General features: G+C 50.4%; 4 protein-coding genes across 19 annotated transcripts; 2 read left to right on the forward strand and 2 right to left on the reverse strand.

Moving 5' to 3' along the window:
* The first annotated feature begins 22,265 nt into the window (after positions 1-22,265).
* LOC309449719 (tRNA-dihydrouridine(47) synthase [NAD(P)(+)]-like) lies at positions 22,266-27,783 on the forward strand. Its single transcript, XM_082072049.1, has 13 exons — positions 22,266-22,332; positions 22,718-23,021; positions 23,393-23,962; positions 24,548-24,589; positions 24,684-24,836; positions 24,935-25,051; positions 25,261-25,326; positions 25,402-25,512; positions 25,885-25,981; positions 26,225-26,300; positions 26,593-26,781; positions 26,858-26,986; positions 27,634-27,783. Exons 1-13 carry the CDS (start codon positions 22,292-22,294, stop codon positions 27,704-27,706), a joined length of 1,968 nt encoding a protein of 655 aa, XP_081928175.1. The 5' UTR covers positions 22,266-22,291; the 3' UTR covers positions 27,707-27,783.
* Positions 27,784-29,043: 1,260 nt separating this feature from the next.
* On the reverse strand, positions 29,044-76,541 carry RFX2 (regulatory factor X2). 12 transcript variants are annotated; one of them, XM_082072121.1, is made up of 23 exons: positions 75,768-75,919; positions 75,225-75,348; positions 73,963-74,033; positions 73,500-73,582; positions 72,378-72,490; positions 69,789-69,916; positions 52,933-53,042; positions 50,462-50,551; positions 48,917-48,996; positions 48,058-48,322; positions 44,520-44,594; positions 39,433-39,614; positions 37,315-37,434; positions 36,506-36,621; positions 36,188-36,306; positions 35,890-36,002; positions 34,957-35,108; positions 34,324-34,421; positions 33,575-33,724; positions 32,715-32,923; positions 32,239-32,392; positions 31,009-31,051; positions 29,044-30,874 (listed from the first exon to the last, which is right to left on the reverse strand). In XM_082072121.1, exons 7-23 carry the CDS (start codon positions 53,035-53,037, stop codon positions 30,765-30,767), a joined length of 2,181 nt encoding a protein of 726 aa, XP_081928247.1. In that variant the 5' UTR covers positions 53,038-53,042; positions 69,789-69,916; positions 72,378-72,490; positions 73,500-73,582; positions 73,963-74,033; positions 75,225-75,348; positions 75,768-75,919; the 3' UTR covers positions 29,044-30,764. The 12 variants fall into 12 exon arrangements, with proteins under 12 accessions (XP_081928247.1, XP_081928246.1, XP_081928244.1 ...); XM_082072120.1 differs by lacking the exons at positions 73,963-74,033; positions 75,768-75,919 and adding an exon at positions 76,443-76,541; XM_082072118.1 differs by lacking the exon at positions 73,963-74,033.
* Positions 76,076-91,938, forward strand: ACSBG2 (acyl-CoA synthetase bubblegum family member 2). 4 transcript variants are annotated; one of them, XM_082072111.1, is made up of 15 exons: positions 76,076-76,166; positions 79,734-79,863; positions 82,380-82,459; positions 83,008-83,252; positions 84,269-84,357; positions 84,862-84,982; positions 85,434-85,514; positions 86,019-86,168; positions 86,346-86,522; positions 87,088-87,269; positions 87,530-87,763; positions 88,927-89,144; positions 89,941-90,080; positions 90,447-90,693; positions 91,330-91,938. In XM_082072111.1, exons 2-15 carry the CDS (start codon positions 79,739-79,741, stop codon positions 91,443-91,445), a joined length of 2,205 nt encoding a protein of 734 aa, XP_081928237.1. In that variant the 5' UTR covers positions 76,076-76,166; positions 79,734-79,738; the 3' UTR covers positions 91,446-91,938. The 4 variants fall into 4 exon arrangements, with proteins under 4 accessions (XP_081928237.1, XP_081928234.1, XP_081928235.1 ...); XM_082072108.1 differs by lacking the exon at positions 76,076-76,166 and adding an exon at positions 77,106-77,124; XM_082072109.1 differs by lacking the exon at positions 76,076-76,166 and adding an exon at positions 77,106-77,124 and having other exon boundaries at positions 83,011-83,252.
* A 1,026-nt stretch (positions 91,939-92,964) lies between these two features.
* MLLT1 (MLLT1 super elongation complex subunit) lies at positions 92,965-121,592 on the reverse strand. Of its 2 annotated transcripts, none has more exons than XM_082072265.1 (12): positions 121,381-121,592; positions 118,263-118,443; positions 115,517-115,599; positions 107,112-107,255; positions 105,572-105,697; positions 103,582-104,127; positions 100,266-100,353; positions 99,394-99,505; positions 98,170-98,269; positions 97,939-98,010; positions 96,663-96,734; positions 92,965-96,326 (listed from the first exon to the last, which is right to left on the reverse strand). In XM_082072265.1, exons 1-12 carry the CDS (start codon positions 121,390-121,392, stop codon positions 96,198-96,200), a joined length of 1,665 nt encoding a protein of 554 aa, XP_081928391.1. In that variant the 5' UTR covers positions 121,393-121,592; the 3' UTR covers positions 92,965-96,197. The 2 variants fall into 2 exon arrangements, with proteins under 2 accessions (XP_081928391.1, XP_081928390.1); XM_082072264.1 differs by having other exon boundaries at positions 100,266-100,361; positions 103,581-104,127.
* Between the last annotated feature and the right edge of the window lie 5,481 nt (positions 121,593-127,073).

Consider the following 127,073-nt stretch of genomic DNA (forward strand, 5'->3'; position numbering starts at 1 on the left):
AAGCTGGCTGGTTTTCATGGCATCGGAGTCAAAGGGGTTGGCCTTGGCATCCTCAAAACCAGTTGCCATTGCAGAAGAATCCCAAAAATCCGATTTTACTGCTCTGGCTGGCACCCACCTGCATTTGCTTCCTGAAGCCAGTAAAGGGAGGGAAACCTGCCTGCATGGCTCCCTCCCTCTCATCTTGTGCTATCAACAGGACAGACCGGGGTGGCTGAAGAAATTGGCTAAAAGAAGAAATAATAAGGAATAAATAATGAAGAAGTGCCGTAATGGACAGAATGTAATTTAGATTCCCAGGGGAGCCTGTCGTTTCTGGGATTATTCCCTCTCCTCTGCCAAAAGGAGACAATCGAAGGAGCTAAACACCTCAGCGCTGCCACTCAAGGTGACGGCAGATTATCCGGCTTTCCTTTGCTCATCACAAGCTCTCGCTCCCAGGATTGACAGAGCTGCTGCTCTCTCAGACCCACAGCAAGAGACACAGCCTTGCAGAGGCCTTATTGCAGCCTTTCCGGGCTTAAAAGGGGTTGCTAAGAAAGATGGGACAGACTTTTGAGCAGGGGCTGTTCTAATAGGACAAGGGGTGATGGTTTTAAACTAAAAGGGGAAATTCAGGCTGGACACGAGGAAGAAATTGTTGGCCCTGAGGGTGGTGAGAGCCTGGCCCAGGTTGTGCAGAGTCACCCGTGTCCCTGGGAGCAAAGACAAGGCCAGGATTTCGCGGTCCCATCCCACCAGAGCTGGGTCTGGGATGGAGCATGCGGATGTGTGGCTGTCCTGCTGCCAGCCCAGCCCTCGCACCCCAGCTTTGCAAAGCCCAGCCCTCGCACCCCAGCTTTGCAAAGCCCAGCCCTCGCACCCCAGCTTTGCAAAGCCCAGCCTGCCGCGGTCCGGCTTTCTCCAGCTGAGCCTCCCTCACAGGAAGCACAAATGGGCTAATGGTTGTGTCTGAACGTATTAACCAAATTACTCGCTGCGCTCTCTGTTTTCCTAGAGCCCCAGCCAGACCCCAAGACTATTTATCTTGGCTTTGAACCCTCCACCCCTCACCGCGCAGCGTGAGCACGTAACCGCAGAGATTTGCTAATAGAAACCAAAGCAGAAATCCCCACCAAGGCTCACGAGCAAGGGGCTTGTCCTGTTACAACAGCGCGGAGACTCGCTAATCGGTGTCACAAACGGCATCTGCCGGGGTTTCTGGACCTGCCGCTGCACAGAGGTTCCTGGTTCAGTTGAAAGGAGATCTGAGGTTTGCTTGGCCTCCGCCACACATCAGGGCTGCAGTTTAAAGAATACACCAAGGTCAGGATTAGATCACGTGGTGGGCGCTGAGTCCAAGCTTTTATCCACAAGAGCCTCATGTTGGTAACGCAGACCATGGGGCCAGGGTGGTGGTTCCCTCTGCTGAGGGCTGGACCTTTATGTCCTTGCCAAAATCAGAGGCTACTCACACAACAGACAAACCCCTCCTTAGCTCTGCGTTCCCTCCCCAGTCTTCTGTCCTTCTCCCACATCCAGAATCCACCATCAACGCAACGTGTCAGCATCTCAGCAGGTTTCTGGAGCACACGGAGCTGTTGTCTGAGCAGCACAAGAGCAGCCCAGCGACCTGCGGCCTCTGTGCACGTCCGTGTGTCCAGGGCTTTCTTCTTCCTAGTAGAGAAGCAAGGATCTAGCATTCATTCCTCATGAGTAAATGAGATCTGCCTTGAATTTAAAGGCAATAATCTCAGCCCAACCCTACAAACCACAATTGAAGCTTCACAGCGAAAGCCAGTGTGTTTTGAATAACGCATCGCTAGAGGTTCCCCAGTTTGTAACACTCCCAAGCCAGTGCAAAATGCACAGGGTTCCGTGAGACGGAAAGGCTGGTAAGCAGAAACGCTGCTGGGACTGTTTCTTATTTGCAGCCAGGCTGCAATCCCTGCAGAGCAGGGCTGGAAGGGTCGGTGTCATTTCTACCATATCCCAAAAAAAAGCAGAGATCCTCTGCAGGTGTAAATTGCCAGAGCTTAGTTCTAGGGCAGATTCTCCAGTCTACTCAGTTTCATTGCTAGGACAGAAACATCTGCCTTGGAGCTTATCTGTCCAGCTAGAACTGCCCGTCCCCAACAGCAACAACAGCACAGGGGTGACTTGGGTGCTACTGGAGGACAAACATCATCTCCATAGATACCTTTCTCAGTTCCAGCCATCCCTACCTGTTCCCTGAGCTGGGTCTCATGGGGCTGCCACCCAAGGTCAATGTCGTTCCCATTTTTGCACAGCACAAGAGCTGATTTTCAGCAGGACACCCATGTACCTCTCAGCCAGGCTCTGACCGTGATGGGGAAATCCGGGACGGGAAAACATTCTCCCACTTCCAATCAGCAGGGATAAACCTTTCCTCAAGTCCTCTCACATCCCGAAACCTCGTGCCTGGACAGAAACAAATGAAGCGTGTTGATGTTTCAGGCAATGGGCAATACTAATGCAGGAAGGGAAGGAGATGGACGTGCACACAGGCAGCGGGTTGGTGAGCATCGCACAGCTCACCAGGCTCTGCTGCGGTTTCATTACATCAGCCACGCTAAAGGTCCTTCTGCTGCGCACGAGATGGTTTTATCCTGTAAACTGAACCACCAGACTAAGCTCCAATTCCCCCAGGGTGCTGGTCAGTACCTGGTCCAGGGCATCCCCGCGGAAAAGCGGCATCCAGGAGCTCTGGACCCAGCTCATCCTGGTTAAACTGGGCACTGCTGCCTCCTCCCATATATTCCTCCATACCCAGAGGGATGGAAGCTGGTTCCCTTCACCCTGCAAGGCTCACAAATGAGGTCATTTTATTTCCTGAGCAATACAGTGGCCAAAACCCCCCCAGCAGCTCACAAACACCGATTTAATTAAAATTTCAATTCAAAATATAAGTCACGGCTAATATCTGGCACGAAATACTCCAAAGAGAATGTGCAGATCCCAGCCCTGAGCAATGGAATAGGAGCCGATTTCCTTTTAATCTACACACACACATATGCACATATATATATATAAAATATAAATATATATATATGTATATACATACATTCATATATACAGAGAGCTTTTACAAACCGGTTTGGACTCCCTAGATGTACAAAAGCCACAAGCCAACGGGCACTCATCGTAAAATTTCCCTTCAGCAATTTTCAGGGCTGTGAAGTGCTTCAAGGAATGAAAAAGGGAGGCCGGTGGTGTTTGCTGGCACCACCACAGAGGACGGGCGAGCACATCCATCTCCATTCTCATTAGTGCTGGAAAGAATGTCTGACTGCATTTACAACAGAGAGCAGCATCTCCCAAGTTACGGCTTGTTTCCTCGATAATAAATCTAACACCACGACCCAACGCATCTTGGGTGTTTTGCTCCACTGAGCTGCGCTTAAGTGGTATTTTTGTAAGGCCAGGCTTGGTTAATCCAGAGGTGCCTCCCGTTGGGTTTCGCTTGCTGCAGACAGGCTGCAAGCAGATTGCAGCACCCCAGACTGGTGTAAGAAAGGAGTAAATCACTACAGGGTGGCAAGGAGGTGTAAAGGAGAGGAGGATTCGCTCAGAGCAATCCCCTCAGCTCATTAAACAGCCGAAATTCCTGCCTGAAAAAGAAGAACAACAATAGTGAGGCCTGTTTCTAACTCTGGATGGCTTTGCTTTCTGCTTTTGCAGTTGTCTTAATGACTCCCAAAGCGGAGATGCCACCAGGAGGATTGATACTCAGACCTGCTCATTCAGGGATATTGGGCTGGTATTTTTTTACTGGAGCCAGGAGTAAAGATTTCTATTTTCCCAGACCAGGGAAAGCCTGTTTGGGCTGATAAATATCTGACAGCAAAATCCATTAGCTGATTGAGTGAACTACAAGGGGAATAAAAGACAAGAAACCCTCATTCCCTCTGGAACTGCTCAGTGGCATTTTCCTCCACGCAGGATTTCCAATAGACTTCTGAGAGTGTTTTCTGCAGGTCTGCACATGTGTTGGTCTATTAAAGGGATGGATTATCAGACCTTGCCTTAAATGAACCTCATTCTCTGAAATCACAATTAAATAGCCGTCCCAGCATCAGCTTCTCCTTTTGGTTCTTCCCAGCACCAAGTAGGGGCTCAACCTTTGCTACAAATCCAGCTTCTGGAACCACCAGGTCCAGCACAGGTGCTGGTCAGGGCAGAGAGACCTTATGGGCCAAACATCACATGAAAGCCCAGAAATCCTCACTTCTGTGCCTCAGTTTCCCCCTCTGTAAAATAAAAACGACGGCAGCTAGTTCCAAAGCAATCATCCGAGCTTTGGATGGCCGCCTTCCACCGGTTCCTGCTGGTGATGGAGCCTCACGATTGTGCTGTAGGTCCATGAGGTTTAGTGTCAACCCCAAAGCCTCAGTTCCTGGAGCGGTCACACACCTCTAGGAGAAGTTTATACACTCTTGCGATCGGAGCAAAACCTCAGAAACATCACCCCCAAAGCCCTAGAGCTAAAAAGCAACCAAAAAGGATGCTTGTTATTTCTTCTTGAACCTGTTTGATTTTCAGCACAACATAGTAGTTTATGATAGACCAGGGACAGGTAGGGATTGATCGCTTTGAAATAATTGGGGTCAGCAACGCTGCCTTAGGAAATGCTGATCTACAGAGTCTCTCCCCTCCGCATAGTTGGCAGCAGTGAAAAACGTGATTTACTGCAGCAGTGAAGGTTTATATCTAATCCCCTCTGTAATCTCTTACTCTAGGAAACTTCAGGATAGGGCGGGTGGGAAGGAGGCTCAGTCTTAATCCCAGGACTCACATGAGAGCACCAGGTCACGGCAGGACTGATCCTCCAGCGCCACGCACCACAGCTCCCGCAGGATTATACCTGGGCTTTGTAGACACAAAAGGCACAGGCAATGAGCACCGGGAAGGAGAAGGATGGGGGCAAAGCTTGACTCGGCACCTCCTGCCTCCCCTCCCTCCTTCCCAGATGCGGCTGGAGAACCAGCACAGCCCCACCGGGCCACGTTCAATGAGAAAAGCCAGACTTGTCATAAACCAGAAAACTAATTGCCCCCAGATGTCTCATTAGGGCCACGAGAAAATCCTACAGGGTCAGGAAAAGCACTTGTGGAAAGCACCAGGAGGTCACACATCCAAACCTGCCCCAGGGCTACGGACAAGCCCACGGCTCGGTGACACCGGAGCAGCACGGTGACACTGGAGCACAGAACCAACAACGGTTCATGGGGGATGAGCCTGGCAGGACCAACCTCCTGCCAAGCGGGGCAGCGGCTCTGCCCGCTTCCTAGCAGGAATATGCTTATTTTTGACAAAAAAGGAGGATCGCAGACCTCAGGGTGGCTTGGGCTGCCCCTGCTGCCTTTTGCATGGCAGATATTCCAGCTAGAGAGGCCCACGACCACCCCCCAACTGCTGGTGGCTCTTGATCGGCTTACCAAGCCTCTGCGTCCGATATCTGCTAAAGCTGCTCTCAAAGCCAAGCTCTAATGTCCCAGTGATACTAGGCAGGTTTCACTTCCACCCAATTAATCCTGCTAAATGAGGCCGCTGTGCACCCTGCAGCCACTATCCCGTGGGACAACGGCCTCTCGTCCAGCAGCCTCGGGGTGACCGAGGTGACGTTGCTCCTGGAGGCTGCTCCATCTGCGGCTTGTCCTGCGCCAGAACGGCAGCGGGGAGATAAGGAGTCTCCAAGGTCTCATGGAAAACTCTGACAATCGGTCTATTTTGAGCCGGCCTGGGCTTGATTTCCTTGCGAACCGCGGTCCCCGCTCCTTGTGCACAGGCATGGGATGAGCTGGACCTTGCGTCTCTGGAGGACAGGACAGGGGAGCGGGATGTCCCCTTCGACAGGAGGTGAACCAAGGCAGCCGCAGTTGGCTCTGACGTGCGTGAGAACGTTTCCACCAAGGAAAAGCATCCAGAACCGCAGAGTGGCCTTGCAGGCTGCTGGGAGCCCCAGGTTCCTACCAGAGCGACCCTGGCACAACGGAAAGGACTTACAGTGACACAGTGTCCTGCTCTCCATCCACAGAATTAGTTCAGTTTGGATGCTATTGCCAGGGGACGGGGAGGATCCAGGTCCCAGGGTGGGAATTTAAACTCTGGGACATGGGTCTGTCTCCCCAGCACTGGGCTCCATGATCCTGGTCTCAGACCAAAGCATCCCACAGCCTGGTCCCACTTGTCTTCTCACCACACACTTGCGCTCTGATTGCTTCGGTCCCCACTGGCACATAAACATCAGCTTCACTTCGCTTGTTTGGACATGAAATGTGGACTGGAGGTTCAGTTCAATAAAAGGAAAAAAAAGGAAAAAGAAAAAAACCCGAGCAGGAGCTCTTGGAGGGGAACAGGGCTGGGACGTGGCCAGCACTTGTTCCTCACCACACCCTCGCAACAACGGGAACTGGGGCATTTGTGCTTTAAAGCAGCCCAGCCTATTTTGGGAAGACATGAAGGGAAACCATGACAAAAGCTGATATGGAAAAGTGGATACGAAGCAAGCTGATGACATTTACTTGGTGCCAGGGAGATAAGTCCAGTGCCAGCACGTGCCAGCCAGCACCAACTCAGCAGGTCCCAAAGCAGGTGGGGATGCTCTGAGGCACCAGCGGAGCGGAGATGCTGCACTGCTCATCCAGCCCATGTGGGTATCACAGAATGGGGTTGGAGGGACCTTCCCCACTCCCCCAGTTCCCCCCTGCGATGAGCAGGGACATCTTCACCAGCTCAGGTTGCTCAGAGCCCCATCCAGCCTGGCCTGAGATGTCTCCAGGGATGGTTCATCCACCACCTCTCTGGCCAACCTGGGCCAGTGTTTCAGCCTGAATCTCCCTCCTTTAGTTTAAAACCATCACCCTTTGTCCAATTGCAACAAACCCTGCTCAAAAGTCTGTCCCCATCTTTCTTATCAGCCCCTTTTAAGTCCAGAAAGGCCACACTAAGGTCTCCCCAGAGCTTCTCTTCTCCAGCTGAACACCCCAACTCTCTCAGCCTGTCCTCCCAGCAAAGCTGTTCCAGCCTCGGCTCATTTCTGTGGCTCCTCTGGTATGTCCTGGCCACCATGCAGACGAGACCTCGCTCAAGGCTGCTCCTCGCTCACAAGGCTCATGCGAGAGGCAAAGACATCTGCTGCTGACTCCAGAGAATGCGATTTTTACAGGATGAGAAAGCCGAGGACTTTGAGACCAAACTGCTGCAGCATCTGGGAACCGGGTTCCTGGGATATGGGAACTATGTGGCAGGCGGCTGGGGACAGGGACTGTGATTCATCCTGGATGCTCTGGAAGCAGAGAAAGGGCACGGGGAGCCAAGGCGGTTAAGTAGGGATATAAGGAGGGGAATAAGCAATGAGCCCAAGGCTTTACAAACTATAAACATTGAGATGGAGGAGATTTGTATTCAAAATAAGCAAAGACAAATTAAAGGAGGGAATTAGGGAAAGGGAGAGAGAGCAGGGTGGAGAAAGAGATTGAGCAGAGATCTGCGGCTGGTGCCAGGTGAAGAGAAAGCTCTGCCCACGTTCTTGCTGGAGACACACGGGAAGCAGAAGCTTTAGAAAGTGTATGGAGGAATGAGGGAAGGACAGCAGAGCTGGTGTCAAAGAAAAGGGGTCACCAGGAGAGCCCTGGGATGCTTTTCAGAGCTTCTGAGCAGACGTGAAAGAACTGGTTTAAAGAGGACAGGGACACGGGCTATGTCCTGGGAGCCAATTTCAGAAGCTGGGTCTACTGACTCCTGGCTGGTTCGTGTCAAAGCTCAGCTGGAACGTGGCATCGTCATGTGAAATTACTAACATGTCCACATCCACCACGAAGTCCTCGCTCCACTGACCTCGGGGAGGAAGGACAGAACTCGCCCGTGCCCACCTTCCTACAGGCTGGGAGCCCCAGGAACCGCGGCAGCGTGGGACAGGGAGCAGCCCCGCAGGGACAGCACCCCCAGCCCTCTCCTGCTCGGGGAGAACAACCCAGTTTGTGTCAGTGGCCGCGCCACAACCAGGCTGCTGAAGCACAATTCCCAAACCCCTTCGGCCCCTGAGGACAACAAAAGAGAAGGCACCAGCCTGCCCAGCGCCCAGGATAAGAGTCCGTCTCATGGTATTGCCCCAGGGGCAGAGAAACCCACTCTCACAAGACCTGTTTTCCACTCCTGGGAAAATCTCAGATGGCTTGAAGATCCTTATCCACACAGCAGACAGCAGCGATCCATTCGCCTCTTTCCTCCAGGCCCCATCTCCATCCAGAGCCCCTCCACAGTGACTAATACGTCCCACACATCCCGGTTCACCTCTGGATGGAGAAGAGCACAAACAGCATTAAGCGGCTTCTTCAGATGCAGGAGGCACCAGCGACTCTTGGCGGTGCCGTGGAGCCTGGGAAAGTTTTGCCCAGCCAAGATGCTAATCAGCCCTCCAGCGAGCTGCCGAGTCAGGGAAACAGGAGGGCAGGATGGATTTGCGGGAAGCGAAGCACCGGATGCCTTCACATCTGCTTCGCTTTCACCCACCAGGTCCCACGGCTGCTGTGACACATTCCTGTGGGTCCCCACGCTCCGGCACCGTCCCATGGCAGCTTCATTCCCCAGGGCTTGGGTCCATTCATTGAGCCCTGGAAGCTCTTTGCAAGTCTGTATGGGAGACCTGTATTGATCTGCCCCAGCTCTTTGGTTTCTATCTCCGTTTATCAGGCCGTTGCGTTCCTTTAATCCCATCTCGGCCCTTCCCGAAGTAATGAGATAAGAGGCAGGCTGGAAAGGCTGATAAAGGGGAACTGAACAAATCCATTAATGCTGTTGCTGTGCCAGGAATTACAAACCCCAGCCCTTGCCAGCCAGAGTCCCAAGACAGCAAAGCCAAAGAAGAAAGTCAGGCTCACTAATAACTTGTCCTGAGGTAAAAAAGCAACACTTGGCCGACCAAGTCTCCTTAGTTCTTATACCATGCACAGCATTGATTTGGTGTTTGGGCACAGAGGTAGATCAAAGCAGCGGTTTTCAAACCTGAGGAGCTACAGTATGGATTCCATGGCAGCCTAAACCAAGCCTAAACCAGCGCAACCGATGGCTGCCCCAGGCCTGCCCTCTAGGCTGGGCATCCGCCCTGGCCCATTGCATCCTGTGGCCAAACATTTCCATGAGTTAAACCAGCGAGAAAACACCTGCTGTGCTGCTCAGCAACAACTTCATCCCAAAAATACGGTATGTTCTGCAGAGCACGTATGGACCTGCTCAATAATACCTGCACGAGGGTTCCGGCCTTGGCCAGGAGGTGGTGAATGAGATTGGAAAGACGTGGAGAATTCACATAGACCCCAAAGGTCCTGACCTACCACATGGCCAGTCATGAAGGGACACAAAGTGCCACCCTACAAGATGTTTCAATATCTCAAATTAAAAACAAAACAAAACACCTCCAAAAAACCAAAACCCCAACACGTACCAAACCAACTCAAATTCCAAATCACAGGAAAAGTCAAATTTAGGACGTTTTTTCAAGGTACTAAACCAGAGAGCGGAGGACAACTTACCAGGTCAACTGAAACATGTTTTAATTGCAAACTTTGGAAAGCAAAATTTCCTTGTGTAAATGGAGATTAATGGGCATTTCAAAAGACACAGTTGCTTTAGTCTAACCCCTCCCCTCAACATTTTCCTTGGCATTTGGCCTAATGGATGCGTCAACAATGTAAAAACCAACAAAAACTAATAAAATAAATAAATCAAGACACTCATCCCACCAACATCCTCCCTGGAACAGCTTCAGATTCTATTTTAATTGATATCTTCTGAAAAACAAATCCTTTCTCAGGAAAAATAAACCACAGCCACTTCAGGGGAAAAACCAAAACCACACTAAGATTTGCCCAGGATCCCCAGTTTATAGGAGGCAGGAATCCAGGTCGCTGCTCGGGCCCAGGACACTGAGCACACCGGTGCAGAAGAGCACGAAGTGTCCGTGAGTACCTGATTTCATCCTGACTCCTCAAAGTTTCCATCGCTTGCAGCACAGAATCCCAGAATGGACTGGGTTGGAAAAGACCTCAGAGATCATCCAGTCCAAGCCTTGGTCCAACTCCAGTCCATTGACTAGATCATGGCACTAAGTGCCATGGCCAATCTCAGTTTCAAAACCTCCAGGGCCGCTGAGTCCAGCACCTCCCTGGGCAGCCATTCCAATCCTGACCACTCTCTCTGCACAGAATTGCTTTCTCATCTCCAGCCTCAATTTCCCCTGGCAGAGTTGAAGCCCATGGCCCCTTGTCCTATTGCTGATGCCTGGGAGAAGAGCCCAATCCCCACCTGGCTAGAACTGCCCTTCAGGTAGTTCTAGAGAGTGCTGAGCTCAGCTCTAAGCCTCCTCTTCTCCAGACTAAACAAGCCCAGCTCCCTCAGCCTCTCCCCATAGGGCTTGTGTTCAAGTCCCTTCCCCAGTCTTGTTGCTCTTCTCTGGACCCGCTCCAGCACTTCAATCTCTTTCCTGAGCTGAGGGGCCCAGAACTGAACACGATGCTCCAGGTGTGGCCTCCCCAATGCAGAGCACAGGGGAAGGATCACTGCCCTTGTCCTGCTGACCACACTAGTTTTGATACAGCTCATTAGGAAATGGACCTAATTGCATTTGATGGATGGGGAGTGGGACTATTACTCATCTCTGTGCAGCAGGAAGACCATAAAGGATCCTTCACAGCAGAATTCAGCGACGAATGCTACGACTGCACAGCATGTCCCCAGCATGACTCCAGAGCCAGAACCTCTGCTGGTCCAAAGGCTTCAAATCCCGGGCAAAAAAGACCACAAAGTGGGGAGGGCAAATGTCAGATTAGTGTCCCGACATCCAAAATGAGCCCAGGACCTTGCTGTGGCAGGAACTGCAGGGTAAGACATTGCTGGAAGCAACCCAGGCTGTGGAGACGAGGTTCTCAGGGACATGGGGCAGTGCCAGGGGTGGGGAAATGGTTGGACTCCATGATCTTGAGGGTCTTTCCCAATCAAAACAATTCTGTGATTCTAAGACCCCTCTTGCAAACAAAGACTGAGCTCCTCCCTGCCAAACGTGCCCCTGGGTCCCCATCTGCCCCACGGCAGGTGCCCCAGCTCCTGCTGAACCCCATCCCGCTTCACCACACATCACCACCCATCGTGTCTTATCGCATCTTAATCCACTATCGTCCCATCCTTCACGGGGAAAATGAGATGAAGTTGCTGCAAAGCCTGCGGAGCGAGACAAAGGCGCCTTCCGGAGCCCATCCCCGCGGCAGCGCACACGCCGGGGTGGCCCCGAAAGGCTGAAGCACCTGAGAAAGCTGCTCTGTGCAGCCCAGGGGTGACGCCCACTCCAGAGCACCCTGCCCTGAGCCACAGCACCCTCAGCACCCACTTCTCGCAGGCTCATACCCCCCTCTCGTGGCAAACACACAGCCAGCTGCTCCCTGACCCCACACGCAAAGCGCTTTGCCAGCGCCGGATCCCGCTCTGGATTTCCAGAGCCCTTCAGAGGCTCTGCCGGCGCAGCACATGAGTATTGATGATTTGCAGAGATGCAGCAGAAAAAGCAGCTGTGGGGAGAGACTCTTCGGAGCCAAGTTCAGCAAACACTGCGTGGTGCGAACACCTCCCGGGGCAGGGGAAAGGAGGGGGAAACACAGCGCTTTTGTGGGGAGAAACAGATTGAGCTTTCCAATAGGTCGTAGAGACCCACGATTCTACCTTTAACCAGGAAAGGGCACCCCATTCCTTAAACGAAAGCTTTGGAAAAAGCCCTCCCCTGTTCCTAAAACTGAAGGACGCTGTGGAACAGCAGTTTTACAGCTGGACAGATGTGCGTCACTCCAGGGCTTGTGTGAGCAATCCCACCCTGTAGCTCAAAAGGGGCAGAGATGAGGTTCTTAGAGACACAGGTTAGAGTTCGGTTATGGTTGGACTCGATCTTGAGGGTCTCAGCCAAAATGATTCTATGATAAACCAGCAGGACCAGGTTCCGGTACCTATCCCCGACTCACTTTAGGTCGGCTTTCGGGGATTTATTTAAAGCGAGGTTACATTCTTAGTGTTTCCATAGAGCCACTTGCACATTTTAACCCAGAACCCATCCTCTCCTGGTTTCCTGAGCAGAGGCTGTACTGTGAGTGGGAGAAAAGCCCTTATGGACCGATGTCCTATAGATCCTTTATCTCTTCTCCTTCCCGTACATGTTGTAGCCCCTGCGCTGCAGTAACACCAGATCTCACACATACACCCTCCCAACACACGCACCCCCACAGGGATCCCCTACTCTTCCCTGTAGGGTCTCCCATCACCCTATATCTGCTCCCCACCATGCTGCAAAGGAACTGGAACACGCTGCCGGTGGCTTTGGGACAGTGTGTGACATCTGAGCTCCCGCTCTGCCAGCTGGCCAACCGCCCAAGACCCCCTTAGAGGGGGCACAAATTGGGGTATTAATCCAAACCACCCACCTCTATGAAATTTGCAGGAATTCAGTGCTTTTGAGACATTTCCCCTCTGCCAAACGCCGCTGCAATTAGCCACGGGATTCAACTGTTGTTAGCAGGGGGAGGGAGCGCACATACCGACACCCACAGATGCGATCTGGTGTCAGGATTAAGCCAGCCTAGAAAGACAAGTGTGTTAGCCCCTGCTGAGAAGGGATACGGGGGTAGAGAGGGAGAAAGAAACGGGCAGGAAGTTTTCCAGCTCAGGAAGAGGAGTGTCAAGGCTCATTGCAAACATCGCAATCTCCTCGCCTCCTTACCAGAACAGCGAGTTCTGGTAGCGCCGCTCACGTTCCGGCTCCCAGACCCCAGCCAAAGCCCGTTCGCTTCCTTCTGGACTCTTCCCATCCCAGGGACTGCCAAGGTCTACTTGGAAGAAAAGCCACTGGCCGCTCTGGGCGCTGCTGCTCCTGCACCCCCAGCGGCACGAGCGGAGCTGCCAGCAGCTGCTCCAGCACAGCAAGAAGCCAGGAGGGACGCTTTGTCCTCTATAACGCCCTAAAGCTCACATGTGATATTTATTAGGACTGCTAAACCCAAAGCTGGTTCACTCTCTCTCTCCCTTGTGCTGCAGGAAGGAAGACTGAAGTGACATCTTCCCATCTCCCCAGGGACAATTGTGCTTGTTTCTTTGCCCGTTTTCCCACTCATTTGCATGGGACCATGTCCACGCTATGGAGTGAGCCGGCCTTTAATTTACAGCGACGTGGGCCAAGCGCGTGCTCTGCAGCTGAGCTGAACACGAGCAATGGGCGCAGGAATTGTGCAGTCGCTGCACTCGTGTGAGCCCCTCCAGACACCTCCGAGCAGCCCAGACCAGCCACAAATCCCTTATGACAAAGGGGACCCCCCCAAGCTGGGCAGGATCCTCGGCACACACAGAAGAAGCTCTCGATCAAGGCAGGCAAGGACAACTGCCTCCAATTGGAACTTTAAGATGTATGGCAAGTCTTACAGAACAAAGGTAGGATGAAAAACTGGCACATCATCATACCAAGAGATGGGGGAAAAGCAGGGATGGTCCTGATTTTTGCAAAACCCCCTCAGCTGTGGCAGCATAGGCTGCTCCAAGTTTAGCCAACGTTGCACCAGTCCTCCCTGCCTTCTGGTCAGGAGAAGGAAGCAAAAATACATCCACCCTAGTCTGCAAAAAGACGATAGGAAGGGCTGCCACTGCACGGACTGAGCCACGGTGGACACACGGTCCTAAACCAACAGGAGAATGCGCTTCAGCCTCCTGCGCCTCAGCACCCACCACCCAGAGCAGCCATGTGTCACTCGCAGGCCATGCTATCATGACGAAAAAGCTAAACAAAGCCATCTGTGACCCTAAAAATCAACAGATGTTGTTCCTCTGACTCACGCAGGCCAAGCAGGCGTGAGGACAAACAGGCGGCAGCGAGGATTCCAGCTGCTTCGCTGTCCCTCGCTTTACGGGCTCCCCAGCTCATTCCCAGAGCTGCAGGGGCTACACAGAGTCACATTTTGGTTGGAAGAGACACTCAAGATCATCAAGTCCAACCATAACCCAACCCGGCACTGCCACATGTCCTGAGAACCTCATGTCCGTCTGTCCAGCCCTCCAGGGATGGTGACTCCAGCACTGCCCTGGGCAGCCTGTTCCAATGCCCCACAGCCCTTTGGGGAAGAAATTGTTCCCCAGATCCAACCTCAACCTCCTCTGGCGCAACTTGAGGCCGTTTCCTCTGCTCCTGGCGCTTGTTCCTGGGGAGAAGAGACGACACATGTTCATAGCAACCAGGTTTTGGGGAGAAAACATCATCACCCACCTGGAATCCAACAAACACGTTGGGAGGAACTTGGCACAGAGGAGCAGCCCAGGTGTGCCATGAGATGCAACCGCGAGGGCAGCACAGGACCAGCCTTCCAAAAAAGATCCTGCACCATCACCACCTGGCACTGGGGCTCCATCCGCATCCAGGAGAGACACGCGGATGAGCAAGAGTCTCATGACATGAGCACTAACACACATCCAACACGCACACCTGTGTATTTCAACACACATCCAGCATGGGAAGGGCCTGGGGCAGCCCCAGGGCAGGTCCCAGCAGCAAACCTGAAAGGAAAATGCCAAGGGGTGAATATGGGAACATGCCCTGCGCTGGCAAGCAGGGCAGAGATCAACCTATTACTCATCAATAACGGGAAAAGTCACTAAACTACAAAAAATTTGGAACCTTCCAAAACTATTTGCAAAGTGGGGCCAAATTCGACTAATAGCTTCAGCCCAAATGGAGGAAATAATTAGAAAAACATTGAAAAACGTTATTTTTAGTCCTCCCCCTTTTCTTACTTGGTTCTAACTGCAACATTTCACTTCGGAAATGATGAAACATTTTAGTCGCAGCAGGATCTTGGAGGCTTTGTCCCAGCGAAACAGGAATGTTTATTCGGTTTGTCACTTACTGACTGAGCTAAATGTCAGGAGGAAACCTCAGTGTTGCTTTTTCATGTAAAAATAAGAATAAAAAGCATACAAAAGATTTTATCCGGCGGTCCGGGGCATTAGGAGAGGCCAAATAAAGGGCAAGCACCTTTTCTGTCCAGATCCCCAACTCAAGGGAGGATGGAGGGATTAGCCAACCTGTGTGATGAGGTGACAGGGTGACCTGAGGTGACAAGGGCTCCCAGACTAGAACTGGGGCCTCTCCCGCTCCCGGGGCGCTGGGGAAGCCACATCCTGATGCTCCCATCACACCTCCGCCAAGAAATCGGCCCCTCCGGGACTCCTGCCTTGGCTTTATCTCATTTTAGGGTCTGATGAAAAGGCTTGGGGTCTTCTCCAAGCTTTAACAAAGCTTTGGCCCCTCCAAGGCCTAACGAAGGGCTGAGCGTCACAGCCAAGAGACCTGGGGTCCCAAACAAGCCCCGATGTCCCGGGTTACGCCTTCCTGTGTAACCTCATCTGGGTGTTCCTGCTCCATGGGGGGACTGCACTGGGTGAGCTTTCCAGGGCCCTTCAACCCCTGACATTCTGGGATTCTGTGGTGTTTCCTTCCATTCCCTCCTCCATTAGAAATCCTGCCCCCACACCACAAAGAATTTCCAGATCCAAGGGCTTGCCACCGCGGTTTATTATCTCAGGCTCAGGATCAATCATTCCTGCCATAGGTGGCACAATTTCCGCAACAGACCCTGAACTCCAGTCTGCTCCCAGTTCGTCCCAAAACCACGCAGGCCTTGCCCAGATAATGACCTTTAGCTGCTCCATCCACGGGCCAAAGACTCAGTCAGAGCTCTGAGCGGCTCTTAAACTAGTCAAGAGGGAGCTACAACAACAGATATTCTAAATGCCGTAACACAATTGCCTGCCCAAAGCCTGGCTCAGCCGGTCACAAGCACTTTTGAGGAGCTCAAACCATTTCCAAAGCGTCCCCACCACAGCTCTTCTTGGGGCAGATGTGACACGGTGGCTTTCAGGGTCTTGGCGTGGGGTATGGAGACTCCAGCACGTGTCCACGTGAGCTGGGAGGAGACTGAGACCTGGCAGTTACGGCAGGGAGGGAATTGGGAGCCGGGGCATGAAACTAGAGATGGGAAACATTTCAGCTTTAATCTCAGAAACAGCTTCCTGATAGTAGATTTATGAGTGAAGGGAATAGTCTCCTTTGCAGAAGGCTGGAAGCGCCGTTGCACGGGGCTTTAGAAACAAGATGGGATAAAAGTGTAGCCGATAGACAAGGGGAATGGTTTTACTTTGAGCAGAAGACGGATAGGACGCCACAGGTCACCCCCAGCCCTGCCCATACATCAGCAGCAAATACACACCTGCCTTCCGTGGCATTTGCCCGTTTACACACATAACCAAAGCTCTGGAAGGCATCCAAACACCCAGGACCAGCCTGATTTTCTGTCCCCGCTCTCACCCCGCTGCAGCTGTGGAGGGGACCCCGTGGGGCTGCTACAGAACCTCATTTGTCAGCTAACGCCTGGGTGTAGTAGCCAGAACCAGGGGCTTGACACATCCGACTTTTGTGCAGGAGCCCACAAAGGGGTTTTTTCATTAATACAAGCGTCTTGTTTAACTTGGACATTGAAGTAGCTGAACCTTTTCTGACTTAGTGCTCCCTGCATATATATTTCATACTTTCCTGCAATCAACCTTTCCTTTTTCCTGGCTTGGCCTTTCCCAGCGAGTTCTTGAGGACTGGCTTCCTCCAAACTGCTTTAGTGCTGCTGAAGGAGGATGGAGAGACAGCTCTGGCGACCCAAGCGCTGTACTCACAACCAACAATCGTCCAGCACCGCAACGCAGGTTTCACAGCTCCTTGTGTCACCCCTGGTGTGACCTGATTACAGCAGGGGGTGAAAAAGCTCAAGCAGCCAACAAGAGAACTGTACAACAGAATCACAGAATCATTTTGGTTGGAAGAGACACTCAAGATCATGGAGTCCAACCATAACCCCGCTCTGGCACTGCCCCATGCCTAGGAACCTCATGTCCGTCTGTCCAGCCCTCCAGGGATGGTGACTCCAGCACTGCCCTGGGCAGCCTGTTCCAATGCCCCACAGCCCTTTGGGGAAGAAATTGTTCCCCACATCCAACCTCAACCTCTGGGCAGATGTGCAGCATCCAGCCCTTTTTTGGGGAGCACACAGTGGTGGGTTCCGTCTCCTCCCAAGTGTCACCCGCCTGGGAAAGCTCAGCCCCTCCGAGGGGGATCCAGGGCTGCTCGGGTTTCCTGATCAGGGGTGAGGTCTGGGGAACACGCGCTGTGTGACACCCCCTTGTGTCCCTAAGGTCCCTTTTTCCTGTCTCTGCATCACTCCAGCGCACAGAAACACAGGCAATGGTCACAAACGTGTTCACTATCACTCCAGCGCACAGAAACACAGGCAATGGTCACAAATGTGTTCACTGTGTGGCACAAGGTGCAGCTTGGTCCCCACACACAGCTTGGCTGCATCGACTTGTTCCTTTTCCCCCGGAAAGATAATATTTAAAGCAAAAAGCATTTGTACCCACCATCCACCCAACCCCCTGAAGCCTTTCCCTGCCCAGGAGGAGCTGGGGAGGCTCTTGGGCTGGGGTGGAACACTGGGAGCCCCAACATTCATTCCTGAGACACCCCAAAGAGTCCTTAGTTACCAACGGTCAGAGCGACCACGGTGCTCCCAGCAAACGGCTCCCCTGGTCCTGCAGCTACTACAGCCGTTTGTGCTCCCCCAAAACTTCTTTCCCGCAGGTAGGAACCCACCCCGACCCCTGCAGCCCAGGACGCTCCTGGGGACAAGAGCGGAGGCGAGCACCGGCCATGGCTCCTGTCTCTCTTGCAGGCTCAGCCCCGCTGCGCCCACCGACCATGCAGCAGCAGCCCAGCCCTGCAGCCCGGGCGCCCCCCCAGGCCCCACCAGCAGGTACGGCGCCCCTGGCACCCCGTCTGCTCGGACACCCCGGCACCTTCAGCCCCTTCGCCATCCCGACCCTGGGCACTCCCAGCACCCACCAGCCCTGTCCCCAGCACAGGGGTTCAGCCAGCGCGGCCGAGTGGCCCTGCCCTGGGTCATATGTGCCCAGAAAATCCCGTTTTCTGAGCATTTCCCCAGTACCCGGGGCCATCTCTCCCATTTCCCCTCCCAGAACCGAGTCTCCTCCCGCTTTGCAGCCCTGTTCCCTGCACAGCAGCTCACCCCATGGGGGTGTCAGGGCCATCAGCAGACCCAGGGGACATTGGTGATGGGGACCAGCCCATGGAGGGTGCCCCCAGCCCATGACAACTCCCTCTCCCCCTCGCAGGGCTGCTGAGGGCACCATGTGGGTGCTGCTTCGACCCCCGTTTCTTCTGCATACAATGGTACAACCACTAGAGCACAGCGGTGGCCGCAGCCACTCCAGTGCTGCCAATTGCCATCCGAAACCTGGAGATGCAATTTGCACAACTGAGCATCTCGGACAAGGCCACCGCTGCAGGGACAACCCCGGGGGGCCACGTCCGCCCCAGCTGCTCAGCTGCCCCCAGCAACAAAGCCCCTGGGGACCCCAAGAAGAGCCTTCAACAAGATGCCCTGAAGCGGAATGTCCCGAGGCGTGACGAGCCCGGTGTCACCATGGCCGCCGTGACCCAGTGGGACTCCAGCTCACTGGCGCTGCCCCAGCACCTGCCAGCGCCCAACAAGCAGCAGGGGCGCAAGAGGAGCCATGAGCAGGGGCAGAGCCCCGAGCCGCCCAGCAAGCGCAGCACAACAATGGAGCTGCCACAGTCCCAGGCTGCCCCGGCAGAGCAGCCAGGCCGCAAGCGGAGGCACAAACCGGGGCACAGCCCTGAGTCTGAGCCCCCCACCAAGCGCAGGGCAGACGCAGAGCTGCCGCAGTCCCAGGCTGCCCCAGCAGAGCAGCAGGGCCACAAACGGAGCCACAAACGGGGGGCACAGCCCCAAGTCTGAGCCCCCCAGCAAGCGTGGGGTGGGGGTGGCAGGGGGTGATTAGACCAAGAGCAGGGGATGGGGTTCGGGGGGTTGGAGGGGTTTGGGAGGACGCAATGCTGCATTAGGGAGGGGGCTGGAAGGGTTTGGGAGGATGGGATGCTGCATTGGGGGGAGGGGGGCTGGTGATGGGGACCAGCCCATGGAGGGTGCCCCCAGCCCATGACAACTCCCTCTCCCCCTCACAGGGCTGCTGAGGGCACCATGTGGGTGCTGCTTCGACCCCCGTTTCTTCTGCATACAATGGTACAACCACCAGGGCACAGCGGTGGCCGCAGCCACTCCGGTGCTGCCAATTGCCATCCGAAACCTGGAGATGCAATTTGCACAACTGAGCATCTCCGACAAGGCCACCGCTGCAGGGACAACCTCGGGCGGCCATGTCCGCCCCAGCTGCTCGGCTGCCCCCAGCAACAAAGCCCCTGGGGACCCCAAGAAGAGCCTTCAACAAGATGCCCTGAAGCGGAATGTCCCGAGGCGTGACGAGCCCGGTGTCACCATGGCCACCGTGCCCCAGCGGGACTCCAGCTCACTGGCGCTGCCCCAGCACCTGCCAGCGCCCAACAAGCAGCAGGGGCGCAAGAGGAGCCATGAGCTGGGGCAGAGCCCCGAGCCCCCCCAGCAAGCGCAGCACAAACATGGAGCTGCCACAGTCCCAGGCTGCCCCGGCAGAGCAGCCAGGCCGCAAGCGGAGCCAAAAACAGGGGCACAGCTGCTTTGACCCCCGTGTGTTCCGTGTACAATGGTACAACCACCAGGGCAGAGCAATGGCCGCAGCCACTCCGGTGCTGCCAATTGCCATCCGAAACCTGGAGATGCAATTTGCACAACTGAGCATCTCCAACAAGGCCACCGCTGCAGGGACAACCCCGGGCAGCCATGTCCGCCCCAGCTGCTCGGCTGCCCCCAACAACAAAGCCCCTGCAGACCCCACAAGCCACCTTGCGGTCCCCAAGAAGATCGTTCAAGAACATGCCCTGAGCAAGAAAGATCTCAGCAGTGTCCCCAAGCCTGAAGAGCGGGGGCACAAATGGAGGCACATACAGGGACACAGCCTCGAGGCCCCCAGCAAGCGCAGCACAGGGACGGAGCTGCCGCAGTCCCAGGCTGCCCCGGCAGAGCAGCGGGGCCGCAAATGGAGCCACAAATGGGGGCACAGCCCCGAGTCTGAGCCCCCCACCAAACGCAGGGCGTGGGTGGCAGGGGGGGATTAGACCAAGAGCAGGGGATGGGGTTCGGGGGGGGTGGCGGTGAAGCTGTCGCTCCAGTCGCTGGGATTGAAGTCGCTGCTGGGCCACGCGGGTTCCGAGGCCTCCTCGTTCAGGAGCTCTCAGACCCTTCACCAGGCCCTGTTGGGAAGTTTAACCAAGGCTCAGCCTCATAAAACCGCCGAGCCAGCGCACCGAGAAGGGATTGAATGCAGAAGTCTGTGACCTCAGCTGAATAGTGAGTCAAAAGCACTCTGACTTTGGGCTTATTGCCCCACAAAAACATTGGTGAAATCATTTCATTAACCCCCAGGGCCTCCTTTCCTTCCTTCCTTCCTTCCTTCCCTTGGCCAAGCTGAAGCTTAAAATAGTATTTCGCATTCCTCATATTTCTCTCCAGAACTAATTAATACCCAATTAGCCAAAAGCTCTTCTCACAGCAGCGTGGCTTGATCGTGCAACCCGGCGCCCTCAGCAAAGGCAAGAACGCCCTGCTGGGCTCCCCGCTCGCCCAGAGGCCTTTCTGATGGAGCATCTGGAGAGAACTGCTCTAGGGCAACAAAACCAGGAAAACCGTAAAATTAGAGCCCCACGTGCAGTCTTACCCCCGTCCACATGCGCACGCAACGCTTGTGCGCCCAGAAACCAACTCAAGCTGCAGCAATTCCCCCACGCCGCAAGCACAGCTGCTCTTTGCCAGCTTCCAGCAGCCCCAAAGGCAAAAACCTCAAGTTACTTTCTGCGTCCTCTTGTCGGTGCCTGCGCTACAATGCGGGGTTGAAGCTGCGCTCCAGCCTGCTTCCCTGTGCTCTTATTTCATTAAAAGGGCCTTGCAAAGCCCGCGGATTCAGCGCAGGGGACAGCGAAGAAGGTGGAGCACGGTCTTTTTGCATTTGGACTCCAGGGTTATTTCTCACCCTCTCGGTAGCCCAGGCCAAGCATGAGTCAAACAAGAAGGGACGTGAGCTGGGAAGGGAACCTCATCCAGGAGAGCTCCGAACACGTCACCCCATGAGACATCGAGCCCCCTCACTACGAGTTCTTGCCCAAGGCCCACACACACCAGCCAGAGCAAGCGCGTCACAGATGAGGCTGTTTCTGGTGGGTTGGGATGTGGACCAGGAAAGGTTGTAACAAGAGTCCTAAACACATGGGGAAAACGTGGCGGGTATAGAGGAGGGCGCAGAGCTCAGCAGGCGCCATCTCGCATCCAACATCAACGTCAAGTTTGGTTTTCAGCCTGAGCTCCCACCCACGGACTAAAGGCAAGGACAGGCTTTGCGCTCCAGCCTCACAAGCTCCAGCCCTTGCTCATTAACCTCATTAACACAAGCAACAGGCACATGCGGCAGCCCCTCAGATCTGGAGTTTTGTGCTGCCTACAGCCCATGTCCAAGGACAACCCCAAACCCCGGGGACACGATGGCCTCATCTCACAGCTCCTCCGTCCCTCCTGCAGCCTGTCCCTAGCAGGAAGAAAGCCAGGACCAGGCCCAGAGCACAAACCAGCTCTTCCTATGGCCCAGCAAACAGACAAAGCCCTCCCACACCTCCGCTGGGTTAGGCTTGCAAATGTTTCCAAAGGGCAACATGGAAAATCCCGTTGCTGGAGCAGCCACAACAGAATTCTGCCCATGGGATGGCTCCAAGGCAGATTTATGCCTCTGTGCAATGGGAGCTGGCACACACCAGCTGAACGCCTAGAAACTAGGCGCCGTATTTACTGCTTAAAAATCAAAACAACCTCAAAATCCAAAAAACCTAGAGCAAGAGCCTTGTATCTCTGCAGAGAGCTCCATCTTCCCCAGCCGGGAGCTCTGGAGATGCAGAGCAGCCAGACTCCCTCGCCAGAATCAGGGAACCCCTCAGAAGTCGCAAAACAAAAGGCCACAGGTTTATTTTCCCGTCCCTCACGCCATGACCAGCCCTGTGTCCACTCCGGAGCGAGGCCGAGGGCTCAAGGCTCCACACGGAGCCCGGCCACGTGCTCGGGGCACCCCGAGCGGCAGCAGCACACCCCCGCTCCCGGCCCGCCCAGCCCGCCGCTGTGAGGCTGCTGGGCCTCGGCCGGGCCTTTTATACCCTCCTCGTCACGTGGCTCCGCCCCGCCCCGCCCCTTTCGTCATCACCGCGAGCGGCAGCATGGCGGCGGCAGCAGCGGGCGTGGCGCCGGTGAGTGCCCGGTGAGTGCGCGGTGAGTGCGGAGCGGGGCTGCCCAGCCCTGCCCGGTCCGTCCATAACCCCGGGGCTGCCCAGCCCAGCCCAGCCCAGCCCAGCCCTGCCCGGTCCATCCATAACCCCGGGGCTGCCCAGCCCAGCCCAGCCCAGCCCTGCCCGGTCCGTCCATAACCCCGGGGCTGCCCAGCCCCGCGATCCCCCCGGTACGCGCCAGTCCCTGCCACAACCCCAACCCGGTTCGTGCTCAGCCCCTCCGTGAACCCCGGGACGTGCCCGCCCCCTCCATAGCCCGCCACTCCGTGCCCGGTCCCTCCATAACCCCCGGTCGGTGCCCTCCCCGGCAGCCCCGTGTCCCGGTCACCCCGCTCAGCCGGTGCCGTGTCCCCGCAGGTTCCTCACCTCCAAGGAGCAGTTCCACGCGTTCCTGCGGGCCCGGGGGGGCGGGGAGGATGGGGAGGAGGTCGAGGAGAAGAAGGAGGATGAGGATGAGGATGGCGGCGGCCCCCGGAGCGAGCCCCCCGCCAAACGGGCGAGGCCGGAGGAGCCGGGGCAGGACGGGGAGAGCCGAGAGGAGGATGGAGCAGCGGAGAAGGAGCCGGCGGAGCGGAGGCGGGCGCGGGGGCAGAACAAGAGCCGGCCGTGCATGAAGCCCACCCACTACGAGCAGAACAGGCTGTGCCCGTCGGTCACGCAGGTGGGACACGGGGCTCTGGGCGCGATGGGTGCTCAGAGCGGCTCTGGGCCAGGCAGACCCAGCTTACCTCACCTGTGCTGGAGGATAGTGGTGGTGTCCCAAAACTGGGTTCTTCACCCAGTTCATTATCACGGTATCACGGTATCACGGTATGTTTGGGATTGGAAGGGACCTCAAAAGCTCATCCAGTCCAATCCCCCTGCTGGAGCAGGAACACCTAGGTGAGGTCGCACAGGAACATGTCCAGGCGGGTTTTGAATGTCTCCAGAGAAGACGTCCTTTGTCTCTGTTTCTCGTATATCTCCAACCCTGGCATGCCTGGGTGGGGAAGCAGAGGGCAGAGGTCTCACCCCGCTCTTTATCGTTTTAAGGGCTGTGCAGAGAAGTGCTACTTTGGTGCGCGGTGCCGCTTCCTCCACGATGTTGGCGAGTACATGGCCGCGAAGCCGGGCGACCTGGGCCGCAGCTGCGTGCTCTTCCAAACCTTCGGCAAGTGCGTTTACGGTGTCACCTGCCGCTTTGCCCAGTCCCACCTTGGCGCCGGCTACCAGAACATCGTCAACTCAGACCTGGCCAAGCAGTGGGAAGGGAAGACGCTGGTGAGGAACAACCTCTCCAAGGACCTCCAGCAGCAGCTGCGCAAGAAGAAGTTTAACTTCAAGAAGGCCGATGAGTATCTCCGCGGTCTGGCCAAGCCCCACGGCGACGGTGGGAAGGGCGGCAAAGCCACCGGGTGCTCTGCAGAGGAGCAAGAGGTGCCCAACTGCACAACAGCCCAGGAGGGCCTGGGAGACGGCCCCGAATGTCCTGTGCGACCAGAGCAGGGAGAAGATCCCAAACCAGACGCCTCGCAGAGCGACGAGGAGCCTTCCTCCATCAAAACAGCCGGCCCGGTGACAGATGAAGATCTTATAAAGCTGCGGGCATGCGAGAAGAAGAAGGTGAGAGTTTGGTTGAGGGCTGCCGTCTCTTGTCAAGTGACTGAGATTGTGCTTGGGAAGACGGGAGGGAGCTCTGGGCTGGGTGGGAGGCAGAGGACAGAGCTGCCTGGGGACTGTGTTATTATTGTGAGGGGCAGGATGTGGGAAGGTGAGCTCTTGGGGTCGTGGTGGTGTCCTTGGAGGGGGAGAAGCAAGAGAAGCTGCGGCTCCTTGCACGTGGAGGAGCTGAGCTGTTGGTGACGGTGGAAACGAGCTGCTGGAAGAGTCGAACTGGGGCTGGTTGGTTTGTACTGCACGATGCCCTCCTCTCCTCCTTGTCACCTCCTTTTCTCCTCCTCGTCACCTCTGTCCTTGCACCCATCAGCCAGTCTCGCATCCCTCGGTCTGTAACTGCTTTGAGTTTTCTCCAAGCCGAGCAGTGAAAACAACTGGAGCGGTTCAGTTTCTGGTTCTTTCATCCAAACGATACGTTCTCAGGGAATAGCTGAGGTTCCTGAACAAAACCGGTGATCTTCTGGTTTTCCCACTGAGTTATACTCATGGCAAGTGATAAAATTGCTGACTTGTTTCCCTCTTGTTTCCCAGCTGGAAATCCAAGGCAAGCTCTACTTGGCTCCACTCACCACGGTGAGTAGATCATTCTCCCCTTTTGTCAAATGTTGCTGTTCCGCATTTGGAGCAGGGCAGATCTGAAGAACCACGTCTCTGCTGTCTCTCCCAGTGTGGTAACCTCCCTTTCCGAAGGATCTGCAAGCGCTTCGGGGCGGACGTCACCTGCGGAGAGATGGCTGTGTGCACCAACCTGCTCCAGGGCCAGTCCTCCGAGTGGGCTCTCCTCAAACGCCATCACACCGAAGATATTTTTGGGGTGCAGGTGAGTGCTGCCACCTTGATAACCTAAAAAAATGATAACTCGCTTCTGAAGAGAAGAGCTGCTTCTTGAACTCAGGCAACCTGTCCCCTCTTTGATAGCTGGAAGGGGCGTTTCCAGACACGATGACCAAATGTGCAGAGCTCCTGAACCAGACAATTGAAGTGGACTTTGTAGACATCAACGTGGGGTGTCCCATTGACCTGGTCTACAAGAAGGTAAGATGTTCTCCAGCACGTTTTGTGAGTCCTGTTGCTCCAAAGGTCTTGAGGTGCTCCAAAAGTCTTGAGGTGCTCCAAAAGTCTTGAGATGCTCCAAGTCTCAGCTGCATCCCCTGAGCAGAGAGCTGCTGTGGAACAGCTCCAAGCAGCATCTTCACTATGTGAGGAGGCAGAAAATCTTGACTCTCCCGCTTTTTGTCCCCCAGGGAGGAGGCTGCGCCCTGATGACTCGGACCAACAAGTTTGAACAGATCGTCCGAGGGATGAACTCGGTGAGTCGGCGCATCTGCCGGCAGCGGGGGATGAGCTGATGGAGCCGACTCCTGCCTCACCCTCCATTTCTGCAGGTGCTGGACGTCCCGCTGACTGTGAAGATACGGACGGGGGTGCAAGAGAAGATGAACGTGGCTCACAAAATAATCCCCAAGATCCGCGAGTGGGGAGCGTCCATGGTCACGGTACAGGGATCATTGGCCGGTGTCCGGGGAACTCTGCGCAACACGGGGGTGACTTTACCCTTCCCCACAGCCCAGCGGCTCTTTTAAACACCTTTGCCGAGCTGCGTACGAGCTTTTAGTGTTTTCTGCTCATGACAGTGAAAAATTCAGGTGCGGGGAGCGTTTTTGTGGGTGCTTCTGAGCTTTGCGTGCATGACAAAGGGAGATGGTCCCTGCGGTGCTCTGGGAGGGAGCTTTCAGCCCAATAAACCTCATTCCAGAGGGATCCTTGACGCCTGCCCGCGTCATTTCCTTTGCTGAAGCGCGTTATTCCCAGTCTGCTCTGCCTCCTCCGGGCGTTTTTTGGGGTCTCACTGCAGGTTTCTTCGGCAGCTCCACGGCCGGTCCCGGGAGCAGCGCTACACGAGGGGCGCGGACTGGGACTACATAGCGGAGTGTGCCAGAAGAGCCAGCCCCATGCCTCTCTTCGGTAGGTGTTTCGTTTTGCCACGTGGAGTGGAAGTGCTGCGTGTTGAATTCAAAAGGATCAGCCTGAAGGAGGTGGAGTGTCAGCAACATCCCTGGGGGGCTCAGAACATGAGCTGTGGGGCCTCTTTGGCCAATCTGGCTCTTGGACCCCGTGTCCTTTGTGAATTTTCTCCCATGCCTGGATTCGCTCAGCTTGACTTGCCCTCTGTATCGCTCTGACCTCTGGCTTCTCCCTTCTGGACAGGAAACGGTGATATTTTATCTTATGAAGATGCTAATCGAGCCCTGCAGATGGGCGTTTCGGGAATCATGATCGCAAGGCAAGTGCTTGTGTTCCCCCCTGGCTTCTGAGCTTCATCGGTGCAAGAGTAAAAAGGGAATTAAATACCTGAACAGACCCGAAACACCAGAAGTTTCTTCTTGGCGAAACTACTCTTTGAAAGTTGGTAAAATCACTTTGCATCTGTGGGAATGTCCAGCAGGTTCCTGTTGAAACTGAGATAAAAATTCAAGCGGCACTGGCGGGCAGATGAGTGCTGGAAAGCCTCTTAGATTAGTTGGCGTGTTCAGAAGCATCAGCGAGGGGAATAACAATGCACTTCTTTGCTGCAGAGGGGCGCTCATCAAACCGTGGCTTTTCACTGAAATTAAGGAGCAGCGCCACTGGGATATCTCTTCCAGTGAGAGATTTGGGATCCTCAAGGACTTCACCAGCTACGGCCTCGAGCATTGGGGCTCGGACACGCAGGGGGTGGAGAAGACGAGGAAGTTCCTGCTGGAATGGCTCTCGTTCCTCTGCAGGTAACTCGGGTAACTCAGCACAGCGAGCCCACGTTGTCCGAGCCACCGCACCCACCGCTGCTGCGTTTCACTGCAGGTACATCCCAGTCGGCTTATTAGAACACCTACCTCAGAAAATTAACGAGCGACCGCCTTACTACATGGGGAGAGACTATCTGGAGACGCTGATGGCAAGCCAGAACGTGGATGATTGGATTAAAATAAGGTAAGAAAGCGTTGAATTTCAGTAAAATCGGTGGGAAGGGACAAGGCAGAGCACAAAGTCACCTTATGGAAAGTTTTAGTTGAACCAGAATCCAGGAAATACGTTAAACCACCTCGACTCTAAAGAAAATTACTGTGCACTGAAAATACAGCGTGCGTTCCAAAGTGTGAAATAGTTCAAGTCTTAAGCGAGGCCAAATGTGATCGCGCTAGCGCTGACTTCCATCATTTTGGGACCTGACCTTAATGCAGTTTGGCATGAGCAGGGTTCTGGCTCCGCACACGCACAGCGAGAGGTTGGGAGCAGCTTTTCGGAGGCTCGTGTTGGTTTTGGCACGTCCCGGCCAGCGGTGTCGCCACGTTCAGGTCACCAAACCCGGCACCGCCCCTGGGGACTCCCCGGCGAGAAGGACGTTGCCCTTCCCTGGTGGGCTCGTCCCTCCGGGGCTGTGGTTTGGGGCTGAAGCTCAGCACTGGGGGTGCTTTGGTGCAGCAGCCTTCATTTCTAGGGAGATTAAAGTCTTGATTTGAGACACCTGAGTGTACTCACCATCGCTATAGAGCCACGTGGCCATAAAACAACTGTGTATGGTGCACTGAACACAAACCTCTCCTAATTTTTTTGTTTTATTCTTCTCTTTCTTCCAGCGAGATGCTTCTGGGCCCTGTACCTACCAGCTTCACCTTCCTGCCCAAACACAAGGCCAATTCCTACAGGTAGGGCTGAGGAGCCCTTTCCCGCGGCTGCGGGTCGAGCGGAGGCGTCGAGGGGCGGGTTGGCTCCAAAATGAAATAAAGGTTGATGTTTTTAGAAGCCCGGTTGTCTTCACGCCCCCACCGAGAGTCCTCGCCACGAGTCCCGCAGCACATGGGCTCAGCCAGCGGTGCCTCGCTAATAGAGAACAGTGCGATTAATTAACAGCATACGGGCCACTGCAGAGCTCTGGCCTCCTGCTCGCTTGTCCTCTTGTTCCCAAAAGCCCTCTTGTTCCTCCCAGGATGTCCTTGGTGGTGCCAAATGGTCCACGTACGATGTACTGACCCGATCCCCGGGGTCCTGCAGAGCACAAATAGTCCCAGCACCTGGGCAGATGTGCAGCATCCAGCCTGTTTTTTGGGGAGCACACAGTGGTGGGTTCTGTCTCCTCCCAAGTGTCACCCGCCTGGGAAAGCTCAGCCCCTCCGAGGGGGATCCAGGGCTGCTCGGGTTTCCTGATCAGGGGTGAGGTCTGGGCAACACGCGCTGTGTGACACCCCCTCGTGTCCCTAAGGTCCCTTTTTCCTGTCTCTGCATCACTGCAGCGCCCAGAAACACAGGCAATGGTCACAAATGTGTTCACGATCACTCCAGCGCCCAGAAACACAGGCAATGGTCACAAACGTGTTCACTGTGTGGCACAAGGTGCAGCTTGGTCCCCACACACAGCTCGGCTGCATCGACTTGTTCCTTTTCCCCCGGAAAAATAATATTTGAAGCAAAAAGCATTTGTACCCACCACCCACCCAACCCCCTGAAGCCTTTCCCTGCCCAGGGGGAGCTGGGGAGGCTCTTGGGCTGGGGCGGAACACTGGGAGCCCCAACATTCCTTCCTGGGACACCCCAAAGAGTCCTTAGTTACCAACAGTCAGAGCGACCACGGTGCTCCCAGCAAACGGCTCCCGCGTTCCCCTGGTCCTGCACGAGTGGGCACAATGCAGAGGGAGAGCGAAAAAGGATGCAGAGGGAGAGGCTGAGGCTACACCTTCCCCCTCCCGAGGGCTCCCAGCAGGAAGGACCCGTCGCTGGTCACATCCCTGTGTCCTGCTCCCATCCTCCACAATCGGTCTGGAAGCATCATTACAAGATGCTTCTTGCAGTCCCACCTCCCACTCCGTGGATTCTGGTCTCACCCCCCAAACCAGCTGCCGTTTCGCAGTGAATCCACCTCCCTGCACGCACCGGATCCCCGGCCAAAACCGCTTCAATCAGACCAGACCCTGCATCTCCCCCCAGTGCTGCAGCATCCGCCCGACACTTTTTAGTGATTAAAGAAGAAATGGGACCACAACAATCCTTGTACAGGCCTGAGCGTTTGATACATGTTTATTGCTATTCAGGTTTAGCCGGGAATGGGGTGCATTGGGTGGGGTGTCCTCCTCGCGCAGTGCTGCACAGCTCCAGGGCGTCTCGCTCGCGCATCCATACGAAGCAGAAGGTGCTGGGCTGGGTCGGTCGCGGCCGTGAAGAAGAGGACGCACCAGCTGGGTGAATGTCACTCCATGGGAACAGGGGAGTTTAAACCTTGGTTGGTCAGTTGTTTTTTTGGGGTTTTTTTAGACCGTTTTATCTCATCGGCAGGACCTGAAGCGCAGACTCCGACCCAGGGAGCGTCCATTGGTGTTATTTACACATCAATCCAGCTTCCTCTCTTGTCTCCTGTTACATTTACAGACAAACATCACCCTGACAAACAGCACAGGACAGTAAGAGGGACGGATGTGCCACTACACACGCTTTCTTTTTTCTTTCTAGTAGCGAGATTTTTCCACGTGTCACAGCCACCTTAGTACCATTTGTAACTAATATATTTGGATAGAATATACTCTGATGCAGAAGCACACGAGGCCCCTGGAAAAGCTCACACCAAATACTGTATCATTAGAAAGAATAATAATAAAAGCTATTTATGACACGGTCTTTATTCACAGAAAGATTTGCCCCGGGGCGTTGTTTTTGCAGTTTGGTTTGATGCCAGATTCCACCCCCCCCCGCTCTGCCCTGTCATCCACATCAGCCCAGACCCCCCAGGACACGCGAAGGGACCGTCGAACGGCCCAGCCTAAGGCACTGCAGTCGCGCACCCTCCACCGCGCTCCGGGTGCAGCTCCGCGGACATCAAGCGAGAATTTGACAAAACCCAGGACGCGGGAGCAGTTCCCTCTGCCTGGGTTCCCTGGAGAGGATGGGGATTGCTCGTGGGATTGCCCGTGGGCATCAGAGCGCAGGGGGCGACCAACACGCTTTTGCCACCGGCCGCCACTTCCTCAGAGTCCTTTGGTATCTTGGGTTGTCCTGATAGTGTCCCGGGAGCATTTGCGAACCAGCGATGAAAGGCCAAGCTGGGGAGACGTGGGAGCAGGTGGGAATACACATTCTATGGTCCCCAAGCACACACGTGTGGGTCCCCAAGCACACACGTGTGGGTCCGTGAGCACACACGTGTTCTGCTCCAGCAGGACCAGCTGGACGTGCAGCCCGGAGCCCTCTCCCTGGGTGGGTATGAGACGAACTGCCCTGCGCTCCCCGGCACGACTGATTTGGCAAAGTCAGAGCCAGGACAGCTCGTCTGGAAAGGCTGGAGGAGAAGGGTCGGGTATTTTTCCTTCTTCTTGGGCACTGATTGGTTCAAGTTTGTATCACAGTGAAGTCTGAGAAGTGGGGAAGAAAACGCAAACCACCTTCCCTGAAAGAGAAAGCCTCGTTTCCCGCGTTCTCGGGCTGGAGAGGACAGCCTGTCCCAGCCACGCTCATCCCGTCGCCGCTGACCGTGGAGGCCTCCATCGCTTGGTTGTAGACGTCGGAGCTTTGCTGTCCAGACAGCAGCTGTGCAGGAGGATGCAGGTGCCAAAACCAGCCCCATCCCACCGCCCGCCCGGGCTCACCCATCCTCAAACACCAGTAAACAGAAAGAGAAACTAAGAGGCACTAGTAACGCAGATACGGGGAGGCTCAGGTTTGCGACCGTCAAACCTGGCTCCGGGTGTCTTCGTCCAAGCGGAGGAAAAGCCGAGTCCTCGGTTCAGATCTCCTGCAGCGAGTGGCCGGGGTCGCTGCGTTCCCGCTTCACCAGCGGCTCCCCCACGCTCCGGGAGTCCGTGTCCACCTCGCTGCCCAGGTCACTGATGTCATCTGCAAAGGACAGGGCTGGGCATGAGAGTGGGGACCGGAGGGGAAGGGGTTCTTCTACCCAACAGAGCCAGCACCAGGTCCCAGAGCGGCTCAACCCTCACCCAGAGGGACTTCCCTTGAGGGACAGGAGGTACCTTTGTCCAGCAGTGTTGGGGACAGCGATGTGAGGTCACCAAACTGCAAGAAAAAGGAGGGACAAGGTAAATGAGGCTGATGGAGAAAGAGGGTTGACATCTATTCACGACCAATTCTAACACGCAGCTCAAGCGCTCAGGAGAAACCACAAGCATGAAGAGCAGTGGTGAAGAGCAGAAAGCAAAGCCCAGGAGAGTTTTGGGGAAAACTCTGCTGTTGTCATTTAAACCTCTGGGCAACCACCACACACAACAATCGGGGGCAGGATCAAGCTCTGGATCAAAGGGCAAGAGGAGGAATTTTTCCACCTCCCAAGGCACGACCAAGTGCTGTCACAAGACCAAAGGACGGTGCCTTTTCTCCAGTTGTTGGGCAGCTGCTCAGACAGGCCAGATATTCACCTCCCCTGGGATTCCACCATCACTCCACCTCTCTGTAACTCTGCAAAGCCTTGGCTTTCACGGCAGGAGAGCGCTTTGGCTTGCAAGGCCCAGCAGAACCAGAGAGCTGGGGATAAATTTGGTCCTAGAGATGCGTTGTCGCCCTCCATGACAAGGTCCGAAACACTAAATTGCTATAACAATAATGCTGAAAAGCCAGGCAAAGTTGGGCAGCAGGAGGAACTGCGGACAGCGGGAGTTCTAAAGCGGGCAGTGGAAATGGAAGGACACGATTCATCCTGCTTTGCTGGGGAGAATCAGCCTCCTCCTGGCAAAGAGAAATATTGCAAGAGTTCAATGAAGGTGAAAACTGAAGGAGGAAAGCCTGGAAGCTGCTCTCTGACTTTTATGTTCCTTTAACATCACTAAAGGCAGAGGATTTGCAGGGAACAGTGGGAACTCGCAGCACCGCTGACTTGGTGCACCAGTGCGGGTCAAACGGGAGGGGAAGGGGAAGGAAAAGCCAGGTGGTTGGTTTGTCTGGCTCCTCTACGTGAGCTCCGTGGAAGGAAAAAACCAGCATGAGCTTCAAGGAGCAAATGAGACCAGTTTTAATGTAACAGCAGTTTCTATATTGCTATCAGGGGCTTTTAAACCTGTGCATTTCAGAGTGAAAAACTGGATGTGGCTTCACCTAGGCAGGACGGGACCTGCGGGCAAGCCAAGTGCCAGATTTACTGTTTGATTGTTATAAAATGTGTTCAGTGCACAGTGTGGTTTGTGAACCACCTGTGTCTCTTTAAGCACTGCTTAGTTTGGGTTTGTTTCTAGGGAATAAGCAAGTCTCACCTCTCCCATGACAGCAATGGGTGTCTCCCCTGTTGCCTGGGCGACACGATGCTCTACCAGATAAAACATGTATTCGTCATAGAGCAGGCGGATCAGGTGGAAGGAACCGAAGCTGGCGGCGCTGCGCAAGGTGAGGTCACGGATCACCATGGAGCTGGAAAATGGCAGGGAAACAAAACACACGAGTCGTGTTTTACAGCTGCGTCACAGCTGAGCTGAATTCCTGACCCCGAGGGTACGGTGGGACGCGGTGCTTTGTTTCTGCCTCTAACCCAAGTATCACAGCACTTTAAGAAATTTGTTGATGAGGAATCCTATCGCCATCCCGAAACGCAACACCCCCTTCTGTGCCAGGGCAGAGCAGCAGTTAAACAGATCGCATGGGGGTAAAGAACTCAGTCTTGGCTTTTCAAGGAGCTACTTACATGCCCTTAGCGTGGTGCAGATATATCTCCAAAATGAGAAAGAAAATGTACCTATAGAAAGACCATTTCAGCAGGAACTGCCTGGCTGCCTTGGGGAAGCTGGGACTGCCCTCGTGATGCTTCAGGACTTGAGTGACAACGTTATCCAGCCAACTGGCCCACTGGTCCAAAGAGCTCTGCTGCTGGAGGGTGAGCTTGAAATCCTGCTCCAGCTTCTGCACCATGCCCTCCTCGCACTGGCACACCCATGAGGCTTGCTCCTGCTCGGAACAAGGGTTAACAGTTACTCACGCCAAGCCTGCATGGTCGGTGCATCCCAACCAGGAATTCAACTCCATTCCAAGTAGAGAAGGACTCCAAAAGAGCTCTGAATCACAGAACCACAGGATGGTTTGGGTTGGAGGGACCTTTCCCGCTCCCCCAGTCCCCCCCTGCCATGACAGGGACATCTTCACCAGCTCAGGTTGCTCAGAGCCCCGTCCAGCCTGGCCTGGGATGTCTCCAGGGATGGTTCATCCACCACCTCTCTGGCCAACCTGGGCCAGGCTCTCACCACCCTCAGGGCCAACAATTCCTTCCTCATGTCCAGCCTGAATCTCCCTCCTTTAGTTTAAAACCATCACCCCTTGTCCTATCACAACAGGCCACATCTCTGACCTGTCCAGACTACAGTACAATGTTATTATTAGAACTACATTATCTTTGGTATCACTGCTTCTTACAGAAGTTCCCTAGTACCTACTCCACTATTCACAGTGAGATGTCAGACTTACCTGGAAAAGCAACATCAAACCCGTGAAATTGCTAATTCAATTGCTTCTGAGTATTGGAAATACGTTACAAGGAGACAACCTCATTATAGAGTCCAAGTTCTAGACAACATGACTTAGAAAAAAGCCACCATCAGTTACCTGCACATTAGCGAAATCAACGCGATTGAGATCGCTGAGCATCTGGTTGATCTGGGACGTGTTCTGCAGCACCGCCCGGGCGGCCTGGGCCAGGTGGTTCAGGGACGTGTATCTCCGTAACGTCTGCGCGAAGGCACTCACCACCCCGACCTGCGACACAGCACGACGGACACGGCGCGCAGGAGCCCAGGGTGCGGGGGAACGCTCCTGTGCTGAGCTCCAGCAGCCCGCGCACATCAGCGGGGGTGACCCGCACCGTGCCCCCCACCCTGCTGCCCAAACACACACCAGCGCTCCAGGGCAGCACTTTTGAGGCACCTATTTGCATTTTGCAAGCCAGCCTCTGCGTTTCTTGTCTTTAAGCTAACAGGTTTTCACACTCTACCTCTAGCAAGGTGAGAACAGGCTGCGAGAATCCACAGCTTTAGGAGAGGGGGAGTGGGAGCCTTAGGTTCAATCTCTGCAATGGCATGAGGTGTCCTGTACTTTCTAGTAAAAGATTTTCCTCCACAAAGCTTTATCTGCAATTTCAGGACACAGGAATGGCTCAATGGCCAGAGCATCATCAGCTTCCGGTACGAAGAAATCACCCTACCGGTCCTACTGCTCCTTGCTGATTTCGGTTCATAATTAGTCGTTACACTCTGATAATCTGGAGTACACGTGGCCAAACCCCAGCAGTGACTTCCAGTCACTGGAACACACACTCAGTTCATATCCCCGACCTGCAAGCTGTTCCCTCTGCTTACCTTGGTCTGGACAATTTGGGGAGGGAATTCGCTCATTGCGTTCATCAGCCACCCTTCCAGACTCTTGGCAAAATTACGAATGGCCTGGGTGAGTGTGCCTGCAAAGAAGTCCACAGAGTTAGAAAGGCTGTTGCATATCATTTTTGGGCACCACTTTTTAGCTTAGGACTGCTGGGGGGAGCACAGCCCTGATCTGGTTCCTGTGATCTCAGTTTAGCATCGAGGGAATCAGCTGGGTCCTGAGATACACTCAAACTGTTCTTATTCTTATTCTTATTCTTATTCTTATTCTTATTCTTATTCTTATTCTTATTCTTATTCTTATTCTTATTCTTTTATTCTTATTCTTATTCTCTTATTCTTATTCTTATTCTTATTCTTATTCTTATTCTTATTCTTATTCTTATTCTTATTCTTATTCTTTTATTCTTATTCTTATTCTTATTCTTATTCTTATTCTTATTCTTATTCTTATTCTTATTCTTATTCTTATTCTTTTATTCTTATCCTTATCCTTATCCTTATCCTTATCCTTATCCTTATCCTTATCCTTATCCTTATCCTTATTCGCTCTTTAAAGCCAGACGTGTGCCCCAGCACGCAGAGCAACAAGGGCAGCTCAGAGATACTCACTGGGCACAGGTCTGAGCACGTCTGGGATGAGGATCTCCACCAGCGCCTGGTACAGGATGTGGTCGCAGCTTCTCATCCACTTGAGGATGGGTTCGTATTTGCACAGAGTGATGAGCTTATCTTTCGGGAGGGTGCCTTCGTGTTCTTCCTCGCTGCGGGAGGAGGAGGAGGGAGGCAGCGTTAGCAGCAGGTTTGCATCCACCCCTCTTCTTGATTTCTAACCCATTTGCAGCAGAAAAAAGCCACGCATCTTTCTTTCAAAAGGAAATGTCCGATGGTTTGTACAAGTCTTCTCTGAACCTGCAAGCTCCTCTCTGTCCATGGGGTGGGAGCTCTGACCACAGTTTTCCCTCAAATCCGTATCTCCCTGTGCTTGGGCTTCGCTTTTTCCACCTTTAGCCCCTTTTGAATGTTTTCAGAAGGAAAAAGATTTGGTGTTTTGATAAGAAGAGAGCATGTGGTCTCTAACTGAATACGGTCAATCAAGCTTGCATTAGTTTCAGCTTCTAGAGGTATGGAATGATTAAGACCGAAAATATTTGGTTAAAAAGCAAGCGGAGAAAACTGAAGCCTTAATGCATGGCCAGAGCATCAAAGCAGAGCTGCTCAGACACTGCGCTGGGAATCGGGAATTCGGAAGGGACTTCCCCTACGTGTTACGGCAAAATCCCTAAAGCCAAGCCTTGGACACACTATAAAGAGGCACTTACAGCCTCTGCCTGAGCAGTAAATAAACTCCACGGCCATACTCCTGCAACACTCAGGTGGAGAAACTGGCCATCAAGTACCTAAACTTCCTGTTAAGTGCAACCACATTCTGCATTTTCTCACGCTTTCGGTTCGCCACTTGGATAACATTTTGGTTTTATATTTGTATATATCTAAGGTGGGGAGAGGGGATCATTCGGAAACAATCAAAGCAGAGCGGCGTACCTGGACGGCAGGGCGGTCGAGCCATCGCTAGCTGCTGGTTTAGGGTTCCAGAAGGATTGCCACAGTTTCTCAATGTAATGGAACTGAAGATTCATGACAACATCCAAAGTCATCTAACAACAAAGAACACAACTCACGAGCCGCTCCGCTAGGATTCTGCCAAGTGCAACACTTGACTTGCAATATCTAGTAAACCATGCTACATTCTAGCTTTTATTAAGAGTGGGGTATGAGAAGACGACATGAATTGTGTCCCACATCAATTAATGAATTGATTAAAAGTATTCAAAATCTTCACCTCACAGTGTCTCCTGTAGAGAAGCTGCAGCGTTTTCACATCATTCATGGTGACCCCTTCTTGTAAGAGGACGTTCCCTAAATCAGGGGCTGGGAACTCGGGAAAGACATGGGTGACATCTAGGGGAAAACAAATGGGAAAGAGTGAGGAGAGCTGGAGTAAAGAAGAACAACAGGTTCTGCCATCGCTGGTGGCTCTTCCATGTTTCATTTGGGATGAAACAGGAGAAATGAGACCCGATTCACCGCGTTATAACTTTCCTCTTCAAGTTCTAAGCCTGGACGTGCGATATCTGACACACCAGAGCAGTTTCCTCACCTATGAACTGCTGATGATGTTGGCTCTGAGCAGCGACCGACTGCTCCGGCGTGGGGTGCGGGTTGCTGTTGGACCCGCTCTCGGCCATGCCGTCCACCTTCTGCGCTGGTCTGTACCTGCAACCAGAGCGCGGCTTGGGGTGAGCACCGGCACCAGCAAACGCGGTACCTGCGACGCTGTCACACAGGTACGTGTTCATCACGTAATACATGAGGTTATATTCAAGGCCAGCAGTTTGAGGGCTGAATGTTTATATCACCTACGCAACCGGAGGGGGAAAAATGAGCACTCCCCGAGGCAGAATTAAAGGGGTTAAGATGTTTGGCCAAGGTGAAACCAAAAAAACAAGGAAAATAAGAAGTGGAGCTGGAGCGGGTGCCAAAGTGCAGACTCTCAGTCTCGGGAGCTGCCTTTGGCATTTACTTTCTGTTTGGGAGCTGAAGAAATAAATTCTGCTCCTTCTTCACTCCAGCAAGAACCAGAAGTGTCCATGTTTCCAGATAATGATTCCAAATTGCTTTGCACATTGTTTTTTTGTATTCCAAATGACTCAGACACAAGACTAAGCACAGCACTATTTAACTTGAGCTGGTGCACAGAAATAAACCACCAACCCAAACGAAAAGCAAAACCCAGCCAAGCACAACACAAGCCCCCAAGTCCTTTAACACTGATTTGGCACAAATAACTCCACAACCTACGTCCTAAAAGAGTTTGGTCGGGGGAGGCAGTGAAAAGTGGTACTGGGGTTTGCTTTGGGACAGGATCATGCCCACAGCAGCATCGGGGGCACGGCCGGGAGCACCCACCTCTGCTTCTGGTGGACGGGCTGCTGCCTCATGGCCATGTACTGCGTGTCCTCCTGCAAGCGGTTCAGCGGAGACTCCGGTTTGAGACGGATCCCGTAATAATGATACTTGGAGTTTCCCCTGGAAGTGTCAGCGTTAAGATTGCTCAGTCAATGGAAGGGACGTTGCGGTTCTACAATTTACTCTTAGGCTTGTTTTTACAACGCATTCTACTTCTTACAGCACACAGCAGTTTGCTGCCAAGCGCTATTTGAACGGCCGAGCTAACGAACGCCATCGCCCCCTCTAAAACTGAAAACCACACGTCGCAAAGTTCAGTGACATCCACGTTTAAAACCCAACAAGGTTTGTTCCAAGTAACCCATGGTAATCAGAGAAGAAGAGACAAGCGTTATAATACAAAGCGTTATTAAACAGAATGACAGAAAGACCTCAGGGGACACTCTGCTATTTGATTAGGGTTTAAGGATTTGTTTTTTCCATAAAAACAAACTTTCATCTTTGTCTAGACTTGGATAGAACGAGCCTGACTGAATAGTCAGCTGTGATAAGAAGAATGTCTTTCTGTTGCCAGCACTTCCACAGCAACGGCAACGGGCTTTGATGTGGTTTTGTTCTTGGAGTTGCTCATTTTTGTAGTTTTTGTATAAACCGAAAGCTGTTTGCAAGCAAAAGGGGCTGTAATCCATCTTCCTTGGCCGGTCAGTGCAGCTGCTGCGATGCTCCTTGCGAGAGCGTCTTTCCATCCCCTTGGACAGATGTGCCAGTTCAACTTTTTCCACCAAACTGGAATGTTTCAATCCCCAAGCGGCTGCTTTTGGGAGCAAGAAGGATAATTCTGCAGCCATGGATACATGACAACAGTGTGTCCAACTCATTCAGTGATGTTCCCCATTGGAAAATTATAGAGAGAGATTTAAAAGAGGAATATTGGGCAAAGAATTGGGCCTTTCCTCCTTGTTGGGGGGGTTTGAATTGTTCAGTTGAATTGTTCAGTCTTTGTCACTGTACCAAAGGGCCGTACACTCACTGAGTGCTCTGCTATGAAGCACAATTGGGCCAAGTCTTAAGTGACTTTAAGCACCTCCAATTAAATAACCTAAATGAATGAATACGAAAACAATGGTGGACAGTTTCATTGAGGTTCACTGTGTCCTTCCCAGCCTGCACACTTGCAATTTTAAGTGTTTTTTCCTTGTTTGTTTTTTTCTTTCATCTTTGATAGGATTAAAGAATAATCCTTGATAATGATTTCAGAGCCCCTGCACTTGAACCCATCTCCAGAAATCCAGACTCTCCCTTTCTCTTCCCCGTTCCAGCTGTGGAACGCCCTGGACACATCTGGTTTTGTTCTCGTTTAGAAGACCAAATACTCAAGTTTGAATTTCATTATAAAACCTTATGCAATCAGAGCCACCACTGTGAGTGCAAACTCAGCTGTGCAGGCACTGCGGCTGCTCCCCTGAATGACACATCCGTAATTACAGCACGTATGTTTTCTTACGTTGCGCTTTTGTTGTAACATCATATGGATCTTCGATGTTTAACAAGAAAAAAATCTGTCACAAGATCCAGCTCACCGCTTTGGAAATTTAAGAAATAAGGCATTGTCTGCATCAAAGATGTGGGTGCAGGTTCTGGTCTCATCCGTGGTGAGGAACTTTACTGGACCCAACAGGAGAAACCGTTTCACCGCACCAGAATTTTGGTGACAGGTGACAACGGCAATTGTAAAGACGAGTTACTTCACCTTTCTGACACAGTGATGGAACAAGAAGCAGCCTATGTTCAAATTAAACATTCTTAGACTCCTTAGGAAATGGATTTAGACAAACTCCACTGTGCGGTTGGACAGGGCTCTGTCACCACAGACCCTGAGCGTGTCTGAAATTCACTTTATTGTCATGCCCCTCACTATTGATTCATGGTCAGAAAGCACATGGAAATCACTCTCGTGCCTCAGAAAAGCAAATCTATTCCGCACAAGCTCACGGTTTGTTGCTTCTGTAGATCCCAAAGCACGGCCCTGCACCTGCTCAGTGATGCTCCGTAGGTTCAAGCATGTGTGAGAAGAGTTGTAGGAGCTTTTTTGTGAACAAAACATAGATTTACACCAACCTGGTTCCCAGGCGGCGAGTCCTCAGCCCCATGAACACGGAACGGATGAGTTTTCCGAAGGAAGCGGCGTTGACCGGGTCCAGTTTGTGCTCCTGGCAGTGCCGCAGGTAGTGGTTGTAGAGGGAGCTCCTGGGCAGGCTGACGCCTTCCGCCGTCTCGTAGTTGTCCAGCAACCACTGGAGCTTCATGTGCGGGAAACACAAAGAAATAAAGGAGACATGAAAGTCTAAAGAGGGCTGGAACGGGCTGAATCAAGCACTGTCAATGCACAAATGTCAGAAGAGCCCACCTGACAGCCAGAGTTCAAGAGAACTTAATGCTGGGTGGTTAATTTATATGAGTTAATTTATATAACTCACTCTGGTTGCATCTATAGCAAAGGACCCCCAGCCCAAAGTTAATTAGCCAAATGAAAATGCTGTCAGATTTTGCATAAAACCTGGCTCAGCGTCCGCCTTGCATTGGGGTAAACTCCCTCAAAATAAAGCTGTGAGAACTCATGTTTTCCAAGAATAAAGATGTTAAGATGCTGCCTAAGAGGCACAAATATTAAGGGAACCAAACATGCTGCAAAGTCTTTATTAATTTGAAGATTGGCATGTCTGCAACTCTTCCCTTAACAATAAAATTCATGGTTACCAAAGCGACATTAAAAATGCGAGGGGGTCCATGTATTTGTTAAATTTCGCTGTCTGAACTTCTTCTGACATTTCTGTTGATTAAAGTTTGCAATGAATATAAATCACTTACACCCAGCCGGCCTGAACGGGCAGACCCGGCACACAACGTCAGCACAGGAATCCCAATGCCAAAAACCCCCAAACCTCAACCTCCTTTAATTACCTAAATGACTTCAGCATCAATAAAGCAAGTGCTATATTAAGTGAATTTTTGAAGGAACTAAATGTACAAATGGCCTACAATCAATAGCTTGGGTAAGAGCCCTTTCATTGCCGTTAGGACATTTGGAATTAACGTTTTCAAGACCTCCACCCACCAGGAGCAGCTGCGTTCACACCAGACCAGCAGCAAAACACACGCAGATGCCAAAGTATTATCCACGTCATCTCCTTACAACAAGTAGTTTGAGCACATATTGTAATTAAGCACAAAGTTAGTGCAGAAATCAGCAGGATTTAACCATGTGCATGGATGTATTAATACAAGTTGGTCTGTGCTTAAGTCCCCCTCTGTGCTTAAGTGCCCTCTATTGAGTTTCTAAACCTGTTCTAATTCCAAGCTTAAAATAATAATAATAATAATAATAATAATAATAATAATAATAATAATAATAAGAAGAAGAAGAAGAAGAAGAAGAAGAAGAAGAAGAAGAAGAAGAAGAAGAAGAAGAAGAACAAGAAGAACAAGAAGAACAAGAAGAAGAAGAAGAAAAAGAAGAAAAAGAAGAAGAAGAAGAAAAAGAAGAAAAAGAAGAACAAGAAGAAGAAGAAGAAGAAGAAGAAGAAGAAGAAGAAGAAGAAGAAGAAGAAGAAGAAGAAGAAGAACAAGAACAAGAACAAGAACAAGAACAAGAACAAGAACAAGAAGAAGTTGCATATCACTATGGAAAACTCAGATACAAAAATCTCTCATTTAAATCTGATCCTGCTCACTTTTAGTCTAAGCCCAGACACTTCTAGAATATTCCCTTGTTATTGTTTAACCCCGGGTGGTGGTTTAAAATAGTAAAGAGAAGCTCTTGCCCCCAAGGGGGAAGAAGGGAAAGGGAGGAAAGACTGGGGGGCTGAAAGAGAAGGCGGGGGTTAAACCCTGCTCGAACAGGGCTCATTGCGAGCGGTACCGTGCGGGACTGAGCCGAGGACGGGCCCGATTCCAGCAGCAGCCGCCAGAGGGCGGCCATGGCGCGCACGGGGCGCGGGGCGGCGGGAAAACGCGGAGCGGAGCCGGAGCGGGATCCGGAGTGGGATCCGGAGCAGGAGCTCTCAGGATGGCGGCCATTAAAGAAAAGAGCCTCCTCGGGAGCTTCCCGCTTAAATACGGAGCGTGACGCTCCCCGTGCGGCCTCGTCCCGTTGGCCAGCGCCGCCGCCGCTCCTCCCCGCGTTACCAACACGGGAAACTGAGGAACGGCCTTGGTCCCCTTGGCGACGGGCGAGATAGCGGCGAGATTCGGACATTCTTCTCGTAGCAAAAAAACCAAACATTGGAAAGCTACTGGAAGAAAACACCGACTGCGTTCCGGGGGAGAAGTTGTGTTATCACATTATTGTCCAGCGAAATCCAAAACAAAAGACGGAGCTGGCGACTAAGAGAGAGAAGATTGTGAACTGCATGAGGAAAATTAAGTCGCTTTCAGTCAAACCAGCACATCCCTCCATCTTGCAGCTTTTTCTGCAAGTGTCTTTTCATCTCCCTTTAAACACTACGGAGTTTCACCATATGAACTCCCACTGTTGAATTAGAAATCCATTCCGACACGCGCAAAAGAGCCGAAAAAAGAAATCCTGTCAGAATAGAAATAATTTTCAACATGTAATTTTTGCTTTTCCTACATTAGTAATAACAGAGCAGGTACTTGAAATGCGAACATTCAGGATGCTTTGCATTTATATCCCTTATTCTCTTCACTGCTCGAATATTTCTCAGTTGTGACAATGACACGGTTTTCCAGTTTGAATCCTGTTTACACGACAATCACGTTCCAATGAAATCACCGTGCAGCCATATGCTGCTTTGTTCGTTATGGGCACCACGGGGGAACATTTCCATCTCATTTCTACTTTATTTTTATTGACTGTTTGTTTTGATTAAAAAACAATCTTTAGCAAAAACCTCGTCCTTGTTCGATTCAAGGACGGGTTTTAAGGATGGAAAATAGATACATGTGGCTGGCTGAGAAGAGAATAAACCCTCTTCTTTGTTTCTGAAGGTCCAGGTGTGGAGAGGTTTCCTTATGGGCACTTCTATGTAAGAGAAACCAATGAAGACACACATTTGTGGTTCATATTTAAGGTGTTTCTATCTGAGACGAAGAGGAGCAGGCTCCTAAATCCCTGCTAAGCCCAGCTCAGAGTTAGGATGGACCCTGGGCCATCCCGAGCCCAGTGATGGGCAGAAACGCTTCCCTGCTCAACCCCACCGATCTTTTGCCATTAAAGTTTCACCAAAACCTGTATATTTCCTTGAAAACTGTATTTTCTAGAACAAGTGCCTGTCAGCTCTGGGCCCTCGCATGGTCAAGCCCTGAGCCCCCATACAGCACAAGCTCTGGTATCACCCACTTTTCTGACTCCACCAGCACCCGCCTAAGAGCCAATTACCCACAGGACAAAGTCAATTTTTGGCGTTTTTTAGGTTTTGTTTGTTTGTAGGTTTGTTTTGCTTTATAGTGAGGAAAAGGTCCATTTTCCCTCTGCTCCTTGGACTGCTATGGGTATCTAGGAGCCATGGGGCCTTGGGCAGGTTACAGCATCCAACCCCTTTGGGCCCTCCTGTACCAAAATTGTCATCATTTCCCTCAAATTCCTTTGCACCATCTGCAGGTTCATGTTTGGCAAAGGAGGAACCCTTGACCCAGTGACTCTGGAGTGCACTCATGAGCTTTTTCAGCAACATTAATACATTGACGTGATTTCATTAGAAACATCATGTGTCGCCGGAGTATTAACATTAGCGTAGGCTTCCGAATTTGGTATTTCAAGTGCACTTAAATAACCTCTCGGAGAGTTTTTGAAGCTAAATTAAGTTATCAAGTGTAGCTCCATTTCACATTGACTCTGTTTAAACAGCATGATGTGAAAAATTCCCCCTTGACTGAGATACCTCTGCTTTGATTTAACGCAAACCAAGGGTTCCCGGCATGGAACATCTGCTGATGGCAACAAAACAAACCATTATCCCACAAATGCACAGCTTTGCACAATGAAATTTCAAATGAGGGACAGAGCACTTAATGAAAAGCCCTGCAACCTTAAGACTAAAAGCAATTAAGTCACAACTAATAGTGCAATTAGCATGATCTCAGATCCTCAGCTACTGGCTGTTATCAAGCTCATATTTTGCTGTCAGCCTTGACAAATCACAGTCACCTGCTGCTTCGCTTGGATGAAATCTCGTGTCTATCTCCACTTTATTTCCTCTGTCCTTTTCCTGCCGTTATCCCGAGACAAATGTGGGATGCGCAGAGACGCCCAGACCTGGAACAACCCGCCTGGTTCTGCGGGCTTGTGTTTCCACAACTACAACCAGGAACCTCCACTTTTCAGAAGCCGAACTAAGGACTGAGCTCATTTGGGAGCCCCGGCCTGGACTCTGGCATCAGCTTAAGAGAACCAGAGCACTGGTTTAATGTTCCTTTCATTTTCTCGGGTTATTTCTCTGGGGTGAAAAGGGCAAAGGGTTTTTTTTTGCAGGACTGAAGAATGACAACAGATCTGCCCCCACACATAAAGCAAAAATGTTAGAATAAAGAAGCAGAACTTTGTGCGCTGTGATTTAGCAGCCTGATCCAAACCCTGGTGAAGCCAAAGCAAGTCCAATGACTTCAACAAGACTTGGATTAGACCCTTCAGACCTCACCCGAGCACGGGAGCCACAAACCACAACGCAGAAGGCCCAGAATAGCGGGGGCTTCACGCAAAGCAGGGAAATGGTTGGCACAGAGGGCAGAGAGAGCTCTGGCGAATGGGTTTAGCGAAGCGGTGCAGCAGTGACGGGCTTCCCGAGGCGCAGAGAGAGGCAGGAGGCGGCTCTCGGTGCTCGCTGGCTAAGGGGATCTGTCACAATTCACACCAAGTTATTGCTGTATTATTACTAGTTATTTTCCAGCCATCTTTCAATTGCAGTGAAAGGACAGAACTTCCTCGCGTGCGTTTATATCTCATTGCCCGCAATTTCCATTGCGAGGCAGGTGGAATAAATACACAGGGTAGAGGCAGCTCATGGAATCCGCAGCATCTTACACACAAACATGAACATCGTGGCGCTTTTTGCAGATTCTGGTTTTCTCGGGAATGGGCGGCTTTGGGCTGAATCGCAGGCGGCTCCTGCTGTTGAATACACCAAAGGGCTACAAATAATGCTCCTACCAAAGCGGGAAAGAGGTGGGAAATTCCGAATGTAACTTACATGGCTGTTGAGCAAACTGCTTTTGTGTGATGTAATCCCTTCATTTTTGTGTAGGTTTTCAATCGCCATTTCAAGCTAAAGAAAATGTGCACAGGGGGAAAAACAAAAAAAAAAGGGAAAAAAAGAAAAAGAAAGGAAATCAGATAGTTAGCAACAGCCAGGATTATTATTTCTTTATTAATATTTGAATGATTAATGCTTTATATCAACAGGCTTGTGAAAAAAAGAGGCAAACAGATGAGGCACAGTCCTTATGGGGTGAAGCTGCAGAGACGTTATTGTACGGCATGCGAACTGACAACACAGCGAGAATCCCTGTCAGGTGAAAGAATGAGACCTTTAGATCATCTATATGCATTGCCCGTTCATAAAAGAAAAGCGCTTTTCCTTGTCTTTCCCCTTCTCTTTTGGTCTAGGGAGACCAAAGCACCTCCAGACAGACAAGCCAAAGAGATTTGCTGCAGAAAAAGTGCATTTCACCCAGACCCTTTAAAGAAACATCTAACTTTGTAAGTAGTGTTTGACACCCAAAGCCACAGCCTGTGCTGTATCCGTGTCTCAACATGATGCTCTGCCCAAGCACCTCCAGCTCACATCCCTCTGTTTCCATCCAAAAGTCGTGGAGAAGTGACCACTGGATTCCAACAGGGTCAGCCTAGGGCTGGGTGTCACTTTGGGTTTGGTTTTTTAGGAGGAAAGTGTTTAGCACAACGCGATGCACAACAAGGAACGGAAGCCGCTTGCTGCTGCAGCCTTGGGGAAATGAGTCAGTGCTAGGGGAGACACCGTTTCCTTCCCCTGCTCGTTGAGCAACACCCCTTACTCAAGCATAGAAACGCTGCCCGTCCTTGTCCTTCGGCATTGCCGTAACTGCCCCGTCCGAATAAACACCTTGAGTCTGCAGGAAAAAATATGATGGGAAAGACTAAAAGCTCTTCAATAGCCCTGCGTGGGGTGAGGAGATCTGAGGACCCACTTATGGGAGCTCTCAAGGATTTCCTCAGTTGTTAGAGCCTAATTTAAATGAAGATTAATAGTGCTCTGCTGGCACAGAGTGGGATGCGCTGTTTCAGCCCATTTGGTGGAGCAGATCATAATTCCAGCAGATAGGGAAGATGATTTTCTTTCAATATTGGAAGATTTTATTGAGTGTGCGCACAGTCATCGCCCAACACCGCAGCCCCGAGGCAGCTCTGGCGCTGCGGCCCGTCCTGCAGCGCTCCCCGTCCCGGGCTCCTCTGAGGATGCTCTCGAGGTCTCGAGCACCCAGTGCCCTCCAAATCCTCTGGCCTTTCGTTTTCCAAACCCTCACCTCGCTGCGCTTTGACACCCACCCCTTCGCACCACAGCCCCGAGGCCACGTGCAAACACTGCGGCTTCCTTGGCTCCATCTGCACCACTTGTACTTTGCTTTCTGTCCACAAACCCTTAATCCTGTCCCCTTTTGCCAGGGCTACAGCCTCTCCAGCCTTTCCTATTCTCTGCTTAAGCAAGACATTGCAACAAAAAGTCATGTTGCTACCCATTGATTTGATTCCGTCATTGCTTCCTTAAACCTTCCAGTATCTGTCCACACACTATCATGTGAAGTTTAAAGCGGTTATCGTGGCCCTGCTGGGTCCCCTCCCGCTCTGCTCTGTGCTGGAAGAGCTGAACACCACGCACGGACACAGTTCTGTCCTGGCTGAGGGAGCTGGGGCTCTGGAGCTGGACAAGAGGAGACTGAGGGGGGGGACTCATTCATGTTTACAGATATAGAAAGGGGGAGTGTCAGGAGGATGGAGCCAGGCTCTTCTCAGTGACAACCAGTGACAGGACAAGGGGCAATGGGTTCAAACTGGAACACAAAAGGTTCCACTTAAATATGAGAAGAAACTTGTTTGGGGTGAGGGTGGCAGAGCCTGGCCCAGGCTGCCCAGGGGGTTGTGGAGTCTCCTTCTGTGCAGACATTCCAACCCGCCTGGACACCTTCCTGTGTCACCTCATCTGGGTGTTCCTGCTCCATGGGGGGATTGCACTGGATGAGCTTTCCAGGGCCCTTCAACCCCTGACAATCCCTAACATTCTGTGATTCTGTGGCTGCCACGCACTATTTCACCCTCTCGAGCCCCTCCACAAGAGCCACGGACATTCCTTGTTAAAATACCTTCAGAAAGTATTCACAGAGTGAATTTATTTCATAAAGGTCACTTCCTAATTTATTTTTGTTTTTGCTGAACAGCTTTATGTTGTGTGATAAACAGTTACACGCTAAATCTGCTCATGGGACATTTCTGTTGACGCGTATTCTACTCGGGATTTTACATTTTGCCCATCGGCATGGAAATTAAAATAAAAATGAAAACCAAAGGCCAAGAGTAACGTTGTGCAGCTCTGCGAGGTGACACGAGGTGACAAGATCAGCAGCTACTCCCTTCAGAATAACCAGCTTGAGCAAAAATCAGTGCTGGCTTTTCATGATGAACAGTTACAATACACAGAGTTCTCACACAAGAAACAAGCCCCAGCTAATCCAGACGCATCTGTCATTTCCACCCAAAGCTAAGGACTCTCCCCCAGTTCTACCCAAGGCAGAGCACATTTACTCCAGGATCAAAGGCGACCTTTCAAGGCATAAAGATTGAAAAAACCTTCAGTCTATATTCTAAAACTTAATGGGAAAAGAGCGTACGCCGAACCAGGCGGATTTTCAAGAGTACTCAGCAGCAAACAGCTCCTGCTTTTCTCCCTGGGTGGTGCTGTTCACATTTTAAAATCTGGCCACATCCACTGAATTACACCCACATTTGTAATGGTGTTTCCGTACAAACATATAAACACGCAGAAGTTGGGCTGGAAAGGAAGGTGAACGTTGTCCCAGCAAAGCAGCTCCGAGCCCTCCTGGCAGCAGCTGCTGCACGGGGCGGGAGATTCTCAGGTAAACGCTGCAGAAAGGCTGGTTTGGGGGTAATATCTGCACCTCCCCAAGTCCCGCACAGCTGGACAGATGTGTTCTAGCAACCCGGCACCGCGACACGAGTCAAAAGAATGGAGCTTTAAAACATTTCTGTTTGATCAGTATTATCCCTAAAATACATTTTCTGTAACACACGGCATGGACAGAATACACAATGGTGTAGGAGGAATACACAAAGACTTTTCCATCGCTGTGCATTTGGTGCGATCAGCTTGACATAGCTTATGTGCTAATTAGCCACTGTCTTAATGATGGGTTTTTCAGGTGTTATCGTAACTAAAAATACATCTTTCGAATTGGAAAGCCAAACCATTTTGCTTGGGGGAAGAAAAGAAATCCCCACGAATTTTCTCTGTGTAATCTCAGTGATCCACTCGGAACGCTTGGCCAGCCCAGCGGCCAGAGAGACATCCCCAGCTCCCGCTGGGAAACATCCCTCGTACACCAGTGTCTATTCCCTCCTTTGCACGGCACCTTATACAGACATATACACAGTGATTAACGCTTGATTATCTGAAGGCTTTTCAGTTCCCTTGGACTAATTCCTGGCCCCCGAGCTGCAACATGTGCAGAGCTACATACCGTTGCTGGAGAGGAGCGTGAAGTATGTGACAGAGAATGTCTAGTGTTTTCCATCCCCCCATGAATGAGATAGGCTCCCGAGCCGGAGAGGATCGGACTTCCCCCAATGTCCATGGTGATGCCCACCATGTTGTGAGAGGGAATGGCTGTAGGAGAAGATGCCGCTGTAGTCACCTGAGCTCCACCGCCCTGCGCTTCGAAATAGGACGCGGCGCTGCTGGGGGCGTAAATCTGAGCTTCGGTGCTGTACGAGTAGGCGGCTCGTCTGTCGAAGGAATAAGAGGGTCAGCAGGTGGAGAGGAGCATGTGGGTTTAATCGCACGGACAATGGTTTCCAATATCTGCACCACCTTTCAAAAAACCCGACTCCTTTGCCGGTGGGATTTGCTCTGTTCAAATGGAAACCTGTGTTGTACCCTGTTTCCCCAAAAATAAGACAGGGTCTTATTTTTGCTTCAAAAGATGTGTTAGGGCTGATTTGCAGGGGATGTCTTATTTTTCCATAACAACAACCTACATTTATTCTTGAAAAAAAAAATCAACATTTATTCAAATATAGTCATGGCGTCCCATTCTGTCACATCTGTCCTGCTGCATTCTATTGCCAATTAATGTTACTTTTTTACATGTACAGGTGCCTGGACGCTATTTCAATTGGCTTTTAAAATAAACTGTAACTAGGGCTTATTTTTTGAGTAGGGCTTATATTTTGAGCATCCTCAAAAATCCTGAAAAATCATGCTAGGGCTTATTTTTGGGGTAGGGCTTATTTTGGGGGAAATGAAGCCTGGGAGGACCAAAGGGCTCAACCTGCTCGGGGGGGACCAGGGCTCTGCTACAGCCAACAAGAGACTCTTACATGGTTCCATTGGTATAAACGGCTTCTCCTCCTTCCACATACTGGACCTGCGATGGATATACGTGCTGCACGGATTGCACCTGAAACAAGCATCAGAAACTTGAGTTAGGGATATGTTATTGCCTAAGAAAAGCAGGAGAAATTGCATCTTACATCCTTAACAAACTTTCAACCTTACCTTGACATTTAGGCTTTCTTTTGAAAAGAAGCAGCAAAACAAAGCCAACAAAACTTCGGAATCCCAAAGGACAGATTTGGTTTAAAAGGTCAAATGGAAATAAATAAATAAGCAGTTGCTCCGTGAGCAGAGGAAACAATGGAGCTGGGTTTCCTCAGCACACGCGTCTCAGGGTAACGAGGGGGAGACCATGCTGCCCTGTTCCTGCAGAGCCCATGGGCACGCTGCCCCTTGGCCGTGCTTGGCAGGGGATGCGCTTGCCCTCTCTCTCAGGTTTTGGGTGTTTTCTTTTCTGAAACCGAGCAACCAAATCAAAAACGGCTAAAGGAAAAAGTCAAGAGAGTCAGATTCTCTGTCCGCATGAAGCAGCACCACAGACGCCCGGTTTCTTAGGAAACAAGGACAGCGAAAGGCAAAGGTCAGATAAATAAAAACACTTGCATGACTTTCCGTCACCAAACCTTTCTATGAAGCCACACGCGACCAGTACATTTATTTGTGTCATTAAAACAAAATTCCAACACTTTGCCTCTAAAAAAATCTTTACAGAGGGGGGCGGCTTTTCAATGGCAATTAAAAGCATCCATCAAGTCTTCAAAGGCAACTGCTACAGTAAAGGTTCTTTCCAAACTTTAAATATCTTGGGAGTTTCTTTTGCCATCGCTCTAAGAAAGGAAGAGAGAGATGGAGAAAGCTGCTCTCGCAGTGATCTCCAATTCTCTAATTGCACACAACTCTTCAATTAAGAGCATGCATTGGTGAGGCCACACCTGGAGTATTGTGGTCAGTTCTGGGCCCTCAGTTCAGGAAAGAGATTGAAGTGCTGGAGCGGATCCAGAGAAGAGCAACAAGACTGGGGAAGGGACTTGAGCACAAGCCCTATGGGGAGAGGCTGAGGGAGCTGGGCTTGTTTAGTCTGGAGAAGAGGAGGCTCAGAGCTGAGCTCAGCACTCTCCAGAACTACCTGAAGGGCAGTTCTAGCCAGGTGGGGATTGGGCTCTTCTCCCAGGCATCAGCTAGGACAAGGGGCCATGGGCTTCAACTCTGCCAGGGGAAATTGAGGCTGGAGATGAGAAAGCAATTCTGTGCAGAGAGAGTGGTCAGGATTGGAATGGCTGCCCAGGGAGGTGCTGGACTCACCGGCCCTGGAGGTTTTGAAACTGAGATTGGCCATGGCACTTAGTGCCATGATCTAGTCAATGGACTGGAGTTGGACCAAGGGTTGGACTTGATGATCCCTGAGGTCTTTTCCAATCCAGTCCATTCTGTGATTCTAAGCAGCTATCTGGCACAGTTTCAAGTGTCACGTGGGACGTGGGGTCCTGTTGACAGGGGATCCCTGCCCGGTGTCTCACTGCAGATATTACCTGTTGAGGAACCTGCTGAACTCTGGGAACAGAGATCTGCTGCATCTGCGCTCCTTTGGGAGCCGAGCCTGCTGCTTGCACCAAAACCCTCTGAAAGAAGAAAACACAGTAAGATACACTTATTTTCAGTCTGTAACACAGGTGAATCAGGTATTCTCTTGCAAAGAAGCTTGTCTCCCACTCCCGGCAGCAATACCCCTCACTGAGCAACCCTGCGGAACCATCCGTCCAATATAACCTGCACCGGACACCAGCCTGAACTCAGTCCTCTGAACCTGGGAAAAGCTGGATCCACATTTTCTGACACAGATCATCTTTAATTCTCCACCCAAGGAAATAACAGCACCCAGCTGATTGACGGGAGGAGCTCAACGTGAGGTTCAGTCATCACTAAACCAGAACCACCCCTCACACGTTCACATTTTCCTCTTAGGGCTGCAACACTTCTTCTCTTACGGCTGCTGTACCAAACCACTCTCTGCCTCCTGCGACGCGGAATCGCAGCCTCCAAGGTGCCACAGCCCTTGCGGTTTCTACCAGCACCACAGCTCAGATGGTTCTGAATTTCTGAACAGTTCTGCAGCTCCCTGTAGTGTCACCAAAGGCACAGAAACGTTCTGCGCTGACTCGCGGTGGCCCCTGTGTCACTCCCATCATCTCCCAGCTCTTTAGTTACGCTCAGCGTTCAGTTGGAGGTTGGACACATGGCTCATGGAGCGCTCAGCACCTTGCAGATCCCGCCAAACAACCGCGGGGACGTGGTGGGTGGAAAGAAACGATTCAGTGATGCTTGTGGGAACAGAGCCTGGGCTACCGGAATGAGAGTAAGAAATGATTTCTGGCTACCTGACACATATATATTCATGATTTTTAGCCCTTTTACACTGTCCCGACATGCCCTTTGTAACAAGCTAGAAATTACATTCTTGCAGAACTGTAGGGATGTGCTAATTGCCCAGATTGCATCCCCAGCCGCACACACGGGACATCCTGCAGCTGAGCTGGTGACAGGGCACGGACACTTAGGCCAGGCATCACTTTGCCCATTTTCTCTCCAAAAGAGGCTCTAACCAGTGCACGAGGAGAACATTAAAAGCCCTTTTCTAAGTCAGGTCTTGATGGTGCCACCTACACCAAGGTCTCATCAAGATCTGCTCCTTTCTCCTGCTTTTTACCCATTCTCTGTCATTGCTTTTACCAAAGGACACAGCTGTGGCACAGCTGCCCGGCTCAGCTCCCTGTGCAGTTTGTCACCGCCTGTCTGTTTGCTCCTATCACCTTCCAACCCGCAAAATGAATCATCCCCAACCTGTAAGATGAGGCCATCGTGTTCACAGAGCCTCCTCTGGCAGTGAAAGGCAGACCAGTGATCCACACCACCAAAGGCTTCGGCTTCGTGCTGCCCGTAGCTCATCCCTGGGATGTCCCATGTCCTGCTGGGGGGACCGGAGGGCTGGGGATGCTCCTCTTCGGGGATCTTCCACAGTCCTCTGGGGATTCCCTCAGCCATGGAGTTCCACTCAATGCTTCGTGTCATGACCACAGCGCCGGCAAAGGCTGGATGGGTAATTCCAGAATCCAAAGCCAGTGGGTTTTGTGAACTTCTTTAGCACGTTGTCACAGTCCAATTGGCACTAATGACTGACGATCCCTGAGAGACTCGACGCTATTGATCAGCAGTATCCACGTCATTATAATACGAACAAAAAACATTATCCAGGGACACCGAAAACGGGGAGGCTGAAGGATGATGGAGAGCTGGCCAAACACAGACCGAATCACACGATGCAAATGTCCATGTCTCCTGGTGAATCGAAAGCTCCTACCACTATTTTTAATTATTTCTTTTCATCAGCATCCAATGGCAGCTACTTCTGCTCACTTGGGAATTGGAGAGAAGGGTGTAGCCAAGTTACACCCACCCATCCTCTTATTCCTCCAGCTTCCTGCGACAGAAACTTCTTTTGATAGTTCCTCAAAAGGATTAAAAAGTCACCAGTTTTACTTATCCCTTCCCGTTTTGCGTTAGGTGGTTTTGGTTCATCAGCTGAAGCTATTCTAGCATTTCTCTTTTATTAAGAGACCTCCCAAGTGCTTTGTGTGCGTGTACATGAATCACAAGTCTCCCCTCCCCTATTTGAAATGTCAGGATCTACCAAAGGCCGAGACCAGCACGTGGCTCCTCCACCCTGCCTTTATTGACACACCAAATAATGACAACAGGATATTATACTGAAGCAAACACCAAACTGGCACGAAGCGTGCTAAGTTCAAATCGCAACCCCACATTTTAAAGCTTGCATGAAATACCCACAGCCTTTAGCAACACAAAGTCCAGCAACAGGTTCTCCCCACTACCTCGACGAGCCGATTAACAATAAACCGTATAAAACCCCCGGATTAAAACACATCTGCCAGGAAAACAGGTCCGTTCTCCATGGCAACGGCACTCCCGGCTGGGCACGCGTTACCTGCTGAGACGCCGGCACCGGCTGCACCACCGGGGCTTGGGCTGAGGCCGACGGGTGAAGAGCCACCGAAGCTGCCGCGTCCGAGCCGGGCTCTGAGCTCTGCATGCTCACTGCGGGGAGAACAGGGACATCAGCCAGGAAAACACAGCCACACACCCCGAGAACGCCCCGGGAGCCCAGCGCGAGCAAAACCCCCGTGGAAGATGCAGGGAAGGAAGGTAGTTACCTTCCTACGCACAGGGCTCGTTTTGGAGCTAATTTTAATACGGTATTAGATTAAGAAAAAAAGAAAGTTGCACAATTGTTCCACAGAAAGGAGAGGGAAGGAACAGAAAAAAACGTTGCTAAATATAACCAAAAAGTAGCGTTGGAAAATTATTGTGTCATAGTGAGGGTAACTTAGATCTGGAAGAGTAAGGGCTTATTTTAAAAATGTTTTTTTCTCTCCTGCCTTATCAGGTTTAACTGCCTGGAGCTCAGGTAACGCTTTCGATTGCAAACCGGGGTGGTCAGTTTGGGTTTATAATCACAACTAATGCTGTAACACTGGCCCAGGTACCCAGAGAGGGGGTAGATGAACCATCCCTGGAGACATCCCAGGCCGGGCTGGACGGGGCTCTGAGCAGCCTGAGCTGGTGAAGATGTTAATTGGCGCTGATGAAAAGCTGACAACCTAAACCAAATTCCTACGCTTTGAGAAACCATCGCAAGGTGCTAAAAAGCTTTGCCTGCACCCTGGGAGCACAGCCACCCCGGGCTGGCACCCGAGCCAGAGCTCCGGAGCGTTAACAGAGCATCGGCTTCCAAGGAGAAGAAGGAATGTGCCATCCCAAGTCTTGCTCTTCTCTCTTCTCGGAGCTGTACGTGCAAAGTGAGGAACACTCTTGTACCTCCCCGGTTGTCCTGCGGGGCTCGGCCGCCTTTGGCAGTTCTGCCGCATCCCTAAAGCAAACAGCCGAGAAAGGACTCGCCGCTCTCCTTCAAGCTCATTTTTCACCTCCCGCAGAGGAGGAAGTTTTATGGGGGTCTTGGTCATCCTCTCCTAACAGAGAGGCCCCAAAGATCTAAGGTTTGCTGCCTTCCGCTCAATCTGATCTAAGAGCGGTTCATCCCAGCCACGTTTGCTTCCCGCTCCCGGCTGGGGAGGACGCTGGGGCCCTCCCACTGACCCACAGCAGCTATTAAAAGGTGCCTCGTGGCTTCTGACAGCGGGTGAAAGTCTGACGGCTTAGCAACTCCCCCGCTACCGGGGAGTTTGCACAAACCGAGAACGTAATTAAGAGCCAACAGAGCTGCTGGTGGCTCACAGGATCAGCAGCCGCTTTCCCAGCTCCAGGGCTCCTTGTTGGCTTAAGAAGAACAAAAAGACAAGTCAATTATGTGTTACCAAGGGGAAAAAAAGGAATAAAATCAGATGAGAAGCGCCTTAGTCAGACATTTGCGTTTCAGGTAGAGACAAGTTTAAAGCCCGGGTGATGTCAGGGCAGCGTCAGGAGTGCGGAAAGCATTGCAAAAATCTGGATTCCAGGTTGCATCATCGCCGAGTGAACCAGATAACAAGGCTGCCGCGCTCCGGCAACGCTCTGTTTACACACAGCTCTCGGTATCCAAGCAAACAGCGGTGACAGGAAAGGAAATACAGAAAAAAAAAACCCTAATAACTTCTGGGCGCTATTTCTGGTTCTGCCACCAGCTCGCTCTGTGACCTTGGACGAGACGTTTCCCCGTCCCGGGGCTTCAAGCTTCCCCTCCCAAAAAAGCCACAATGCTCCCCAGGTGAGGGGTTTTTGGAGCAGTGTCCCCAGGGGCTGTCAGAGCCTGAATGCATGTGAGAAAGACAAGCGGTCATATTACAAGCCTTGAGGGTTGATAAAAACTCCAGTTGTCACCGTTTCATTCATAAGCCACGTCGCCTTCATGTAAATAGCCTTTGTTAACCTCGCCTGCCCACATCAGCCGCACAACGCTGGGAAAACAGAGATAAGAGGAGCAGCTTGAAGTATTTTTCACATCTAAGTTTGCAGTGAGATGGGGGGGAAAAGGACAGGGTGGCAGATACCACACAGAATCCTCCTGCGAGGGCCAAGGAGGAAAAGCAGCAGCAGCATCCGCACCAGCGTCCCAGCTCCCAAAAAGCAACTGGGAAAGGATGGGGGGCTGATGGGAGACGCCCCGGTAGCAATGAAGGTGCCCCATGGCGCTCGCTCTGTGCGGCGGTTCTGCCATCCAGGACACCGGGAGGAACTGCAAGTATTTTTCCACAGAACGCTGTTAATATAAACTATCAGCGCCTTTCGGAGCTTAAACAGAGAGACCTCAAATGTTGAATAACTGCAGCTGATGGGAGAAATATTCCCTTTATTTCGCTCTGGTCGGGGCTCTGCGGGACGTGGAAGCACCAGCAGCTACCGAGGCAGCTCCGAGACTTCAAAATAAAGAGGATGTGAGTCCCTGCCTTCCCCAGGCCTGGGCTCGCTGCTGGGGTCATTGCAGATGACCTGCTTAGTATTTTTATACTAGAGGAAAATGTCACTGTTTGAAGTGAATATCACTCTCCCCGCCCCCTATTTTCACAACCAGCCCCTCCAAACCCATTGTCCCCTTCCCGTGGTGCCCGGGGCAGAGGTTTGCGCCATCTGCACATCCCATGGCGCTGAAACAGCAATTCCAGACCAATCCGAGCTGACACAGGAGTGGTTTCTTCTAAAAAGTGCCCTGAACCGCGTGTCACAACCTCCAGCCTTTTAATGGGTGGTGGTAAGCGGAGGGGATGGAGAGGGGAAGCAAACATGGCAAGGAACCTGGTAATAAGCTGATTCTGGAGAGGCTGCTTATTACATCGCTTCAAAATGTTATAAACAGAGAAGGCACCAGAGCCTTCCACTGATTAGGTTAAATTAATTTAAAACAGGAGCAAACACTGCTTGTCTAAGAGCTCTAGTTACCTGGAAACACAGATAAACCCCAAACACACGTTTCAAGGGCAGCAGGCACTAGAACTGTGCTTTTTGTTTTTTCAGAAACCCGGTCCTCATGGAAAAATACAAATTTGGAAATGTCTTTTATTAGCAAAAGTTAATAATATACCAAAATCCAAATATACACCCCGTGTTTAATTAGATTGCATGGAATCAAGTCAAGTAATAGATATCCACACACGTGATTGCTGCGTAGCAGCAGGTCACTGAGCTTTGCTGTGTCTTTAGGAGCGGCTCTCAGAGCGGCACAGGAGAGCGTTGGGGGGCTGGAGCTTCCACAGAGCCCCAACAGCAGAAGCCGTGATGGTTGAATGCTGCTGGCAGCAGCGTATGGACAAACCCCACGTGCACGGATCTCAGACCTGAACACGGGCAAAGTAACATTGCAAATCTCCCTCACACACAAAAACCCGTCCCATTTTCTTTGTGGGTCTGGCCCCCTCAGTTCCAGCAGGACAGGGAACTGCTGCAGAGAGTCCAGCGCAGCCACCAAGATGCTGCAGGGAGTGGAGCATCTCCCGTGGGAGGAAAGGCTGAGGGAGCTGGGGCTCTGGAGCTGGACAAGAGGAGACTGAGGGGGGACTCATTCCTGGGGATCAAGATGGAAAGGGGGAGTGTCAGGAGGATGGAGCCAGGCTCTTCTGGTGACAACCAGTGACAGGACAAGGGGCAATGGGTACAAACTGGAACACAAGAGGTTCCACTTAAATATGAGAAGAAACTTGTTTGGGGTGAGGGTGGCAGAGCCTGGCCCAGGCTGCCCAGGGGGGTTGTGGAGTCTCCTTCTCTGCAGACATTCCAACCCGCCTGGACACCTTCCTGTGTCACCTCATCTGGGTGTTCCTGCTCCATGGGGGGATTGCACTGGATGAGCTTTCCAGGGCCCTTCAACCCCTGACATTCTGGGATTCTGGGATTCTGTGAATAACACAAACACTCTCCAAGTGGCAAAAGCCAGGACTGGATTCCTTCAGATCAGAATGATCCCCTCTTGGTGCTCGGAAGCACAGGGAGCAGCACGCAGGGTATTTACTGCCATGCTGCATTTCACCCGTAGCCTCTCACAGATTTACCTGCACAAGTTCCAGCTGTTTGCTCTTAAGAAAAAGTTGGACCGCCCCCAGATTTTTAGCCCAGGACAACCCTGACAGCAAATGCTTGAATCTCAATGTCCTTTCCTGTTAACTAGCTAAATCTCAGCTTTAGAAAGGTTTTGTTACAACAATGGCAAATAACACTACCCAAGGAAAAGTGTGGTGATATGTGCTGAGCAGCAAGGGCACGTTCACAGCCGGAGGAGGAATCATCACCGTGTCCTACACCAAGTCCAGGCCTCTCCCATTTGCATGGGTGCTGTCTGGTGAAAGCAAGTTTTGGGCTCACATGAATCATTTCCCTGTATTTTTAATACGTGCGCTGTAGGGATTTCCCAGGGTTGTGATTCAAGAGGGGAAACACAGTGTGCGAAACACAAATCTGACACAAGAGCATTCCAAAGGCTCCTTTCTAGGATGAATTGCAAAGTTTCCACTGTCAAACAAACCAGAACATCTGGCGAGTCGACCCCTGCGGTCTGTCATGTTCCCAGGATGATCCTGGGTACGTGGTACAGCTCATCCTGACTAAACCGGGCTCATTTTGGATCAAGGAACTACAAACCTGTGGTTTTGCAAGACCCGTTTTTATAGTTTGCCCTACAACAGAAAACTATGGAATATGTCATTTATTTTAAATCAGTTCCAAGAGATCAGCTTAATTTAAACCTGTATGCGCATCAGCCATCACTTTTGACTTGTTTAGACCAGACAATCCTTTTGATGGCCTCAAGGTTGACCCGTGTCAGTGCGAAGGGCAGATGTGCTGCGGTGTCTCCTCCACATCTGGGGCGGCAGCAGCAGCTCCATCACGCCTGTCTGGTAACAGCAAATACAGAAGGAACCGCCAGCACAGTCCAGCATATTGTTATTTATTTATATAGCACCATTCACAAGCATCGGGGCGCTTAACGACGTTAAGCGGAACAAGCCACAAACATACACTGTGGCCGTTCAGAGAAGAGACAATTTCATCTGCGATTTTACAGCTGTTTTGTTTTTTCCTGTGGCAATTGGAGGTTTATAGAGCTATTGGTGACGGGTGCCGCAGACTCCAGGGCTAAATGAGGCCCCAAATAGTAGACACAAACTATCTAGAGAAATGCAATTCTTCCTGGAAAGGCAAAGAAACGAGGAGGCTGCTTTAGATGCCCTAGAAATGCAGTTTGGGAAGATGAATTTGAATATTCTGCACTTGCAGAAAGGCGCTGCTGTATGTTTGCTGGGGACAGTAATAGCACAGACCATATTCTAGATAAAAGGGAGAAAATAAAGACTTGCAACAACTGCACACTAATGCTTTGCAGCCTCTCAATGACAGAGAATGGACTGTTGCTGAACTGGAATTAACCCAGCTGTATCTTTTATCCAGGCAACAAACTCCTGTGGGCAGGATTTTGGGACAGACCCCTCCGCCCACGCTCCCGTCTGGCCCGAGAAGGGTTAACATCACCCCCAGGAAACAATGGCTGTTACCCATTCAACAAGCGGGCAAGGCAAAGCTGCGCTGTTCGGAGCCCAGCGCTGACGGATCGGGGCTGCGCAGAGTCCGTGGAGTGGAGGGCGAAGATTTAAATCCTTTTGAATCATAAACTCATGGCAGTGTGTGTGTGGGGGGGGTGGAACTGGCTTCAGTCCTAATTCCAAGGCTGCTCGGAGGGGTTATGGGGGACACGGGGACCCCCCGAGGAGCCCGAGCCCACCCGGAGCACGATGCCGGTGCCGGGGGATGCGGGGCCGCGCTGTTTGGGGAGCAACAGCGGTTGCCATGGTCCCCGCGGTCCCCGCGGGTCCAGCTGCGTTGCCAGGCAACGCGGGGAGGCTTCCCAAACCAAACATCCCAGCCGACGCGCACTAAATATGTCAGCGGGTATTTTCAGAAGGCCGGGAGGACTGACAAATAATTTCTTTGCTATAGTAACTGCGAAGGGGGGGGATGCGGGGGGAGGGCTGCGGGGTTTGGCGCTTTGTTTTGGTTTTATTTTCCTTTTATTTAATTGTCAGTTCAGAATAAACGGATTAACGGGCTGGACAGAGTTCTTCAAAGCAGATGCCCAGGAAAGGAAGCTGTTTGTTTGTTTGTTTGTTTGCTTAAAAATATTATTAAGCGGTTAACCTCTTCTGGAGAAGGTGGTGACCAGGAATTCTGCACAGCCCCGTGTCCCCGGTTTGCTGCACGGCCAGAGCCACCCGCACACACACAACTCCCTGAGCAAGCACCAGCACCCTTGCAACTTCATTTTCTTCCACCTATTTGTAAATTCCTAGAAGTTTTCCAGCAGAATTTCGATGCCTTTCAAGCAGGATTTAGCTTAGAAGAGAGAGCGCGTGTGGTTTTTCAGCGTCCTCTGGTTTGATGAAGAGGAGAAACTCACCAGAAAGATGTTTTCGTCTAGTTCCACAAACATGGGAATCACATTCAGATTCTCTACTTTACATTTTTTGCATTAAAATTAGAGGGAACTAATGCTAAGCAAAAATGTATAGCCACTCCGAGGATTTGAAGGGAGAGCTTGCTCCCTGTGGAAATAAATAACAGACAGAAGCTTTTGTTGGGCTGGTGGAAACAGGTCATTGTCATATGATCTAAAACATAAAAGTTCTGCTGCGCTTGCTAATCGTCATTAAAGCCACATGCTGCTGTCACGGGCTCCCGAACTGAGCAGGAGCAGAGCTGGGGCAGAATTTGTCCCTCCGGCTTTTCAGTCGAAGCTCCAGCACCGGCATCACTTCAGCTTCCAGTGACCAAGGATAAAGCTCGTCACTGAAGCTGCTGATTGCCCAGTGTGGGGGGATTTTAGTGCTTCCTTTGGTGTTTCTGTGCAGTTTATCGACTGAAGGCACAGAACACAGCGTTGGTGTCCTGCTCGGGGCACTCGCGTGTCTCTTGCATGGGAACCATAGACCCAGGAACGTTTTGAAAGAAGCAGCTGATATGTTTTTGGTGATGTTCAGAGTGGCATTCAGAGAGCAGACACTGGTGTAACACAGCCAAGAGCTCGGCATCGCTTGGCAACTTAACATTAAGAAGCGTCATAACTTGAAGAGTCTGCCCAGGAAAGGGATAAAATATGCTCCGTTCACAGCTGTTTGGGGTGATCTGGGAGCATTTGCACTCAGTACAGAAAAAAACAAACTCAAAATAAGCTCCTTAACTTACCCTGCCTATTGCCTTATGGTAGACTTCAGTCTCCAAGCTGTGCGAAATATGGTTAAATGATGCTTTAGCATCGCGACGTTTGGCCAAGTAAAGGACTCGAAGAGATAATTGTGGTTGAGAGGAAAGCAGAGCAAGATCAGATCAACGTGACCAACCTCCTGATAACTCTGGTCTCACTCCAATGCCAGCCTGCAAAACAAGCCCAAACTCACTGTCTAGACCCCCTTGCTCCTTGGTTCCTCCGCCAAAATTACCCTGATACCTTCACTGGCATTGACCCCAGACCTATGGACTCACTGCAGGGTGTAAAAGCGCCCAGGCTGCCCTGAAAGAGACACTTCTTATTCCCCATTAAGATGGGCAAATTAGGCCAAAGATTTCCTCTCTTTGCAGTCCTCTCTGCTACGTGTCCTCATTCCTGCTTTAATATGCTCAAAAGTTAGGGCTGGCGTGAGGAAAACCCATGAGAACGGAGAGCTGACACCTCATCTGCAGATGCTCCGAGGGTTTCAGGGTTTCAGTTGCTGGAGTCCTGTTACTCCCACAAGAAAAAGGGCTTCCAGCTGCCCAGCTTTCACTGGAAAAGCGAAAAGCAGAATCCCATTTCAGAAAGTCCCCATTTAAACAGTCAGCCTTCCTTATTTTCATCTCCTACTTTTACACTTTGGGGAATTTTTGGCCCCGTGGGGACGGGGCAGTTTATTTGCAATCACACAGCAGCTCAGCCCTCCCCCCTTATTTTTTTTTCCAAATTATCATTCTACTTTTGCTTTCCAGAAAACCAAAAGTACATCCACTTTCTGCAAGAATGAGAGCAATGGTAAGTGTGACTGCAAGAGCTATTTCCAGTCTATCCAGCATTTACTGTGTGTGCTGAGCAGTAACTGAAGAGGCTGTGAAATGCTAATGATGCCCAGAGATACAGTGCTGAAGAGAAGGAAAAAGTCACTTGGAGAGATTCTTTTTGCCTATTCCATCTCCAGAAAGCACAGAAAACTTCAACACCTCCCTTCGGCGAACAGCTTTCCAAGTTACACTTGAAAAACTGAAAAGGAAAAGCAGATGAGGGTGGGGGGAGTGGATAGGGATGAGCCGGCAGAGCTAAAATATCCATTAGTGGGAAATTCCACCATCTCCTCCCCCTCCCAAAAAATAACCCAACAGACTGCATGGGTCAGATTCCACCCGCAAACCCAGCAAGCGGCTCCAGCCACATTCGCTCAGCCCTTTTGATTCTCCTGCTTGTCTAACTGGCTGCTAGGCAACCCCAGCAGCATTGCTGCTCATATGCATTAAGTATTAACTATTAGTTCATTCCTTCCCCACTTTCAACATAAAGGCAGCGACCTCGATTTACATCAGATGGATCTTTTCCCAGGTGCTGGCTAAACCAGGCTGGAAACAGAGTTAAAGCTGGCTGAGGGTTGAATATATCCAGCTTATCCACAGGATGCTCGGGATGCGGGCGCTATGGGATACACAGGATTTCCAGCACCCAGCATTAGCCATCCACTAATTCAAATACCCTAATTCAAATACCCTAATTTTTTGTATGGCAGGAGATGCAGCTACTCTGAGCCAGTCTTTGCAGGTAATGCAGCAAGTCTAAACCCCAGGTTTAAGTTTAGTGCCCAGAGTGAAGCAACATGAACGTCCCCGCTGCTCCCACCGCATCCAGCCCTTCCGCGATGAGACGTGGTGGAAACTTCTCCCGTGGTAATAAAGCCTTGATTTTGGCAAAACGGGCCCGAGGTGGAGAGCAGAAAGGATGCCAAGGGAGAATTGGAGAGACTACGAGGTTTTCTGCTCCTCTCCCTAAGGGTGAACCAGTTCTGCCACCATTTGGCAAGCAGCATCCCCATCTTTGCCAAAGGCAACTCCTCCAGCTATTTCAGCAGACGTTCAGTCTGAAGAAATGAAAAGATCCAAATTGGGACAGGACAAAAGAAAGCGGCAGCCGCCAGTGTTTTGAAACGGGAGGGAAACCTCAGACCCGCAAAGAAATTCAGTGACATATTCAGCTTCCCTTGACAGACTGGTCCCAAAGTTTGTGATGCTCCTGTCTGAAGGTAATTACAAATGAACAGCCCTTTGCGATAGAGGAAGAAGGTGCAGCTAAGGACAATAAGGCCTCAGGATAACAAATTCTTCACCTGCAGGAAGACTCCAAAGGCAGGAGGAGGAGGTGGCTGCACAGCAGAGGCTGCTGAGCCCAGCACTCAGTGACATTTCTGAGTAATTACAAAACCTTCAGATCCATTATCATGTTAATTTGCTGGCTAGTTGTTGTGGAGAACTGTAATTAGATGTTGTGTAGCTCCCATGCAGACTGGAAGGAATGCTAAGAATGCCTGTCCCTGCAAGGCGAGCGGGAGCTGGATCATGGCGCCTCAGGAGCGGGGAAGGAGCTCAGGTCCAGAGCGGGTCCTGGGAGCGGAACGTTCTGGAGCCAGACGCTCTGTTTGGAGGCGGAAGGTCCCACGCGGGCTGAGCGATGGAGCTACTCAGCCCGGGCGCCAGCAGGAGCAGCTCCAGCGTGTTGTGCTTCACCTCCTGCGCGGTGTGGACCAGGGGCTCTGCTCTGCAGCCCACCCCACTGCTGTGCTCCGCATACAGAAACGAGCCTTTCCTGCAGCTGAGCGCAGCCTCATCATCCACGTCACCATCTTAATTCGCGTTTGCAGGCTAAATGTTTTCTCTAATACAGGCCAGCCAGAAAATATTTGGTCTTCAACTGATGAGAGATTTCCTGGGTTGGGGCTGCACTCCGAAGCAACAATAGCGAGCTACAGCTGAGGGTGACAAAACTTCTTACGATTAAACCCAATCTCTTCATCCACAATGACTCTGCCCATTTCACATTTAATGCAATATAACAAGGGCATGTGTAGAGTATTACATCTGGGTGTGAACAACCCCAGGTTCCAGTATAAGTTGGGGAATGACCTATTAGAGAGCAGCGTAGGGGAAAGGGACCTGGGGGTCCTGGGGACAGCAGGGTGAGCATGAGCCAGCACTGGGCCCTTGTGGCCAGGAAGCCAATGGGACCTGGGGTGGGTTAGAAGGGGGTGGTCAGTAGGTCCGAGAGGTTCTCCTGCCCCTCTGCTCTGCCCTGGGGAGACCACACCTGGAATCTTGTGTCCAGTTGTGGCCCCTCAGTTCCAGCAGGACAGGGAACTGCTGCAGAGAGTCCAGCGCAGCCACCAAGATGCTGGAGGGAGTGGAGCATCTCCCGTGGGAGGAAAGGCTGAGGGAGCTGGGGCTCTGGAGCCGGTCTGGACCCACGGTTCAGTCAGGGGGTGAAGGGGAAGGTGTCAAAACACGCTTCCCATTCACGTAACAGCAGAAACCACAACTAGCCTAAAATCCTACACACAAACAATCACCGCTCTGCTAACAGAACCGTTGCCAATGTGAGCGATTTTGTAACCAGGGTTAGTTTGAACTGACAGCAACAGAGTTGTAAGTCAGCAACATGGTATTTTATTCTTAAATATTTGCTTAGGATGCTGCTTGCCATCGGACTTCAGTCAAAATAAACTTTAGCAAATGATATGTGAAATGATCCCATCTGCCTGTTTCAAAGGCAAAAAGAGTATATTATTTTATAAACCCGATGGAGAAAAAGGTATAAAAATTATTGCAGAGAAGCCACAGGCTGTCAGCTCTTCCCAGCTTTCAATTCACTGGGAGCCCAGCATGGCTATAAGGATATAAAGCAGAAATTCAAATTCACCCCTAGTCAATTTACTTTACTCCAGCAGAAATGCCACCTGATGTCCTGGCTAAGCACGCAATTCGATCCTCACCCCTGAAGAAAGTGGTTAAAAAGCAGGAGATGCCTTCAAAATGTTCCCCGCGGAACATTTTGTTGCCCAATATCATATAAATCCAACCAAGGAGCTGCCAAAATGAAAGCTATCACAAACATTCCTTAATGATAAACTAATAAGAGACTCATCACCAAAGCATTAAGTAATTCTTCAGGGAACACGAATAAGGATTGCAATGTGTGATGTATTTATTTAGTTATTTGGTGGCATTTAAGAAAAAAAGCCATGAGGCTTGAATACAGCTGGAAAAATTCAATCCACAATATATGTGTGTTTCTTTGGACTGTAAAACAGCCCAAAGACCAACACTGGAGTCACTTCAGCGAGGAATCCCCCAATCACTCTTTTCCCCCCAAAATAAGTTTCTAATTAAATCTCAACTTTCTGGCCCTTGGAAAAAAGCCTTAATGGAAATGAAAGCTCAGAGCAGATAGAGTTTCCCAAACAGGCTTAAAAGTACCAATAGACGTGGTGTCCAGGTGAAAAAAAGGTGGGACTTACTAGATCAGAGACTAATCCAAGCCTTAGGGCACAGCTCAGAGTCTGAGGTGGCACAGAAGCCTCAGTCTGGACACACGCGGGTACCACAGAAATGTGAATAAAATCCCTCAGTGAGCATAATGTGCATATCTGTACATATACGGGGATATTTTTATACATATATGTGTATATCTATATAAAATAAAATACACATGTATCTCCACATAGGCAGATACAGCCCCAGGGCCTGCATAAACACACACAGAGACTTTAAGAGACACACTCTCAGATGGTTTTATATTAAAATGTCTCCTTTCCGTCCTCATCAAGGAATTGATTAGCGCCTTTTACTAATGAGACCCCCAGCCAGGTACCTGTGGAGGTGAACACAAAGGGTATTAAGGGGTATATGGCTTGCGCTGGAGAAATATTTTGCTGTCTGTTTATTTACTTACGGCACAATTAGTTTATATGCTACTTCGACAGCAATAGCCTAACGCGAGAAAGCTGGCACATTCTCAGACAATAAGGTGGATTTGTGAATGTTTGAACACAGGAATAAAGACCCGCCAGTCCAAATAAGCCAAAATACTACGCGTGGAGGTGCAGATTACAGAAGGAAACCTTGCATATGCTTCCAGTATCAGAGACACAATCCCGGATCACAGAGCTGCAGGCCCTGGGGCAGGGAGCTCGGGAGCCCCCGCGGCACCGTGGCAAAGGGGGCGCGCTCGGGAGCCCCCGCGGCACCCCGGCAAAGCGGGCACGCTCGGGAGCCCCCGCGGCACCCCGGCACAGCGGGCGCGCTCGGGAGCCCCCGCGGCACCCCGGCACAGCGGGCACGCTCGGGAGCCCCCGCGGCACCCCGGCACAGCGGGCACGCTCGGGAGCCCCCACGGCACCCCAGCACAGCGGGCACGCGTGGGAGCCCCCGCGGCACCCCGGCACAGCGGGCACGCTCGGGAGCCCCCGCGGCACCCCGGCACAGCGGGCACGCGTGGGAGCCCCCGCGGCACCCCGGCACAGCGGGCGCGCCACCGCAGCAGGGCTGGCTGCAGCTGGCGGCCGGCCAGCCCCGAGCTGCGCCGGCATGTGTTCCGAGGGAGGGAGAGAAGGGAAAAACGCGGTTTAAATATAACTCGGCAGCCTCCAGCAGAAACTTTGGCTGAGAAGCGGAGCGGTGAGATGCGCCTGTTGAATCAGCATCGCCCTCCCCGCGCTGTGACTCTGCACCTCGCAGGACGCTTTTAGCTCCGGAGTACTAAAACTAACAGGGAAAATATGCTGGAATACACTAAAAGAGCTACATTTACAGGCTTGTATTAGAAGCAAAACCATGTTGTGATTAAACATAACAGCTGTCAATGCTCTGACGTGCTACAAGCATGCAACTATTTAAAGACAATGACTGGCGCCATCTATTTTGCTGCGATTGAGCTAGGAAAAGCTCCAGTTATTAACCACTGACTGAGGCTTTACACTTATGGCAGCCCTGAAAAAGTTTTGTGACAGGGAAAGTAACAAGTAACAAGAACAGAGGTGACTTTTAGTAGCAATTCATACTCTCAACTGGAGACTTTACCCCAAAAAATAGCCAGGACATGCAGCATCAGTTGACATCACTGGAGACACCGGCTGCTCGTGTTTTCAAGGATTGTGACCTTAAATTACCATTTCAGATTTACACACGTGAACGTATTCAGAAAGTGTATTTCGAATGTAACTCAGTGTGCGCAACACACGATTTAACAGCGAAATGCTCTTTGAGAGGGCAGCTCTGACGCTAAATGGATAATTTGCTGCACTGGGCTGTGGCTGCAGCACCCGGCGCGTTGCCCGCACGTCTCACACCCTCTCTAGTCGCTGTAACACGATTTCGCACTCGCTCGGACTCTTCCACGGCAGTGAGAGCTGGCACGCGGGGCCCCAGGACAGGGCCACGCTGCTATGGGAGGAATTCATGAGATGCAAATGGCACAGCGGGGAAATGCAAAGCAGGGGCTGTCTGGGAAGGCGGACAGACCTGGCTCTTGCATCGCTCGGTGCCAGCGGATGCTCTTATCACCGTCCACAAACGCGCTGGGATCATTTTGCAGAAAGCAAATGGGGACAAAGACATTCCAGTGTCAGTCCCTCGCTTGCTTTTGTGTGCGCTTTCACCCTCAAGGCCCAGATCTCCAAGTTACCTGAGAACCCAGACTCTGCTGGAAAAGATGAGTGTTTCTAAATCCTGCCAGCACGGGAACAGCTTTGAGAACAGGGACTCCAAAGGCTTAAAACGAAAAACCATAGCACACCCACATGCGTATACACCAAAAGGCAAAGGCAAAACATCTCGCAAAATTCAAATAAAACTCACGTCACTTGGGACAGCAACACTGAGAGGTAAAGAACCAGTGGGATGTGCTGGGTTTTTAAACACATGAACTAAGAGCTTCAAAATGAAACACTGAGTGTTGCTGATGAAGCCACCACATCCCAGCCCCGATGTCAGATTGCCAGCACCCACAATTTGGTCCTACGAGTGTGGTTTGTCCTCACCTGACTCCAGCCATCCAGGAGCCAAACTCTGCTCATCCCAGACTCCCCCACCAGAGAACGAGACCTTCAGTGGCTGATTCAACCCATCCTGAAACAGGTAACCGAGCTTTCCCTTCCACATCGACCGCCTTCCGCTATACGTGTCACTTGAAAATAAAACCTGAGATAAGCTTGTATTAATCTTAAACTGACTGAAGCAAACTCAATCAGAACGTCAAACTGCAAAGAAGGAACCCCCCCAGTCTCTGGGAGCTTAAGGCTTATATTTTGAGGCTGATTTTGTTTCTTTAAAGCCAGCAATTACTCTCTGTTCTCAAATGATTCATAACCGAGATAGGGAGTTGAAAAGTTTGGTCAGAGCAGATGAAAAATACCTCATTGACTAATAAATGAATCTGAAGCTGAGCGTGGTCAGCTTAAGGATATTCCAAGCCCAAAAACACCAAGTAAATTTTTTAAAATGATTATTTATTCTGCTTTGCCCTTCAATTAGAAAGATTTGCTTCTTTCAATAGCAAAACCAAAAAAAGACTTCAGTATCTAAGTCAAAGAATGGAAAGATTTAATCAGGCTGCAGGAACTCACGCTTGAAATAGGCACATACACCAAATCCTGCTTTAACAGGAGATGAGTCTCGTTTCACAACTTTATTCAAAACAAACAAGAGAAACCAAGTCAGGAATAGACGGGTAAAGCTTAAAAATAGGCCTTATTGCAATTTTTCACTCGTTTCTAAGTCCAACAAGAGAGTGAGGGCTGGGATTTGAGAGTTTTAGCAAATGATGAGTTGAAATCAACCCCCCCGCCCCCCGTAGGACGAGAAGGAGTGTCCGGGGGCAAAAGAGACAACGGAAGAGGTAAAAAGCGTGTTAACCGGGGGCAGTGGGGCTGCCTGGCCCGGGTCCCCTCTCCCCAACTCTTTCGGCTCTCACAGGCTCGCTCGGCGGCGGGAGGGGGGTCGGGAGCAGGGCAGGGTTGTTCTCGAACGCTCGTTCCGAACCAGAACGGGGAGTTAAAGCAGGGAAAGAACGAGCCGGGGAGAAGTTGGTGCCGGCGGGAGCTGCCGCCGGGTCCCCGCGGGGGGATGCGGTCGCCCCGCCGGGCTCGGCGCCGCCACGCCGGAGCGGAGAGCCCGGGCTGGGTCCCGTTCCCGGGCAGGGCGCGGAGGGAGCGCGGCGCTCCGGGCGGTGCCCCCGGGCAGCGGCACCGGAGGTGGCGGGGGCGGTGTCGCCTTCCCCGCTCCGCCCGGGCGCGACGCCGCTCCCAACTTTCCGGGGGCGGCGCGGGGAGCGCCCGGAGCCCCGGGCGGCACCGAGCGCCGGCGGACCCGGAGAAACGCTCCCAGGCGCGAATCCTGCGGCCGGGACGGGGCGGAGGGGCGGGACGGGGGGGTCTCCGCACCGCCCCCCGCCTCACCGACCCCCACGGAGGCCGCCAAGCGCCTCACCCCCCCCCGCCATCCACCCCGCTACGGGCCCCCTCAGCGGGCGGGACCCCTCGGCGGGCGGGACCCCCGCGGCCGGGCCCGCCGCCCCCCCACCCCCGGCGGGGCGCCGCGCCCCCGCTCACCTGCCCTCCCCGCCGGGCACCGCGGGCTGCGCTGCGCTCCGGCCGCCGGGGCCGCGCGTTGCTCCCGTTGGCAAGTAACAGTCTCCAGGGCTACGGTCACTATGGCGCCTGGCGCCGGGTCTCGAGGCAACTGTTGCTACCCTCTCCCTCGACGTCACCGCCCGGCCCCGCCCACTCCGCCGCGGGGCGCGGCCGACGATTGGAGCGCCGGCTGTCTGTCAGCGCGGGGGCGGGACGCGGCGCGGATGGGCCAATAGTGGCGGGGAGGAGGCGGGGCGGAGAGTTGGCGCGCGCTTTGGCGCTTCGGCGCGGGGGGGGTGAGGGGCCGGTGTGGGCCCGGGCCGGGCGGGGCGGGGGGAACGGGGGCGGGTCCGGGGGGGACAACGGTGACCGGGGAGCGATGGGCACAGAGCAGCGCTCCTGTGAGCTCCGCGCTTCGATATCGAAACAAACAAGTTAATTTTTCCACTATTAAATATTAACATTTAATATTAAACATTTACACGCTCCCGTTGGCACGGGCGGAACTCGGTAGTTTGCTCCGAGTCGCCGCTGGTTTCTGCCCTACCTGAGCTCCCGGTTCCTCGTGACATCAAACCGTTTCCATAGCGACCGGCTGTGAAGTCACAACCAACAAGGCGGGGGGGGGGACGGGACACGGGAGCTGATGGAGAAACGGGGCTCAAGGTTTGGGGCGAATATTAGAAATATCAGTGAATTGCCGCACAGCATCCCTACGCAGAGGTACCCGCTCCCGCTTCCCGCCCTAGCAACAGGGAAATGAGGCACCGGTGGTGCTTGGAGTTCAATTTGGGGACGTGATGGATGAGGATAAAAGCAGCAGCATCGTCCCGTGACACAGAATTATCTGCATAAATGCTTCCTGGAGGAGCTTCTGTCGTGGGGTTTAAACTCCATGAAATACTGGGCTCAAACACCAAAAGGCGAGAGCGTTTTCCACAGAGACACCTGGCACTGGGAACAGCTCCCGAAAATGCGCAGAATCCCGTCACCCCGCGGATATGTGTCATATATTAACACATGTGCGGCGTGACGCCGGGGAAAACCCACCTTGCTTATGGTGGGAAGGTGTAACTGATGTTTTTTTGGTGGTGGTGGAGAGAAAATGAAGCCTAAAGTGTGTTCTCTGGACGCAGAGCATTGCAAAAGCAGCAGCCGCCTCGGCTCTACGCTTTCTTACCTTAAATGATCATCCCCGCTGGTCCAGGTGAGAATCGGTGTAAACGGACACTCTGTCCTCCTGGAGCTGGAAATTCAGCAGGTTCCAGGTGGAGTTTCCTTGCAAACCCTTCCCTGAGTGAGAGATGCCTGTGAAAAAGAGTATTTGTAGCCTTAGGTTTATATTTCCAGGCCGGACATTAATGCCCACAAGGCATTCAGGTGTCCTCAACACAGGCAGACTAAAATCTACCCATTATTCCTCCATTTTCTTGGGTAAAAAAAGAGGCCTTTTGGTAGTGGGCAGCACAAATTCTGCCCATGCAGGGGTGGGATGCTCCTCCTATTTTCTGGTATTTCATGCAGGCTGTTTTGTGTCTGTCCCTAAGAAAGAGACAGCGAAGGAAAAACCAACCCTGCTATTCATGTGATTTTTTCTCTTTTTCACCTTGCATTTGTAATAGGTGACAAATATAAACATATTTCAAAGTTAAGATGGTTTCATTGTTCAAATTCTAAGAGTTTCTCTTTGCGACCAAAGGGTCTTGATAATATGATGACAATGATGAGCCTGGTCGTGGCTTTGTGGTTGAGGTTAAATACAGTTTTGCTCCTGAAGAAGAAATTAGGAACAGAGACACAGCTTTAAAAACAAGCGGAGATGTGTCCTGCCTCTTATTGCAGGTGTTATAATCATTAATACATCTCCCATCAACACACACCAGCCTTGCTGCTCCGGAGCTGGTCTAACTCCTGCAGAATTAAGCCTGTCCTGTATCCCGGGCAGTTTAAAACGACTGCTAGACCCCGGTTTAATCACAGCAGAGGGAGCTGCTCCGCTCCCCTCCTGTTGATTTCAATTGTGACAGTAAGAGCTGTATAATGAAAACCAACTCCTGCCCTAGGTCGGGCTCTAGGTCAATTGCCTTGATAAAATCCCCGTCAGATATTTCAAATTTCAAGGATCACCTTATTGACATGCAATGAAAAGCTCTTATGATGTATTTTTTCTGTAACGTTTTCTGAAAAGTATGTCCCGGCCTAAGCCAAGGAAGTGTGTGGAATTCGTACCCATGGAGACTCCAATAACACAGCCGGCTCCAAACGCCGCAGGATTATTAGTTTTCTTACCTAAATATCAGGAATGGAGTTACTGGAAAAGGGAGAGACGGAGAGAAAGTGACGGAGGGAGGCAATGTAAATTGGAGAGACCGGACTTGCTCGGTTTGTCCACAGAATTGGGGTTGATAAACCTCCTCTCGATAGGTTACTACAAGAGTTATACTGGAAAAATTCCCCGAGTGGTGTGGCTGAGCACTGAGGATACGCCGGGTGAGATTTTGAGCCGCTCCAAAGCAAAATAAGTGTCTTAATGGGCTGTAGACCCTTAAGCCAAGGATAATAAGAGCAACTCTGAGGGTGTCTTTGCTTAATAAACAGTAAAACAGAAAATAGAGACCGAATTGTTTTTGAGAAGTCAGCTAATGCACATAAACATCCACCTTTACCATGGGAAATGGAGACCAAATTAATATATTTTTCTTAATGGCTCCTTCTGCTCTCATTTCTTCCCCTCAGCTCGTTTTCTAATTAAACAACGCTCCGTTTTTTTCTCTTCAAGAAAAACCCCAAGCCTTTCCAACAGAAGCACTATGTAAATAGTGGTGTTTGATCCTGCAGTACCGTGGTCATTTATTCCTGCCCAAGCACCGTGCTTTGCATTTGGCCATATCGAATTGCGTCATGTTGATTTTGAGTCATCCCTCGAGTTTCCTGAGAGCTCAGTGAAATCCTCCCCGAGCACCCGCAGCCTCTCCCAGTTTAGTGTCACCTGCAACACGCTGTTGCGGATCTGTCATCCCTTTAGTTTTTAGGGCACGATTCTCTGCTGCACGGCACCTGTCCCTCTGCAAAATTAATGTCAAACATCTTCAGACGAGCTCTTATTCTTTCCAAAGCATCAATTATTGTATGAAACCCAAAGCAGAGGTTCCCTGCCTTGCCTTACCCTCCCAGAAATATCCTGAAATTCTTGATAATGCGCAGCACACAGCCTTCTATAAAGTCCCATGAACCTCGGGAAGTTTGCCAGTTCCCACCTGGGCACGCAGAGAGTAATCCCAGGGCTGTTATTTTTAATCAGGGACCTGTTTGTCACCTGTTGACGATCCCTGGATTTATTTTTCCCTTGTTTTTTTTGCAATCTCTTGCATAAGCCAGATCTCATTCCTCTCTGCCGGTGCGGTATCGGGGTGGGTTGGGGGGAAGGAGCCTTATTTAAGAAAGCTGCTGGTAAAGAAAGAGAAGAAACTTGAGCCTGATTGCAGAGGAGCATGTTTGCTGCAGCTCTAACAGACACCCACAGGAGGGCACGTTTCTCCAAGCAAACAGGAATTCAGCTTAACAAAGTTTGCTTGTGTTCAGCCAGATTAAATAAAAACTGAACTTTGCATCACTGGAAATGCTGATGCAGACGGGACAGGTTCTGGTTTTGTTGGTGGGCAGCTGCTCAAGCGAAGCACTTGAGAACAGAGTAAATCTCCATACCCGCTGCTCCCGGGGAAACTTCTTCAAGGATATTGAAACAAACTCAAGCGACGGCTTTTCCTACCTGGAGCCCTGCAGCAAATCGATGGTTCTGAGTGGCCAGGGAGCGCTGTCTTTGGCGTGATACATTTCTGGATTTGCTGCTGGTCAGACAGCAACCCTCTTCAGTGCCTTGGGCTGGGTTTAAGAGGATAAATCTGTTGAGTGTGGTTGTGCCAAGGCCACGCTGGAATTTCTCAGTGGCGTCCTATCATGTGTCCTCCTCTGCCTACAGGTTTCTCCAGGAAAATGAAATCTGGGCTGTCCCTGGTCCTGTGTTACAGGATGCTCTGTCCCATCCTGCCAGCCTTACCCAGCCTGAAAGCAAACAGGTGAGTGCTGAGGACAAGAGAAGGATAAAGGGCATTCAGCCGTCCTCTTGCCCTTCTGTCTCCCTTGGGTGGCAGCAAATATCACAACAGTCCTCAGCAAAGTCTTCCCAGTTTGCCATTTTGAGGACGTGGACTTTGCAGAGGTTGCTCTTCTCAGCCTCGTGTCCTCCCCCTAACATGTTTTTAGCACAGCTAGAAACCCAGATGCTCTCTTCCCTTCACCCTGCAAGTTTCCTTTCGGCAGAATTAAAGGACCAAGCATTTATCTGAAGTGTTGCCTGTTTGGTTTGGCCACAGCTGTCTGGAAAATCTGCAAAAAACACTGGGAATGGTCATGGCAAAACCAGTGTTGAGTGGGTTTTTGTGCCACTCCCTGAGGATGTGTCCACAACTTGGATGTAATCAAAGATAATCATGTTGATATAGCTAAATCAATATAGCTTATGTCAACACAATTTCTGTGTGGAGGCAACGTCTGTGCAATAAAACTCCCAACGACTGACTAGCTCTGGCACAAGGTTTCCAGGGAAGTTCTTCTGTACAATGCAGAACTTCTTTTCTAGCGCAGTGAGTTTAAATGCGTCTGCCGCTGTTCCCCAGAGAACCTCAGCCACGAGAACAACGCGGAGGGACAGTTTCCTTCTACCAAAAACTCAGAGTTGGGAATTGTGCTGCAGCGTCCCCTGGGATGGACGAGCAACAGGGCAAAGACCCACGGCTGGAGATGGTGGAACTCGCATCCTGCCCAGGGAAGCTGGGGTGGAATGAATCTGAAAACCAGTCTGTGGGAGGGCAAACACCTTTTATCCACCTACCTGGTGAATGTTTTCAGTGTTCCAGGTCAATTCTTCCATCCTGAACTGGCACAAAAGGTTGAAGTCTTATGGAAGTTTGGAACCTGAATATTAAACAGAAAGGTTCAGCTTGTTTGTGTGTGTGACCATTTTAAAGTTCTGTAACTTTTTTACTACAGTGAGTGTATGTTTAAAAAAAACACAGAAAAATATTAAGTAGCCCTGTGGATTATTAACATTTCAGACTGAATTACTCTGCTCTGCACTCCAACTACAGTCAACCACCGTCAGCAACTTTTCTGCTTGTATTGTCTCCCAGCACACAGACCGGTATCTGGACTCTGGGTAATTAGGTGATAACCCATGTTTCCATGCTGCTATCGCTTACTCTGGTTACACATTGATCCCTTCCCTGGTTACACCACAGTTCAAATGCGGAGGACAAGACAGGGCACAGCCTTGTTGTGCTTCGGGTCAGACTTACCTGGTAAACATTGTGACACCGTTGGAACAAAGTCTCTTGGCTTGGGAACGGGAAGCAAGCCTGCTGTTCTGCTAGGCAGCGGGAGAAAAGATATAATTATTTTGTTTATTGACACTCCAGAGATGCAATTGTTTTGATTTTTATTTCTGAGCTGCTGTAAACAACCCTACTAAATTGAACTTCCGCAGGTGTCTCATTTTGGAGCAAATGGCTTTCCATCAAATTATTTTTCAAAAGTGGAATGGTGATAAATAGCATTGCAATTTGGTTTAACTTCAAGGTTCAGAGGATACGGTCAATACCTCTGAAGAGAGGGGATATCTAGAAGCGAGCTATATTATTGCATAGGCTAGAAATTCTAATTCTCCACTGCCTTTCCACTATATAAATGCATGTGCTACATACACTGTGTGTTGTGTAAAATAACAGGCAGCCTTTGCCTATACCGCATTGTTTCAAAAACCACTAGTGTGCATGTTTTAGTGCAGGTTTTTTTCCACAGACACCCACATCTATTCACTGTAGACCCTTTCACATGACCAGAAAGATGCTGCAAGTCCTTGGCCCGGAAGATAACACGACCTGTTTAGGTTTCAAAATGTTTCTGCTATAACCGCTCTTCCGTTTCTTTTCCTTGTGACTGCGTGGTTACCAGCGTATTTTCTCAGTGCATTCATTTCTCCTTGTGTTGTACTTGTTGTGGACATTTCTGAACTAGGCTATTGGCCCAACCCATCACCCCATTATCCCTCAAGTCAATGTCCTGAGGTGCAACTGAGTCACTTGCTCCCAGTGACTCTGGAGCTGTACATTTGTGAGTGTTATCGGAGGAATGCTGGCCCAGAATATCTTACAGATCCAATGCCAGGACTAGAAGGGAAAAGTGATAAAAGTGAAAAGTTGTGTAAACGGTCGTGGGTCATTTAAGTCAGCAGATATGATTTGCTCCATATGGGGAATGATTAAGCTGAAGAAGTAACATTTTTCCACTCAGTCTCTGTGTCTAAAGCTGTGTGAAGAAACAATTCTTTGCTTGAGATAGGAAAGAACTTGCAAATGGGGTTGCTTCTGTTTCAGCTGAAAGCAGAGAGATGTTCTGCGGGCCACGGGAAACCTGTGGCCACAGGAAGCGGCTCTGGGCAGCTGCCAGCCAGCACCTTGCCCACAAACCAACCCCAGCCAGGCAGAACCGCTGTCTGTACAGCAGTGTTTCCAGCCGCAGGCGGGCGATTCGACCTGCGCAAACCTAAAGTACCACGGACCTGGTCTGCACTTATCCTGGGCCTTGTCAAGACGCTTATCCAACCCTGTTGTCTTGTGAGAGGCCACCCCTGTCCTCAGTGGCATCTTCCTCCCCTCAGCCTTCTGGTGAGGCGTGTCGAACACCTGCAAATGTGGAGGCAGGATAGAAACAGGAAAGAATCAGAGAACTGTTTTGGTTGGAAAAGACCTCTAAGATCAAGTCCAGCCATAACCCACCCCTGTCCCTGCCCCATGTCCTGAGAACCTCATGTCCGTCTGTCCAGCCCTCCAGGGATGGTGACTCCAGCACTGCCCTGGGCAGCCTGTTCCAATGCCCCACAGCCCTTTGGGGAAGAAATTGTTCCCCAGATCCAATCTCAACCTCCCCTGGGCAACTTGAGGCCGTTTCCTCTGCTCCTGGCGCTTGTTCCTGGGGAGCAGAGCCCGACCCCCCCGGCTCCAACATCCTGTCAGGTAACGGCAGAGAGCGCGGTCTCCCCCCTGTTCTCCACAGCAGAGGAACAGCTGCTGCTCATGGGTTTCTGAGGCGCAGCCGCGCTCACCGGCTTCGGGGTGACTCTGAGGCCTCTACCGCCTGTTTCACCGCCCCGCGGCACGTCCCGCCTCCAGCCTGCGGGAGCCGAGGTGCCCCCGGGGGGCCGCGGTGCTCCACCCGAGGCCGCTGATCGGCGTTCGGCGCCGGCCGGAGGCTCCGCGCTGCGGGCAACGACCGCGGGTGACCCCGACCGGGGTGGGCGGGGCCTCACGGCCTTCCGACCGCCGGCTCAGCCAATTGCGTGGCCGCGCGGGTCTTTCGAGCGGGGGCGGAGCGGAGCGGAAGGATACGCCCCTTTCTGGGCGGGGCCCCCGCCCGGCGCGAGCGCTTTAAAGAGGCCGCACGTGGCTGCGCGCGGCAGCTGCTGTGGCGCCGCGTGGGGGGGTCGTCGCGCGCGGCTCCTGAGGTAACGGCGCGCGGTCGGTCCACGCGCGCGGCCCCGCCCTCCCCTCGCGACCGGCCGCGCGCTCCCTGTCCTGTCGCGACACGGGGAGCGCAGCGCGGGAAACCCGCCGGCGCCCACGCGGGACGGGACGGCCCCGCCCACCCCCGCGGGGTGCGGGTGGGCTGGGGGAGTGGCTGGGGGGGGGGGAGCAACTCGGTGGGCCCGATTCTGCCCGTGCCTACGGGGTGTCCCGAGTGGGGCTGGTGCTGAACCCGGCCTGTCAGGGGCGTCACTCACCGTGACATTAATCAGCCCGGCAGCTTCTCCTGACGCTCCTGTCACGAGTGGGGCGGCCTGGCCAACGGAGAGGAAATACCGTGAGTTTTGGTGAGACAACCCCGGGGTCTGTGTGGGGCTGACCCGTCCCTGGTGAGCATCCATCGCTTCCCGTGGGCGGCCGTCACCGGTGACACAACGTGAGGCGAGCGGAGCCCTCAGGGACCCGCCGGTACCCACGTGTCTCCGAGCACACTGTGCCACTGAGGGGATTTCCCACCCGGGGCAGGTGCAGGTGGCAGCAAAGAAAACAGCAGTTTGGGAAAGAGAGCCTTGAGTCACGTCCCTTGGCCAGGACGCGGCGAGAGCCGCACCAGGCGGCTTCCTGTGGGACGTGCAGCTGAACAGAATCCTCGGAAAGTGTTATTTGAGCTCACAATTTGCTCAACACATCTCAAACTAAGAGAGATACAGGGTAGTCTGGTGTATACGATAATTCACATGTTGAAGGGCCAAGTTTCACTTTTGGGGGAGATGTGGAAAGGCGGTGAGATGATGTGGCAACCTCCTCAAGCTGATGTGCGCAGTGGTAGCTGGACCGGATCAGCCGCGGCGCTTTTACCAGTAAAAAGAAATGAAATCAGCAACAGGAAACTCAGTGAGCTGTGCTGGGAAATGTCAAGGTGGCTCGTGAACATACTCAGTAATTTAAATTTCAACTGGTGTTTTTGAAGCTTTGTATGTATTTCAAGCAAAAGTGTGTTCAGAGCATATTAGAAATGAGACCTTCACTCCTGTCCTATTGACTGTCATGCGGTTGCACCTAGTGATTTTGTTTTGTCAGTGAAGCTTTGCAGCGGTTTCAGTGAAATTGTTCGCCAACTTCCATTCCTTCCAGGACACAGTGTTCCCTCAAGCTTTGTATTTAAATGAGTTAAGTCGCTGCACGGGCTTAATGAAAAAGTAGGTTTCTTTCAGCAGGTTTTTGGGTGTGTTTTGTGTGTTCTTCGTGTTCTGCACAGCTGGGGCGCATCACGGTGTGTGAACTCTGGGAACAACATGTGCCAGGAGAGGATCGTTCATGATCCCGTTCACCCCAGTGAGCTCTGGTGAGCGTTAAGCCTGGCTTTGGTAAGCATTAAGCCTGGCTTTGAGTGTGTGTGTGTGTTTTCCTGGGGCTGTGCTTGTCACTAAGCACCTGCACAGGAAGGGGTTTGTTGCAGAGCTAGTGAGAGTATATATCGTCAAATTTTTTTGTTTCTAACCTAAATTTGTTATATAAAATGCATGGTTGACTTGGGATTCGTCTGGCCTGCATTCACAAGGAAAGTTGCCCAGCCAGGTTGCAGTTCAGCTTTCTGCTTCATGCTGCGAGGGGACCTGGGTGCTCAAAAAGTTCTGCTGCTGCCCTCCAGACCCCAAGGGCCGTGATTCCATCCAGGCTCCCCTTAAGGAGCCCATCCCGCTGGATGTGATGGTGACAGTGACATCCTGCTGCGTCTCCCTGGGCTTGCAGGTTGTGCAGCCTCATGTCCTTGGTCTTTGTGCTGCTTGGGAACCTGCTGTCGGGGTCTTGAAGAGCACAGGCACAGCCAGGACAGAATGCAGTGATGGTTTTCCACCGGGAAGTGCTTTTTTCCTTCTGAGCGGCTCAGGGTGCGGCACAAACCCACAGCCAACGAGCCGAAATGCTTGTCTGGGAGATGAGGCTTCTGCCTTTTGTTGCCCGATGTGTTTCCAACCAGCACCTGCCGCCCAGGAGCTATCAGGGCGGTGCTGCGGCATCACTGGCACAAGGACACCCCCACCTGCGCTAGAGAGCAGATGGCAGGAGAAAGGCTGTAATTAGAGAAAGGCTTCCTTCAGGAACTCGAGAGAGCCGTCAGCTCCCCGTTGCGGGGTGCTGGGAAGGAATGTGGGTACAGAATTGCAAAAGGGGGTCAGGTCTGATGACAGCTCGTACGGTACGTTCCTCCTCCCTCGTGTCTCCTTGAGCAAGAGGGGTGGTGGTGACACCCCCAGCGGGCACTGTGGCCGGCACGCTCGCGCTCCTCTGGATGTGGGTTTGAGTTCCTCCAGGCTGGGGAGGGAACTAAAACCAGGTTTGACAGGTCTAGGTGGCTGCTCTGTAGAGATAGTGCCTGTGTCTTTTTTTCTCACAGCTGTCACATGAAAAAATACTCAAATAAATCGCTCTGGTGTTTTGGCCGAGAATGGGGGGCTGGGCAACATCTACCGATCATCTTGGAGCTTCAGAGGTGGGATTTCTGGAGACATCCCGTTCTCGGCTGCTCGTGAATGAAGCTGGTTTTGCATTGTGAATTGTAGCTCGCAGCGGTGTGTCCTCGCGTAGACGGGAGGCGGAATGTGCTTTCCTGGGCTGGAGGCAGCTCTGCCAGTTGTGAATTAACCTCCAGCCAGAGAGAAATTCCTTGAAACAATTAAAACTCAGCCTGCCAAGTCATAACCATCAAATGCTTTTGACTGTCAACCTTAAATAAAGCTAAGGTTGCTTTCAGCGTTAGGAAACACTTTGTTTAGGTGACGAAATCCCCTAACGACAAGATAGGGAGGGCGGTGTAGGAGCCCCGGAACACAACAGCTGCAAAAACGCTGATTCTTATGCAAATAGGTAAAATCTCTGGGGTGTTCCAGGGCTGTGTCCCCAAACAGGGACCCCAGACCCTTGGGGTGCCCCAGGCTGGCGGCAGGTGTGGGGCCGGAGCTTCCTTAAGAGGCGGCGTGTGGGGTGAGGAGCCGCTTCCAATTGCGAGCCAGGCAGCACATGACATAAGATGCTCCAGATCTGCCTCCTGGGCGCTAGTTTAAAAATAAAGGGTATTCCACGTCGTCCTTAGCGCTGGTCCGGAGCGGCTGCGGGAGGAGAGGCGGCCATGCGTTGTAAGGCTGGACCCGGAGCTCCGCGGTGGGGGGGTTTGGGGCTCCATGGGGGGGTTTTGGGGTCCGTGGGCAGGTTTGGGGGGTCTGAGACTTGAGTGGGAAGGTTTAGGGCAAAGGGAGCGTAACATTTGAATTGTTAAGCTCCCAGGGCTCTCTCAAAGCTGTGATTGTCATGCTTGTTTTGGATGTGGGATGGGTGTCTCATGTACTGCTGATCAGGGTTGTTGAATGAACCGAGCACAATGTGGAGTGTGCTGCGTCCGCTCGGAGAGTTTCCCATATTTCACACACATACAGCAGTCTCCACTCCCACCTGCTTTGGGATCATCTCGGGCAGACGGCTGCATCAATATAAGCTGCTTTCGCTGTAACGTTTGATTGTATTTTAATTTTTAATACCTGTTTTTCCAGGGACGATGCTGTGTGAGTCAGATGCACGCATGGCGCTTGCAGAACCAGTCCCCACGGCTTATTGTAATTCAGATCCTCAAGGGAACGGGGAGGTGTCACTGGATGATGTACTGCTCCACTCGCCAGCGAGGTTTGTCTAATTTAGGATTTTGTTTTCTCTGTGTACATAGGGTATTGTTTGTATCCTATCATGTTTACTTAGATTAATTAAGCTTTTCTTGGAAGAAGTCTCAGCCATTTCTTAGTCCTTCCAAAATCCACAAGCTGCACTTGCAACCTCACCCTCTCAAAAGAAGAGGAACAGAATTAAATTTGCTGTACGTAGCTACCACACAGAGTTGTGAGCTTGAAGCAGCCTACCTTTAATAAAAACTTAAATCACAGGAACAGCAGAATCTTCTGTGTAGCCAAAAATCACCTCTTGCGAAGGAACTTTGCATAATTGTTAATTGGGAGGGCACTGATCGAATAGTTTGAATACCAATAAGTAGGACGTTGTTTGTGAAGTGTTGCTGGCCTGTAAACAGAGAGGTGTGCTGGGAACAGCTTGTGAACAGGACCTACGCTGATTTATATCAAACTCCTGTTTGTTTGGCTGGAAATTTAAGCAGCCTCTTAAAGAGCGTATTAGTAGTTAAGTGTCTATATCTCACCACACTGTAATGGGATATAGCTGAAAAAAAACCTCTACGTCTTTTTTTTCAGGCTTCATTTGAATTACATGTAGTAAGGGGGAGAAAAAGATGACGTAATTCACTGGAAGGGAAATAGCTGGGGCTTTTTTTGCTCATATTATTGGGTCATTTGCCTGCTTTGATCATAAAAACTGGTGGAGCAATGGTGCAGAACTATTGCAACTGAGGATTAATCTGTGCTGGAAAATGCTCTCAGTAATGAGGAGGAACTGTGTAGTAGGGAACATCTTGTAATCCCTTTGGGGGAAATAAAGAAAAAAATTGATTTACTTCCCTCTTGTTTCTGGCTTGCAGATTAGATGGGAGAAGCAGTTCTGCTTTTGAACAGCACACTGGAGTAGCCATGTCAAACCTTCTCTGTGCCTTAAACCTTATCGTATGCTCAAAGCAAAAATAGCTGACTATCCCCTAGAAATTCAGAGGAAAGGTAAACGAGAAGGAAGCGATTTACCCCTTACACTAAAGTTCTTGTTGTGCTGTGTGCTAACTTGTCTTCTCTTTGGTCTGGTAGAAAGGGAAGAAACAGCCTCAAGTTGCACCAGGGGAGGTTGAGGTTGGATCTGGGGAACAATTTCTTCCCCAAAGGGCTGTGGGGCATTGGAACAGGCTGCCCAGGGCAGTGCTGGAGTCACCATCCCTGGAGGGCTGGACAGACGGACATGAGGTTCTCAGGACATGGGGCAGTGCCAGGGCTGGGTTGTGGTTGGACTCGATGATCCTGGGGGGCTTTTCCAACCCAAATGATTCTATGACTGTGATGTCAAGGGTGTGCAGCCCTTCTAGAAGACCTGGGAGCCAGTGCCAGGGTGAAACCTTTCAGCAAGCATGGCCGTGGGGAAAACACCTACCACTGGCATGAAGAAACAAACACCTTCACCGTAGCCTGAAGCAAATGAGTGACCCCAGGAGGGCTGTTTGGCAAGGCAAGATTGAAATTTGGGTTCTCTGGAATATAATCTTGGGTCAACTAAAACTTGAACCTTAGTACTACAGTGATGCTCTGAGCATCAGCAGATATTGATCAGGGCAGGGGAACAAACGTCACCTGCCTGTGAATCGGAGGGTGGGATGTCCTAGAGAGCAGGGCACAGAATACCAGATCTCACAGGGTCTGGCTTCCACCTGGTGGTGTCAAGTGGGACATGTGACTTGATTATTCCTCATCCTCAACATTTATGGCTGGGAGAAGGTTTCTCTTGGAAAGGGATGGTGGAAAAACACTGTTCTGCAAATGTGGGCAGGTGGCATCTCACCAGATCTTGCAAGGATGAGAGTAAAAGGCACCACAGGACAAACCCCTGGGCAGGAGCGTGGCTGAAGCAGGCAGGGGATGCGCCTGTTCCCGTTTCTTCACAAACATCTGGTGGGAGCCCGATGCACTGACTTTATTAGGAATGCTTAAGAACAAGATTTCCTGTTAGATCCATTTCCTGCTCTTCAGCTGGCCTGGCCCTCCTGCAGGAAACCTCAGGGGTTTCCCCAGGGTGACTGGCCAGGAATTGCAGCTTTGGAGAGAGGCCCCTGGCCCCCCTCCCTTAAACTCCCATCCTGCAGATGGGAGAAAAGCACCAGCTCCATCTGCCCCTTCCCAACCTCCTCCTCGCCACTGCAGACTCGTTGTTTCAGGCAACTAGAGCAGATCTCCGGTGCTAAATTATCACTGTTTTCTAGATGTTTATGAGTTCTTCTGCAGCCTGTCTGCAATGATAGCTGCACTTAGGACAACATGCACTGGTCTAAAAGCAGTGCAGACAGTTTGCACACTCTCTGAGAGCAAGCAGTTTTGTTGCCATAGCCATGCAGGCTAGTAAAATTAATAAAGGCACTTGCAGAACATCAGGAACCACTTGGACATCCAAGGACTAACGTAATTAAGCGCTGGAGCGAGCCTAAGGCGTTCTTCAGCCCGTGTGCTAAAGCTTAGCCAGGGCTAATTGCCTTTGCTTTGCAGAACCGGGGAGGCCCAGAGCACCGGGACAGTTGAAGACACCGAGATGGAGGGAAGTAAGAGAGACACACTTGGTTCAGAAGGTAAGTGGAAAGATATTTTAGTTTGTGTGGTTGTGCATACAATTGTTATGGAAATGAGAGAGGAATTTATCGAACCAAAACAATGGAAGAAGTAACTCAAATTGCAGAATGGTCTGTCCAGAAGCCTCCTGATGTTTGACTTTCAAGCACAGGTGTGCTTCAGGGCGTAAAATAAGTAGTGTTGTTGCCTTGTGCTTATCTGCTTTCAGTCCTCCTTCAAAAACCAAAAGCGCAGTGTATATGATTGTTGTGGGAAGCTGCCACCTTAGCTGTACAAGAGCTTTAGGGCAGCAGAGCAGGTTAGAGATGGGGGATGTACATGGAAAACGTTTAACAAAACTTTGAAAGTGCTTCAGCGGCTTCATCTGTTAGTCCTGATCTAAAGTACTGGGAGTTGTATGGCAAATTTCCCGAGAGCAAAGTCATAAAACTTGGGTAAGAGTGGGTATAATGACATTTTCTTTCTTCATTTGATACTTGCATTTATATGTTTGATACGGCGGCAAGGAATATCTATATATGAGACGCTGAGCACGTTTCTTTCAAAGCAGCCTCTGCACCTGCTGGCTCCCGCTTGTGGACCACGCAGCGCGACGGGGAGGTGAGGCTGAGGATGGAGGAGCAGGGCATGGGCAGCGAGCCTCCCAAGACCGTGCATGAGCTGTTCCAGGAGGCCGTCCAGAGATACGGGGACAACTATGCCCTTGCATCCAAGAAGGGCGGCCAGTGGGTAAAGATGACTTATAAGAAGTACTATGATGAGTGCTGGAAAGCGGCCAAAAGCTTTCTGAAGGTGAGTTTTTGTTGAATTCTGCTCCGCCTTCATGTCCAGTTTAACTGCTGAAACAGCTATGGTCAACTGTATCTTAAACCTGCGCATTTTCTGAGCGTAGGTGAGTCTTAAAGTGACATTGAAATACCTGAACATGCCATGAACAGCTTGGTGATTACCACCGTGTTCTTGTTTGAATTTCTTACAAGTTGCTTACAAGTGTGTTAGAAAACATTTCAAGAGAGTTGTTTGAGGTGTATGGCAAAGCTGGACAATGCACTTCATGCAACATGTCAATTCTAATCTTTCTAGGAAAAGAATGATTAATTTTCTCTGCTTATGAATCAGACTTAAATGTCAATACTGGTTGAGGCTTTTACCTGTACTGTTGAGGTGTTAAGTAGGTGTTAAGGAAGGTGTTGAGAGAGAAACCAACATTACCTGTACGTACTGTTACCATTATGGAGTCTTATTTCTTGAAGTTAAGTCTTTTTACTCCTATGGTGGGATCTTCCAGTCTCCACACTTCATCCCTGCCTGGGATGAAACCAGAGAATGGCTGAAGGAGATTAAAAACTGGGACATCAGCAGCTGGGAGTTGGTAGCAAAGTGCCTTTGTTGTCGCTGGAGCTTGTTGCTTGTGTCTATTTTGATATCTGGCTACCTAACCTGTACTAGATGACAAAATATCTCAGTGGGTGTTGTCGAACTTAACCTCTCCTCATTCCCAGCCCAAAGGGAACTCGTAACTACCTGGACTGCAGCTCTATAACCCCGTTAGTGTCAGTGAGCTCACCATACCAAGCGCAGACCTAAACAAATCCTCTTTTCCTGACTACTGATGAAGTGGGACAGTGTCTGATGTGAAACTTAACTGGTTCCATATTAGATCTTCCGAAGTGTTTCAATGTGAATTACTGTATATAATAGCATGAACTTCTCCCTTGACATTGTCTTCGCAGCAGAGATCTGTAAATTTAAGCACTCCTCAAAGGGAAAACAAGATTGCTGATTGTAATCTCATCTCTTGTTTACAGCTGGGACTGCAGCGTTTCCATGGCGTGTGCATCTTGGGGTTTAATTCTGCGGAGTGGTTTATTGCTGACATCGGAGCGATCCTCGCAGGGTGAGGAGCAGTGCTGGCTCTCGACACACGTTTTGCTTTAGCGTTCACAGTCATTTCAGTGTTCGCGTGAGAAGCAGCTTTTCATTCAAACCAAACCAACTGCTTATATTTGAATTTCATTGAGATGGCTAGAACATGAACTTCCTTTGTACTTCGTTATGAATTAATGGGACAAAAAATCATTTTGATTAGACAGGTGCTTCTCTCAAAATAAGATGAACGGTGGGTTAATCCAAAAGTGTATTTGCTTATTTAGAATATGATGGGAAATGCCAGAGCACTGCATTTTGATAGCTGAGGCATTTTGGTCCCTTACACCACTTGGACATTTCCCATGCCCCAGAACAGAGCCTTTGCTCTTGGAATTAAGTCCCCTGCTTTCTGTTGTTATTTTATGTGCTATTCTTCCTAAAGTTTTCTCCCTGTTAAAGTTTGAAGTGATCTGACTTTTGCCAGCAATTCTGCTTATCCTCTAATTCTATTTCTTTTGTCTTTCTTCTGTAGTGGACTTGCTGTTGGTATCTACACTACAAACTCTCCCGAGGCCTGTCATTATGTAGCGGACAACTGCAGCGCTAACATTCTGGTTGTGGAAAACCATAAACAGCTGCAGAAAATCTTAGAGGTAAATAGACTTTGTAAATGGCTGGGGGTGGCTCCAGCATCCTCTTGGCAGATGTGCGAGGGAAATAGCCGAGGGAAACGCTGGATCTGAAAGCAAGAGGTACAGTGGCTGAGCCTACTCGGTGTGTTCCCTGCGCAAGCCAGAGGAATAGTCACTAGTGCTAAATCTCACGAGAGGTTAAGTGGTGGTTCCACAGCTTAAAGCTTCGACCTTAAAATATAAGAAGCCAAAATGAACAACTGAGCATCCCTGGGTTGTTTGGCAACATCCCATTCCAAATGATTAATATCTCTAGGGAGGCTTCCCTGCGCTCTTTCAATAACGCAGATGAGATTCTCTTAACTTGACTTAAAATGGCAATTGGAAGTAACATGTTAAGTGGTGGGTTACTTAGGCTTGGAAGGAACAAGCAGGATTTGCTCCTTCTCATGAATTTCCCTTCTTAATGCAGATTCAGGACAGACTACCTAATCTGAAAGCTATTGTCCAGTATGGGGAAGAGCTGAAAGAGAAGAGGCCAAATCTGTACTCTGTAAGTACCGGCTGTCTTGATGACGTGTAAATACCGGCTGCGTTCAGTTCACGGCTTGCAAACGACCATCACCTTCCACGGGACTGTCATCGCGGGAGCCTGTGGTGGTTTTAGTGAGGGATCGCTTGCTTTGCTGAAGCAGCAGGCGCCCAAACCTCGCTAATCTGTGTTGCAAGGCAGGGTGTTCACGTGCCCACTGCTGCAGGGCAGCCTCAGCTCCCACAGCTACTCCAGCTTGGTGTTCCCAGTGAGTGCCAGGGTTGCTACAGAGCCAGCCACCTTCCTCAGGCTGCATCCGCCTCCTTTTCTGCTTTTCACCACGGCTCTGTGGCAGCCAGAGAACATTATGGGGCTGACGGTGCATATTTACAGCCTCTTCCAGATTCTGCCAGAGGTTTGGTTGTAGGAAGCAGTTTCCTTCTCTTCATGGGTAGCAAAAAGTTTAATTTCACGTGCGAATGTGAGCCAACAAACTGATGGAGCTCTTCTCTTTTATGTACACAGTGGAGTGAGTTCATGGCCCTTGGAAAAGATGTTCCAGATACTCAACTCCGCGAAGTCATTAAGTCGCAGAAGCCCAACCAGTGCTGTATGCTGGTCTATACCTCGGGGACAACGGGACATCCCAAGGGAGTCATGCTCAGCCATGACAACGTAAGCATCTTTTCGTATAAATGCCCATTCTGTGACCTTGGCTGGGGGCTGAGACCAGGGAAATAAAAATCCCTGATAGAAAGACTACAGGATGCCGTAGACTTGTTTTATGAGCTGTGTGTTCTGTGTCGCTGCTCGATGCGCCGTCACCGAACGTTGCTCTGGGTCTCGTTCCAGCTGACGTGGACGGCGGCCGTGGCGGGACGGTTCATCATGCACTCGCGCGATAAGGAGAAGCAGGAGCGGGTGGTCAGCTACCTGCCCCTCAGCCACATTGCTGCACAGATGGCAGATATTTGGTTGGCAGTGACGTTCGGTGCACAAGTTTTCTTTGCTCAACCAGACGCATTGAAGGTAAAAAACCCAAACAAACAGAAGAGAATAAAAGTCCTACCCCCATCCACCTGCTTGTAGCGGGCATGGGTGTTTTAAAACAACCGTGGCTGACTTACCTCCTGATTCTGAAAGCTGTTTATTTGTGTAGTGACCGACTGCTCCAGTTTAAGGGTCTGTTGGTCACTCTGACCTTTGTCTTTTGACTGTGTGTTGCCAGCAAGGCTGAGCTGACCAAGCGCTTGACAACCAGAGCTTCCCGGTGTCTGTCTCACCTGACACCAGCTCTCCACCCCAATGGCTCGGTTGAGCAACGTTTGCTCTGTCCACATTGCCAAATGCCACTACTCTTAAATCTACTTGTGTCCCGAGGAGAGCGTGATTCTCCTCTCAGTGCTGTGTCAGCGTTGACACTGAAATCCTCGACCCTTGTTTTCTTAAAACCCCTTTCTCTTGGTGGCAGCGCAGCTGCAAATGAGCAATTCCTCAAAACCAATGGCAAAGTCAGTCTTAGGCCTGGCCTAGTGACCAGCACTGACCCAACGATGTCTAGATTAAAAGCTGTGTTAAATTCTGCTTTGCTCAGGGCACCTTGGTAGACACCCTGCGGGAAGTGAGGCCAACGGTTTTTTTGGGAGTTCCTCGTGTCTGGGAAAAAATTGAAGAGAAGATGAAATCCATCGGTGCAAAGTCGTCGTCACTCAGAAGAAAAGTGGCATCGTGGGCCAAGGGAGTCGGGTTGCAGACAAACCTGAAGTGGATGAACGGGTAACTATGAACTACGCTTAATGGCTGTTATGAATTTGAGTATTAGGAGAACTTTGCTATCAGATCAGATGTATCCCATGTAACAGGCTGGACTCATGGACAGTAAAAGCCAAAGGTTGGACCTGAGGGTGAGCAGCGAGGGCTGGAGGGGGAAGTAATTTACTTGTTGCTGAATAAACTAAACCAGGGGAAGATGAAAGGAGGAAGGGGGAGAAGTTCTACTTTGTGACTGAGATCTTGCCACCATTTGTCTCCTGCAGGCGCTCTGAAGTCCCAGTGAACTTCCACATAGCCAGGCACTTGGTGTACAACAAAGTGCGAAAGGCCATTGGGCTGGACCGCTGCACAAAGTGCTACACGGGGGCTGCTCCCATCACCCGAGAGACGCTGGAGTTCTTTCTGAGCCTGAACATTCCCGTGCTCGAGCTGTACGGCATGAGCGAGAGCAGCGGGCCGCACACCATCTCTCTGCCCCACGCGTTCAGGCTCACCAGGTAAACACCTTGTTGAGCAGAGAGATGGTGCCAAGAGGAAAAGCTGCTTTAAGGTTTCTCCTGCATCTGGCACATCTGTCTGGCCTGATGCAGTTTATCAGTGCAGGACAGACGTGGACCTGCTGGAGAGGGGCCAGAGGAGCCACAGAAATGAGCCGAGGCTGGAACAGCTCTGCTGGGAGGACAGGCTGAGAGAGCTGGGGTGTTCAGCTGGAGAAGAGAAGCTCCAGGGAGACCTTAGTGCAGCCTTTCTGTGCTTAAAAGGGGCCGATAAGAAAGATAGGACAGACTTTTGAGCAGGGCCTGTTGCGACAGGACAAGGGGTGATGGTTTTAAACTAAAGGAGGTAGATTCAGGCTGGACATGAGGAAGGAATTGTTGTCCCTGAGGGTGGTGAGAGCCTGGCCCAGGTTGGCCAGAGAGGTGGTGGATGAACCATCCCTGGAGACATCCCAGGCCAGGCTGGACGGGGTCTGAGCAACCTGAGCTGGTGAAGATGTCCCTGTCATGGCAGGGGGGCACTGAGGGAGCGGGAAGGGTCCCTTCAACCCAAACCATCTGTGATTCTGTGATCCCTGGAATCTTGCTGCCAGGAAACAGACACTGGGGAGCCAGTTCCTTTGGCCACATCTTGCAGGTGAAGAGATCTGCCAAGGGCAACAGCCATGTTACTGATATTTGACTTGGCCTGGATCCTCTAGGAACTGAGGAGGAATCAAGTGATTGATGGGAAGAAGGAAGAATTAGTAACTCTAACCTACAGCTCACTTTAATGTCAAATGAATTGGAACCGTAAGGCTGTGCTGTTGCTTTGAGTGGCTTGTTCAGCCTGCAGAGTAAACAGCCCTATCGGTAGAAGTTTGCTGCCAAGGACATAAATCTTCTCATTCAAAGCTCAGGTGTTTGAGAACAATGAGTGGAAAACACCAGGTGTGTGCTCACTGATCTCTCTGCACTAACAACTTCTTCTGTTGTTCCCCTTACACAAACAGATGCCTTTTAAGTCTGTAAGCTCCTTGCTGAAGCCGTTGCAATAAAAGGCTGCCCGGCTTTGTTCAGATGCTTTAGCTTGAGAGAGTCCTGACATAATCTCAGTCTGCTGCTCAGCCTTGAACTGAAAACAGAAATCAATGCCATGGCTTTGTGCTCGTGTTCTCTTTGAGCTGCGGAAGGGAAGTCCCGGGCTGCCGGACGCTGATCCATAAGCCAGATGCTGACGGCAACGGGGAGGTCTGCTTCTCGGGCCGCCACATCTTCATGGGCTACTTGAACATGGAAGACAAGACCAAAGAGGCGATCGATGAGGACGGGTGGCTGCACTCGGGTGACCTCGGCAAGCACGATAAAGATGGATTCCTCTACATCACCGGCAGAATCAAAGGTAACGCATCCCCTGGCTCTGCCTTGAGGTTCCACGGTGCTGCGACACCTAACCCTGCTCGTTATGTGGTTGTGGCTCGCACAGAAGAATATTTTAGATACTCCTGAATTTTAATATTAATATGGCTGCGGTGTGTTGTGTCACTGAGCAGGTGACCTGGTGTGTAATGGGAGTAGAGGATTGTCCTCTAAACCAGCGTGTGTTTGCACAACGGATCCTCTGATCTCCCGGGTGGCAGTTAAAGCTTTATTGCCGTGTTTTATGGCGCCGGACCCATCCATGTCCCTCTGGTTTCAGCTGGCTGGGCTAGGTGAGCTCTAAGAGAAAACAAGAGCTTAATGTTGTTATGAAAGGGGCTTGGGACACCGCTTTGAGCAACCCCAAACAAATCCAGTTTCATGCAAGACTTCGGTCATCAAAAAGAGAGAAATGGTCACGCAAAGGGGCCGCTTGAAGAGATCTATAAAAGCCAGTTGAGACAGGTGGGTTCTGCGGATCTTCAAGATCCCCGCTGCGCCTCAGCTTATTTTGTACTTCAGTTTCTGAACATCTTGGCTACCAACTGATGTCTCCTAGAGTCTAAAGGGACTGAGGTGCTTGTAGCCCACACCCCGTGTCCCTGAACTGCAAACGTCTCTGGAGCAGCAAAGCAGCTTTTGCAACGAGCCTGAAGCAGAGCCCGGGTTCGCTGGGACACAGACTTGCTATTCGGTCCAAAGGTGCTATAAAGTCATTTCAGATCATGAAGGAATAGGGAAAAGCTCCACGTGTCAATCCAGATTTGACTGTTTTCCAGAGCTCATCATCACCGCAGGAGGTGAGAACGTTCCTCCCGTTCCCATCGAGGACGCTGTGAAAGACGCTGTTCCCCTCATCAGCAACGCGATGCTGGTTGGAGACAAAGCCAAATTCCTCGCGATGCTCCTAACGCTGAAGGTAACGGGGAACGGGGGGGAATCTGCGGAATGGCTTTAGTTCCAGCGAGGAAGATCACTGTTACACATCACAGTGTATTCTGCGGGCAGGAAGTGTTGTAGCCAAGTTGCAAACAGTTGTAACTGTCAAGAAAAATGAGCATTGCAACTCGAGGGTCTTCTGTTGTTCAGGGCAATTCTTTCTTTCTGTACCACACAGAGCAGAAAGAAACAGAAGTAAAAGACCTAAAAACGAGACTAAGAAACGATTCTGCTTTTCTTACCCAGTTTTAGTATCTCCTGGCGCAGGTTGGACAGTAATAAGCTCATTAGCATGGAGGGAATCAAGTGTTCAACACCAAGTCACCTGTTTGGCCTTGGCTTGCAGTGCAATGTGAATGTGGAAACTGGGGAGCCAGGGGATGATCTGACTCCGGAAGCTGTTGAATACTGCCAGAAACTGGGCAGCAAGGCCACGAAGGTCTCCGAAATCATCGGCGGCAAAGACAAGGCCGTGTACGCAGCCATCCAGAAGGGGATCACGGCTGTCAACGAGAGAGCTGTCTCCAACGCCCAGAGAGTCCAGAAATGGGTTCTTCTTGAAAAGGACTTTTCCATCTTCGGAGGCGAGCTGGGTGAGTGCTGGGTGGGCACCGGGTCAGCCCGTCCGTGGGGATGAACAGACAACACACGCAGGATCCCCAGTACATGGAGCGGCTCAGCCCTTCCTTGCTGTGGCTCTTCCACGTTGGGGTTTTGGGAAGAGTGGGAGGAAGTCCCAGTTCTGCCCGGCAGAGCCCGGCTGGGCAGCGCTGGCCCAACGGCCTCAAGTTGCGCCAGGGGAGGTTGAGGTTGGATGTGGGGAACAATTTCTTCCCCAAAGGGCTGTGGGGCATTGGAACAGGCTGCCCAGGGCAGTGCTGGAGTCACCATCCCTGGAGGGCTGGACAGACGGACATGAGGTTCTCAGGACATGGGGCAGTGCCGGGGTGGGTTGTGGTTGGACTCGATGATCCTGAGGGGCTTTTCCAACCAAAATGATTCTATGAATCTACGACCCTTGGTTCTGCGCTGACTCTCGCAGGGCGGCTGTGCCGTTTGTACTCACGAGAGATTTTTATCCATCGCAAAGAGTCATTTTGAATTCAACACTTGTTCACGTGTTTGGAATCTTCCTCCGGGCTTGCTTCACCCTAATATCGCTTTGTGCCCCAAAACGCCGCCCCCTGTAGCCCCATCACCACCAACCTCACGCCGTCTTGTCTCCACAGGCCCCACGATGAAGCTGAAGCGACCCGAGGTGGCGCGGAAGTACAAAGAGCAGATTGCTCAGTTTTACGTGGACGCCGAGACGCCCGCGGCGCCGGAGAACGCCCTGCGGCAGTGACACGGAGCCCCGAGCCCCCCGGGCTCTGTGCAAATAAACCTCATCGTCCAGCCCTCCCCATTCACCCAAATCTATTTCATTTTGGCCCTCGTACTGCAGTGTGGTGAGCGTGGTCGTGCCGTGTCCTAATGCTGAGTATTCCTGTGGATGTTTTTGTCTTTCCACTTTATTTTTAAGAAGGGCAATGCAATGTTTACCCAAAATCCTTATTACTGTTGCGTTTTAACCAAAGTCTTATTTTCTGGAGCTGAATGTAAACCAGTCAGGAACTGCAATCTTCCTTATATAGCCCTGTCCTTCCCTCCCCCAGCGCGCATTTATCTGCATGCTGACGACATCCGAATTATTTAAATCTACCTGCAAACTGTCCTATGTCAAAGACAAGAATGCCACATGGCTGTGGGAACCTCATATTTGCTGTGTTCGTGCAATATTTTGAGTCTGTTTTCTCATTTTGAGTTGTAACGAAGCCATAAATCGTATTGTTACGTGGCCCGTGGTGTGAGTTTTCCGGAAAGCGCCTCATTTCTAAGGCCTTGTGCAAATGTGTGTGGAATCTGTGGGGAAACTGCAGAGCAGATGGGGTGGAAACCCAGTTCAGAGGCTGGTTCTGAAGGTCCATGATCAACTGTTCACCCCATAGAGGGGACCAGAAGCTCTTGCTGGTCTCTATGTGGTTTATATGGTTAATCCCAGTCTGCCCAGTGCCCGTTAATCCCCCAGTAAATGAAGGATTCGCTTCTGATTTCAAACTAGGAATCATCCTCTGGCAAAGGAGCAGCACGAGGGGATGGATCCTGCGCTATAAACACGAACGGCGCTGCATTTTAAACCTAAAACTCCATATCTGGGCTCAGAGAAATTCCCTGTTGCTGAAGGGTAACTCAGGTTGGCACCATCTGCAACCACCGGTGGTCTCAGAACCACCTCTGCAGTTCAAATGTCTAATAAATAAACTCTCTCTTGTTTGCAAAACAACATCTGGGCCATTGGGGGTTGAATTTGGGGCCTTAAATCCCGCGGTAGCGGGATTTAAGGCCCCAAATTCAACCCCCAATGGCCAAGCAGCTCTTTCCCCAACCCACACATATCAATGTCCTGTGCTAATAAGGGGATGGAGAAGCAAAACACAAACCCATTTGGACTTTTCCATCTTACTTTATTTCACTTTTTTTTCTAGAAAATTCCTCCATAATTCCACAAATTTACCAAAAAAAAAAAAAAAAAAAAAAGCTTAAAATTCAGGACGAACAATCCCGTAACATATTACAAACATGATTTTTTTCATCTCGAAGCGAGCTGAATTTCTTACAGCTGCGCAAAGGATTTCCTTTCCCAACACAACTTTTAAAATGCTCAAGTGCCGAGGTATTTAATACCTCGGGCTCTAGGCAGAAATACAGTTTAAAAATCATCTAGAAGAAGTTGAAGTACTTACAGTTTTTCTTTAGGAGTGCAAACTCATCTTGTCAGGTTTTGATGGCTATTTTCACGCGCCCCAGGAAAGCGAATACCGATGGGTTTTCACCTTTATTTAAGTCAATACTCGCCCGCGGACACAAGCGGCGACCCGGAGAACCCACATATGGGACCTTTAAACCTCGCTCGCCATCAAATCCGTTCCAAGATCTGACGAGATATGAAATAAAAACCTGCTTCTGGATTGTTGCATCCATCGCTTCGCTCGTTCCGCCGCTCCCACCGTGGAACCGGCGGCCAAGTCGTTGCACGGCCGTTTCCTCGGTGAATTTTTAATAGCAAATGTCAGTGATCGGGCTTCATACGTACGCAGACCGAGACAACAGGAAAACACTCCTGACCCCAAAGGAAAAGCCGCGTCCTGATCTCACCTCCAACACGATTCACTTCAACGACTCCGAACCCATCAGCAACAAGGTGAAGGACACTGAGGAGTAACAGAGTTCTGTCCGTTTACTCAGAAATAAAAACCATTATGGCTAGAAGTCTTTTTTTTTTTGTCCTTTTTTTTAACAACGCAAGCTACTACACATCCTCGAAGACCTGACAGCAGCACTGCCGCCTCCTTCTAGAGTACAACAATCCATCCATGCTCTCAAGAGTGACACAAGAACAAACACTTGATCCACAAATACCTGTACACGGCATGTTCAGAACAGCATTCAGCCAGCCTAGAAATCTACACGGGGAACTCGGCGCTTGGAACTGGAAGGGGACGCAGACGAGGCCCCGCGTCGAGCATCCTGGGTTTGCAGAGCCGCTCCTCCTGCGCTACCACGTACCCCGAGAAACAACAACTCTGTAGAACAACTAAGTACTTGCAAGAAACCTTTTAGTAACAAATCAGCATGTGCACACAATGGAGAAGAACTATTGCTGGGGGAACAATCCTAGCTCAGGTTTCCAAGGAGATTATAAACAGGCTAAAAAAATCCATGTGTAAAATACTTCGTATAAAAACCAAACAAAATTCCTATCAACGCTCATTCGACTTCACAAATAAAGTCGGTTCCAGGACAGGACGATGCTGCGGCCGCCGGGCCGGGGCGCTCCCAGCCCGTTCAAACTCCCTCCGGACGGGTTCGTGGATCAGCGGGACCGCCCGGCTCTTGGGGACAGAAGGAGGTGGCACCTCGGACCCCTCGGGGGTGACCTGGAGGCCACGCAGCCCCAGGACAAACGCTGCCAGGATGGGTGACACGGTGAGTCACCCGGGTGGGGAGAGGAGGCACAGACCTCGGGAGGTCTCGGCCTGGCCGCTATGGGGACAGGACACAGCGTCACCATCCCCAGGGCCACCAAGTTTGGGGCCGTCGCGACCACACAAGGTTTGTCTCCTCCGTGCCGCACACCGCGAATGGTTCGCACGTACCCACGGGTGGATGCGTGACACGTGGGGACCTTGTGCGTCCTGCTGCAGCCCCGCGGCCGCTCCTCTTCCTCCTCTTCCTCCACCTTCCCTGCGTCCCTCTGCACTCGGGGTTCCATCCAGGTTCGGCATCGTCCATCAAGAAAGAACAACAGCTGCGATCGCTGGTGTGACAGGGTTTGCACCTGGCATGAGCTTGATTTCTTTTTATATATATGTGTGTATATATATATATACACACACACACACACGACACATGAAAGATGGTACGAAGACAAAATTAATGGGAATCGGGTCAACATGACCCAACTCAAACAAGCTTATCATCATATTGCCACTTCAGTTGATTAGTTGCAACATTTCCATGATAAAGGACGGGGTAACCCAAAACAAGGGACGCGATTCCGGGGGAGCAGGGACAGCGAACGCCGGGTTCGGGAGGTTTGTTCGTGTACAGACGGGTCCCCGCGCCGCTGCCCGCTCAACGTTTGGCAAAAGCTTCCGCGCCAATTGGAAAAACTGAGCAATTCTTCAACAAAATACTGAATTTTAGAGAATGGGAGTAGTAGGGTTTTGATGAAAGCTCCGGGACTTTCCTCACAACACTTGCAAGTCAACGCTAGTTTAACGAGAAATATAATACAGGAAAGACTCTGGATTAGTGTTACTGTTTCCTGCTGTTTCTGGAACAGGCAGCGGGCGGGAGAGGGAGGAGGAACTGAACCTGACCGCGCTGGCTTTTAAACCAGCGTTTTCTCCCTTGTTTTGGTTTTCCCAACATACGGCCGCTACTATAGGGGCCACTGGAGGAGATTCCTCTTCGAGAACACAGAGCAAAACCGATCGTGTATTTTGGCAAAGTTATTAAACACTGACAAATGAGACGACGACGGGTGAGTCCCTTCCAGAGCACAAAACGTTCTGAAGTTGGCTGTTCAGCTTTCAGACACTAAAAACTGTCCACGAGAGGCAATTTGAACAAACAAGTCAAATCTTATTAAGCGCCCTTCCCCTGCCATTAGAAAACATTAACAGAAAAAACACACCCTTAAGATCATAAGACCCAACTAGGCCCTTCTTATACATACAGTACATACATATATATAATATATATATATATAAAATATACAGCTTACAGTTTCGTAGTCCTATTACAGTTAAAGCAGACTGAAAGGAGTGAGACTTTTTGTTTAGGAGCTCAGATCAACAAACAAGACATCTCAAAACCCGGGTGGGGACAGCAGGTTCCAGAGGCCTCCGGGGAGCTCGAACCGTCTCTGCCGGGAGCCGAACCGCGATGCCGGATCCCCGCGGCGCTCGGTGCCGAAGCGCGGCACAGCTCACCCGCAGCCCATCCAAACCGGGGTCTGTTCCCTTCTCGCGGAGCAGCAGGGCCCCCCGGAAGCTCCTCTTGTCATCAGTCTCTCGGCTCAGCTTTGTAAAAGCCAATTTTGCTTACGCAGCGCGGACGCTTCTTGGAGGAGATGGGACTCGCGGGAGCTCTCCGCGGGCTGGTCCCTCGATTGGGTGACAAACAACACCATCCACGCTTCTTCGCATCTCGGAGACGCCTGAAAACGTGCTCTTCAAACACAGTTTCTTGGAGGAAAACACCAAAAAAAGGTCGCGCTGTGCAGCTAAGTGCAGCACGTCTCTTGCTCCGCTCGGGGCCGGCGCCCAAGCGCAACGACGAAGCCGGGGAGGACAGACTCAGCAATACGGGCGCTTGTTTGAAGCCTACAAGAAAGTGCAGCTGGCTGTGCATTCATCGAGCATGGCTGTTCTCTAAGGCAGTGCTTCGGGTGGAGCAGGAGGAAAAGAAGGCCTAGTTCCGTGGGTTCGTTTCCTGGTACCAATCAAGGGGATCGCCGGGTCGGAAAGCAGCCTGCTTGCGACGCCAAGCGTCATGTCGCCACCGCCTCCAAGTAGCTCTGCAGCTTACGGACGGTCGTCTCATCCAGGGAGAAGAGGTCAAAGTCAAAGGTTGTGTTGGTGACGTTAAAATGCCCGGTTTCCTCAATGAGGTTTACAATCTGTGCGGATGAACAGAGAGCCCGTCAAGATTGAAGCACGGCCAGATGCAGAGCGACCCCCCCACTGCTCCCCTCGAATGTCCCGAATCCCCTCCCAAAACCGCAAACCGGCTCCTCCTGCTGCCGGACCAGGCACGTTTCCTGCCTTTTAAATGAGATCCAGAGCTCTGGGGCCGCTACCGGGACAGCGGAGGAAAGATGCGCAAACCGCACTTCTGCATCTTCTCCAACTAAAACATCGCGTGCACATCGGATTTGGTTTTTCTAGGTATCTTCCCTTCCAAAGCAGGAAGGGCAGGCAAGGGAGAGGCCGCCGGAGCCGCGGGCGGTGCGTACCTGCTGCAGCACGTTGCGCTCCCGCAGGGCCATGAGCCGCCGGTGAAGCTCCACCAGCTCGTCCGTGTAGGCCTGGAAAGGAGCAGGACAGACACTGACACGCAGCACGTTGGGCGGCCGCCACAGCCGCTTCCCAAGCGAGGATCAGAGGGACTCGAGGCCCTTTCAGATGTGTTCCTATGCCAAATTTTTCCCTACGGTTTTACTGCCTCCTCCAGCCTTATCACGTACTGGGAGACTAAAGGCAGATGATCTGAAAACCACCAGCATTAAACACTCGTAACCAGCTTTCCGAAGCGGCCAGAAGCTTCGAGGGCCTCAGCAAGGTGAAGTTCACGCTGGTGAACTTTGGTGCGAGTTCTGCATCAACGGATTGTACTAATGAGCTACTCATTACCTTGAAATATCTTCACCAGTGACCAACAATGCTGTGCTGGCTGGGAGCCCCCCTGTCTTTGATAAAACTTCTGCCAGTGGGAAAAGCGGATGGTACTTCAGGCACTCAGAGGGTCTCAAGGGTGTCCCCTTCTCTGTTTATTAATTAGTCTAATAAAAGACGCTATTACCTGCAAGCTTTGCCTCAGAGAAGCCACCTCAGCTACATGTAACAGTGATTCTGTAGCGAGGAGACTCAGATACAAATATCTCCAAATCACACTTAGACCTGATATGAAGTGATTAACCTGTGCTGTATTCTCCTGTTGAAAAAGCGTTAACACAAACGAGAGCTACAGCCTGATCCTTTGGTTACTCTCAAGGAAAAGTATTCTGATCCCATTTGATTGATTTCTTGACGAGAAAGAAGAATCACAGCAGGAGAACTTTCTGGACAACTCGGGGTTTCCTGCTTGCGAGCACGTTGGCCGCTCTGTGAGCACAGTCGCTGCTCGGCTTCCCTTGGAGGCAAAACAGGGGAATTGCACTGAGCAGAGGTTTCAACTGACCCAGCAAAGCAGAGCAGCAAATCATCTGTCATTTCTTACAAATTAAAGCTGCCTTTTAACGAAGCGGCACTCGCAGCAGCGGACAGACCATGGGTTCGGACAAATGGCAAATACATAACGCTATCTTAACACTTTGCATATAGAAATGACCAGAGGGTCCATCTATTTACTACAGACAATTTGTGCAGTGTCACCCTCCCACATCGGTCCTTTCAACACCTGGTTTTCATTACACTCAAGTTTTAACCTGCCGAGACAGAACAACACGAGCAGGCCAGGCCGGTTCGCATGAGCATCCACCAGCTCCGCGATACGCAAACCCTCCAACACACCTTGTCGTACGTTCCTTTCTTCAGGATCTTCTCCGGCTTGTTACAAGACTCCGGGCTTTTCCTTCCAGATGCCTGAGGGTAAAAGAAATCAACATCAGGGACCAAAATCACTGAAGAGAGAGAATCTGATGAAGAAAGTGAAATAGGGAAAACTTGGTGCAAGTCAGAGCTGGCACGGCGGACCGAGCACAAAGCAGAAGGCAGCGCTGGCTGGCAGGGAGGATGCGGTACCTTGTTGTTTGCTGGGGGCAGTTTCTGGCCCGGGGGCGGCTCCCGGCTGGGCAGGCAGGAATCGGCGCTGTTGTCACTGTCGCTGTCACTCAGGCTCAGTCTGAAAAACAAGCGCCAGAGAATCAGCATCAGCAGGTGAAAAAAACCCTCAGCTGTCAGCTGGACCACACAGAGTTCAGTGAAATTCTCTTTATTATAGACGATTAAATAGCCTGGGAGAAGCAGTAGGGTGGTAATTTCCAATAATCCGTTTTTTCCCAGCTGTTGTCGCCTTTGCCGCCTCCCAGTCCCCCGGCACGTTCTCGGTTACACCAGTTCAGCCCTTTCATGCACAAGCCCCCTTAGAACAACTGAGTAAGCACCACCCAATTTTCCCAAACAGCAACTGCTCATTTGGGGGATTTGCTCCAAGATGCCCGAGTACCTGGGGGAGAGGCTTCCCCCAACTCCTTGGCTGAGAACACAGGGACACAAACACATTTAGTGTTGCTGTTGTGACCTTTGAGATTTCCTGTTTATTCTCACTCCTCTTGGGGCCCTACAGATGTATGACAGCCGGTATCCTGCTTTTGATGAGCTTGAAAAACTGTTTATTACCTATCCCCTAAAGGTATAAAAAACATCCAAGTGTCTCCGCTCCTGTTTAGTGGATCGTGACAGAGTGCAACACCGGATATTTTGGTTGTTTTTTTGGTGAACACAAGCAGCATTCGACACTCGCGGCTGCTGTCTCTTCAAATATTCAACCTGAGACTCCAGGCTTTGGCTACAACAGCGTTTCCTGAGGGGAGAAGGATGAAATTCAACTGCTTCTGTTGACTACAGCAGGGAACAGTTGTTCACCAGATCTCTTAGGAGCCAAGTAACCAACAGTCAGGACGCGCTGTCAGCAAGACCGAGACTTCTCGGTTTCGTATCGTCCGCAGCGAGACGAGCGCAGGGGCCGACACGTCTCTGATCTCTGCAGATCAAAGCGTCCCAGCTCCGTGGAGACCTGAGGGTGACGACGAGGTGACTATTCGAAGGGGCTCAGTCCCTGACACCTGCAAGCTCAACACACACCACGGCCCGGTGGTTCTTCCTTGGGCTCCGGGGATCTCTCCTCACCCAGTTCTGGTTTTATATCGACTCCGTGTCCCCATGCGCCATCACTTCAACTCCTCCCTCCAAACACACGCCGGGCAAACCCACACAAACGCATCTTTCTCCGTGATTTGTTAGCACCTGGAATCCCGGCTGACCGGGTTGGCTTTGACCGCGGCCTCTTCTCCGGAGGAGCTGTCGTCATCGTCCGACTCCTCCGACTGCAGATCTTCCACCATGGAGCGCAGGGGGCCTGCAAACGGGGCACAGAGCGATTCAGCACCGACTCTCCTTAAGCTACATCAACGTTTCTGCGCGATGGCACCGCTGTTTGCATTTTGCACAAATACATTGCTAAGAGACATTATATTCCAGCTCCAAAACTAAAGCTGAGTTGACAAACTTTACAACTGCTGTAAACCGCCCCCCGCCCCAAACCTCCCGCTCTCTTCTGAAATGAAACCAAAAGGACCCATTTTTCAGGCGTTTGGGGACTATTTTAAATGCCACTCAAGGGACAGCATCTGTAGAAACACAGCATCTGCTATAAGGTTAGAACATTTACTTTTGCCACAGTGTATCTCTGTGGATTATCGGCAGAGGAATGTGAAAAAGCAGCTGTTATGCGCTGGCGGAGTGATGAATGTTACATTTATAATTTTTAATAAAACATATATGAGATTGGAGGAGAAATATTCTGGTGATGCTATAGATCAAACAGCAGCAAACACATTTATAAACCGAGGAAGAAACCAAAGTCAACAGGGAAAGAACCAAATCCAGAGAGATACTCTACTCATAAATTAACTGTCAAACCAAGAAAAATACTTGTTCACGATCACACTATGACATTATTGCCTCTTCTTGCTGAAGCGTCACAGCTTCAACATGTGGCTGCAGACAAGAAAATCTGTCAGCCTTTGATACGGTGCGGGGAAAACAGATTTAATTCTCATGAGCCTTCTAAGGTTATGCGAGGAAGAATTGAACACATTTTATGTCTTGCAACACACCTTGACTGTGGTTCTGAGATGGCTCGAAATCAGAGTCAGAGCTGGAGTCGGAGCTGGAGCTGGAGTTGGAAGGGCTGGACTGGACAGACTTAACCCCCCATAAAAGGGAAAAAGAGAAAAAGAATCTTAACCTTTCTAATCCGCAAAACCAGCACAAAGCACAGTGAGACAGAAGCATTTGAGCACTGTACAACATCACACATTGGCGTCCTTGGAATTACGGAACATACGCAAATTGCAAGGTGAATAAAGCCAACGTTCGTGTGAACCGTGGCGGGCTGGAGCTCAGCGCTAACGCCTCCCACCAAAACCTCCCATGCCACTGGTCTCCAATAGCCTCAAGTGATGAAACACGGCATCTGAAAAATGTCAAAGTGAAAAACCCCTTCCTTTGAAACAGGAAAGATGACTGGCAAACAACCCAGAGCAATTAGCAAAGCCTCTTAAAAAGGGTATTTATTGCAACCCACCAATGTTCCCTGTGAACAGCTCGTGCTGATGATTACCCCTGGAAAGGATGCCTGCCCTAACTAGCTCGCTTGCCTCCAAAATCTGTTCAAATTTATTACTACAGCCCCAAACCAGTTGTTTCTCCACCACTTTGAGGGATCCACTGTACTGCTCCCAGTTTATTGTGCAAACACAACCAGCCGAACTGCAGTGAAACCAACTCCCCACCCAGCAGAACTGCCGGGAGCAGTCAGAGCAAGACAGGACACTGAGCTACTGCTACAGCCTCCAGAAATGGGGTTCAGGAGCCACAGAATCCCAGAATGTCAGGGGTTGAAGGGCCCTGGAAAGCTCATCCAGTGCAATCCCCCCATGGAGCAGGAACACCCAGATGAGGTGACACAGGAAGGTGTCCAGGCGGGTTGGAATGTCTGCACAGAAGGAGACTCCACAACCCCCCTGGGCAGCCTGGGCCAGGCTCTGCCACCCTCACCCCAAACAAGTTTATTCTCAAATTTAAGTGGAACCTTTTGTGTTCCAGTTTGAACCCATTAACCCTTGGCATACCATTGGTTGTCACTGAGAAGAGCCTGGCTCCATCCTCCTGACACTCCCCCTTTCCATATTGATGGAAATGAACGAGTGCCCCCTCAGTCTCCTCTTGTCCAGCTCCAGAGCCCCAGCTCCCTCAGCCTTTCCTCACACGGGAGATGCTCCACTCCCTTCAGCATCTTGGTGGCTGCGCTGGACTCTCTCCAGCAGTTCCCTGTCCTGCTGGAACTGAGGGGCCACAGCTGGACACAAGATTCCAGGTGTGGTCTCCCCAGGGCAGAGCAGAGGGGCAGGAGAACCTCTCTGACCTACTGACCACCCCCTTCTAACCCACCTCAGGTCCCACTGGCTTCCTGGCCACAAGGGCCCAGTGCTGGCTCATGCTCACCCTGCTGTCCCCAGGACCCCCAGGTCCCTTTCCCCTACGCTGCTCTCTAATAGGTCATTCCCCAACTTACACTGAACCTGGGGTTGTTCCTGCCCAGATTCAAGACTCTACACTTGTCTTTATTATATTTCATTACATTTTTCCCTGCCCAGCTCTCCAGCCCTGTCCTGTTTTTACCATGAACCAGATACTCCAGAGCAGCTGCACGCTCTGGCTCCAGGGCCCACCAGGTGGCAGTGAAGACTAATTCAAGTATTTCCTCCCTGACAACAGCAACCGCTGTTACAATAAAGGGTTTTTTTGTTACTCAGTAGGATCTATTTTAAGGATCACACATTCCCACTGATCAACAAACTGTATCACAGAAAGCGTTAATACCATAAAAACGTTGTGAACAGGTAGATGAAGGCACATCAGCAGCTCTGGGCATTAATAAGTGAAAGCAGCGGCAGGACTTTGATCCCTACATGACCTGTCCCTATAATTTATCACCAAAATGTTGTTAAGTTCCATTTATTCAGCTGTAAGAATGCAGGGAAAAAAAGGGTCAAAAACAGGTATTCTAATTGCCAATTATCCAGTTTAACAGTATATATAATGGTATATTGGCACATTGCAGCAGCTCTATTTCTTTAGAAAAATTACAACATGAAAGTGCAATATTTTCAAAATAAGGCAGCGCAGCTCTTGCATCTTGAGTACAGATTTAACCCTAACATCCCTCATTCCTGATACTCCGGCAGGTGCTCCTGCAAAATGACTTAATACACCCAAGAAGCAGATGTTGGAAGTTTTATCGACTCCCGTTTCTCCTTTTGCCATGACCCCCTCGGCCCTTTGGGCCGTTCCGGGGGCTGGACGCGCTCAGGCCCCGTTCCTGTCACCGCCATGTGCCAAAAGCACATGCTGACAATGGGGAAAAAGCAATTCCTGCCTCCACATCTCAGCCTCTCCCTTTTGTCAGCACCAGCGATTCAGCAGCCAAGCATGAGGCCAGTGCAGGGAACCGGGCTTGAGAGGGGAAGGGGAAAAAACAAGGAAATAAGGATGGACAACGAACTTTTAGCAGGGCTGAAAACGGAAGGAGGAATTCCTGCAGCGCCGCAGTCACAGCAGCGCCGAGAGCGGGACGGATCCTCTCCCCAGCAGCTGCAAAGACGTGAACGGGGAGCAGCCGCGGAGCCGCAGCCCCGAGCACGTCGCACAACCCGCCGGCTGCGGCAGCCAAGCTGAGTTAAGAGTTTCCGGGCCCTGATCCACCTCCAGCTGCTCGTTCGCTTTAGTGATGTGGCTTCACCACGCAGGTCACAGCCGGCCGGACCAGCACCCAGCGGCGAACCGAACGGCAGCACTGGGAGCTAAAAGAGCCCCCAGGGTGGAAAAGGAGCTCGGTCTCCACCAATACCTTAAAGTTTGAGCCTCAAGCTTCAAGCTCTGTCACGGAACAGGCTAAAGAACCATCAGCTTGGAGCCGCACGGCGAGTCCCGAGGGCCGGGTGACGCTCCGGACACCGAGGGCCGGTGGCGGGTGCAGAGATGAGGGTTTGCTGAAATTATTTCCTGCTTTTCTCCATTAAGATCACATTCCAAAACATCACGCTATCATAAGCAGGTAGAAAGCGTATCTGCACCTACGATACTCTGGCTTTATAAATGTCACTGCAAGGGATGAACAAGGAACCATCACCTTCGGCTCCGACTTGTAGGTCAGTGCCTGCAGATAAGTCTAAATAGAACTGCGTATCTGAAACGGGAGAACAGCAGCAGCAGCGCCAATTAAGAGTTTTACTGGAGACACAACCCAGCCCAAGCTTTTGCCAGTCTGGTTCTCTATCTTATCTGAAGGAATACTTTTCAAGACCTTTTTCATGCAGAGACTTAAGAAGCATCTTTAAAAACTCTGGTGAAGGACAAATCCCTACTCACCTCTGACTTGAAAGAAGTTTCATCCTCTGAATTGGACTCGTCCATTTCCACCGGCTTTTTGATCTCCTTGGCCTCGCTTTCTGATTTTACCTTTTCCACTTTGGCATTCATCTTCTCCTTGGTTTGTTTCTTCTCTGGGTATGAGGAAGACGAGGTTCGTGGAGACGTCCCGAGGATGTTCTTCACCCCTTTGGAGCTGCTCTTTTTCTGCTTTTTGGCGCTGGGCTTTGGTGACTCCACGTTGGACGGCCTCTTGCTGGAAGACTTGAGCTCCGGCTGCGGGCCGCCCTTTGGAGAAGTGTTCTCCAGTTTGGTCTCCTTCACCGCCAGTTTTGGTTCCTTGAAAGCAGCTTTTGGAGGTGCCTTCTCCTCCTTAGGCAGTTTGTTCTCGGTTGGTTTTCTGGAGGAGTCCTTCAAAGGCTTGTTTTGTTCTCTTTCCAGGTCTTTGGAGGAGTTTTTACTCTCAGAGTCTTTCCTCGGCCTCTCTCTGTGCTCCTTGGTTACTTTGTGTGGCTTAGATGTCTTGCTGCTTTCCTTGTTTGCATCCTAAAATTCAGCAACAGAGACACGCGAGCAAGGTATGAAACTGAAGCGCTTGAAATGCTTTCTCATAAATCACCCTGCCGCTTTTGTTTCACGTAGACACATCCACCCACACACGCCTAATGCACTCACCTACCTCCGAGGCAGACATCTCCATTTCCCAAAGCTGATGGACACAAAGTGACAGCGGGCGCTTAAATATCTACATTAGGAGAGGATGAAACACTTCACAAACGCCTGTTCCTTTCTGTGGTCTATAGGAGGAGATCTATAAACATCTATGGATGTTTAGTTCGGATTTAATCTGCGGGGTTAAGGTCTGAAGCCAGGTAAGAGGAAACTCACTCAAGCCGTGCTACAGAGTTATAGTTCAGACTGCATTTTAGGGAAAAAACCCAGCAACTAAAGGATTTTGTGAAGGTTAAATCACATCTATGGCAAATGCAAGTTATGTTTGCAGCACAGCCCTCAACTCACTGCATGGACCACATCACAACTTGACAAAAACACCGAGTGTCCCACAAGCAGGAGAGCCCAAGCGTCTGATATCAGCAGCCATTTCATCACCTCTTGGAAGAGCTTTAAGCCACCAACCACTGGGACCCTGCCCATCCTAAGAGTCAGGTACGCACAGAAGGATTAATTCCCTTTGCAAATTATATATGAACTCAAAATACTGAAAAAAGTGGGTCTTGTGGGGGAGATACTGGAGTGAGAACTGGACACGCTGAGATGCAAACGCGCAGGCAGCTCTGAGGGCAACAGGGAGGAAGAGAAGCAGGAGACTGTTTGCTCTTTAGCTACCGGCAATTTTCAGCAGAGCTCATGTCAGAGCCCTTCGTTTTTGCTCTTTCGCGTTCTGTAATGCTTAATTCCTGACCAAAATTAAATCAGCCACTGGCAGATAAGTCATCTTTACTCTGTTTCATATCATCAGCATCAGAAAGCATGACCAGAGTGCCAGCAGTGTTTATAGAGCCCTGAAGAAAATGGATATCAGAATTGAATTACACTATAAAATGAATTGCTCTTAATATTTGGGACCGTTTGGGCCGATAAAGTGTATGTAGTCTGCTTCAAAACACACTGCTAGTGGATTGGTTCTCCTATGTAGAATTACACAACACCAGCTTCATCACACTTAAGGTGGATTCCATTCCACTTGATTCGCTATAGGGTATCAGGAGGACGACGTGATTCACCGAAAATTCCCAGTCTTGGACACTGAGTTTTCTTTTCAAAATTTCCCTGGGGAGAAGCCTAGCAAACCATTCAAAAGTCTCCTAAATTATCATAAGTTCCAGACCATTAGTTGGCGAACCACAGAGCACAGGGAAGGAGGTTTCGGAACGAGCAGCAGACAGAAACAGCTGCTAAACAAGCTCTTAGCAGCAAGTCCTGAGAGACTTTTTCACCTGAGGGTGACACCAAAGGACGTTCCACTGACCTTTGAGCCATGGGACGGTTTGGTCTTCTTGGGATCCGAGAAGGCAGAGAGCGGGATCGTGGGCAACATCGGGTAATCGGGACTGGGCCTTGACACGGTCTCTGCTCCTTCTGGCATTACCATCACCTAGTCAAGAAGAAAAATTATGTACAAGTCGCACAGACTATTAACACGTGATTATGTTAAGTCACTTGGCTCAACTAACACACTATTATTCATCTTTTGAATGTTTTTTTCTCCTGCTTACAGGAGATATTTTCTAGGTAATGCTCCGTTTTCAAGCACCAACAAAGCACCAAAAGAACGAAAGGCAACATGCAATATCAAGTATCTTTCCCCAAGAGAACGGCAATATTCTGAGCACAAGCAGGCAATAAAGCGCTGGACAAGGACGGCGTGTTCTGCTACAAGCGCTCTCATCCTGCACAAGAGAAATGCAGAAGGAACGAGCAAGATTTCATCAATTTAGAAGCTGAATTCACCTGTTCGGGGGAAAAGAAAAACGCAGGTCTTGGGTCTCTCTCTTGACAAGATCTTAACGCTGAGCTCCATGAAACACTTTCCCTCTTACCTCCCTGTGGTCAGAACCAAAGATGAACCACCTCGGTACATCAGGCACACAATAATGTGCTGTGAGAACCTGAGAAAGTCAATGGTGTCCCAGCCGCCCCGGGGCTGCAACAAGCGCTCTCCTTGTGCCTGACACAGCGAGGAAGATCCGCATGGAGCAGCCTGCAATCCGCACCACTCTCCAGATTTATTGGGGTCAAACTTCCCCGTGTCTTTTTTCACTTTGTTAATTTTTCAGGCTAGAAATGTGGGTTTTTTCCATAAGAAAATTTTGCCCCCAATTAAAACCATCTTGAATAAAGCCCTTGAACAGAATATAACAATAATTACTATATATGTAGCCGTTTCAAAATGCAGTCTCGACATTTGCTGCCTGGTTAAACACGTCATGCACTTTGTGGTTTACGCTAATTTGCCTACATCTTGTGGTTCTCACTTCCTTAGTCTATCACTGAATATTGCTTACCCAGAAATAAGTTCATCCACTGTACAGATCCTATTGTGCCTTCAAGGGTAACCCTGTTTTTCTCCTCTCACACCCATTTTTGCTCTGAATTCCAACGCTTTTCCTTAATTTTTTATTGTCTAAGCCACAGGCAGGTGACCTCAAGTATAGAGGATATTTATTCACGAGAAAGTGCTGAGTATTGAGCTTTCCCGTGGCAAAAATGAGTAAGGAACACACTGGAAGGCTGCAGAAAACCGTAACTGATGGACAACACACGATGTCCACACAGGATCCTTTTCCAGAGGGGTTTTTGATATTAATGGTCACATTTCAATTAAAAATGAAGCACCACCAATCACAGAGGCAACGGTTTAGTTCTGCTTCACGTAACCAGGAGTAAAAAGGGGCTGGGTCATCCTTTAAAGAAATGTGGAAAGCAGTGGGTAAAACAATAGCAAGCCAGAGCAAAAGGAGATGAGCGCACGCTGGAGCGGAACCTCCTCGGGTCCCCGCGGCACTTACCCCTCCGGCCCGGATGAGTTTGCGTCTGAATTCCTTGGTGGGGTTGTTGAAAGTCAGTTTCTCGCAGCGCAGGTGGTTCACGGGGGGGTTTCCCTCCAGGTTTAAGAACAGGTCGTAGGTGAAACAAACCCTTTTCGGCTCCTCCTGAAAACAAGAAAGGCTTTGCAAAAACGGTACAAGTTCGGCAAGTGCATTAAGGCGGAGGATTCAAATGGTCACTCCTGAAAACCCCAAATGAAGCGCCGAGTAAGCGCTGCGTTCAGTTTTTCATCACGGTACCAGAGAGCTAGAAAATAAACTATTTGGGCCTAGTGTTAACATATTGTTGATCAGAAACTCAGGCATGGCTTCTCACTGCAAAAACAACACACGGACAAGGATACTGACTGAAAATAGTCACTTGAAAGCTGTTCAAATATCCCAGGAAGGCGGATTCAGAAGCTTTAACCACGATTCTGTCTTTCACTCAATTCAGATCCTATCTCCTTTGGGAAGCTATTCAACTATAAGTATCAATATTAAGCAAAGCATAATCCTTTATTTAGAGAATGAACAACTTCTGAATTCACAGCATCTCTGCGGACGCTGAGAAAAGATCAAATGCGGCGGTAAAAGGCCGACTCGCCTGGTAAAATCCTTTTCAATATGCACATTGCAGGGGCTGAATGGGAAGAGACCGCGGGCTTTTGAACCTTCCAAGGGCACTTTTGCTGGAGGAACGTGGAGTTTGCACGCACGGTGGGATCAGCTGCGCCTCGCTGGTTCCGTTCCACCTGCCGCAGCACAGCCAACGCTCTGCATCTGCAGAAACTACTGCAGAAAGCCCTTTTCTCCCCCAAAATTGCAAATAATACATGCTACTTGTGTATTACGAATATTGATGATAACATTGATGGGTATTATCTCACATTTCGAGGTCCATCCAGTGGCTCCATCTCCTGGTGCCGTTGCGTTGTTGGGTGGAACAAACGCTGCAGGCTCCCAGCCCGAGCCCTTAGATTTGCTGAAAATAGGCTCCAGACTACAGCGATTCCTGCTGTTTGCTGGACGCAAATGTCACTAAAGAAGCCGTTTCTTGTACAAATTATACCTTTAATAACAAAAAGTGTGGTAACCACACCTGGTTTATATCAAAATCAGTAGCCTAAGCCCCCCCGGGAGTCAAAACAGGGGAAGGCAACATCTACATAGACACATAAAAGCAAGAACACGCGACCAGGGTCTTCAGACCCTCTTTTGGAAACTCCTGAAGAATCCACGCGCGCTTTAAAGGTTTACACGGCTGCTAAAACAGATCAAAGGGAAGAAGTAGAAAGATACTCGCAAAATACACCACACAGTCATTTTCCTCTCTTGCTACGACCATTCTCATTAAGTGAATCATTAGCGTGTGTGTTGCTGACGCTGGGGCTCCAACAGCAGCTGGAGAGGGGCCCTCAAAGTCTAATAAACTTACATGAAGGGCAAAGAGAAATCCAAATGGAGCTAAGGATGGTTTCTAAAATGCTTTTCCTAGTTTGCAACATAGAAGAAATTGATCTTGGATATATTAGCAAAAGCAGGTTTTATTCATGTTATCACAGCTCCGCTTTGTCATCCGCCTGTTTGCTTGCAGAGAAGGAGAGGGGCAGCGGATTAATTCCCCTTTTATCTTACGTATTTCATTTTTTTATATATAGAGAAGCTCCCAAATATTTACTGTAGGTCTGCTGACGAGAGCATCCGCTTTTTGCAAAGTTAAGAGCATTTTTCAATGTGATTTTCTCCAGCTCTGAGATCCCCCGGTGCTGGGAGCCGAGCCCGCCGTCATTACAATATCCTTTGTATCGCCTCAGGCCGTCTGAAGCCCCCACCCCAGTGAATAGTTAAGATTACAGCGCTCCTAAAAGCACCAGTACAAAAGTCTCAAAGCAAAAAAGCTGCAAATAAACATTCTTTCCTTTACTGCCTTCCCTGACAGCTAATGATTACAGCTCAACACCCAGCAAAGCTTAACCCAACCGGTCCTCCCCAAAGGTTCTGCCCTCAAAACGACCATTAAGAGGGGAGGGAAGAAAAGGGGGGTGAGAGGAGGAAAGAAACCCAAGGAAAATCTGGACGTCCGCATCCTCAAGTTTCAATGGAAAGCCACGCTGAATCCACACTTCAAAGCCTTTTAAATAACGTGTTGGGATCTATGAGCTGCAACGCAGGGCTGGTACTTCCTCAGCCTACAAGCTTAAGTCCAGGCTTGAGTAGCAATTATCAGTGTAAGCCAAGCTTTACTCTTGCATGAATCCACCTTCTGATATTCAACCCTTGAATCCAACAAATAACGCTGAAAGGGGAGCGAGTTTTGGTGGATATTTTGTCCCCGAGAACATCCAAGAAAGGCTTTAGAAAGCACAGATCACACCCATTTCTAACTGGTAGATGCTGCAGTTACCCAGATTAAAATGTGGTGGTCAACTTGGCCATGAAACGGTTAAGTTGGTCTGGGATCTCCCAGCAAGAAGCTCAGTTTCTATCTGCCCCTTCAATCTCACAATGCCCGAGAAGGAAACTGGAAGTGCACCACAAAGCTACGGCCAAGCTTTTCTGTCCCTCCATCCAGTAAACCCCCCATTCCGCCCCCAATCTCCAAAGCTCAGAACGTTACACTTTTATTGTTAGTGTTTTCGGCTTCCTGTCTGCCACTGCATTGTTAAACACACTGAAACCGCTTCATTTTCCTTCTGAGTTTTGAAGTAACGGGTTAAAGTTCTTTTTGTAAGAGAAGGAATTTTTCAAAGTCTTTGTTAAAATTTCCTTGTCCTGTTTTTTAAGGCAGGGTGTGCCCGTTTCCACTTAAACACCAATCAGAATTTCACTGGTAGTGTGCGCATGAAGCTCATAAATCACTTTTAGAAAGCCATAAACCAAAATTCTCCACAAAACGCGAGCACACCAAGGAAGCTCACGGTTATTCAGTAACTCCAACATCCAACCTGACGGAGTCATTTATCCATAACGTCCGGAGAAATGAAACCCCCTTTTTCCAGCTCGTCCAACCCGTCTGACTGGTGTTCCACCTGCTCCCACACAGGACATTTCAAAGGGAATAGCCCAATATTCGGTTCTTTTTAAAGCAAGTAGCCTTATGGTACACTCTGCTAACAAGTCCATGAAATACTCTCATCTTATATTCCACATGGGTAAGTAAAGTAACCAAACAGCATTTTGGAACTCTCCCTCGTCTGAAGGCTATTACCTTGTTTGAAAATGAGGAAAATATGCTCAATGCTCAAACACAAGCGTTTAATAATCTAGCAGCTGTTACAAATACATGATATGATGCTGGTATGGTCGGTAAAGCTGCAGCGTTCGACGCCACCTTGCCAGGCACTGCGGTTTATTCAGCGTATGGAGGTGGCCGTGAACACACCATGCCGGTCGGCTACCGAAATAACACAACCGGGTGGTTCGGCCACTAAAAAAGCCTGTTCAGATAACTGATAATATGTATTAAGTTATAATAGAAAAAGTAATATATATATATATATATATATATTAACCACTTGTCAGCAACACAAAAGAAAGTGCTACAGATTTGGTAAGATAACACAGAACAGGCATAAAAAATGGGAGCGACAAACGCTTCCACTTAAAGGCTCGACGAAATGACAAGTTTTACTCCTCCTTTCATGACTTTCAGCAAAACTAAATAAATACCAACAGGTTAAATCTGCTCCTTTCCTTGAATCTACGCAGGCGTTGCCCCAATAACAAGCGATGTGTGCAGTAAAAGCCAGTGTCCCATGCACACGCGGGTTCTCGAGGAGCATCGCACAAGCCGAAGCCTTCGAACGGCCCAGTCCTGCCACCAATTCACCTCCCGTTCCACCCGTCCTGCCATCGGCACAACCCGCCTACAGCGTCTCCACGGAGTACCTACTTCAAAACAAGTAATTTTTCCTTTCTCCAGTGTTTTCCTCTGTATTTGATGTACCACACCTATAAATATTGCAGAATAAAAACTGCACGTTTTGATTTTGAACCTATCTGGGGGAAAAAAAAAAAAAATCAAACGGATTTTTCCGCTTTCTTCCCTTATCTCCCTCTTCACTACCAGAAAAAGCCCAAGTTACATGTATCCATTATGTAAATACTGGAAGCCTTTTATCTCTAGCACTGAAATCAGGTGCTAGCATCTTTAAAGAGACTTTAATACAACATCCTATCCATGTTGCATTAATATAATCTGCCTTACATCGGAGTAGCATGGAAGGATACGAGACCTTTAGCTCTGCTGGGGGAAAGGGGGGTTGATCTAATTTGATTAGGATGCAAAAAATGTAACAGGAGATGAATACCAAAGTCACACTCGCATTACAGCCTCCAGATAACAATGAATGCCACTACAAGAGATGTATTTGGAGACAACAATGAGGCCACGAGAAAAGCTTCAAGATGGTTGAAATTGAGCGGGGGAAGAGGGAAGAGCAGTAGAAAAACCAGCCGACGCATTTATTGTACCCAGTTTGTATTGATTCGAGCACCAGAAGCCACTAACAGCGGCCCTCATTACAGGAAGGAACACAAAGAGTTTAAACACAAAAATAGCACGCTAACGTTTTCAGTCCAACAATCCCAAATGATTCGCTATCATGAGCCAACCGTGCTTTCCCAAAGCTTCACGGTTCACCCCGCTGAGCCCCTGCCGCTCGTTTTTCGGGTTCAGTTCCAGACGAAAAGGCTCCGGGGGGTTGTTGGTCCCATCCGAGCCTGCGAGTCCTGCACCCTGTATAGAACACGGCATCTCGGATACACAAACCTTCCAGTTCACAGCAACAGGCAAAATATAGACCCTGTAATTCAAACAACAGGACTGAGAAAGCACTTGCTTATCGAGGAGCTGAATTACAGCACAGGAAGGACAAACACAAGCCAACAAGGCATGACTGTCTGTAGAGGATAAAACCAGGCTCCTGCACCTTTTGGAATCCTTTTTGAACATTCTGACACTTCCCTGTGTGACAAAAATGCACCAAAAGCTTCAGAGGGGCCACGAGCACTGACTGTCCTGCCGCAAACAAACAAAATACTCCAATGCAAAGAGTTAATGGGCGGTTTTATGCAAAGATGCCTAAAAAAAAAAAATCCCCGATTGAGCTCATTAAAAATATTCTTAAGCCATTCTTAGTAGAAGTCTTCCTTAGCAGTGAGCAGGTCCACGTTTCTGCAGCCAAAGCAAAGAGTACACTGGCTCCAATAACCACGATTTATCAGCCTAGTAACAAATGAGAACAGGGAAAGGAAACTGCTAAGAAAGGAGCTTAAACCGTGGAAAAAAATGCAGCCAACCATGGCAGAGCTCAGCCCGTGCAGAGCAGTTCCCTCCCTCTTTAAACGCTCTCTCTTCTCACCTTCACAAAGCTAAACATGCATTGATAAACAAATCCCAAAGCCTTTGCCACTTGTTTCAACCAAGAGGGCACAGATCAACAAAAACCTGCTAGAATGGGGGAGCACATCACAGAATTCCAGAATGTCAGGGGTTGAAGGGCCCTGGAAAGCTCACCCAGTGCAATCCCCCCATGGAGCAGGAACACCCAGATGAGGTGACACAGGAAGGTGTCCAGGCGGGTTGGAATGTCTGCACAGAAGGAGACTCCACAACCCCCCTGGGCAGCCTGGGCCAGGCTCTGCCACCCTCACCCCAAACAAGTTTCTTCTCAAATTTAAGTGGAACCTTTTGTGTTCCAGTTTGAACCCATTGCCCCTTGTCCTGTCACTGGTTGCCACCCAGAAGAGCCTGGCTCCATCCTCCTGACACTCCCCCTTTCCATCTTGATCCCCAGGAATGAGTCCCCCCTCAGTCTCCTCTTGTCCAGCTCCAGAGCCCCAGCTCCCTCAGCCTTTCCTCACACGGGAGATGCTCCACTCCCTGCAGCATCTTGGTGGCTGCGCTGGACTCTCTCCAGCAGTTCCCTGTCCTGCTGGAACTGAGGGGCCACAACTGGACACAAGATTCCAGGTGTGGTCTCCCCAGGGCAGAGCAGAGGGGCAGGAGAACCTCTCTGACCTACTGACCACCCCCTTCTAACCCACCCCAGGTCCCATTGGCTTCCTGGCCACAAGGGCCCAGTGCTGGCTCATGCTCACCCTGCTGTCCCCAGGACCCCCAGGTCCCTTTCCCCTACGCTGCTCTCTAATAGGTCATTCCCCAACTTACACTGAACCTGGGGCTGTTCCTGCCCAGATTCAAGACTCTACACTTGCCCTTGTTCTATTTCATTACATTTTTCCCCGCCCAGCTCTCCAGCCTGTCCAGGTCTCTGATGGCAGCACAGCTTCCAGTGTCACCACTCCTCCCAGCTCGGTGTCACCAGCAAACTTGCTGACAGTCACTCTATTCCCTCGTCCAAATCATTAATAAATATATTGAATAATACAGGCCCCAGCACTGACCCCTGAGGCTCTGCACTAGATACAGGCCTCAACTGGACTCAACTAAACTAAGGGAGTGCGGTCTGGATGATCGGGTAGTGAGGTGACTGCAAACTGGCTGAAAAGAAACCAGAGAGTTGTGGTCAATGGGGCGGAGCTTTCAAGGTCCATTCCAATCCCTGACATTCTGTGATTCTGTGAAATTAAGCGCTACTTCCATTGTTTCCACTAAGAACAGAGACCACCTATTTCCCTTATTTATAAAAGCCATCCCACCCTTAATGCTGGAAAGAACAACCGCGCAGTCACGTGTGTACAGAAACAATGAGAAGTGATGACCCCAGTGGGTGTGAAACCAAGTTAGTTTCAGAAATCTGCCAGTTCCACATTCTTATATGAATAAGGGACAAAGAGAAACAAAGCACATGAACGCAGATGTCACTGCAAACAAGTGCACCCACCAAAAAAATACAGGAGAAGAAAAATAAAAAGGTAGAAACAAAACACAGTTCACCCATCACAGTCATCAGAAATTGCCCTTCCAAGAAATCAGCATTGGAGACATTCACATTTTTTGGTCAGGAACGTAAAGGTCGATTTTGAACCTGAATTAAGTCGACGTGCAGCACAAAGAGTTTCCTGATTTCCGTCCAAAACCTCAGCAAAGCCACCAGATGTCAAACTACTTTTAAGCTTTTGAGGTTTTGGGTTTCTTTTGCATTCAGCTCGTAGTTTTCAGCATTTGCCAAAAAAGCTGCTTCTATCAACAACTTTCATCCACGGGACCCTAACTGCCATTTCTCTTCACAAAAAACAGTTGTGGGCAAAACACTCCCAGGTTGGCCAGACGAGTGTCCTTGTGGTTCAGTGGCATCACTGGCTGGTTACACTCATCAAGTGGGGTCAGAGCAATATGGAAGGCCATAAAAAACCAAACTAAAATGTTAATTATTCACAAAATGACAGCGCCAGGAAAGCATACTGTGCTAGACCGGGTGAGGAGGAAACTATAGATATATACGGGGGAGGTACCGTGGAAAGGATGCTGGGAATTTAAAGAGAATTTGGTTGTTTTATGTAATCTGCTGTCGACAAAACCTGGGGTTACGGCTCGGAGGGTTGAGGGGGTGGGAATGAGAGCACACATTGTAGTGATGTGATTTAATGGTCAAATTCGAGGTTATCTAGGTTCCCTCTTAAGAATAAAAAGCAGATTCTTTTTAAATGTATTTCAGTAGTAATCAAAACCAGAAGGATTTAGTATTCATGTTTAAGAAAACAATTTAACTGAAACAGAGTTGATATGAACACAAGGGCCCAAATCCCTACTTTCACAACCTCCTTCAAGTCACGTAGCACGTGACCTCTGTGCTAAGACTTAAAACAAGCAATAAATCCCAACGTCCAACTTTCTTATACTTGTTGGCAACGCATCTTAAGATTAAAAACATTTGGTGTTTTCTTTTTGGAAGAGTACTGAACCAGAACAACAACATTTTTAACATAGCTGTAAATACCTGTTCCTATAAATGCAAATTTTTGTCTTTGGCCCATGCAAATTTTATACCTGTACAATTAATTTAATAAGACTGCAAATTAAAAATCAATTTTTAATATATTGCCAGTCAACACAGTATTTACAAATATTTATAAAAATCAGTGCTTTATGCTTAGTTACTTTCCTATTTGCACAAAATATTTTCAACTGCTTTAATATAACCCACTCCAGAGAAGCCCGTTACAAATGGTACAACCTCTGCTCAGAATCCCTCGGACCATCGCGCTGTCCTGATATCACCTTTCGATACAATCCCATTTCTGCCAAAAGCTTTCTTTTGAAGTCTGGCAGGAGCTTCCAACTCCCAGTTAAATTCTATTTATTAGACTAATAAAAAACACACACATAAACCAGTCACATAATTCAGAGTCTTTCTGTCAGGCAGTTTCAGGCTCTGGCACAGCTCAAAACAATTAGAAGACCAGAAATCAGATTCTACCTTATTTTTGAAGTGCACTTCAATGGGCATAATGAAGCCTGCGTAGCCAGACTCCTCCACTTTGTAAGGGGGCTCCTTGCACACTGCAAAGAGAACAGACAAATGTTAACTTGGAATACAACGCGACTAGATTGTAACCAAAAAGGAGGTGCAAGATGAGAAATGGGCCGCTTAGAATTCAGGACACATTTGAAACCCTGACAAACCAACCCAAACAAACAAGAGAACGACAAACCCACCACAAACACACCAAAAGAAGATGGTGGTCATAGGCTTAGTTAAGAATATGAAAACCTGTTCTTAGCTCCTCCCAAGGAAACATAAATTGCTCCGTGCCAGAGTCTCCGTGAGATTCTTCCCCCTCTTTTGCAGGGAGATACAATTACATTTCAGTGCTGTTCCACAACAATGCAAACTGCCACTTCAAGCTGTCTTGCAAAAAGGAAAAAAAAAGGCAAACACCCAGAACGTGGCAATTTACAGTAAGGGAAAAATTTACTTTGACACCAATTAATCAAAACATTATACCATACAAGAAGATTTCATTTTTTTTTCCCTTGAAACGCTCTTCAATCTTCACAATTATGTAACAACCACACTACAAACGGCTTCGCCCGAAGCTCAGAACAAACCCGAAGGGCAGGTGAGCGCTGCTATTCATTGCACATACAAGGAAATGGAGAAAGGTGAAGCAGTTTGCCGCTAAGGTCACAGCGCCGCTGCTGCACAAACATCCACGACAAAATTGTTTCTAAGAAGTTAATCTACGTGCTTCCTGCCTCGGTTCACCCTGTCCTGCTACCTGTTGTATCTTTATGTTACTGAATCCTTCCCATCGTCTCCCACTGCGTTTCAGCACAGCGAAAGCCAACTCAAAGGCTTCTACCATCGTTTAGTTGGCCACGACTTAACAGCTGCCAGAAGAAACACGAGACCAACACAGATATTCTCTCAGGGACCAGATGCACTCGCATCTAATTTATGCACTACAATATATGTAAATAAAGTCAATTAGGCAATTAGAGGAATTCAGTGCAAATCTTTTTACCTTCTCTGAAGAATTCCAAGTAATTAATATGATTAGGAAACCAGCTCAAACCTCAAAGCACACAAATTGTCTTCCTTTAATGCAGATATACTATCCCCAGCTCTAAGCACGTTTACCATCATAAAGGTGCTAGAAGGCAGCACTGAAAATCAACTGTGAAAAAAACGCATATCCAAAAATAATCAAAATCTCTAAACTTGCATTTCATACAAGAAATTTAGAGGAAAAAGCCCCAAACCAAAGAACGCTGCCCATATGGCAGCAGGGATCTGAAGACTATTTGCCAAGCAGCCTTTGTTCCTCTGCTGCTCTACCCTAACAAAATACAATTACTAGAGACGCGACGTGCCAGCAGCACGAGCCCACCTTCACCAGAGAACGGGCTTTGTGCGAGCCATCCCAAGAAACCCTTCAAACACATTTACAACTAGTACGCATCCGCCGGGCCTTTTATGTGCAACCCGGACACGCTTCGGTCTAAACCAAGTTGGTATTATGAGCAAGCTGAAGAAAGCGTGCAAAACCCAGAGATTGGAAATAATGCCTCTTTAAAGGGAGATGATACAGCAACCAACCAAGCAAAGCCCGTGTGCTATCCCAACACAGTTGTTTGTAATAAAGCAATTACACCAGATGACAAGAATTGTAGCACGGCGGATTGTAGCTTTTACTCTATAAATGAGCTTGCAGCTCAGTATTGCACTTGCTTATCATCCATCAGTTTTACTACATCAATTGGAAGGGGATATTATTAACATACAGACTAGGTTCACATCCTTAGGAGCAGAACACCTTGGAATTACTTTCCACTGTGGACTCTCACAAATAACCAAGGCGGCAGGTAGTCCGAGGACATCTCACGTGCCCAGCAGCCTTCCCAAGAAATAATTCCCATCACAAAGTAATTTCCAGCACCGCTCTCCGGCAGGCAGCATTCCTCATAACACCACAGAACAACAACCCTGCAGATGCAGCTACACAATCTTAAGCGGATCTAACTCGGCACCGCTGCCGAAAAGGGCAATTCCCGCTCCTCCACCTCGGCCATGTGTTCCTGCTGCCCCATGCCAAGAATAAGGTTCCTGTCGCTGCGCAGCCAGAGAGAGAAAAGAACAGATCCAGCAGAAAATAACGCTATGATCTGTACACCCTCCCCAACCTTGCTGATTAAATATATTAATTCAGAGACCACCACCCCTTTGGCATCATTGATTTCTGCCAGCTTAAATACTATTTGAATTGGCACCTGGAACTAGAAATTGCAAGAATCCTTATGGCTGCTTACTTATCAATGCAAAAATCTACACACTCCAGTACATATACGAGCCCAGTATTTGAGCATCTCTCCCCAAAGACACGCTTCCAGCTTGTGCTGGCGAATATTAAAGAACCAAACCCATCTTTGTAACATGAGTTATCTCCTGCTATCGCTGTCTTGAAAACTTGCATGCACTAATGGTTAAATAAGAGGAGAATGCATCTCACCTCCAGCCCTTTCATCAGAAGAAAGGTCCCATTCTCCCTGACCTTCCTCAAACAACGACGGTAAAGGTTAAAGCTCAAGTGCACGCAATGTACATTTTGCTCCTCTTTAAGAAGATATTTCAGAGCAAACTGACAGTCCAAGACAACCTTGACTCGCGCGATGCTCTTTCATACAAAGACGACCTAATAATCCATCTTCAAAAACGCACTCACCTCGCTTGGGTTTTGGGAAGCTCTCATGTAGCCGGAAAACCACCCTTTCCACAAAATGCTGGATGTCGCACTGCTCCGGGCCGCGCACAAACACCATCCAGTCATGGGTGAACCCTTCGGTCGTGGGCTTTTTCCGCAGTTGGGCTCGGTGCCCCAGCTCCAGTTTCACTTGAACCGTGCACTGTTTCAGGACAGAGGTAAGAGCAGAAGGAAAATGAAACCGTTTACATGTAACACATAACGCTGAGCCCCACCAACTGAAGATGCTGGATCACTGCAGGGGAGGAATTCAACAGCCTCCACAGAGAGGTTAGCCTCACATTGAAAACTACAGCGTTGCCAACAAAAGTTATCATAAAAATAGCTCCTAGGATCATTTCATACCTATTTTCTTCCTAGTATTAGTATTGCAGAGAAAACAGCTTTGAAAGAGGGATGGGTTTATCTGCCTCACCTATCAACTCAACTGCCAGCAGACTCCTGATTGCAGGATCTTTATTTCTAGAAAGCGTCAGGGACAGAACCTGATGTTCACAGCTTACAGCATTCACAGCAAACTAATCTTAAAATAGGAAAAATTACATCATGAATTGGTGGTTTATGATATTCTCTGGAATAGGTAATCCATTAGAATACAGCTATGATACTCCTTGTATTCTTTTAAATATATTCCATTAAGGCACTTTCAAAGACCAAGTTGAACATAGAACACGCCTGCACAATATCCAACGCTAAAATGACCCAATTCCGATTTTTACTCCTGAATCCTCCTCTAATCAGCGGATAACAGAGAAGGTGTACTCAGTGTCTCACTCAAAGCACAAAAATCCCATTAAGTGTCTTAAAAAACAGATTAAGTTAATTGTGAAGATCCACATATTATTGCAGACTTCACAGTCAGAAGAAAGAAAATTAATTAAACAGCTGCAACAGAGGAAAGGCAAATGTGATTCAGACATAAGTTAAAGCAAGCAAATCTTAGGGCAAAATTTGTAGAGATGGAATAACACCTCAGGTATCCAACTACTTACTAATTTTGTGCATATACATTACACAAACTCCTAAAGCAAATAAAATCCAGCTTCAGCAACGGGAAGCTTATGAAAACAGGGCGGTTTTCAGTCCTTTTTTCACCTAAGACATGAAAATAAGTGTCTTGCTCTTCCCGGCAGTTCTCATTTACTGTTGAGTGGCAACATTATTCACTATTATCTGTATTACAGGTGGACACAGAACCAAAGTGAGGCCATGATGTTAGACAATGAGCATGGAAAGGGAAAGCTTCCTGAGCTCTAAACAGATCTTTAGCAAACTATTATCCTCATTTTCCCATTGAGAAATTACAACCAGGAGTATGACCACGGTTAAAGCTCAAAAAAATATATTTTGCACATCCAACCTGACAATTTATCGAAATGTGCTTTTCAGAGCACGGTTAATACTTTCTGAAAAAGCTTAAGTCACTCAATCTCAGCATTCTTCTCTTTGTACAAAGATCACACAGGAGGTCTGCAGAGCACCAGACATCAAAGCTCGACCTCCCAAATTGCCGTCCAGTTCTAATTTCAACTCTAAGCCCTAACACGCTCTTTTCAGGCGGTTATCTTCATAGCAAAATACCTTCAGCTGCCATCCAACCTATCCATTCTAAGACTCGGGGACAAACTCATCTAATTAATTGCTTCACCTGTTTTGCTACAACATTTCTTTGGGTTACCTTCCTCTGCAAGTTCTCTTGCCAGGCCATTTTTCCCCATTCTGTGCTTTAGCTACGCTGGCTCCATCTCACTCCCGCGCTAAAAATGAAGATACGTGGCCGTCTGTTCTTTTATGTCGTATTAAGGAATAAAAAAAAAAAAAAAAGGCAAGGTACGTTTCACTCAAAGCACAGCAATCTCTGCTCCAGTGGAGGAGTATTATGTGGAAACAGCTTGCCTGAATCCCAGGCTCGCATCAGAGGGTGTTTGCGGGTCTGCTTTATCTGGGGTACTTCCCACAGTGTTCACACAAGCGTTCACATCCACTGATCCAGTCTGTTCAGCAGCTTCACGGTATCGATTCCATAATTACCCTTTAAATTGTGCTACTGTTGCCAGTTACTACCCCTCTCTCCAGAGAAGTGCAAATGACTGTCAGTCTACAAAATCTGCCTTTCTAGTTGAAACGGCTGAGAAATTTTAGCTGCGAAACAGATGGGACTATGTAGAAGAGAACAAAATTAAACATAAAAGAGAACTGTTTAACTGAGAGTGAAAGTTGTACTTGCTATACTCCTCACATATCGCTCCAATTAACAATCGCTATGAATTAAGGCAGAAGTTGAAACACATTTGAAAATAACATCTCCTAACATAACAAACATACAAAGTTGTTCCACTGAAAATGGAAGGGTTTTTTTCCTTCCAAGCGTGTCTCTCAACAAAGGGAAATCAGGATCCTATTCAAGCAATTTGTAATAATACAAAGGACTCTGCTTTTCAACTTCTCAATAAACATTCTGAAGCCTGCCCCGGCTTTTTTGTTTGATGTGCTAATTGCCTGAAAGCCATAACCAGCTTCCCTCCGCTCTCCTTTGGCTGATTATTCAAAGGATATAGCGGGGTTCACCCTCCTGAACCCGCAGGTAACCTGTTAGCAGCTCACCCGCACACAAAAGGCCTGAGCTCCGGGTCCCCCCAGGTAGAACCCGCCGCCCCGCGTCCCTCCCGCCGCGGTAACAACTCTCCCGGTGGCATTAACCCTTCACACGGCGGCTCCGGGGGTGGGAACGCCGGCACCTCCCTCCTCCGTGCAGCAGCCCGGGCAGGAATTTGCGGGAAATGCTGCTGCTGCTGCCACCCCCCGCCGCGGGCGAGGCTGCAGCGCGGCCGCCCATGAAGGGGCGAGGGCTGAGCACCCCCCCTCAAAAAAAGGGGGTGTTGGGAGGAGGTGCGGACCGGGGGGTGCACCTCCCCTAAGGGGGCGATGCCCCCAACACCACCGGGGAGACCACCCCCCTCCGTTCCCCGATGCGGGGGGGTCCTCTGGCCCCTCCCCACGCTTTGCCCCCCGCGGGGGGGGCGGCGCAGCGCCGGGCGGCACCACCCCCGCGGCGGGGCGGACCCGCCGCTCCCCTCACCTGATTGTCCATGGCTGGGCGCAGCGCCGCGGGCCCCGCTGGCTCGCTCGCTCCCGCCGCGGCGGGTTCGCTGGCCGGTCGGCGGGAGGAGGTGTTTTTCCCCTTCTCCTCTCTTCTCCCCCTCTACGAGCGAAGCCGCTCTCCGTCCCCCCCACCCCCCTCCCCGCCGCCTCGGCCGCCGCCTCCTCGGTCGCGGCCCCTCACGGCCCCGCCGCCGCCGCTCGCCTCATTGTGTGTCACTCACAGGCAGCAGCCCCGCCACCCCCCCGGCGCCCGCCCCGCGGAACCGGAAACCGACGCCATCAGAGAGGCACCCGCCCACCGCCAATAGCTGCGCCGCCTCACGCCTGCAGGCGGGGCTTCCGCCCGGGCTCTGCCAGTCTCCCCCGCCTCCGCCTGATGGGCGGCTGCTTCCACCAATCGGCGGCGGGCGGGCTGCCGAGGGGGCGTGGCTAGGGGCAGAGCCTGCGCTGGGTCAAGCGGGGAGTGGAGGGAGCGGGGCCTCACCGCCTCCCCTGCCCCCCTTCCCCGCGGCGCTGCGGCGTGGCCGGGCCCGCGGCCCGTTCCCGGGCGCCTTTCCCGTGCGTGTCTCCGGCCCCTCAGGCCGGTGCGGCGCGGCCGCCAACCGGGACCGAGCGCTTGCGGCCTTGTTGCGCGCCCTGTCCGCGCCAACCCGCCCCTGTTCCCTCCCTCGGCCCACGCTCCCTCGCCGCTGGCGGTAGCGAATCTTCACCCGTTTATTATAATTCCCTACACAAATGGGCTGAGACCGAGGGAAACCACAGCTCCCAGTACAGCCCGGAGTGGCTGGGCAGGAAGCCGGCGGGCTTCGCTCGCCCTCAGTTCTCGTTCTCCCTCTTTTTCCTTCGGTCTCATTTTTCCCCTCGCTGTCCTTCATTCTCCCTCAGTGCCCCCTTTTCCTTTCTTTATCCCTCATTTCTCAGTTTCTCTCGTTTTTGCCTGTTGTGCATTTCTCCTCTTATTCTCCCTCATTTTTCCCCTTGTTCTCCCTCGTTTCCTCCCAGCTGCCCGCAGTCTCTCTCATTTTCTTTCCATTTCTGTCATTCTCCCCTCAGTCTCCCACATTTCTCTCAATCTCCCTCATTTTTCTCTCATTTCCCCTCAATATCCCTCATTTCCCCTTCAGTCTCCCACATTTTTCTTTTTTTTTTTTTCTTCGATCTCCCTCATTTTTCCCCAGTTTCAATTTTTCCCCTCAGTCTCCCTCATTTTTACTTCTCAATCTCCCTCGTTTTTCCTTCAATCTCCCTCGTTTTTCCTTCAATCTCCCTCATTTTTCCTTCAATCTCCCTCATTTTTCCTTCAATCTCCCTCATTTTTCCCCCCAGTTTCAATATTTTCCCCTCAGTCTCCCTCATTTTTCCTCAGTTTCTTTCCCCCCTCAGTCTCCCACTCTTTTTCCCCTCAGTCTCGCTCATTTTTCCTCAGTTTCTTTTCCCCCCTCAGTCTCCCTCTCTTTTTTTCCCCTCAGTCTCCCTCATTTTTCCTCAGTTTCTTTCCCCCCTCACGTCTCCCTCTCTTTTCCCCCTCAATTTTCCCCTCATTTTTTTTTCCCTTAGTCGCCCTCGTTTTTCCTTCAATCCCCCTCAACCTCCCCCCTCACCCCGCTCCTTTCCCCTCAGTTTCTCCCATTTCTGCCCTTTGTCCCTCCCTCTCCGCCGTTTCTCTCCTCTCCCGCTCTTCCCGCCCTTCCCGCCCGCCGGAGCCCGCGGGCAGCGCGGCGTTCGCGGCCAGGGGGAAACAATATCCCGCTCGCTGCTCTGGAGCGGCGGGTATTTGCAATGCAAATGCAGCCGGGGATTCCTTCAGAGCAGCGCTGGTTATCACCGCGGGCTCAGCTGGGTGACGAGCCCGGAGGTCACTGTCGTGGCTGAGAAAGGAGCCGCTGGCTGCGGCGTTAAAACCCGCCCGCCCTGCGAAATAGAATAAAACCCACCGCGGTTTTCTCAGCAGCGCTGCTGACTCCGAGCGTGGCATTTGCATCTGAAAAGTGGGTTTTGTTTACCTTGCCATCGAGCCCCGAGTGACAAGTTGTTGCGCTCGATTTTGTGAGCCTCAAATTAACGCGGGACCCGTCGTCGCGAGTGCGATTTCGTGACTGTTTCTGAGTGTATTTTCTTTTAGACGCAAAGGCGGAATTTTTAAGTCGCGCAACTTGTTTGAAATAGTTTGTTGATCTGTGTGAGGCAGCAGGAAAATGCATGTTAGCCAATAACGATGTGTGTGTTGCTAACTGATGGCCACGGGCAAGGATTAATCGGTTCCCAAATCATTCTAAAGAGCCAGTTTACCTCATCAACCTGATAGAGGATATTAGTAAAGCAGAATGCTTAATCACTTCAGTTAACAACAACAACAAAGAGCCCAGTTTGGATTCTTTTAAGTGCTGCAGTTTTCATTTTCCGTGTTTCTGATGCAGTCCCAGGAGACATCTCGGACAGTCTCTTCTCTTCTCCATTGAGACGGGGCCTCTTTCTCTGGGAGTTCTCATTGATACCTTTAATTGTGAACATTTTTCCCATGCACGTGACTCTTGGGTCTAAATCTTTTTATTTTCGAGCTCCCAATCCTCACTTTTCACTCCCGGCCTCGTCACAGCCCTTGGTGGTTGCGTGTTATCTTTTTTCTGGAAATGTCTGTGTTTTTGCCAAGTTTGGCTCCACTCGTGTTCTGCTGAATTTCCTCCTTGTGCAAGAGATATTGCATTGGCACACTGAAACATCATTAGAATTTGCTTCTAATTTTCATTCCCATCAATGACTGTTTTTCTGTACCTTCGTTTTTGCCCAGCCTGGTGTTAGCAGCTGTTTTCATGCTCTCCCCGTGCAGGACCTGGCCTGTCCTCCCGCTTCACACGGTATTTCCTTCTGCTGCTTTGGACAACGTGGATCCTCCAGCCTTTGTTGCCCCATGGCCCGGGGTGGGATCCCAGCAAGAACTTTGGTATTTTCAAGCCAGGTACTGGAAATCTCCACTCGGGCACCTTGGCTTCCCCAGCACCTCAGGCGTGCAGCCCTGTATGTGGCCATTAAGCTATACTGGAGATGCTGGGGTGCACATTGTTATATCGACAACTGCTCCAAGGCAGGAGCAGGGGCTCAGTGCTGGGACAAGCCGTGCAAGTGGATTGGTTTAAATGTGCTGCGGTAGCTCCTTACGTTCAACTGGGAAAAAAAAAGGAGAGAAATTCCTGTAGCCAGCCTTTGCTCCACTAGTAGCTCCCAGGTCTGAATGCTTTCCAGTCCAAGGACTGATCAAGCTTCACCCTGATTTTCTTTTCAAGCTCCCCAAAAAAGAAGAAAAAGAATCACGGCCAAGGGTAGAAAATTTGCCAGGCTCGACAAGAGCGCGTTGTGTCCCAGGCACCTCCAAACCTTTGGATTTGCGGGGCCACCTCAAGCTAACGAGCTGTGAGCTGAGGCCTTGGCACCCAAGGCAGCCGCAGGCTGAGCTCCTGGTTCTTTATATCTGTTCCGGCAACTTCTGGGTTCTGCAATAAGCGCCTGCAAATCCAATTAGCGTCTTTCTTCGTGGCACTGTGCGCTGGCAGAGCGCTGCCGTGCTGCTGCCATCTACAGCAGGGCCAGTGCCAATGGATGAGAAACACAGCTGATTTGCATATTCAAATATGCACCACAGCTCTCCCTAATTGTTTTGGGGGCTTTTTCTTTCCAGAGTCTTGCTTCGAAGATCCTTGTCTTGGACTGAAACCTGTGTGTTTCATCTGTCTTGGCCCATGGTGGGAGATTGCTCCAAGGGTTGGTTCTGTCCCCTGGGAGTTATGGATGGTGGAAAATCAAGTGGAAAAAACACTGTAGCAAAAGTACTTTCCTGTAGGTTTAGCACCGCTCCTGGGGATGGCTGGTACATGCGCTGCAAGGGCGTATTTTCAATTTATATGTGTCCATCTGGATGTTTGCTGCTTGTCCTTCCTATCACCAGAGAAAAAAGCTTGTTTCACTGTTTGTCATAATTCTTTATTATTTTCTCATTACTTATTTAGTTACATCTTCACTTTTGCCACTCTGAACTGAAGACCCCAAGTTCTGTAGTCAGTCTGGGCTTTGAGGGGCTTGGACACCAGTCAGCCAACAAACACCTAAAGAGCTGGGCAGCCCAGAAAAAGAACGATCTTGTAATAAACCCATGGACTTACAGGTTAAGACACAAATCTTGCCTTTGAGTGGAGTTTCTCTGAGAAAATTTATGCCTCCACTTTGTGTCCATCTGCAACACGACTGAGTGGGCAGAGCCGTACGTTCTCCCCTGGATGTGTGTAAGTCACTTCACTGCCTTCTCTTTGCAGCTGCAAAATGATTCTGGTGATCATCACCTCCTCTTGTGAAGCTTGTCCGATGAGCCGAACACTCTGTGGCAGCTCCGAGATGGACACACCTGCCATGGAACCAAAGAACTGATGATATTTCGGGTAATAAGAGGCTTACTATGGCTTACCAACTTACTATGGATTCACCAACAAGTGTCATGTCCTTACGTACAACCTTGGAAAACATCCTGAACAGAGAGAGGCTGTGAGTGAGCAGGAGCGAGTTAGTTCCACAGCGATGCTTGTTCTGGTGTAACAAGGCTCCTGGTTTGCTAATCAGCCTCGGGATCCCTGCAGAGAGGCAAGTTCCTTCAAATCAGCAGTTAATCCTCGCAATATTTGTTCTTCTAAAAATGATTTTGCTTCACCTGTTGTCTGCCTTCCCCTCCTTCTCCAGTTCACGCTACACGCTACAGTATTCACAGCACATATTTAATGCCAGGGTAGTGTAGCGAAAGTCCAGATTGCTAATAGCCAAGAACTCTGATTGCCAAAAAGATACTCCTAGCAACTACTAGCTGCATCTGGGAAAAATTACAGACAGCTTGGAAATTCTTTAGTTCCTTCATTAATGAAGGACTTAGTATAAAAAAAACCCCACACTGTAATACAGTTTAGCTTAACTAAGTTCTTTTGTGCCTGAGAAAAATCTAAATTATAGCATACTATAGCTACTGAAAAAATGCAAAAGGCTTTTAACGTACAATAACCCTCCAAACCAGAAGGAAGAGGGAAAAATTTCTTAGTAAGCGGGAACACAATAAGAATTTATTTTATTCTTTCTCTGTATTTAGTGCTGGTGAAAAGAGCCAGATGAATAGTCACCAAAATACGTCATGTCCCTCGCAGATGCAGCATGGGCAGCACAAGCGTCCTCAAACTGCCCCGCCAACGTGCTTCAATTCTGAATGAGAAGGACCAGCTTTCTGGGTGGGAAAGGATTCTGCCTCTATTCAGCCCCCGACCCTGCCGCTGGAGGCTCTTAATGAGGGGGCCTCATTAACACCAAAGGTGAGCTTGGCATTATAACGTAGCTACTGCCTGAATTGACACCTATCAATTCATTTTGCCTGGTTACTGAGCAGCCGGCGGGTGACGATACCTTTCCCTTGTACTTTACAGACAGAGGTCGCGTTTGGCCAAGTGATGTAACGCTGGGTGTTGTGCCAAACCCGTCAGCCGGCGGGACGTGCCACAAAGGGCATTTCACAGCCTGGGATTGTCCGATGCTCAATATGAGCTGCTGGCAGAAGTGCCAAGGGCTGCAGAAGATGGGCCCAGGCACCTTACGCGCCCATTGAAGCAAACACAATTGTGCTATAATAGAAGGAGATGAGATTCACTG

This window comes from Streptopelia decaocto (genome assembly GCF_964273445.1).
Source record: "Streptopelia decaocto genome assembly, chromosome: 24".
In the NCBI taxonomy this organism is placed as follows: domain Eukaryota; kingdom Metazoa; phylum Chordata; class Aves; order Columbiformes; family Columbidae; genus Streptopelia; species Streptopelia decaocto.

Bases quoted from the DNA above. Each gene is read 5' to 3' on its own strand.
- MLLT1 (XM_082072264.1), bottom strand. The intron at 100,362-103,580 runs TGAGTAGGGATT...CCCTTTTATGGG, and splicing joins AACTTCTTTCAAGTCAGAGG to GGGTTAAGTCTGTCCAGTCC. The intron at 99,506-100,265 runs GTGTGTTGCAAG...CCCCGTTTGCAG, and splicing joins ATCTCAGAACCACAGTCAAG to GCCCCCTGCGCTCCATGGTG.
- LOC309449719 (XM_082072049.1), top strand. From the start codon at position 22,292: ATGGCGGCGGCAGCAGCGGGCGTGGCGCCGGTGAGTGCCCG. The intron at 24,590-24,683 runs GTGAGTAGATCA...TGTCTCTCCCAG, and splicing joins ACTTGGCTCCACTCACCACG to TGTGGTAACCTCCCTTTCCG. The intron at 26,782-26,857 runs GTAACTCGGGTA...GTTTCACTGCAG, and splicing joins TGGCTCTCGTTCCTCTGCAG to GTACATCCCAGTCGGCTTAT.
- ACSBG2 (XM_082072110.1), top strand. The intron at 87,270-87,529 runs GTAACTATGAAC...TGTCTCCTGCAG, and splicing joins AACCTGAAGTGGATGAACGG to GCGCTCTGAAGTCCCAGTGA. The intron at 89,145-89,940 runs GTAACGCATCCC...ACTGTTTTCCAG, and splicing joins CATCACCGGCAGAATCAAAG to AGCTCATCATCACCGCAGGA.
- RFX2 (XM_082072116.1), bottom strand. From the start codon at position 51,998: ATGACACGAAGCATTGAGTGGAACTCCATGGCTGAGGGAATCCCCAGA. The intron at 37,435-39,432 runs GTTGGTGTAAAT...TGACACTTCCAG, and splicing joins ACTCGCCGCCTGGGAACCAG to GGGAAACTCCAAGTATCATT. The intron at 31,052-32,238 runs GTGAGACTTGCT...TTTTTCTTGCAG, and splicing joins CCATTGCTGTCATGGGAGAG to TTTGGTGACCTCACATCGCT.